A 101,898-nucleotide genomic window follows, 5' to 3' on the forward strand; every position below is an offset into this window, starting at 1 on the left:
TGAAGGGGGAAGGTATGTTTATTTTTTACTCTTTTGATTTCTCTCTAGCTATCTCTATTTAACTGTACACTTAGTTATCACAATATACAATAATAGAAGAGTCCCTAGCGAGAACTCCTATTTGTGAATTTCAAATGTATACCAAAACATATTATCAGTAATTAATTTTCATTAATTACCTGACTTCGTTTTTGTTCGTTGACGTGAGGACAATTCTGCAGTCCAGGTCACCTCGCAGTAGTCGGCTGGTATGACACACTGGGAGTATAGGGGCCCCATCTATATAGTTAACTATATTAGTGGTTCCCCTATTCACACTGAATGAAATCGGTTACCGAAATCGTTCAGTGATGTCCCAGTGACCTGCTGAACATGCGGGTCATAGGCTATATGGCCAGAGTTGACCTGGATGTTCAAGTGAAGGCGGAGGTCGTTAATGATGCGCGGGAGCGCACATCATTACTGATATTGAGTATACACACAAGAGATTTTTTTTCAAAGAAAAGAGTTTGCTGAAAAATGCTCTTCTGAGTGATATCTTTTCATTTCTCGTGTAGCGTGTATGGGGCTTTAGAAAAGTGAGAGGGAGGGATCACCCACCTCTTTGTACATGCCTCTACTTTACAAATCAATGCAGCTATGATTTGTCTATTTAATGGATCATTTAGCATCTATCTACCTATCCAATAATTGACTAACACTGGGGCAGATGTATTAAACCTTAACAAGAGATAAATGCAAGGGTGATAAAGAGAGATAAACGTCCAGCCAATCAGCTCCTTACTGACTTTTTTTCAAACACAGCCTGTAATATGGCAGTTAGCAGGTGATTGGCTGGATGTTTATCTCTTATTATCATCCTTGCATTTATCTCTTGTTAAGACTTAATACATCTGCCCCTATGTACCTATCCAACCATCTATCTATCTATCTAATGAATTATCATCTATCTACCTACACAGCTATTCATCTATATGTCTATCTAATGATATACTATCTATCGGCCTGCCCACCTGTTTATCTGTATCTCTATTTATTTAATTACAGGTATTGCACAAGAAGTGAGGGATCACCCACATATTTTTTTACATGTATTGCACTTCACCCACCTATCTATCTAATAATTTATCATTTATCTACCCTCCCACCCACTTATCTGTCTATCTAATGAGTCACTATCTATCCACCAACCCAACCAAACATCTACCCGTTAATATACCTAAACATCTATCTATCTTTCTATCTATCTACAGTTAATGCGCTCAGTGAAAAAAATATGTGGGTCCCAAAGGATAACAACTCCCTGCTGGCCAAGCTGCACTATTACACAAGGAGTGAGGGATCACCCACATATTTTTTTACAGGTATTTCACTTCACCCACCTGCCTATCTATCTAATAATTTACAATTTATCTACCCTCCCACCCACTTATCTGTCTATCTAATGAGTCACTATCTATCCACCTACCCAACCATACACCTACCCATTTATATACCTAACCATCTATCTATCTTTCTGTCTATCAACAGTTAATGCGCTCAGTGAAAAAAATATGTGGGTCCCAAAGGATAACAACTCCCTGCTGGCCAAGCTGCACTATTACACAAGGAGTGAGGGATCACCCACATATTTTTTTACAGGTATTGCGCTTCACCCCCACCCGCCTACCTATCTAATAGTTTAACATTTATCTACCCACCCACTTATTTATCTATCTAATGATTCATTATCTACCTACCCACGCACCCACCCATTTATCTACCTATCTATCAACAGTTATTGCGCTCAGTTAAAAAAAATATGTGGGTCCCAAAGGATAACAACTCCCTGCTGGCCAAGCTGCACTATTACACAAGGAGTGAGGGATCACCCAAATATTTTTTTACAGGTATTTCACTTCACCCACCTGCCGATCTATCTAATAATTTACAATTTATCTACCCTCCCACCCACTTATCTGTCTATCTAATGAGTCACTATCTATCCACCTACCCAACCACACACCTACCCATGTATATACCTAACCATCTATCTATCTACAGTTAATAAGCTCAGTGAAAAAAATATGTGGGTCCCGAAGGATAACAACTCCCTGCTGGCCAAGCTGCACTATTACACAAGGAGTGAGGGATAACCCAAATATTTTTTTACAGGTATTTCACTTCACCCACCTGCCTATCTATCTAATAATTTACAATTGATCTACCCTCCCACCTACTTATCTGTCTAACTAATGAGTCACTATCTATCCACCTACCCAACCACACACCTACCCATTTATATACCTAACCATCTATCTATCTATCTACAGTTAATGTGCTCAGTGAAAAAAATATGTGGGTCCCGAAGGATAACAACTCCCTGCTGGCCAAGCTGCACTATTACACAAGGAGTGAGGGATCACCTACATATTTTTTTTACAGGTATTGCACTTCACCCACCCACCTATCTATCTAATAATTTACCGTTTATCTACCCTCCCACCCACTTATCTGTCTATCTAATGAGTCACTATCTATCCACCTACCCAACCACACATCTACCCGTTAATATACCTAAACATCTATCTATCTTTCTTTCTGTCTATCAACAGTTAATGCGCTCAGTGAAAAAAATATGTGGGTCCCAAAGGATAACAACTCCCTGCTGGCCAAGCTGCACTATTACACAAGGAGTGAGGGATCACACACATAGTTTTTTTACAGGTATTGCACTTCACCCACCCACCTATCTATCTAATAATTTACCGTTTATCTACCCTCCCACCCACTTATCTGTCTATCTAATGATTAATTATCTATCCACCTAACCAACCACACACCTACCCATTTATATACCTAACCATCTATCTATCTTTCTGTCTATCAACAGTTAATGCGCTCAGTAAAAAAAATATGTGGTTCCCGAAGGATAACAACTCCCTGCTGGCCAAGCTGCACTATTACACAAGGAGTGAGGGATCACCCAAATATTTTTTTACAGGTATTTCACTTCACCCACCTGCCTATCTATCTAATAATTTACAGTTGATCTACCCTCCCACCTACTTATCTGTCTATATAATGAGTCACTATCTATCCACCTACCCAACAATACACCTACCCATTTATATACCTAACCATCTATCTATCTATCTACAGTTAATGTGCTCAGTGAAAAAAAATGTGGGTCCCGAAGGATAATAACTCCCTGCTGGCCAAGCTGCACTATTACACAAGGAGTGAGGGATCACCCACATATTTTTTTTACAGGTATTATGCTTCACCCCCACCCCCCTACCTATCTAATAGTTTAACATTTATCTACCCACCCACTCATTTATCTATCTAATGATTCACTATCTACCTACCCACGCACTCACCCACCCATTTATCTACCTATCTATCTACAGTTAATACACTCAGTGAAAAAAAAAATGTGGGTCCCAAAGGATAACAACTCCCTGCTGGCCAAGCTGCACTATTACACAAGGAGTGAGGGATCACCCACATATTTTTTTACATGTATTGCACTTCACCCACCTATCTATCTAATAATTTATCATTTATCTACCCTCCCACCCACTTATCTGTCTATCTAATGAGTCACTATCTATCCACCAACCCAACCAAACATCTACCCGTTAATATACCTAAACATCTATCTATCTTTCTATCTATCCACAGTTAATGCGCTCAGTGAAAAAAATATGTGGGTCCCAAAGGATAACAACTCCCTGCTGGCCAAGCTGCACTATTACACAAGGAGTGAGGGATCACCCACATATTTTTTTACAGGTATTTCACTTCACCCACCTGCCTATCTATCTAATAATTTACAATTTATCTACCCTCCCACCCACTTATCTGTCTATCTAATGAGTCACTATCTATCCACCTACCCAACCATACACCTACCCATTTATATACCTAACCATCTATCTATCTTTCTGTCTATCAACAGTTAATGCGCTCAGTGAAAAAAATATGTGGGTCCCAAAGGATAACAACTCCCTGCTGGCCAAGCTGCACTATTACACAAGGAGTGAGGGATCACCCACATATTTTTTTACAGGTATTGCGCTTCACCCCCACCCGCCTACCTATCTAATAGTTTAACATTTATCTACCCACCCACTTATTTATCTATCTAATGATTCATTATCTACCTACCCACGCACCCACCCATTTATCTACCTATCTATCAACAGTTATTGCGCTCAGTTAAAAAAAATATGTGGGTCCCAAAGGATAACAACTCCCTGCTGGCCAAGCTGCACTATTACACAAGGAGTGAGGGATCACCCAAATATTTTTTTACAGGTATTTCACTTCACCCACCTGCCGATCTATCTAATAATTTACAATTTATCTACCCTCCCACCCACTTATCTGTCTATCTAATGAGTCACTATCTATCCACCTACCCAACCACACACCTACCCATGTATATACCTAACCATCTATCTATCTACAGTTAATGCGCTCAGTGAAAAAAATATGTGGGTCCCGAAGGATAACAACTCCCTGCTGGCCAAGCTGCACTATTACACAAGGAGTGAGGGATAACCCAAATATTTTTTTACAGGTATTTCACTTCACCCACCTGCCTATCTATCTAATAATTTACAATTGATCTACCCTCCCACCTACTTATCTGTCTAACTAATGAGTCACTATCTATCCACCTACCCAACCACACACCTACCCATTTATATACCTAACCATCTATCTATCTATCTACAGTTAATGTGCTCAGTGAAAAAAATATGTGGGTCCCGAAGGATAACAACTCCCTGCTGGCCAAGCTGCACTATTACACAAGGAGTGAGGGATCACCTACATATTTTTTTTACAGGTATTGCACTTCACCCACCCACCTATCTATCTAATAATTTACCGTTTATCTACCCTCCCACCCACTTATCTGTCTATCTAATGAGTCACTATCTATCCACCTACCCAACCACACATCTACCCGTTAATATACCTAAACATCTATCTATCTTTCTTTCTGTCTATCAACAGTTAATGCGCTCAGTGAAAAAAATATGTGGGTCCCAAAGGATAACAACTCCCTGCTGGCCAAGCTGCACTATTACACAAGGAGTGAGGGATCACACACATAGTTTTTTTACAGGTATTGCACTTCACCCACCCACCTATCTATCTAATAATTTACCGTTTATCTACCCTCCCACCCACTTATCTGTCTATCTAATGATTAATTATCTATCCACCTAACCAACCACACACCTACCCATTTATATACCTAACCATCTATCTATCTTTCTGTCTATCAACAGTTAATGCGCTCAGTAAAAAAAATATGTGGTTCCCGAAGGATAACAACTCCCTGCTGGCCAAGCTGCACTATTACACAAGGAGTGAGGGATCACCCAAATATTTTTTTACAGGTATTTCACTTCACCCACCTGCCTATCTATCTAATAATTTACAGTTGATCTACCCTCCCACCTACTTATCTGTCTATATAATGAGTCACTATCTATCCACCTACCCAACAATACACCTACCCATTTATATACCTAACCATCTATCTATCTATCTACAGTTAATGTGCTCAGTGAAAAAAAATGTGGGTCCCGAAGGATAATAACTCCCTGCTGGCCAAGCTGCACTATTACACAAGGAGTGAGGGATCACCCACATATTTTTTTTACAGGTATTATGCTTCACCCCCACCCCCCTACCTATCTAATAGTTTAACATTTATCTACCCACCCACTCATTTATCTATCTAATGATTCACTATCTACCTACCCACGCACTCACCCACCCATTTATCTACCTATCTATCTACAGTTAATACACTCAGTGAAAAAAAAAATGTGGGTCCCAAAGGATAACAACTCCCTGCTGGCCAAGCTGCACTATTACACAAGGAGTGAGGGATCACCCACATATTTTTTTTACAGGTATTGCACTTCACCCACCCACCTATCTAATAATTTACCATTTATCTACCCTCCCACCCACTTATCTGTCTATATAATGAGTCACTATCTATCCACCTACCCAACCACACATCTACCCGTTAATATACCTAAACATCTATCTATCTTTCTATCTATCTACAGTTAATGCGCTCAGTGAAAAAAATATGTGGGTCCCAGAGGATAACAACTCCCTGCTGGCCAAGCTGCACTATTACACAAGGAGTGAGGGATCACCCAAATATTTTTTTACAGGTATTTCACTTCACCCACCTGCCTATCTATCTAATAATTTACAATTGATCTACCCTCCCACCTACTTATCTGTCTATCTAATGAGTCACTATCTATCCACCTACCCAACCACACACCTACCCATTTATATACCTAACCATCTATCTATCTTTCTGTCTATCAACAGTTAATGCGCTCAGTGAAAAAAATACGTGGGTCCCAAAGGATAACAACTCCCTGCTGGCCAAGCTGCACTATTACACAAGGAGTGAGGAATCACCCACATATTTTTTTTACAGGTATTGCACTTCACCCACCCACCTATCTATCTAATAATTTACCGTTTATCTACCCTCCCACCCACTTATCTTTCTATCTAATGATTAATTATCTATCCACCTAACCAACCACCCACCTACCCATTTATATACCTAACCATCTATCTAACTTTCTGTCTATCAACAGTTAATGCACTCAGTGAAAAAAATATGTGGGTCCCGAAGGATAACAACTCCCTGCTGGCCAAGCTGCACTATTACACAAGGAGTGAGGGATCACCCACATATTTTTTTACAGGTATTGCACTTCACCCACCTATCTATATAATAATGTACCATTTATCTACCCTCCCACCCACTTATCTGTCTATCTTATGATTCACTATCTATCCACCTACCCAACCACACACCTACCCATTTATATACCTAACAATCTATCTATCTTTCTATCTATCTACAGTTAATGCGCTCAGTCAAAAAAATATGTGGGTCCCAAAGGATAACAACTCCCTGCTGGCCAAGCTGCACTATTACACAAGAAGTGAGGGATCACCCACATATTTTTTTACAGGTATTGCACTTCACCCACCCACCTATCTAATAATTTATCATTTATCTACCCTCCCGCCCACTTATCTGTCTATCTTATGATTGATTCACTATCTATCCACCTACCCAACCACACACCTACCCATTTATATACCTAACAATCTATCTTTCTATCTATCTATAGTTAATGCGCTCAGTGAAAATAATATGTGGGTCCCAAAGGATAACAACTCCCTGCTGGCCAAGCTGCACTATTACACAAGGAGTGAGGGATCACCCAAATATTTTTTTTACAGGTATTGCACTTCACCCACCCACCTATCTATCTAATAATTTACCGTTTATCTACCCTCCCACCCACTTATCTTTCTATCTAATGATTAATTATCTATCCACCTAACCAACCACCCACCTACCCATTTATATACCTAACCATCTATCTAACTTTCTGTCTATCAACAGTTAATGCACTCAGTGAAAAAAATATGTGGGTCCCGAAGTATAACAACTCCCTGCTGGCCAAGCTGCACTATTACACAAGGAGTGAGGGATCACCCAAATATTTTTTTACAGGTATTTCACTTCACCCACCTGCCTATCTATCTAATAATTTACAGTTGATCTACCCTCCCACCTACTTATCTGTCTATCTAATGAGTCACTATCTATCCACCTACCCAACAATACACCTACCCATTTATATACCTAACTATCTATCTATCTACAGTTAATGCGCTCAGTGAAAAAAAATGTGGGTCCCGAAGGATAACAACTCCCTGCTGGCCAAGCTGCACTATTACACAAGGAGTGAGGGATCACCCACATATTTTTTTTTTACAGGTATTGTGCTTCACCCCCACCCCCCTACCTATCTAATAGTTTAACATTTATCTACCCACCCACTCATTTATCTATCTAATGATTCACTATCTACCTACCCACGCACTCACCCACCCATTTATCTACCTATCTATCTACAGTTAATACACTCAGTGAAAAAAAAATGTGGGTCCCAAAGGATAACAACTCCCTGCTGGCCAAGCTGCACTATTACACAAGGAGTGAGGGATCACCCACATATTTTTTTTACAGGTATTGCACTTCACCCACCCACCTATCTAATAATTTACCATTTATCTACCCTCCCACCCACTTATCTGTCTATCTAATGAGTCACTATCTATCCACCTACCCAACCACACATCTACCCGTTAATATACCTAAACATCTATCTATCTTTCTATCTATCTACAGTTAATGCGCTCAGTGAAAAAAATATGTGGGTCCCAGAGGATAACAACTCCCTGCTGGCCAAGCTGCACTATTACACAAGGAGTGAGGGATCACCCAAATATTTTTTTACAGGTATTTCACTTCACCCACCTGCCTATCTATCTAATAATTTACAATTGATCTACCCTCCCACCTACTTATCTGTCTATCTAATGAGTCACTATCTATCCACCTACCCAACCACACACCTACCCATTTATATACCTAACCATCTATCTATCTTTCTGTCTATCAACAGTTAATGCGCTCAGTGAAAAAAATACGTGGGTCCCAAAGGATAACAACTCCCTGCTGGCCAAGCTGCACTATTACACAAGGAGTGAGGGATCACCCAAATATTTTTTTACAGGTATTTCACTTCACCCACCTGCCTATCTATCTAATAATTTACAGTTGATCTACCCTCCCACCTACTTATCTGTCTATCTAATGAGTCACTATCTATCCACCTACCCAACAATACACCTACCCATTTATATACCTAACTATCTATCTATCTACAGTTAATGTGCTCAGTGAAAAAAAATGTGGGTCCCGAAGGATAACAACTCCCTGCTGGCCAAGCTGCACTATTACACAAGGAGTGAGGGATCACCCACATATTTTTTTTTTACAGGTATTGTGCTTCACCCCCACCCCCCTACCTATCTAATAGTTTAACATTTATCTACCCACCCACTCATTTATCTATCTAATGATTCACTATCTACCTACCCACGCACTCACCCACCCATTTATCTACCTATCTATCTACAGTAAATACACTCAGTGAAAAAAAAAATGTGGGTCCCAAAGGATAAAAACTCCCTGCTGGCCAAGCTGCACTATTACACAAGGAGTGAGGGATCACCCACATATTTTTTTTACAGGTATTGCACTTCACCCACCCACCTATCTAATAATTTACCATTTATCTACCCTCCCACCCACTTATCTGTCTATCTAATGAGTCACTATCTATCCACCTACCCAACCACACATCTACCCGTTAATATACCTAAACATCTATCTATCTTTCTATCTATCTACAGTTAATGCGCTCAGTGAAAAAAATATGTGGGTCCCAGAGGATAACAACTCCCTGCTGGCCAAGCTGCACTATTACACAAGGAGTGAGGGATCACCCAAATATTTTTTTACAGGTATTTCACTTCACCCACCTGCCTATCTATCTAATAATTTACAATTGATCTACCCTCCCACCTACTTATCTGTCTATCTAATGAGTCACTATCTATCCACCTACCCAACCACACACCTACCCATTTATATACCTAACCATCTATCTATCTTTCTGTCTATCAACAGTTAATGCGCTCAGTGAAAAAAATACGTGGGTCCCAAAGGATAACAACTCCCTGCTGGCCAAGCTGCACTATTACACAAGGAGTGAGGGATCACCCACATATTTTTTTTACAGGTATTGCACTTCACCCACCCACCTATCTATCTAATAATTTACCGTTTATCTACCCTCCCACCCACTTATCTTTCTATCTAATGATTAATTATCTATCCACCTAACCAACCACCCACCTACCCATTTATATACCTAACCATCTATCTAACTTTCTGTCTATCAACAGTTAATGCACTCAGTGAAAAAAATATGTGGGTCCCGAAGGATAACAACTCCCTGCTGGCCAAGCTGCACTATTACACAAGGAGTGAGGGATCACCCACATATTTTTTTACAGGTATTGCACTTCACCCACCTATCTATATAATAATGTACCATTTATCAGCCCTCCCACCCACTTATCTGTCTATCTTATGATTCACTATCTATCCACCTACCCAACCACACACCTACCCATTTATATACCTAACAATCTATCTATCTTTCTATCTATCTACAGTTAATGCGCTCAGTCAAAAAAATATGTGGGTCCCAAAGGATAACAACTCCCTGCTGGCCAAGCTGCACTATTACACAAGGAGTGAGGGATCACCCACATATTTTTTTTACAGGTATTGCACTTCACCCACCCACCTATCTATCTAATAATTTACCGTTTATCTACCCTCCCACCCACTTATCTTTCTATCTAATGATTAATTATCTATCCACCTAACCAACCACCCACCTACCCATTTATATACCTAACCATCTATCTAACTTTCTGTCTATCAACAGTTAATGCACTCAGTGAAAAAAATATGTGGGTCCCGAAGGATAACAACTCCCTGCTGGCCAAGCTGCACTATTACACAAGAAGTGAGGGATCACCCACATATTTTTTTACAGGTATTGCACTTCACCCACCTATCTAATAATTTATCATTTATCTACCCTCCCGCCCACTTATCTGTCTATCTTATGATTCACTATCTATCCACCTACCCAACCACACACCTACCCATTTATATACCTAACAATCTATCTTTCTATCTATCTATAGTTAATGCGCTCAGTGAAAATAATATGTGGGTCCCAAAGGATAACAACTCCCTGCTGGCCAAGCTGCACTATTACACAAGGAGTGAGGGATCACCCACATATTTTTTTTACAGGTATTGCACTTCACCCACCCACCTATCTATCTCATAATTTACCATTTATCTACCCTCCCTCCCACTTATCTGTCTATCTAATGATTCACTATCTATCCACATACCCAACCACACACCTACCCATTTATATACCTAACCATCTATCTATCTTTCTGTCTATCTACAGTTAATGCGCTCAGTGAAAAAAATATGTGGGTCCCGAAGGATAACAACTCCCTGCTGGCCAAGCTGCACTATTACACAAGGAGTGAGGGATCACCCACATATTTTTTTACAGGTATTGCGCTTCACCCCCACCCGCCTACCTATCTAATAGTTTAACATTTATCTACCCACCCACTTATTTATCTATCTAATGATTCACTATCTACCTACCCACGCACCCACCCATTTATCTACCTATCTATCAACAGTTATTGCGCTCAGTTAAAAAAAATATGTGGGTCCCAAAGGATTACAACTCCGTGCTGGCCAAGCTGCACTATTACACAAGGAGTGAGGGATCACCCAAATATTTTTTTTACAGGTATTTCACTTCACCCACCTGCCGATCTATCTAATAATTTACAATTTATCTACCCTCCCACCCACTTATCTGTCTATCTAATGAGTCACTATCCACCTACCCAACCACACACCTACCCATGTATATACCTAACCATCTATCTATCTATCTACAGTTAATGCGCTCAGTGAAAAAAATATGTGGGTCCCGAAGGATAACAACTCCCTGCTGGCCAAGCTGCACTATTACACAAGGAGTGAGGGATCACCCACATATTTTTTTACAGGTATTGCGCTTCACCCCCACCCGCCTACCTATCTAATAGTTTAACATTTATCTACCCACCCACTTATTTATCTATCTAATGATTCACTATCTACCTACCCACGCACCCACCCATTTATCTACCTATCTATCAACAGTTATTGCGCTCAGTTAAAAAAAATATGTGGGTCCCAAAGGATTACAACTCCCTGCTGGCCAAGCTGCACTATTACACAAGGAGTGAGGGATCACCCAAATATTCTTTTTACAGGTATTTCACTTCACCCACCTGCCGATCTATCTAATAATTTACAATTTATCTACCCTCCCACCCACTTATCTGTCTATCTAATGAGTCACTATCCACCTACCCAACCACACACCTACAAATGTATATACCTAACCATCTATCTATCTACAGTTAATGCGCTCAGTGAAAAAAATATGTGGGTCCCGAAGGATAACAACTCCCTGCTGGCCAAGCTGCACTATTACACAAGGAGTGAGGGATCACCCAAATATTTTTTTACAGGTATTTCACTTCACCCACCTGCCTATCTATCTAATAATTTACAGTTGATCTACCCTCCCACCTACTTATCTGTCTATCTAATGAGTCACTATCTATCCACCTACCCAACAATACACCTACCCATTTATATACCTAACTATCTATCTATCTACAGTTAATGTGCTCAGTGAAAAAAAATGTGGGTCCCGAAGGATAACAACTCCCTGCTGGCCAAGCTGCACTATTACACAAGGAGTGAGGGATCACCCAAATATTTTTTTACAGGTATTTCACTTCACCCACCTGCCTATCTATCTAATAATTTACAGTTGATCTACCCTCCCACCTACTTATCTGTCTATCTAATGAGTCACTATCTATCCACCTACCCAACAATACACCTACCCATTTATATACCTAACTATCTATCTATCTACAGTTAATGTGCTCAGTGAAAAAAAATGTGGGTCCCGAAGGATAACAACTCCCTGCTGGCCAAGCTGCACTATTACACAAGGAGTGAGGGATCACCCACATATTTTTTTTTTACAGGTATTGTGCTTCACCCCCACCCCCCTACCTATCTAATAGTTTAACATTTATCTACCCACCCACTCATTTATCTATCTAATGATTCACTATCTACCTACCCACGCACTCACCCACCCATTTATCTACCTATCTATCTACAGTTAATACACTCAGTGAAAAAAAAAATGTGGGTCCCAAAGGATAAAAACTCCCTGCTGGCCAAGCTGCACTATTACACAAGGAGTGAGGGATCACCCACATATTTTTTTTACAGGTATTGCACTTCACCCACCCACCTATCTAATAATTTACCATTTATCTACCCTCCCACCCACTTATCTGTCTATCTAATGAGTCACTATCTATCCACCTACCCAACCACACATCTACCCGTTAATATACCTAAACATCTATCTATCTTTCTATCTATCTACAGTTAATGCGCTCAGTGAAAAAAATATGTGGGTCCCAGAGGATAACAACTCCCTGCTGGCCAAGCTGCACTATTACACAAGGAGTGAGGGATCACCCAAATATTTTTTTACAGGTATTTCACTTCACCCACCTGCCTATCTATCTAATAATTTACAATTGATCTACCCTCCCACCTACTTATCTGTCTATCTAATGAGTCACTATCTATCCACCTACCCAACCACACACCTACCCATTTATATACCTAACCATCTATCTATCTTTCTGTCTATCAACAGTTAATGCGCTCAGTGAAAAAAATACGTGGGTCCCAAAGGATAACAACTCCCTGCTGGCCAAGCTGCACTATTACACAAGGAGTGAGGGATCACCCACATATTTTTTTTACAGGTATTGCACTTCACCCACCCACCTATCTATCTAATAATTTACCGTTTATCTACCCTCCCACCCACTTATCTTTCTATCTAATGATTAATTATCTATCCACCTAACCAACCACCCACCTACCCATTTATATACCTAACCATCTATCTAACTTTCTGTCTATCAACAGTTAATGCACTCAGTGAAAAAAATATGTGGGTCCCGAAGGATAACAACTCCCTGCTGGCCAAGCTGCACTATTACACAAGGAGTGAGGGATCACCCACATATTTTTTTACAGGTATTGCACTTCACCCACCTATCTATATAATAATGTACCATTTATCAGCCCTCCCACCCACTTATCTGTCTATCTTATGATTCACTATCTATCCACCTACCCAACCACACACCTACCCATTTATATACCTAACAATCTATCTATCTTTCTATCTATCTACAGTTAATGCGCTCAGTCAAAAAAATATGTGGGTCCCAAAGGATAACAACTCCCTGCTGGCCAAGCTGCACTATTACACAAGGAGTGAGGGATCACCCACATATTTTTTTTACAGGTATTGCACTTCACCCACCCACCTATCTATCTAATAATTTACCGTTTATCTACCCTCCCACCCACTTATCTTTCTATCTAATGATTAATTATCTATCCACCTAACCAACCACCCACCTACCCATTTATATACCTAACCATCTATCTAACTTTCTGTCTATCAACAGTTAATGCACTCAGTGAAAAAAATATGTGGGTCCCGAAGGATAACAACTCCCTGCTGGCCAAGCTGCACTATTACACAAGAAGTGAGGGATCACCCACATATTTTTTTACAGGTATTGCACTTCACCCACCCACCTATCTAATAATTTATCATTTATCTACCCTCCCGCCCACTTATCTGTCTATCTTATGATTCACTATCTATCCACCTACCCAACCACACACCTACCCATTTATATACCTAACAATCTATCTTTCTATCTATCTATAGTTAATGCGCTCAGTGAAAATAATATGTGGGTCCCAAAGGATAACAACTCCCTGCTGGCCAAGCTGCACTATTACACAAGGAGTGAGGGATCACCCACATATTTTTTTTACAGGTATTGCACTTCACCCACCCACCTATCTATCTCATAATTTACCATTTATCTACCCTCCCTCCCACTTATCTGTCTATCTAATGATTCACTATCTATCCACATACCCAACCACACACCTACCCATTTATATACCTAACCATCTATCTATCTTTCTGTCTATCTACAGTTAATGCGCTCAGTGAAAAAAATATGTGGGTCCCGAAGGATAACAACTCCCTGCTGGCCAAGCTGCACTATTACACAAGGAGTGAGGGATCACCCACATATTTTTTTACAGGTATTGCGCTTCACCCCCACCCGCCTACCTATCTAATAGTTTAACATTTATCTACCCACCCACTTATTTATCTATCTAATGATTCACTATCTACCTACCCACGCACCCACCCATTTATCTACCTATCTATCAACAGTTATTGCGCTCAGTTAAAAAAAATATGTGGGTCCCAAAGGATTACAACTCCCTGCTGGCCAAGCTGCACTATTACACAAGGAGTGAGGGATCACCCAAATATTTTTTTTACAGGTATTTCACTTCACCCACCTGCCGATCTATCTAATAATTTACAATTTATCTACCCTCCCACCCACTTATCTGTCTATCTAATGAGTCACTATCCACCTACCCAACCACACACCTACCCATGTATATACCTAACCATCTATCTATCTATCTACAGTTAATGCGCTCAGTGAAAAAAATATGTGGGTCCCGAAGGATAACAACTCCCTGCTGGCCAAGCTGCACTATTACACAAGGAGTGAGGGATCACCCACATATTTTTTTACAGGTATTGCGCTTCACCCCCACCCGCCTACCTATCTAATAGTTTAACATTTATCTACCCACCCACTTATTTATCTATCTAATGATTCACTATCTACCTACCCACGCACCCACCCATTTATCTACCTATCTATCAACAGTTATTGCGCCAAGTTAAAAAAAATATGTGGGTCCCAAAGGATTACAACTCCCTGCTGGCCAAGCTGCACTATTACACAAGGAGTGAGGGATCACCCAAATATTCTTTTTACAGGTATTTCACTTCACCCACCTGCCGATCTATCTAATAATTTACAATTTATCTACCCTCCCACCCACTTATCTGTCTATCTAATGAGTCACTATCCACCTACCCAACCACACACCTACCCATGTATATACCTAACCATCTATCTATCTACAGTTAATGCGCTCAGTGAAAAAAATATGTGGGTCCCGAAGGATAACAACTCCCTGCTGGCCAAGCTGCACTATTACACAAGGAGTGAGGGATCACCCACATATTTTTTTTACAGGTATTGCACTTCACCCACCCACCTATCTATCTAATAATTTTAAAATTATCTACCCTCCCACCCACTTATCTGTCTATCTAATGAGTCACTATCTATCCACCTACCCAACCACACATCTACCCGTTAATATACCTAAACATCTATCTATCTATCTACAGTTAATGTGCTCAGTGAAAAAAAATGTGGGTCCCGAAGGATAACAACTCCCTGCTGGCCAAGCTGCACTATTACACAAGGAGTGAGGGATCACCTACATATTTTTTTTACAGGTATTGCACTTCACCCACCCACCTATCTAATAATTTACCGTTTATCTACCCTCCCACCCACTTATCTGTCTATCTAATGATTAATTATCTATCCACCTAACCAACCACCCACCTACCCATTTATATACCTAACCATCTATCTATCTTTCTGTCTATCAACAGTTAATGCGCTTAGTGAAAAAAATATGTGGGTCCCGAAGGATAACAACTCCCTGCTGGCCAAGCTGCACTATTATACAAGAAGTGAGGGATCACCCACATATTTTTTTACAGGTATTGCACTTCACCCACCCACCTATCTAATAATTTATCATTTATCTACCCTCCCGCCCACTTATCTGTCTATCTTATGATTCACTATCTATCCACCTACCCAACCACACACCTACCCATTTATATACCTAACAATCTATCTTTCTATCTATCTATCTATAGTTAATGCGCTCAGTGAAAATAATATGTGGGTCCCAAAGGATAACAACTCCCTGCTGGCCAAGCTGCACTATTACACAAGGAGTGAGGGATCACCCACATATTTTTTTACAGGTATTGTGCTTCACCCCCACCCCCCTACCTATCTAATAGTTTAACATTTATCTACCCACCCACTCATTTATCTATCTTATGATTCACTATCTACCTACCCACGCACTCACCCACCCATTTATCTACCTATCTATCTACAGTTAATACACTCAATGAAAAAAAATGTGGGTCCCAAAGGATAACAACTCCCTGCTGGCCAAGCTGCACTATTACACAAGGAGTGAGGGATCACCCACATTTTTTTTACAGGTATTGCACTTCACCCACCCACCTATCTATCTAATAATTTACCATTTATCTACCCTCCCACCCACTTATCTGTCTATCTAATGAGTCACTATCTATCCACCTACCCAACCACACACCTACCCATTTATATACCTAACCATCTATCTATCTTTCTGTCTATCAACAGTTAATGCGCTCAGTGAAAAAAATATGTGGGTCCCAAAGGATAACAACTCCCTGCTGGCCAAGCTGCACTATTACACAAGGATTGAGGGATCACCCACATATTTTTTTTTACAGGTATTGCACTTCACCCACCCACCTATCTATCTAATAATTTACCCTCCCACCCACTTATCTGTCTATCTAATGATTAATTATCTATCCACCTAACCAACCACCCACCTACCCATTTATATACCTAACCATCTATCTATCTTTCTGTCTATCAACAGTTAATGCACTCAGTGAAAAAAATATGTGGGTCCCGAAGGATAATAACTCCCTGCTGGCCAAGCTGCACTATTACACAAGGAGTGAGGGATCACCCACATATTTTTTTAAGAGGTATTGCACTTCACCCACCTATCTATATAATAATGTACCATTTATCTACCCTCCCACCCACTTATCTGTCTATCTTATGATTCACTATCTATCCACCTACCCAACCACACACCTACCCATTTATATACCTAACAATCTATCTATCTTTCTACAGTTAATGCGCTCAGTCAAAAAAATATGTGGGTCCCAAAGGATAACAACTCCCTACTGGCCAAGCTGCACTATTACACAAGAAGTGAGGGATCACCCACATATTTTTTTACAGGTATTGCACTTCACCCACCCACCTATCTAATAATTTATCATTTATCTACCCTCCCGCCCACTTATCTGTCTATATTATGATTCACTATCTATCCACCTACCCAACCACACACCTACCCATTTATATACCTAACAATCTATCTTTCTATCTATCTATCTATAGTTAATGCGCTCAGTGAAAATAATATGTGGGTCCCAAAGGATAACAACTCCCTGCTGGCCAAGCTGCACTATTACACAAGGAGTGAGGGATCACCCACATATTTTTTTTACAGGTATTGTGCTTCACCCCCACCCCCCTACCTATCTAATAGTTTAACATTTATCTACCCACCCACTCATTTATCTATCTAATGATTCACTATCTACCTACCCACGCAATCACCCACCCATTTATCTACCTATCTATCTACAGTTAATACACTCAGTGAAAAAAAAATGTGGGTCCCAAAGGATAACAACTCCCTGCTGGCCAAGCTGCACTATTACACAAGGAGTGAGGGATCACCCACATATTTTTTTTACAGGTATTGCACTTCACCCACCCACCTATCTATCTCATAATTTACCATTTATCTACCCTCCCTCCCACTTATCTGTCTATCTAATGATTCACTATCTATCCACATACCCAACCACACACCTACCCATTTATATACCTAACCATCTATCTATCTTTCTGTCTATCTACAGTTAATGCGCTCAGTGAAAAAAAAATGTGGGTCCCAAAGGATAACAACTCCCTGCTGGCCAAGCTGCACTATTACACAAGGAGTGAGGGATCACCCACATATTTTTTTTACAGGTATTGCACTTCACCCATCCACCTATCTATCTAATAATTTACCGTTTATCTACCCTCCCACCCACTTATCTGTCTATCTAATGAGTCACTATCTATCCACCTACCCAACCACACATCTACCCGTTAATATACCTAAACATCTATCTATCTTTCTGTCTATCAACAGTTAATGCGCTCAGTGAAAAAAATATGTGGGTCCCAAAGGATAACAACTCCCTGCTGGCCAAGCTGCACTATTACACAAGGAGTGAGGGATCACCCACATATTTTTTTACAGGTATTGCGCTTCACCCCCACCCGCCTACCTATCTAATAGTTTAACATTTATCTACCCACCCACTTATTTATCTATCTAATGATTCACTATCTACCTACCCACGCACCCACCCATTTATCTACCTATCTATTAACAGTTATTGCGCTCAGTTAAAAAAATATGTGGGTCCCAAAGGATTACAACTCCCTGCTGGCCAAGCTGCACTATTACACAAGGAGTGAGGGATCACCCAAATATTTTTTTACAGGTATTTCACTTCACCCACCTGCCGATCTATCTAATAATTTACAATTTATCTACCCTCTCACCCACTTATCTGTCTATCTAATGAGTCACTATCCACCTACCCAACCACACACCTACCCATGTATATACCTAACCATCTATCTATCTATCTACAGTTAATGCGCTCAGTGAAAAAAATATGTGGGTCCTGAAGGATAACAACTCCCTGCTGGCCAAGCTGCACTATTACACAAGGAGTGAGGGATCAAACACATATTTTTTTTACAGGTATTGCACTTCACCCACCCACCTATCTATCTAATAATTTAAAAATTATCTACCCTCCCACCCACTTATCTGTCTATCTAATGAGTCACTATCTATCCACCTACCCAACCACACATCTACCCGTTAATATACCTAAACATCTATCTATCTTTCTATCTATCTACAGTTAATGCGCTCAGTGAAAAAAATATGTGAGTCCCAGAGGATAACAACTCCCTGCTGGCCAAGCTGCACTATTACACAAGGAGTGAGGGATCACACACATATTTTTTTTACAGGTATTGCACTTCACCCACCCACCTATCTATCTAATAATTTACCGTTTATCTACCCTCCCACCCACTTATCTGTCTATCTAATGATTAATTATCTATCCACCTAACCAACCACACACCTACCCATTTATATACCTAACCATCTATCTATCTTTCTGTCTATCAACAGTTAATGCGCTCAGTGAAAAAAATATGTGGTTCCCGAAGGATAACAACTCCCTGCTGGCCAAGCTGCACTATTACACAAGGAGTGAGGGATCACCCACATATTTTTTTTACAGGTATTGCACTTCACCCACCCACCTATCTAATAATTTACCATTTATCTACCCTCCCACCCACTTATCTGTCTATCTAATGAGTCACTATCTATCCACCTACCCAACCACACATCTACCCGTTAATATACCTAAACATCTATTTATCTTTCTATCTATCTACAGTTAATGCGCTCAGTGAAAAAAATATGTGGGTCCCAGAGGATAACAACTCCCTGCTGGCCAAGCTGCACTATTACACAAGGAGTGAGGGATCACCCAAATATTTTTTTACAGGTATTTCACTTCACCCACCTGCCTATCTATCTAATAATTTACAATTGATCTACCCTCCCACCTACTTATCTCTCTATCTAATGAGTCACTATCTATCCACCTACCCAACCACACACCTACCCATTTATATACCTAACCATCTATCTATCTTTCTGTCTATCAACAGTTAATGCGCTCAGTGAAAAAAATACGTGGGTCCCAAAGGATAACAACTCCCTGCTGGCCAAGCTGCACTATTACACAAGGAGTGAGGGATCACCCACATATTTTTTTTACAGGTATTGCACTTCACCCACCCACCTATCTATCTAATAATTTACCGTTTATCTACCCTCCCACCCACTTATCTTTCTATCTAATGATTAATTATCTATCCACCTAACCAACCACCCACCTACCCATTTATATACCTAACCATCTATCTAACTTTCTGTCTATCAACAGTTAATGCACTCAGTGAAAAAAATATGTGGGTCCCGAAGGATAACAACTCCCTGCTGGCCAAGCTGCACTATTACACAAGGAGTGAGGGATCACCCACATATTTTTTTACAGGTATTGCACTTCACCCACCTATCTATATAATAATGTACCATTTATCAGCCCTCCCACCCACTTATCTGTCTATCTTATGATTCACTATCTATCCACCTACCCAACCACACACCTACCCATTTATATACCTAACAATCTATCTATCTTTCTATCTATCTACAGTTAATGCGCTCAGTCAAAAAAATATGTGGGTCCCAAAGGATAACAACTCCCTGCTGGCCAAGCTGCACTATTACACAAGGAGTGAGGGATCACCCACATATTTTTTTTACAGGTATTGCACTTCACCCACCCACCTATCTATCTAATAATTTACCGTTTATCTACCCTCCCACCCACTTATCTTTCTATCTAATGATTAATTATCTATCCACCTAACCAACCACCCACCTACCCATTTATATACCTAACCATCTATCTAACTTTCTGTCTATCAACAGTTAATGCACTCAGTGAAAAAAATATGTGGGTCCCAAAGGATAACAACTCCCTGCTGGCCAAGCTGCACTATTACACAAGGAGTGAGGGATCACCCACATATTTTTTTACAGGTATTGCACTTCACCCACCCACCTATCTAATAATTTATCATTTATCTACCCTCCCGCCCACTTATCTGTCTATCTTATGATTCACTATCTATCCACCTACCCAACCACACACCTACCCATTTATATACCTAACAATCTATCTTTCTATCTATCTATAGTTAATGCGCTCAGTGAAAATAATATGTGGGTCCCAAAGGATAACAACTCCCTGCTGGCCAAGCTGCACTATTACACAAGGAGTGAGGGATCACCCACATATTTTTTTTACAGGTATTGTGCTTCACCCCCACCCCCCTACCTATCTAATAGTTTAACATTTATCTACCCACCCACTCATTTATCTATCTAATGATTCACTATCTACCTACCCACGCAATCACCCACCCATTTATCTACCTATCTATCTTTAGTTAATACACTCAGTGAAAAAAAAAAAATGTGGGTCCCAAAGGATAACAACTCCCTGCTGGCCAAGCTGCACTATTACACAAGGAGTGAGGGATCACCCACATATTTTTTTACAGGTATTGCACTTCACCCACCCACCTATCTATCTCATAATTTACCATTTATCTACCCTCCCTCCCACTTATCTGTCTATCTAATGATTCACTATCTATCCACATACCCAACCACACACCTACCCATTTATATACCTAACCATCTATCTATCTTTCTGTCTATCTACAGTTAATGCGCTCAGTGAAAAAAATATGTGGGTCCCGAAGGATAACAACTCCCTGCTGGCCAAGCTGCACTATTACACAAGGAGTGAGGGATCACCCACATATTTTTTTACAGGTATTGCGCTTCACCCCCACCCGCCTACCTATCTAATAGTTTAACATTTATCTACCCACCCACTTTTTTATCTATCTAATGATTCACTATCTACCTACCCACGCACCCACCCATTTATCTACCTATCTATCAACAGTTATTGCGCTCAGTTAAAAAAAATATGTGGGTCCCAAAGGATTACAACTCCCTGCTGGCCAAGCTGCACTATTACACAAGGAGTGAGGGATCACCCAAATATTTTTTTTACAGGTATTTCACTTCACCCACCTGCCGATCTATCTAATAATTTACAATTTATCTACCCTCCCACCCACTTATCTGTCTATCTAATGAGTCACTATCCACCTACCCAACCACACACCTACCCATGTATATACCTAACCATCTATCTATCTATCTATCTACAGTTAATGCGCTCAGTGAAAAAAATATGTGGGTCCCGAAGGATAACAACTCCCTGCTGGCCAAGCTGCACTATTACACAAGGAGTGAGGGATCACCCACATATTTTTTTACAGGTATTGCGCTTCACCCCCACCCGCCTACCTATCTAATAGTTTAACATTTATCTACCCACCCACTTATTTATCTATCTAATGATTCACTATCTACCTACCCACGCACCCACCCATTTATCTACCTATCTATCAACAGTTATTGCGCTCAGTTAAAAAAAATATGTGGGTCCCAAAGGATTACAACTCCCTGCTGGCCAAGCTGCACTATTACACAAGGAGTGAGGGATCACCCAAATATTCTTTTTACAGGTATTTCACTTCACCCACCTGCCGATCTATCTAATAATTTACAATTTATCTACCCTCCCACCCACTTATCTGTCTATCTAATGAGTCACTATCCACCTACCCAACCACACACCTACCCATGTATATACCTAACCATCTATCTATCTACAGTTAATGCGCTCAGTGAAAAAAATATGTGGGTCCCGAAGGATAACAACTCCCTGCTGGCCAAGCTGCACTATTACACAAGGAGTGAGGGATCACCCACATATTTTTTTTACAGGTATTGCACTTCACCCACCCACCTATCTATCTAATAATTTTAAAATTATCTACCCTCCCACCCACTTATCTGTCTATCTAATGAGTCACTATCTATCCACCTACCCAACCACACATCTACCCGTTAATATACCTAAACATCTATCTATCTATCTACAGTTAATGTGCTCAGTGAAAAAAAATGTGGGTCCCGAAGGATAACAACTCCCTGCTGGCCAAGCTGCACTATTACACAAGGAGTGAGGGATCACCTACATATTTTTTTTACAGGTATTGCACTTCACCCACCCACCTATCTAATAATTTACCGTTTATCTACCCTCCCACCCACTTATCTGTCTATCTAATGATTAATTATCTATCCACCTAACCAACCACCCACCTACCCATTTATATACCTAACCATCTATCTATCTTTCTGTCTATCAACAGTTAATGCGCTTAGTGAAAAAAATATGTGGGTCCCGAAGGATAACAACTCCCTGCTGGCCAAGCTGCACTATTATACAAGAAGTGAGGGATCACCCACATATTTTTTTACAGGTATTGCACTTCACCCACCCACCTATCTAATAATTTATCATTTATCTACCCTCCCGCCCACTTATCTGTCTATCTTATGATTCACTATCTATCCACCTACCCAACCACACACCTACCCATTTATATACCTAACAATCTATCTTTCTATCTATCTATCTATATATAGTTAATGCGCTCAGTGAAAATAATATGTGGGTCCCAAAGGATAACAACTCCCTGCTGGCCAAGCTGCACTATTACACAAGGAGTGAGGGATCACCCACATATTTTTTTTACAGGTATTGTGCTTCACCCCCACCCCCCTACCTATCTAATAGTTTAACATTTATCTACCCACCCACTCATTTATCTATCTTATGATTCACTATCTACCTACCCACGCACTCACCCACCCATTTATCTACCTATCTATCTACAGTTAATACACTCAGTGAAAAAAAAATGTGGGTCCCAAAGGATAACAACTCCCTGCTGGCCAAGCTGCACTATTACACAAGGAGTGAGGGATCACCCACATATTTTTTTTACAGGTATTGCACTTCACCCACCCACCTATCTATCTAATAATTTACCATTTATCTACCCTCCCACCCACTTATCTGTCTATCTAATGAGTCACTATCTATCCACCTACCCAACCACACACCTACCCATTTATATACCTAACCATCTATCTATCTTTCTGTCTATCAACAGTTAATGCGCTCAGTGAAAAAAATATGTGGGTCCCAAAGGATAACAACTCCCTGCTGGCCAAGCTGCACTATTACACAAGGAGTGAGGGATCACCCACATATTTTTTTTACAGGTATTGCACTTCACCCACCCACCTATCTATCTAATAATTTACCGTTTATCTACCCTCCCACCCACTTATCTGTCTATCTAATGATTAATTATCTATCCACCTAACCAACCACCCACCTACCCATTTATATACCTAACCATCTATCTATCTTTCTGTCTATCAACAGTTAATGCACTCAGTGAAAAAAATATGTGGGTCCCGAAGGATAATAACTCCCTGCTGGCCAAGCTGCACTATTACACAAGGAGTGAGGGATCACCCACATATTTTTTTAAGAGGTATTGCACTTCACCCACCTATCTATATAATAATGTACCATTTATCTACCCTCCCACCCACTTATCTGTCTATCTTATGATTCACTATCTATCCACCTACCCAACCACACACCTACCCATTTATATACCTAACAATCTATCTATCTTTCTACAGTTAATGCGCTCAGTCAAAAAAATATGTGGGTCCCAAAGGATAACAACTCCCTGCTGGCCAAGCTGCACTATTACACAAGAAGTGAGGGATCACCCACATATTTTTTTACAGGTATTGCACTTCACCCACCCACCTATCTAATAATTTATCATTTATCTACCCTCCCGCCCACTTATCTGTCTATATTATGATTCACTATCTATCCACCTACCCAACCACACACCTACCCATTTATATACCTAACAATCTATCTTTCTATCTATCTATCTATAGTTAATGCGCTCAGTGAAAATAATATGTGGGTCCCAAAGGATAACAACTCCCTGCTGGCCAAGCTGCACTATTACACAAGGAGTGAGGGATCACCCACATATTTTTTTTACAGGTATTGTGCTTCACCCCCACCCCCCTACCTATCTAATAGTTTAACATTTATCTACCCACCCACTCATTTATCTATCTAATGATTCACTATCTACCTACCCACGCAATCACCCACCCATTTATCTACCTATCTATCTACAGTTAATACACTCAGTGAAAAAAAAAATGTGGGTCCCAAAGGATAACAACTCCCTGCTGGCCAAGCTGCACTATTACACAAGGAGTGAGGGATCACCCACATATTTTTTTTACAGGTATTGCACTTCACCCACCCACCTATCTATCTCATAATTTACCATTTATCTACCCTCCCTCCCACTTATCTGTCTATCTAATGATTCACTATCTATCCACATACCCAACCACACACCTACCCATTTATATACCTAACCATCTATCTATCTTTCTGTCTATCTACAGTTAATGCGCTCAGTGAAAAAAAAATGTGGGTCCCAAAGGATAACAACTCCCTGCTGGCCAAGCTGCACTATTACACAAGGAGTGAGGGATCACCCACATATTTTTTTTACAGGTATTGCACTTCACCCATCCACCTATCTATCTAATAATTTACCGTTTATCTACCCTCCCACCCACTTATCTGTCTATCTAATGAGTCACTATCTATCCACCTACCCAACCACACATCTACCCGTTAATATACCTAAACATCTATCTATCTTTCTGTCTATCAACAGTTAATGCGCTCAGTGAAAAAAATATGTGGGTCCCAAAGGATAACAACTCCCTGCTGGCCAAGCTGCACTATTACACAAGGAGTGAGGGATCACCCACATATTTTTTTACAGGTATTGCGCTTCACCCCCACCAGCCTACCTATCTAATAGTTTAACATTTATCTACCCACCCACTTATTTATCTATCTAATGATTCACTATCTACCTACCCACGCACCCACCCATTTATCTACCTATCTATCAACAGTTATTGCGCTCAGTTAAAAAAATATGTGGGTCCCAAAGGATTACAACTCCCTGCTGGCCAAGCTGCACTATTACACAAGGAGTGAGGGATCACCCAAATATTTTTTTACAGGTATTTCACTTCACCCACCTGCCGATCTATCTAATAATTTACAATTTATCTACCCTCTCACCCACTTATCTGTCTATCTAATGAGTCACTATCCACCTACCCAACCACACACCTACCCATGTATATACCTAACCATCTATCTATCTATCTATCTACAGTTAATGCGCTCAGTGAAAAAAATATGTGGGTCCTGAAGGATAACAACTCCCTGCTGGCCAAGCTGCACTATTACACAAGGAGTGAGGGATCAAACACATATTTTTTTTACAGGTATTGCACTTCACCCACCCACCTATCTATCTAATAATTTAAAAATTATCTACCCTCCCACCCACTTATCTGTCTATCTAATGAGTCACTATCTATCCACCTACCCAACCACACATCTACCCGTTAATATACCTAAACATCTATCTATCTTTCTATCTATCTACAGTTAATGCGCTCAGTGAAAAAAATATGTGAGTCCCAGAGGATAACAACTCCCTGCTGGCCAAGCTGCACTATTACACAAGGAGTGAGGGATCACACACATATTTTTTTTACAGGTATTGCACTTCACCCACCTACCTATCTATCTAATAATTTACCGTTTATCTACCCTCCCACCCACTTATCTGTCTATCTAATGATTAATTATCTATCCACCTAACCAACCACACACCTACCCATTTATATACCTAACCATCTATCTATCTTTCTGTCTATCAACAGTTAATGCGCTCAGTGAAAAAAATATGTGGTTCCCGAAGGATAACAACTCCCTGCTGGCCAAGCTGCACTATTACACAAGGAGTGAGGGATCACCCAAATATTTTTTTACAGGTATTTCACTTCACCCACCTGCCTATCTATCTAATAATTTACAGTTGATCTACCCTCCCACCTACTTATCTGTCTATCTAATGAGTCACTATCTATCCACCTACCCAACAATACACAAACCCATTTATATACCTAACCATCTATCTATCTATCTACAGTTAATGTGCTCAGTGAAAAAAAATGTGGGTCCGGAAGGATAACAACTCCCTGCTGGCCAAGCTGCACTATTACACAAGGAGTGAGGGATCACCTACATATTTTTTTTACAGGTATTGCACTTCACCCACCCACCTATCTAATAATTTATCATTTATCTACCCTCCCGCCCACTTATCTGTCTATATTATGATTCACTATCTATCCACCTACCCAACCACACACCTACCCATTTATATACCTAACAATCTATCTTTCTATCTATCTATCTATAGCTAATGCGCTCAGTGAAAATAATCTGTGGGTCCCAAAGGATAACAACTCCCTGCTGGCCAAGCTGCACTATTACACAAGGAGTGAGGGATCACCCACATATTTTTTTTACAGGTATTGTGCTTCACCCCCACCCCCCTACCTATCTAATAGTTTAACATTTATCTACCCACCCACTCATTTATCTATCTAATGATTCACTATCTACCTACCCACGCAATCACCCACCCATTTATCTACCTATCTATCTACAGTTAATACACTCAGTGAAAAAAAAATGTGGGTCCCAAAGGATAACAACTCCCTGCTGGCCAAGCTGCACTATTACACAAGGAGTGAGGGATCACCCACATATTTTTTTTACAGGTATTGCACTTCACCCACCCACCTATCTATCTCATAATTTACCATTTATCTACCCTCCCTCCCTCTTATCTGTCTATCTAATGATTCACTATCTATCCACATACCCAACCACACACCTACCCATTTATATACCTAACCATCTATCTATCTTTCTGTCTATCTACAGTTAATGCGCTCAGTGAAAAAAAAATGTGGGTCCCAAAGGATAACAACTCCCTGCTGGCCAAGCTGCACTATTACACAAGGAGTGAGGGATCACCCACATATTTTTTTTACAGGTATTGCATTTCACCCACCCACCTATCTATCTCATAATTTACCATTTATCTACCCTCCCTCCCACTTATCTGTCTATCTAATGATTCACTATCTATCCACATACCCAACCACACACCTACCCATTTATATACCTAACCATCTATCTATCTTTCTGTCTATCTACAGTTAATGCGCTCAGTGAAAAAAATATGTGGGTCCCGAAGGATAACAACTCCCTGCTGGCCAAGCTGCACTATTACACAAGGAGTGAGGGATCACCCCACATATGTTTTTACAGGTATTGCACTTCACCCACCCACCTATCTATCTAATAATTTACCGTTTATCTACCCTCCCACCCACTTATCTGTCTATCTAATGAGTCACTATCTATCCAACTACCCAACCACACATCTACCCGTTAATATACCTAAACATCTATCTATCTTTCTGTCTATCAACAGTTAATGCGCTCAGTGAAAAAAATATGTGGGTCCCAAAGGATAACAACTCCCTGCTGGCCAAGCTGCACTATTACACAAGGAGTGAGGGATCACCCAAATATTTTTTTACAGGTATTGTGCTTCACCCCCACCCCCCTACCTATCTAATAGTTTAACATTTATCTACCCACCCACTCATTTATCTATCTAATGATTCACTATCTACCTACCCACGCACTCACCCACCCATTTATCTACCTATCTATCTACAGTTAATACACTCAGTGAAAAAAAAAATGTGGGTCCCAAAGGATAACAACTCCCTGCTGGCCAAGCTGCACTATTACACAAGGAGTGAGGGATCACCCACATATTTTTTTTACAGGTATTGCACTTCACCCACCCACCTATCTAATAATTTACCATTTATCTACCCTCCCACCCACTTATCTGTCTATCTAATGAGTCACTATCTATCCACCTACCCAACCACACATCTACCCGTTAATATACCTAAACATCTATCTATCTATCTTTCTATCTATCTACAGTTAATGCGCTCAGTGAAAAAAATATGTGGGTCCCAGAGGATAACAACTCCCTGCTGGCCAAGCTGCACTATTACACAAGGAGTGAGGGATCACCCAAATATTTTTTTACAGGTATTTCACTTCACCCACCTGCCTATCTATCTAATAATTTACAATTGATCTACCCTCCCACCTACTTATCTGTCTATCTAATGAGTCACTATCTATCCACCTACCCAACCACACACCTACCCATTTATATACCTAACCATCTATCTATCTTTCTGTCTATCAACAGTTAATGCGCTCAGTGAAAAAAATACGTGGGTCCCAAAGGATAACAACTCCCTGCTGGCCAAGCTGCACTATTACACAAGGAGTGAGGGATCACCCACATATTTTTTTTACAGGTATTGCACTTCACCCACCCACCTATCTATCTAATAATTTACCGTTTATCTACCCTCCCACCCACTTATCTTTCTATCTAATGATTAATTATCTATCCACCTAACCAACCACCCACCTACCCATTTATATACCTAACCATCTATCTAACTTTCTGTCTATCAACAGTTAATGCACTCAGTGAAAAAAATATGTGGGTCCCGAAGGATAACAACTCCCTGCTGGCCAAGCTGCACTATTACACAAGGAGTGAGGGATCACCCAAATATTTTTTTACAGGTATTTCACTTCACCCACCTGCCTATCTATCTAATAATTTACAGTTGATCTACCCTCCCACCTACTTATCTGTCTATCTAATGAGTCACTATCTATCCACCTACCCAACAATACACCTACCCATTTATATACCTAACCATCTATCTATCTATCTATCTACAGTTAATGTGCTCAGTGAAAAAAAATGTGGGTCCCGAAGGATAACAACTCCCTGCTGGCCAAGCTGCACTATTACACAAGGAGTGAGGGATCACCCACATATTTTTTTTTACAGGTATTGTGCTTCACCCCCACCCCCCTACCTATCTAATAGTTTAACATTTATCTACCCACCCACTCATTTATCTATCTAATGATTCACTATCTACCTACCCACGCACTCACCCACCCATTTATCTACCTATCTATCTACAGTTAATACACTCAGTGAAAAAAAAATGTGGGTCCCAAAGGATAACAACTCCCTGCTGGCCAAGCTGCACTATTACACAAGGAGTGAGGGATCACCCACATATTTTTTTTACAGGTATTGCACTTCACCCACCCACCTATCTAATAATTTACCATTTATCTACCCTCCCACCCACTTATCTGTCTATCTAATGAGTCACTATCTATCCACCTACCCAACCACACATCTACCCGTTAATATACCTAAACATCTATCTATCTTTCTATCTATCTACAGTTAATGCGCTCAGTGAAAAAAATATGTGGGTCCCAGAGGATAACAACTCCCTGCTGGCCAAGCTGCACTATTACACAAGGAGTGAGGGATCACCCAAATATTTTTTTACAGGTATTTCACTTCACCCACCTGCCTATCTATCTAATAATTTACAATTGATCTACCCTCCCACCTACTTATCTGTCTATCTAATGAGTCACTATCTATCCACCTACCCAACCACACACCTACCCATTTATATACCTAACCATCTATCTATCTTTCTGTCTATCAACAGTTAATGCGCTCAGTGAAAAAAATACGTGGGTCCCAAAGGATAACAACTCCCTGCTGGCCAAGCTGCACTATTACACAAGGAGTGAGGGATCACCCACATATTTTTTTTACAGGTATTGCACTTCACCCACCCACCTATCTATCTAATAATTTACCGTTTATCTACCCTCCCACCCACTTATCTTTCTATCTAATGATTAATTATCTATCCACCTAACCAACCACCCACCTACCCATTTATATACCTAACCATCTATCTAACTTTCTGTCTATCAACAGTTAATGCACTCAGTGAAAAAAATATGTGGGTCCCGAAGGATAACAACTCCCTGCTGGCCAAGCTGCACTATTACACAAGGAGTGAGGGATCACCCAAATATTTTTTTACAGGTATTTCACTTCACCCACCTGCCTATCTATCTAATAATTTACAGTTGATCTACCCTCCCACCTACTTATCTGTCTATCTAATGAGTCACTATCTATCCACCTACCCAACAATACACCTACCCATTTATATACCTAACCATCTATCTATCTATCTATCTATCTACAGTTAATGTGCTCAGTGAAAAAAAATGTGGGTCCCGAAGGATAACAACTCCCTGCTGGCCAAGCTGCACTATTACACAAGGAGTGAGGGATCACCCACATATTTTTTTTTTACAGGTATTGTGCTTCACCCCCACCCCCCTACCTATCTAATAGTTTAACATTTATCTACCCACCCACTCATTTATCTATCTAATGATTCACTATCTACCTACCCGCGCACTCACCCACCCATTTATCTACCTATCTATCTACAGTTAATACACTCAGTGAAAAAAAAAATGTGGGTCCCAAAGGATAACAACTCCCTGCTGGCCAAGCTGCACTATTACACAAGGAGTGAGGGATCACCCACATATTTTTTTTACAGGTATTGCACTTCACCCACCCACCTATCTAATAATTTACCATTTATCTACCCTCCCACCCACTTATCTGTCTATCTAATGAGTCACTATCTATCCACCTACCCAACCACACACCTACCCATTTATATACCTAACCATCTATCTATCTTTCTGTCTATCTACAGTTAATGCGCTCAGTGAAAAAAATATGTGGGTCCCGAAGGATAACAACTCCCTGCAGGCCAAGCTGCACTATTACACAAGGAGCGAGGGATCACCCCACATATGTTTTTACAGGTATTGCGCTTCCCCCCACCCACCTATCTAAGAGTTTAACATTTATCTACCCTCCCGCCCACTTATCTGTCTATCTTATGATTCACTATCTATCCACCTACCCAACCACACACCTACCCATTTATATACCTAACCATCTATCTATCTTTCTGTCTATCAACAGTTAATGCGCTTAGTGAAAAAAATATGTGGTTCCCGAAGGATAACAACTCCCTGCTGGCCAAGCTGCACTATTACACAAGGAGTGAGGGATCACCCAAATATTTTTTTACAGGTATTTCACTTCACCCACCTGCCTATCTATCTAATAATTTACAGTTGATCTACCCTCCCACCTACTTATCTGTCTATCTAATGAGTCACTATCTATCCACCTACCCAACAATACACCTACCCATTTATATACCTAACCATCTATCTATCTATCTACAGTTAATGTGCTCAGTGAAAAAAAATGTGGGTCCCGAAGGATAACAACTCCCTGCTGGCCAAGCTGCACTATTACACAAGGAGTGAGGGATCACCTACATATTTTTTTTACAGGTATTGCACTTCACCCACCCACCTATCTAATAATTTACCGTTTATCTACCCTCCCACCCACTTATCTGTCTATCTAATGATTAATTATCTATCCACCTAACCAACCACCCACCTACCCATTTATATACCTAACCATCTATCTATCTTTCTGTCTATCTATAGTTAATGCGCTCAGTGAAAATAATATGTGGGTCCCAAAGGATAACAACTCCCTGCTGGCCAAGCTGCACTATTACACAAGGAGTGAGGGATCACCCACATATTTTTTTTACAGGTATTGCACTTCACCCACCCACCTATCTCATAATTTACCATTTATCTACCCTCCCTCCCACTTATCTGTCTATCTAATGATTCACTATCTATCCACCTACCCAACCACACACCTACCCATGTATATACCTAACCATCTATCTATCTACAGTTAATGCGCTCAGTGAAAAAAATATGTGGGTCCCGAAGGATAACAACTCCCTGCTGGCCAAGCTGCACTATTACACAAGGAGTGAGGGATCACCCAAATATTTTTTTACAGGTATTTCACTTCACCCACCTGCCTATCTATCTAATAATTTACAATTGATCTACCCTCCCACCTACTTATCTGTCTAACTAATGAGTCACTATCTATCCACCTACCCAACCACACACCTACCCATTTATATACCTAACCATCTATCTATCTATCTACAGTTAATGTGCTCAGTGAAAACAAATGTGGGTCCCGAAGGATAACAACTCCCTGCTGGCCAAGCTGCACTATTACACAAGGAGTGAGGGATCACCTACATATTTTTTTTACAGGTATTGCACTTCACCCACCCACCTATCTATCTAATAATTTACCGTTTATCTACCCTCCCACCCACTTATCTGTCTATCTAATGATTAATTATCTATCCACCTAACCAACCACACACCTACCCATTTATATACCTAACCATCTATCTATCTTTCTGTCTATCAACAGTTAATGCGCTTAGTGAAAAAAATATGTGGTTCCCGAAGGATAACAACTCCCTGCTGGCCAAGCTGCACTATTACACAAGGAGTGAGGGATCACCCAAATATTTTTTTACAGGTATTTCACTTCACCCACCTGCCTATCTATCTAATAATTTACAGTTGATCTACCCTCCCACCTACTTATCTGTCTATCTAATGAGTCACTATCTATCCACCTACCCAACAATACACCTACCCATTTATATACCTAACCATCTATCTATCTATCTACAGTTAATGTGCTCAGTGAAAAAAAATGTGGGTCCCGAAGGATAACAACTCCCTGCTGGCCAAGCTGCACTATTACACAAGGAGTGAGGGATCACCTACATATTTTTTTTACAGGTATTGCACTTCACCCACCCACCTATCTAATAATTTACCGTTTATCTACCCTCCCACCCACTTATCTGTCTATCTAATGATTAATTATCTATCCACCTAACCAACCACCCACCTACCCATTTATATACCTAACCATCTATCTATCTTTCTGTCTATCTATAGTTAATGCGCTCAGTGAAAATAATATGTGGGTCCCAAAGGATAACAACTCCCTGCTGGCCAAGCTGCACTATTACACAAGGAGTGAGGGATCACCCACATATTTTTTTTACAGGTATTGCACTTCACCCACCCACCTATCTCATAATTTACCATTTATCTACCCTCCCTCCCACTTATCTGTCTATCTAATGATTCACTATCTATCCACATACCCAACCACACACCTACCCATTTATATACCTAACCATCTATCTATCTTTCTGTCTATCTACAGTTAATGCGCTCAGTGAAAAAAAAATGTGGGTCCCAAAGGATAACAACTCCCTGCTGGCCAAGCTGCACTATTACACAAGGAGTGAGGGATCACCCACATATTTTTTTTACAGGTATTGCACTTCACCCACCCACCTATCTATCTCATAATTTACCATTTATCTACCCTCCCTCCCACTTATCTGTCTATCTAATGATTCACTATCTATCCACATACCCAACCACACACCTACCCATTTATATACCTAACCATCTATCTATCTTTCTGTCTATCTACAGTTAATGCGCTCAGTGAAAAAAATATGTGGGTCCCGAAGGATAACAACTCCCTGCTGGCCAAGCTGCACTATTACACAAGGAGCGAGGGATCACCCCACATATGTTTTTACAGGTATTGCGCTTCCCCCCACCCACCTATCTAAGAGTTTAACATTTATCTACCCACCCATTTATCTAATGATTTACAAAATACCTACCTACCCACCTAAGGATCCCACCCTTCCTGTTGGTCAAGATGCCCTATTATACAAGGAGTGAGGGATCACCCACATATTTTTTGTGGGAGGTAGGGCACTGACTGAAATAAAAAGTGTGTTACTGAGTTCCCTTCCTTCACCTCCATGTCCGCCAAGCTGCCCTAGTGGACAGTGAAGGGGGAAGGTATGTTTATTTTTTACTCTTTTGATTTCTCTCTAGCTATCTCTATTTAACTGTACACTTAGTTATCACAATATACAATAATAGAAGAGTCCCTAGCGAGAACTCCTATTTGTGAATTTCAAATGTATACCAAAACATATTATCAGTAATTAATTTTCATTAATTACCTGACTTCGTTTTTGTTCGTTGACGTGAGGACAATTCTGCAGTCCAGGTCACCTCGCAGTAGTCGGCTGGTATGACCTCATCATCTGTTTTATGGAGAATTCTCACTTAAAAAATGAAAAGAGGCATGATAATATGTTCGCAGTATACAATGACCCTTAAGCCCTTTACACACTGGGAGTATAGGGGCCCCATCTATATAGTTAACTATATTAGTGGTTCCCCTATTCACACTGAATGAAATCGGTTACCGAAATCGTTCAGTGATGTCCCAGTGACCTGCTGAACATGCGGGTCATAGGCTATATGGCCAGAGTTGACCTGGATGTTCAAGTGAAGGCGGAGGTCGTTAATGATGCGCGGGAGCGCACATCATTACTGATATTGAGTATACACACAAGAGATTTTTTTTCAAAGAAAAGAGTTTGCTGAAAAATGCTCTTCTGAGTGATATCTTTTCATTTCTCGTGTAGCGTGTATGGGGCTTTAGAAAAGTGAGAGGGAGGGATCACCCACCTCTTTGTACATGCCTCTACTTTACAAATCAATGCAGCTATGATTTGTCTATTTAATGGATCATTTAGCATCTATCTACCTATCCAATAATTGACTAACACTGGGGCAGATGTATTAAACCTTAACAAGAGATAAATGCAAGGGTGATAAAGAGAGATAAACGTCCAGCCAATCAGCTCCTTACTGACTTTTTTTCAAACACAGCCTGTAATATGGCAGTTAGCAGGTGATTGGCTGGATGTTTATCTCTTATTATCATCCTTGCATTTATCTCTTGTTAAGACTTAATACATCTGCCCCTATGTACCTATCCAACCATCTATCTATCTATCTAATGAATTATCATCTATCTACCTACACAGCTATTCATCTATATGTCTATCTAATGATATACTATCTATCGGCCTGCCCACCTGTTTATCTGTATCTCTATTTATTTAATTACAGGTATTGCACAAGAAGTGAGGGATCACCCACATATTTTTTTACATGTATTGCACTTCACCCACCTATCTATCTAATAATTTATCATTTATCTACCCTCCCACCCACTTATCTGTCTATCTAATGAGTCACTATCTATCCACCAACCCAACCAAACATCTACCCGTTAATATACCTAAACATCTATCTATCTTTCTATCTATCTACAGTTAATGCGCTCAGTGAAAAAAATATGTGGGTCCCAAAGGATAACAACTCCCTGCTGGCCAAGCTGCACTATTACACAAGGAGTGAGGGATCACCCACATATTTTTTTACAGGTATTTCACTTCACCCACCTGCCTATCTATCTAATAATTTACAATTTATCTACCCTCCCACCCACTTATCTGTCTATCTAATGAGTCACTATCTATCCACCTACCCAACCATACACCTACCCATTTATATACCTAACCATCTATCTATCTTTCTGTCTATCAACAGTTAATGCGCTCAGTGAAAAAAATATGTGGGTCCCAAAGGATAACAACTCCCTGCTGGCCAAGCTGCACTATTACACAAGGAGTGAGGGATCACCCACATATTTTTTTACAGGTATTGCGCTTCACCCCCACCCGCCTACCTATCTAATAGTTTAACATTTATCTACCCACCCACTTATTTATCTATCTAATGATTCATTATCTACCTACCCACGCACCCACCCATTTATCTACCTATCTATCAACAGTTATTGCGCTCAGTTAAAAAAAATATGTGGGTCCCAAAGGATAACAACTCCCTGCTGGCCAAGCTGCACTATTACACAAGGAGTGAGGGATCACCCAAATATTTTTTTACAGGTATTTCACTTCACCCACCTGCCGATCTATCTAATAATTTACAATTTATCTACCCTCCCACCCACTTATCTGTCTATCTAATGAGTCACTATCTATCCACCTACCCAACCACACACCTACCCATGTATATACCTAACCATCTATCTATCTACAGTTAATGCGCTCAGTGAAAAAAATATGTGGGTCCCGAAGGATAACAACTCCCTGCTGGCCAAGCTGCACTATTACACAAGGAGTGAGGGATAACCCAAATATTTTTTTACAGGTATTTCACTTCACCCACCTGCCTATCTATCTAATAATTTACAATTGATCTACCCTCCCACCTACTTATCTGTCTAACTAATGAGTCACTATCTATCCACCTACCCAACCACACACCTACCCATTTATATACCTAACCATCTATCTATCTATCTACAGTTAATGTGCTCAGTGAAAAAAATATGTGGGTCCCGAAGGATAACAACTCCCTGCTGGCCAAGCTGCACTATTACACAAGGAGTGAGGGATCACCTACATATTTTTTTTACAGGTATTGCACTTCACCCACCCACCTATCTATCTAATAATTTACCGTTTATCTACCCTCCCACCCACTTATCTGTCTATCTAATGAGTCACTATCTATCCACCTACCCAACCACACATCTACCCGTTAATATACCTAAACATCTATCTATCTTTCTTTCTGTCTATCAACAGTTAATGCGCTCAGTGAAAAAAATATGTGGGTCCCAAAGGATAACAACTCCCTGCTGGCCAAGCTGCACTATTACACAAGGAGTGAGGGATCACACACATAGTTTTTTTACAGGTATTGCACTTCACCCACCCACCTATCTATCTAATAATTTACCGTTTATCTACCCTCCCACCCACTTATCTGTCTATCTAATGATTAATTATCTATCCACCTAACCAACCACACACCTACCCATTTATATACCTAACCATCTATCTATCTTTCTGTCTATCAACAGTTAATGCGCTCAGTAAAAAAAATATGTGGTTCCCGAAGGATAACAACTCCCTGCTGGCCAAGCTGCACTATTACACAAGGAGTGAGGGATCACCCAAATATTTTTTTACAGGTATTTCACTTCACCCACCTGCCTATCTATCTAATAATTTACAGTTGATCTACCCTCCCACCTACTTATCTGTCTATATAATGAGTCACTATCTATCCACCTACCCAACAATACACCTACCCATTTATATACCTAACCATCTATCTATCTATCTACAGTTAATGTGCTCAGTGAAAAAAAATGTGGGTCCCGAAGGATAATAACTCCCTGCTGGCCAAGCTGCACTATTACACAAGGAGTGAGGGATCACCCACATATTTTTTTTACAGGTATTATGCTTCACCCCCACCCCCCTACCTATCTAATAGTTTAACATTTATCTACCCACCCACTCATTTATCTATCTAATGATTCACTATCTACCTACCCACGCACTCACCCACCCATTTATCTACCTATCTATCTACAGTTAATACACTCAGTGAAAAAAAAAATGTGGGTCCCAAAGGATAACAACTCCCTGCTGGCCAAGCTGCACTATTACACAAGGAGTGAGGGATCACCCACATATTTTTTTACATGTATTGCACTTCACCCACCTATCTATCTAATAATTTATCATTTATCTACCCTCCCACCCACTTATCTGTCTATCTAATGAGTCACTATCTATCCACCAACCCAACCAAACATCTACCCGTTAATATACCTAAACATCTATCTATCTTTCTATCTATCCACAGTTAATGCGCTCAGTGAAAAAAATATGTGGGTCCCAAAGGATAACAACTCCCTGCTGGCCAAGCTGCACTATTACACAAGGAGTGAGGGATCACCCACATATTTTTTTACAGGTATTTCACTTCACCCACCTGCCTATCTATCTAATAATTTACAATTTATCTACCCTCCCACCCACTTATCTGTCTATCTAATGAGTCACTATCTATCCACCTACCCAACCATACACCTACCCATTTATATACCTAACCATCTATCTATCTTTCTGTCTATCAACAGTTAATGCGCTCAGTGAAAAAAATATGTGGGTCCCAAAGGATAACAACTCCCTGCTGGCCAAGCTGCACTATTACACAAGGAGTGAGGGATCACCCACATATTTTTTTACAGGTATTGCGCTTCACCCCCACCCGCCTACCTATCTAATAGTTTAACATTTATCTACCCACCCACTTATTTATCTATCTAATGATTCATTATCTACCTACCCACGCACCCACCCATTTATCTACCTATCTATCAACAGTTATTGCGCTCAGTTAAAAAAAATATGTGGGTCCCAAAGGATAACAACTCCCTGCTGGCCAAGCTGCACTATTACACAAGGAGTGAGGGATCACCCAAATATTTTTTTACAGGTATTTCACTTCACCCACCTGCCGATCTATCTAATAATTTACAATTTATCTACCCTCCCACCCACTTATCTGTCTATCTAATGAGTCACTATCTATCCACCTACCCAACCACACACCTACCCATGTATATACCTAACCATCTATCTATCTACAGTTAATGCGCTCAGTGAAAAAAATATGTGGGTCCCGAAGGATAACAACTCCCTGCTGGCCAAGCTGCACTATTACACAAGGAGTGAGGGATAACCCAAATATTTTTTTACAGGTATTTCACTTCACCCACCTGCCTATCTATCTAATATTTTACAATTGATCTACCCTCCCACCTACTTATCTGTCTAACTAATGAGTCACTATCTATCCACCTACCCAACCACACACCTACCCATTTATATACCTAACCATCTATCTATCTATCTACAGTTAATGTGCTCAGTGAAAAAAATATGTGGGTCCCGAAGGATAACAACTCCCTGCTGGCCAAGCTGCACTATTACACAAGGAGTGAGGGATCACCTACATATTTTTTTTACAGGTATTGCACTTCACCCACCCACCTATCTATCTAATAATTTACCGTTTATCTACCCTCCCACCCACTTATCTGTCTATCTAATGAGTCACTATCTATCCACCTACCCAACCACACATCTACCCGTTAATATACCTAAACATCTATCTATCTTTCTTTCTGTCTATCAACAGTTAATGCGCTCAGTGAAAAAAATATGTGGGTCCCAAAGGATAACAACTCCCTGCTGGCCAAGCTGCACTATTACACAAGGAGTGAGGGATCACACACATAGTTTTTTTACAGGTATTGCACTTCACCCACCCACCTATCTATCTAATAATTTACCGTTTATCTACCCTCCCACCCACTTATCTGTCTATCTAATGATTAATTATCTATCCACCTAACCAACCACACACCTACCCATTTATATACCTAACCATCTATCTATCTTTCTGTCTATCAACAGTTAATGCGCTCAGTAAAAAAAATATGTGGTTCCCGAAGGATAACAACTCCCTGCTGGCCAAGCTGCACTATTACACAAGGAGTGAGGGATCACCCAAATATTTTTTTACAGGTATTTCACTTCACCCACCTGCCTATCTATCTAATAATTTACAGTTGATCTACCCTCCCACCTACTTATCTGTCTATATAATGAGTCACTATCTATCCACCTACCCAACAATACACCTACCCATTTATATACCTAACCATCTATCTATCTATCTACAGTTAATGTGCTCAGTGAAAAAAAATGTGGGTCCCGAAGGATAATAACTCCCTGCTGGCCAAGCTGCACTATTACACAAGGAGTGAGGGATCACCCACATATTTTTTTTACAGGTATTATGCTTCACCCCCACCCCCCTACCTATCTAATAGTTTAACATTTATCTACCCACCCACTCATTTATCTATCTAATGATTCACTATCTACCTACCCACGCACTCACCCACCCATTTATCTACCTATCTATCTACAGTTAATACACTCAGTGAAAAAAAAAATGTGGGTCCCAAAGGATAACAACTCCCTGCTGGCCAAGCTGCACTATTACACAAGGAGTGAGGGATCACCCACATATTTTTTTTACAGGTATTGCACTTCACCCACCCACCTATCTAATAATTTACCATTTATCTACCCTCCCACCCACTTATCTGTCTATATAATGAGTCACTATCTATCCACCTACCCAACCACACATCTACCCGTTAATATACCTAAACATCTATCTATCTTTCTATCTATCTACAGTTAATGCGCTCAGTGAAAAAAATATGTGGGTCCCAGAGGATAACAACTCCCTGCTGGCCAAGCTGCACTATTACACAAGGAGTGAGGGATCACCCAAATATTTTTTTACAGGTATTTCACTTCACCCACCTGCCTATCTATCTAATAATTTACAATTGATCTACCCTCCCACCTACTTATCTGTCTATCTAATGAGTCACTATCTATCCACCTACCCAACCACACACCTACCCATTTATATACCTAACCATCTATCTATCTTTCTGTCTATCAACAGTTAATGCGCTCAGTGAAAAAAATACGTGGGTCCCAAAGGATAACAACTCCCTGCTGGCCAAGCTGCACTATTACACAAGGAGTGAGGAATCACCCACATATTTTTTTTACAGGTATTGCACTTCACCCACCCACCTATCTATCTAATAATTTACCGTTTATCTACCCTCCCACCCACTTATCTTTCTATCTAATGATTAATTATCTATCCACCTAACCAACCACCCACCTACCCATTTATATACCTAACCATCTATCTAACTTTCTGTCTATCAACAGTTAATGCACTCAGTGAAAAAAATATGTGGGTCCCGAAGGATAACAACTCCCTGCTGGCCAAGCTGCACTATTACACAAGGAGTGAGGGATCACCCACATATTTTTTTACAGGTATTGCACTTCACCCACCTATCTATATAATAATGTACCATTTATCTACCCTCCCACCCACTTATCTGTCTATCTTATGATTCACTATCTATCCACCTACCCAACCACACACCTACCCATTTATATACCTAACAATCTATCTATCTTTCTATCTATCTACAGTTAATGCGCTCAGTCAAAAAAATATGTGGGTCCCAAAGGATAACAACTCCCTGCTGGCCAAGCTGCACTATTACACAAGAAGTGAGGGATCACCCACATATTTTTTTACAGGTATTGCACTTCACCCACCCACCTATCTAATAATTTATCATTTATCTACCCTCCCGCCCACTTATCTGTCTATCTTATGATTGATTCACTATCTATCCACCTACCCAACCACACACCTACCCATTTATATACCTAACAATCTATCTTTCTATCTATCTATAGTTAATGCGCTCAGTGAAAATAATATGTGGGTCCCAAAGGATAACAACTCCCTGCTGGCCAAGCTGCACTATTACACAAGGAGTGAGGGATCACCCAAATATTTTTTTTACAGGTATTGCACTTCACCCACCCACCTATCTATCTAATAATTTACCGTTTATCTACCCTCCCACCCACTTATCTTTCTATCTAATGATTAATTATCTATCCACCTAACCAACCACCCACCTACCCATTTATATACCTAACCATCTATCTAACTTTCTGTCTATCAACAGTTAATGCACTCAGTGAAAAAAATATGTGGGTCCCGAAGTATAACAACTCCCTGCTGGCCAAGCTGCACTATTACACAAGGAGTGAGGGATCACCCAAATATTTTTTTACAGGTATTTCACTTCACCCACCTGCCTATCTATCTAATAATTTACAGTTGATCTACCCTCCCACCTACTTATCTGTCTATCTAATGAGTCACTATCTATCCACCTACCCAACAATACACCTACCCATTTATATACCTAACTATCTATCTATCTACAGTTAATGCGCTCAGTGAAAAAAAATGTGGGTCCCGAAGGATAACAACTCCCTGCTGGCCAAGCTGCACTATTACACAAGGAGTGAGGGATCACCCACATATTTTTTTTTTACAGGTATTGTGCTTCACCCCCACCCCCCTACCTATCTAATAGTTTAACATTTATCTACCCACCCACTCATTTATCTATCTAATGATTCACTATCTACCTACCCACGCACTCACCCACCCATGTATCTACCTATCTATCTACAGTTAATACACTCAGTGAAAAAAAAATGTGGGTCCCAAAGGATAACAACTCCCTGCTGGCCAAGCTGCACTATTACACAAGGAGTGAGGGATCACCCACATATTTTTTTTACAGGTATTGCACTTCACCCACCCACCTATCTAATAATTTACCATTTATCTACCCTCCCACCCACTTATCTGTCTATCTAATGAGTCACTATCTATCCACCTACCCAACCACACATCTACCCGTTAATATACCTAAACATCTATCTATCTTTCTATCTATCTACAGTTAATGCGCTCAGTGAAAAAAATATGTGGGTCCCAGAGGATAACAACTCCCTGCTGGCCAAGCTGCACTATTACACAAGGAGTGAGGGATCACCCAAATATTTTTTTACAGGTATTTCACTTCACCCACCTGCCTATCTATCTAATAATTTACAATTGATCTACCCTCCCACCTACTTATCTGTCTATCTAATGAGTCACTATCTATCCACCTACCCAACCACACACCTACCCATTTATATACCTAACCATCTATCTATCTTTCTGTCTATCAACAGTTAATGCGCTCAGTGAAAAAAATACGTGGGTCCCAAAGGATAACAACTCCCTGCTGGCCAAGCTGCACTATTACACAAGGAGTGAGGGATCACCCAAATATTTTTTTACAGGTATTTCACTTCACCCACCTGCCTATCTATCTAATAATTTACAGTTGATCTACCCTCCCACCTACTTATCTGTCTATCTAATGAGTCACTATCTATCCACCTACCCAACAATACACCTACCCATTTATATACCTAACTATCTATCTATCTACAGTTAATGTGCTCAGTGAAAAAAAATGTGGGTCCCGAAGGATAACAACTCCCTGCTGGCCAAGCTGCACTATTACACAAGGAGTGAGGGATCACCCACATATTTTTTTTTTACAGGTATTGTGCTTCACCCCCACCCCCCTACCTATCTAATAGTTTAACATTTATCTACCCACCCACTCATTTATCTATCTAATGATTCACTATCTACCTACCCACGCACTCACCCACCCATTTATCTACCTATCTATCTACAGTAAATACACTCAGTGAAAAAAAAAATGTGGGTCCCAAAGGATAAAAACTCCCTGCTGGCCAAGCTGCACTATTACACAAGGAGTGAGGGATCACCCACATATTTTTTTTACAGGTATTGCACTTCACCCACCCACCTATCTAATAATTTACCATTTATCTACCCTCCCACCCACTTATCTGTCTATCTAATGAGTCACTATCTATCCACCTACCCAACCACACATCTACCCGTTAATATACCTAAACATCTATCTATCTTTCTATCTATCTACAGTTAATGCGCTCAGTGAAAAAAATATGTGGGTCCCAGAGGATAACAACTCCCTGCTGGCCAAGCTGCACTATTACACAAGGAGTGAGGGATCACCCAAATATTTTTTTACAGGTATTTCACTTCACCCACCTGCCTATCTATCTAATAATTTACAATTGATCTACCCTCCCACCTACTTATCTGTCTATCTAATGAGTCACTATCTATCCACCTACCCAACCACACACCTACCCATTTATATACCTAACCATCTATCTATCTTTCTGTCTATCAACAGTTAATGCGCTCAGTGAAAAAAATACGTGGGTCCCAAAGGATAACAACTCCCTGCTGGCCAAGCTGCACTATTACACAAGGAGTGAGGGATCACCCACATATTTTTTTTACAGGTATTGCACTTCACCCACCCACCTATCTATCTAATAATTTACCGTTTATCTACCCTCCCACCCACTTATCTTTCTATCTAATGATTAATTATCTATCCACCTAACCAACCACCCACCTACCCATTTATATACCTAACCATCTATCTAACTTTCTGTCTATCAACAGTTAATGCACTCAGTGAAAAAAATATGTGGGTCCCGAAGGATAACAACTCCCTGCTGGCCAAGCTGCACTATTACACAAGGAGTGAGGGATCACCCACATATTTTTTTACAGGTATTGCACTTCACCCACCTATCTATATAATAATGTACCATTTATCAGCCCTCCCACCCACTTATCTGTCTATCTTATGATTCACTATCTATCCACCTACCCAACCACACACCTACCCATTTATATACCTAACAATCTATCTATCTTTCTATCTATCTACAGTTAATGCGCTCAGTCAAAAAAATATGTGGGTCCCAAAGGATAACAACTCCCTGCTGGCCAAGCTGCACTATTACACAAGGAGTGAGGGATCACCCACATATTTTTTTTACAGGTATTGCACTTCACCCACCCACCTATCTATCTAATAATTTACCGTTTATCTACCCTCCCACCCACTTATCTTTCTATCTAATGATTAATTATCTATCCACCTAACCAACCACCCACCTACCCATTTATATACCTAACCATCTATCTAACTTTCTGTCTATCAACAGTTAATGCACTCAGTGAAAAAAATATGTGGGTCCCGAAGGATAACAACTCCCTGCTGGCCAAGCTGCACTATTACACAAGAAGTGAGGGATCACCCACATATTTTTTTACAGGTATTGCACTTCACCCACCTATCTAATAATTTATCATTTATCTACCCTCCCGCCCACTTATCTGTCTATCTTATGATTCACTATCTATCCACCTACCCAACCACACACCTACCCATTTATATACCTAACAATCTATCTTTCTATCTATCTATAGTTAATGCGCTCAGTGAAAATAATATGTGGGTCCCAAAGGATAACAACTCCCTGCTGGCCAAGCTGCACTATTACACAAGGAGTGAGGGATCACCCACATATTTTTTTTACAGGTATTGCACTTCACCCACCCACCTATCTATCTCATAATTTACCATTTATCTACCCTCCCTCCCACTTATCTGTCTATCTAATGATTCACTATCTATCCACATACCCAACCACACACCTACCCATTTATATACCTAACCATCTATCTATCTTTCTGTCTATCTACAGTTAATGCGCTCAGTGAAAAAAATATGTGGGTCCCGAAGGATAACAACTCCCTGCTGGCCAAGCTGCACTATTACACAAGGAGTGAGGGATCACCCACATATTTTTTTACAGGTATTGCGCTTCACCCCCACCCGCCTACCTATCTAATAGTTTAACATTTATCTACCCACCCACTTATTTATCTATCTAATGATTCACTATCTACCTACCCACGCACCCACCCATTTATCTACCTATCTATCAACAGTTATTGCGCTCAGTTAAAAAAAATATGTGGGTCCCAAAGGATTACAACTCCGTGCTGGCCAAGCTGCACTATTACACAAGGAGTGAGGGATCACCCAAATATTTTTTTTACAGGTATTTCACTTCACCCACCTGCCGATCTATCTAATAATTTACAATTTATCTACCCTCCCACCCACTTATCTGTCTATCTAATGAGTCACTATCCACCTACCCAACCACACACCTACCCATGTATATACCTAACCATCTATCTATCTATCTACAGTTAATGCGCTCAGTGAAAAAAATATGTGGGTCCCGAAGGATAACAACTCCCTGCTGGCCAAGCTGCACTATTACACAAGGAGTGAGGGATCACCCACATATTTTTTTACAGGTATTGCGCTTCACCCCCACCCGCCTACCTATCTAATAGTTTAACATTTATCTACCCACCCACTTATTTATCTATCTAATGATTCACTATCTACCTACCCACGCACCCACCCATTTATCTACCTATCTATCAACAGTTATTGCGCTCAGTTAAAAAAAATATGTGGGTCCCAAAGGATTACAACTCCCTGCTGGCCAAGCTGCACTATTACACAAGGAGTGAGGGATCACCCAAATATTCTTTTTACAGGTATTTCACTTCACCCACCTGCCGATCTATCTAATAATTTACAATTTATCTACCCTCCCACCCACTTATCTGTCTATCTAATGAGTCACTATCCACCTACCCAACCACACACCTACAAATGTATATACCTAACCATCTATCTATCTACAGTTAATGCACTCAGTGAAAAAAATATGTGGGTCCCGAAGGATAACAACTCCCTGCTGGCCAAGCTGCACTATTACACAAGGAGTGAGGGATCACCCAAATATTTTTTTACAGGTATTTCACTTCACCCACCTGCCTATCTATCTAATAATTTACAGTTGATCTACCCTCCCACCTACTTATCTGTCTATCTAATGAGTCACTATCTATCCACCTACCCAACAATACACCTACCCATTTATATACCTAACTATCTATCTATCTACAGTTAATGTGCTCAGTGAAAAAAAATGTGGGTCCCGAAGGATAACAACTCCCTGCTGGCCAAGCTGCACTATTACACAAGGAGTGAGGGATCACCCAAATATTTTTTTACAGGTATTTCACTTCACCCACCTGCCTATCTATCTAATAATTTACAGTTGATCTACCCTCCCACCTACTTATCTGTCTATCTAATGAGTCACTATCTATCCACCTACCCAACAATACACCTACCCATTTATATACCTAACTATCTATCTATCTACAGTTAATGTGCTCAGTGAAAAAAAATGTGGGTCCCGAAGGATAACAACTCCCTGCTGGCCAAGCTGCACTATTACACAAGGAGTGAGGGATCACCCACATATTTTTTTTTTACAGGTATTGTGCTTCACCCCCACCCCCCTACCTATCTAATAGTTTAACATTTATCTACCCACCCACTCATTTATCTATCTAATGATTCACTATCTACCTACCCACGCACTCACCCACCCATTTATCTACCTATCTATCTACAGTTAATACACTCAGTGAAAAAAAAAATGTGGGTCCCAAAGGATAAAAACTCCCTGCTGGCCAAGCTGCACTATTACACAAGGAGTGAGGGATCACCCACATATTTTTTTTACAGGTATTGCACTTCACCCACCCACCTATCTAATAATTTACCATTTATCTACCCTCCCACCCACTTATCTGTCTATCTAATGAGTCACTATCTATCCACCTACCCAACCACACATCTACCCGTTAATATACCTAAACATCTATCTATCTTTCTATCTATCTACAGTTAATGCGCTCAGTGAAAAAAATATGTGGGTCCCAGAGGATAACAACTCCCTGCTGGCCAAGCTGCACTATTACACAAGGAGTGAGGGATCACCCAAATATTTTTTTACAGGTATTTCACTTCACCCACCTGCCTATCTATCTAATAATTTACAATTGATCTACCCTCCCACCTACTTATCTGTCTATCTAATGAGTCACTATCTATCCACCTACCCAACCACACACCTACCCATTTATATACCTAACCATCTATCTATCTTTCTGTCTATCAACAGTTAATGCGCTCAGTGAAAAAAATACGTGGGTCCCAAAGGATAACAACTCCCTGCTGGCCAAGCTGCACTATTACACAAGGAGTGAGGGATCACCCACATATTTTTTTTACAGGTATTGCACTTCACCCACCCACCTATCTATCTAATAATTTACCGTTTATCTACCCTCCCACCCACTTATCTTTCTATCTAATGATTAATTATCTATCCACCTAACCAACCACCCACCTACCCATTTATATACCTAACCATCTATCTAACTTTCTGTCTATCAACAGTTAATGCACTCAGTGAAAAAAATATGTGGGTCCCGAAGGATAACAACTCCCTGCTGGCCAAGCTGCACTATTACACAAGGAGTGAGGGATCACCCACATATTTTTTTACAGGTATTGCACTTCACCCACCTATCTATATAATAATGTACCATTTATCAGCCCTCCCACCCACTTATCTGTCTATCTTATGATTCACTATCTATCCACCTACCCAACCACACACCTACCCATTTATATACCTAACAATCTATCTATCTTTCTATCTATCTACAGTTAATGCGCTCAGTCAAAAAAATATGTGGGTCCCAAAGGATAACAACTCCCTGCTGGCCAAGCTGCACTATTACACAAGGAGTGAGGGATCACCCACATATTTTTTTTACAGGTATTGCACTTCACCCACCCACCTATCTATCTAATAATTTACCGTTTATCTACCCTCCCACCCACTTATCTTTCTATCTAATGATTAATTATCTATCCACCTAACCAACCACCCACCTACCCATTTATATACCTAACCATCTATCTAACTTTCTGTCTATCAACAGTTAATGCACTCAGTGAAAAAAATATGTGGGTCCCGAAGGATAACAACTCCCTGCTGGCCAAGCTGCACTATTACACAAGAAGTGAGGGATCACCCACATATTTTTTTACAGGTATTGCACTTCACCCACCCACCTATCTAATAATTTATCATTTATCTACCCTCCCGCCCACTTATCTGTCTATCTTATGATTCACTATCTATCCACCTACCCAACCACACACCTACCCATTTATATACCTAACAATCTATCTTTCTATCTATCTATAGTTAATGCGCTCAGTGAAAATAATATGTGGGTCCCAAAGGATAACAACTCCCTGCTGGCCAAGCTGCACTATTACACAAGGAGTGAGGGATCACCCACATATTTTTTTTACAGGTATTGCACTTCACCCACCCACCTATCTATCTCATAATTTACCATTTATCTACCCTCCCTCCCACTTATCTGTCTATCTAATGATTCACTATCTATCCACATACCCAACCACACACCTACCCATTTATATACCTAACCATCTATCTATCTTTCTGTCTATCTACAGTTAATGCGCTCAGTGAAAAAAATATGTGGGTCCCGAAGGATAACAACTCCCTGCTGGCCAAGCTGCACTATTACACAAGGAGTGAGGGATCACCCACATATTTTTTTACAGGTATTGCGCTTCACCCCCACCCGCCTACCTATCTAATAGTTTAACATTTATCTACCCACCCACTTATTTATCTATCTAATGATTCACTATCTACCTACCCACGCACCCACCCATTTATCTACCTATCTATCAACAGTTATTGCGCTCAGTTAAAAAAAATATGTGGGTCCCAAAGGATTACAACTCCCTGCTGGCCAAGCTGCACTATTACACAAGGAGTGAGGGATCACCCAAATATTTTTTTTACAGGTATTTCACTTCACCCACCTGCCGATCTATCTAATAATTTACAATTTATCTACCCTCCCACCCACTTATCTGTCTATCTAATGAGTCACTATCCACCTACCCAACCACACACCTACCCATGTATATACCTAACCATCTATCTATCTATCTACAGTTAATGCGCTCAGTGAAAAAAATATGTGGGTCCCGAAGGATAACAACTCCCTGCTGGCCAAGCTGCACTATTACACAAGGAGTGAGGGATCACCCACATATTTTTTTACAGGTATTGCGCTTCACCCCCACCCGCCTACCTATCTAATAGTTTAACATTTATCTACCCACCCACTTATTTATCTATCTAATGATTCACTATCTACCTACCCACGCACCCACCCATTTATCTACCTATCTATCAACAGTTATTGCGCTCAGTTAAAAAAAATATGTGGGTCCCAAAGGATTACAACTCCCTGCTGGCCAAGCTGCACTATTACACAAGGAGTGAGGGATCACCCAAATATTCTTTTTACAGGTATTTCACTTCACCCACCTGCCGATCTATCTAATAATTTACAATTTATCTACCCTCCCACCCACTTATCTGTCTATCTAATGAGTCACTATCCACCTACCCAACCACACACCTACCCATGTATATACCTAACCATCTATCTATCTACAGTTAATGCGCTCAGTGAAAAAAATATGTGGGTCCCGAAGGATAACAACTCCCTGCTGGCCAAGCTGCACTATTACACAAGGAGTGAGGGATCACCCACATATTTTTTTTACAGGTATTGCACTTCACCCACCCACCTATCTATCTAATAATTTTAAAATTATCTACCCTCCCACCCACTTATCTGTCTATCTAATGAGTCACTATCTATCCACCTACCCAACCACACATCTACCCGTTAATATACCTAAACATCTATCTATCTATCTACAGTTAATGTGCTCAGTGAAAAAAAATGTGGGTCCCGAAGGATAACAACTCCCTGCTGGCCAAGCTGCACTATTACACAAGGAGTGAGGGATCACCTACATATTTTTTTTACAGGTATTGCACTTCACCCACCCACCTATCTAATAATTTACCGTTTATCTACCCTCCCACCCACTTATCTGTCTATCTAATGATTAATTATCTATCCACCTAACCAACCACCCACCTACCCATTTATATACCTAACCATCTATCTATCTTTCTGTCTATCAACAGTTAATGCGCTTAGTGAAAAAAATATGTGGGTCCCGAAGGATAACAACTCCCTGCTGGCCAAGCTGCACTATTATACAAGAAGTGAGGGATCACCCACATATTTTTTTACAGGTATTGCACTTCACCCACCCACCTATCTAATAATTTATCATTTATCTACCCTCCCGCCCACTTATCTGTCTATCTTATGATTCACTATCTATCCACCTACCCAACCACACACCTACCCATTTATATACCTAACAATCTATCTTTCTATCTATCTATCTATAGTTAATGCGCTCAGTGAAAATAATATGTGGGTCCCAAAGGATAACAACTCCCTGCTGGCCAAGCTGCACTATTACACAAGGAGTGAGGGATCACCCACATATTTTTTTTACAGGTATTGTGCTTCACCCCCACCCCCCTACCTATCTAATAGTTTAACATTTATCTACCCACCCACTCATTTATCTATCTTATGATTCACTATCTACCTACCCACGCACTCACCCACCCATTTATCTACCTATCTATCTACAGTTAATACACTCAATGAAAAAAAATGTGGGTCCCAAAGGATAACAACTCCCTGCTGGCCAAGCTGCACTATTACACAAGGAGTGAGGGATCACCCACATATTTTTTTTACAGGTATTGCACTTCACCCACCCACCTATCTATCTAATAATTTACCATTTATCTACCCTCCCACCCACTTATCTGTCTATCTAATGAGTCACTATCTATCCACCTACCCAACCACACACCTACCCATTTATATACCTAACCATCTATCTATCTTTCTGTCTATCAACAGTTAATGCGCTCAGTGAAAAAAATATGTGGGTCCCAAAGGATAACAACTCCCTGCTGGCCAAGCTGCACTATTACACAAGGAGTGAGGGATCACCCACATATTTTTTTTTACAGGTATTGCACTTCACCCACCCACCTATCTATCTAATAATTTACCCTCCCACCCACTTATCTGTCTATCTAATGATTAATTATCTATCCACCTAACCAACCACCCACCTACCCATTTATATACCTAACCATCTATCTATCTTTCTGTCTATCAACAGTTAATGCACTCAGTGAAAAAAATATGTGGGTCCCGAAGGATAATAACTCCCTGCTGGCCAAGCTGCACTATTACACAAGGAGTGAGGGATCACCCACATATTTTTTTAAGAGGTATTGCACTTCACCCACCTATCTATATAATAATGTACCATTTATCTACCCTCCCACCCACTTATCTGTCTATCTTATGATTCACTATCTATCCACCTACCCAACCACACACCTACCCATTTATATACCTAACAATCTATCTATCTTTCTACAGTTAATGCGCTCAGTCAAAAAAATATGTGGGTCCCAAAGGATAACAACTCCCTACTGGCCAAGCTGCACTATTACACAAGAAGTGAGGGATCACCCACATATTTTTTTACAGGTATTGCACTTCACCCACCCACCTATCTAATAATTTATCATTTATCTACCCTCCCGCCCACTTATCTGTCTATATTATGATTCACTATCTATCCACCTACCCAACCACACACCTACCCATTTATATACCTAACAATCTATCTTTCTATCTATCTATCTATAGTTAATGCGCTCAGTGAAAATAATATGTGGGTCCCAAAGGATAACAACTCCCTGCTGGCCAAGCTGCACTATTACACAAGGAGTGAGGGATCACCCACATATTTTTTTTACAGGTATTGTGCTTCACCCCCACCCCCCTACCTATCTAATAGTTTAACATTTATCTACCCACCCACTCATTTATCTATCTAATGATTCACTATCTACCTACCCACGCAATCACCCACCCATTTATCTACCTATCTATCTACAGTTAATACACTCAGTGAAAAAAAAATGTGGGTCCCAAAGGATAACAACTCCCTGCTGGCCAAGCTGCACTATTACACAAGGAGTGAGGGATCACCCACATATTTTTTTTACAGGTATTGCACTTCACCCACCCACCTATCTATCTCATAATTTACCATTTATCTACCCTCCCTCCCACTTATCTGTCTATCTAATGATTCACTATCTATCCACATACCCAACCACACACCTACCCATTTATATACCTAACCATCTATCTATCTTTCTGTCTATCTACAGTTAATGCGCTCAGTGAAAAAAAAATGTGGGTCCCAAAGGATAACAACTCCCTGCTGGCCAAGCTGCACTATTACACAAGGAGTGAGGGATCACCCACATATTTTTTTTACAGGTATTGCACTTCACCCATCCACCTATCTATCTAATAATTTACCGTTTATCTACCCTCCCACCCACTTATCTGTCTATCTAATGAGTCACTATCTATCCACCTACCCAACCACACATCTACCCGTTAATATACCTAAACATCTATCTATCTTTCTGTCTATCAACAGTTAATGCGCTCAGTGAAAAAAATATGTGGGTCCCAAAGGATAACAACTCCCTGCTGGCCAAGCTGCACTATTACACAAGGAGTGAGGGATCACCCACATATTTTTTTACAGGTATTGCGCTTCACCCCCACCCGCCTACCTATCTAATAGTTTAACATTTATCTACCCACCCACTTATTTATCTATCTAATGATTCACTATCTACCTACCCACGCACCCACCCATTTATCTACCTATCTATTAACAGTTATTGCGCTCAGTTAAAAAAATATGTGGGTCCCAAAGGATTACAACTCCCTGCTGGCCAAGCTGCACTATTACACAAGGAGTGAGGGATCACCCAAATATTTTTTTACAGGTATTTCACTTCACCCACCTGCCGATCTATCTAATAATTTACAATTTATCTACCCTCTCACCCACTTATCTGTCTATCTAATGAGTCACTATCCACCTACCCAACCACACACCTACCCATGTATATACCTAACCATCTATCTATCTATCTACAGTTAATGCGCTCAGTGAAAAAAATATGTGGGTCCTGAAGGATAACAACTCCCTGCTGGCCAAGCTGCACTATTACACAAGGAGTGAGGGATCAAACACATATTTTTTTTACAGGTATTGCACTTCACCCACCCACCTATCTATCTAATAATTTAAAAATTATCTACCCTCCCACCCACTTATCTGTCTATCTAATGAGTCACTATCTATCCACCTACCCAACCACACATCTACCCGTTAATATACCTAAACATCTATCTATCTTTCTATCTATCTACAGTTAATGCGCTCAGTGAAAAAAATATGTGAGTCCCAGAGGATAACAACTCCCTGCTGGCCAAGCTGCACTATTACACAAGGAGTGAGGGATCACACACATTTTTTTTACAGGTATTGCACTTCACCCACCCACCTATCTATCTAATAATTTACCGTTTATCTACCCTCCCACCCACTTATCTGTCTATCTAATGATTAATTATCTATCCACCTAACCAACCACACACCTACCCATTTATATACCTAACCATCTATCTATCTTTCTGTCTATCAACAGTTAATGCGCTCAGTGAAAAAAATATGTGGTTCCCGAAGGATAACAACTCCCTGCTGGCCAAGCTGCACTATTACACAAGGAGTGAGGGATCACCCACATATTTTTTTTACAGGTATTGCACTTCACCCACCCACCTATCTAATAATTTACCATTTATCTACCCTCCCACCCACTTATCTGTCTATCTAATGAGTCACTATCTATCCACCTACCCAACCACACATCTACCCGTTAATATACCTAAACATCTATTTATCTTTCTATCTATCTACAGTTAATGCGCTCAGTGAAAAAAATATGTGGGTCCCAGAGGATAACAACTCCCTGCTGGCCAAGCTGCACTATTACACAAGGAGTGAGGGATCACCCAAATATTTTTTTACAGGTATTTCACTTCACCCACCTGCCTATCTATCTAATAATTTACAATTGATCTACCCTCCCACCTACTTATCTCTCTATCTAATGAGTCACTATCTATCCACCTACCCAACCACACACCTACCCATTTATATACCTAACCATCTATCTATCTTTCTGTCTATCAACAGTTAATGCGCTCAGTGAAAAAAATACGTGGGTCCCAAAGGATAACAACTCCCTGCTGGCCAAGCTGCACTATTACACAAGGAGTGAGGGATCACCCACATATTTTTTTTACAGGTATTGCACTTCACCCACCCACCTATCTATCTAATAATTTACCGTTTATCTACCCTCCCACCCACTTATCTTTCTATCTAATGATTAATTATCTATCCACCTAACCAACCACCCACCTACCCATTTATATACCTAACCATCTATCTAACTTTCTGTCTATCAACAGTTAATGCACTCAGTGAAAAAAATATGTGGGTCCCGAAGGATAACAACTCCCTGCTGGCCAAGCTGCACTATTACACAAGGAGTGAGGGATCACCCACATATTTTTTTACAGGTATTGCACTTCACCCACCTATCTATATAATAATGTACCATTTATCAGCCCTCCCACCCACTTATCTGTCTATCTTATGATTCACTATCTATCCACCTACCCAACCACACACCTACCCATTTATATACCTAACAATCTATCTATCTTTCTATCTATCTACAGTTAATGCGCTCAGTCAAAAAAATATGTGGGTCCCAAAGGATAACAACTCCCTGCTGGCCAAGCTGCACTATTACACAAGGAGTGAGGGATCACCCACATATTTTTTTACAGGTATTGCACTTCACCCACCTATCTATATAATAATGTACCATTTATCAGCCCTCCCACCCACTTATCTGTCTATCTTATGATTCACTATCTATCCACCTACCCAACCACACACCTACCCATTTATATACCTAACAATCTATCTATCTTTCTATCTATCTACAGTTAATGCGCTCAGTCAAAAAAATATGTGGGTCCCAAAGGATAACAACTCCCTGCTGGCCAAGCTGCACTATTACACAAGGAGTGAGGGATCACCCACATATTTTTTTTACAGGTATTGCACTTCACCCACCCACCTATCTATCTAATAATTTACCGTTTATCTACCCTCCCACCCACTTATCTTTCTATCTAATGATTAATTATCTATCCACCTAACCAACCACCCACCTACCCATTTATATACCTAACCATCTATCTAACTTTCTGTCTATCAACAGTTAATGCACTCAGTGAAAAAAATATGTGGGTCCCAAAGGATAACAACTCCCTGCTGGCCAAGCTGCACTATTACACAAGGAGTGAGGGATCACCCACATATTTTTTTACAGGTATTGCACTTCACCCACCCACCTATCTAATAATTTATCATTTATCTACCCTCCCGCCCACTTATCTGTCTATCTTATGATTCACTATCTATCCACCTACCCAACCACACACCTACCCATTTATATACCTAACAATCTATCTTTCTATCTATCTATAGTTAATGCGCTCAGTGAAAATAATATGTGGGTCCCAAAGGATAACAACTCCCTGCTGGCCAAGCTGCACTATTACACAAGGAGTGAGGGATCACCCACATATTTTTTTTACAGGTATTGTGCTTCACCCCCACCCCCCTACCTATCTAATAGTTTAACATTTATCTACCCACCCACTCATTTATCTATCTAATGATTCACTATCTACCTACCCACGCAATCACCCACCCATTTATCTACCTATCTATCTTTAGTTAATACACTCAGTGAAAAAAAAAAAATGTGGGTCCCAAAGGATAACAACTCCCTGCTGGCCAAGCTGCACTATTACACAAGGAGTGAGGGATCACCCACATATTTTTTTACAGGTATTGCACTTCACCCACCCACCTATCTATCTCATAATTTACCATTTATCTACCCTCCCTCCCACTTATCTGTCTATCTAATGATTCACTATCTATCCACATACCCAACCACACACCTACCCATTTATATACCTAACCATCTATCTATCTTTCTGTCTATCTACAGTTAATGCGCTCAGTGAAAAAAATATGTGGGTCCCGAAGGATAACAACTCCCTGCTGGCCAAGCTGCACTATTACACAAGGAGTGAGGGATCACCCACATATTTTTTTACAGGTATTGCGCTTCACCCCCACCCGCCTACCTATCTAATAGTTTAACATTTATCTACCCACCCACTTTTTTATCTATCTAATGATTCACTATCTACCTACCCACGCACCCACCCATTTATCTACCTATCTATCAACAGTTATTGCGCTCAGTTAAAAAAAATATGTGGGTCCCAAAGGATTACAACTCCCTGCTGGCCAAGCTGCACTATTACACAAGGAGTGAGGGATCACCCAAATATTTTTTTTACAGGTATTTCACTTCACCCACCTGCCGATCTATCTAATAATTTACAATTTATCTACCCTCCCACCCACTTATCTGTCTATCTAATGAGTCACTATCCACCTACCCAACCACACACCTACCCATGTATATACCTAACCATCTATCTATCTATCTATCTACAGTTAATGCGCTCAGTGAAAAAAATATGTGGGTCCCGAAGGATAACAACTCCCTGCTGGCCAAGCTGCACTATTACACAAGGAGTGAGGGATCACCCACATATTTTTTTACAGGTATTGCGCTTCACCCCCACCCGCCTACCTATCTAATAGTTTAACATTTATCTACCCACCCACTTATTTATCTATCTAATGATTCACTATCTACCTACCCACGCACCCACCCATTTATCTACCTATCTATCAACAGTTATTGCGCTCAGTTAAAAAAAATATGTGGGTCCCAAAGGATTACAACTCCCTGCTGGCCAAGCTGCACTATTACACAAGGAGTGAGGGATCACCCAAATATTCTTTTTACAGGTATTTCACTTCACCCACCTGCCGATCTATCTAATAATTTACAATTTATCTACCCTCCCACCCACTTATCTGTCTATCTAATGAGTCACTATCCACCTACCCAACCACACACCTACCCATGTATATACCTAACCATCTATCTATCTACAGTTAATGCGCTCAGTGAAAAAAATATGTGGGTCCCGAAGGATAACAACTCCCTGCTGGCCAAGCTGCACTATTACACAAGGAGTGAGGGATCACCCACATATTTTTTTTACAGGTATTGCACTTCACCCACCCACCTATCTATCTAATAATTTTAAAATTATCTACCCTCCCACCCACTTATCTGTCTATCTAATGAGTCACTATCTATCCACCTACCCAACCACACATCTACCCGTTAATATACCTAAACATCTATCTATCTATCTACAGTTAATGTGCTCAGTGAAAAAAAATGTGGGTCCCGAAGGATAACAACTCCCTGCTGGCCAAGCTGCACTATTACACAAGGAGTGAGGGATCACCTACATATTTTTTTTACAGGTATTGCACTTCACCCACCCACCTATCTAATAATTTACCGTTTATCTACCCTCCCACCCACTTATCTGTCTATCTAATGATTAATTATCTATCCACCTAACCAACCACCCACCTACCCATTTATATACCTAACCATCTATCTATCTTTCTGTCTATCAACAGTTAATGCGCTTAGTGAAAAAAATATGTGGGTCCCGAAGGATAACAACTCCCTGCTGGCCAAGCTGCACTATTATACAAGAAGTGAGGGATCACCCACATATTTTTTTACAGGTATTGCACTTCACCCACCCACCTATCTAATAATTTATCATTTATCTACCCTCCCGCCCACTTATCTGTCTATCTTATGATTCACTATCTATCCACCTACCCAACCACACACCTACCCATTTATATACCTAACAATCTATCTTTCTATCTATCTATCTATATATAGTTAATGCGCTCAGTGAAAATAATATGTGGGTCCCAAAGGATAACAACTCCCTGCTGGCCAAGCTGCACTATTACACAAGGAGTGAGGGATCACCCACATATTTTTTTTACAGGTATTGTGCTTCACCCCCACCCCCCTACCTATCTAATAGTTTAACATTTATCTACCCACCCACTCATTTATCTATCTTATGATTCACTATCTACCTACCCACGCACTCACCCACCCATTTATCTACCTATCTATCTACAGTTAATACACTCAGTGAAAAAAAAATGTGGGTCCCAAAGGATAACAACTCCCTGCTGGCCAAGCTGCACTATTACACAAGGAGTGAGGGATCACCCACATATTTTTTTTACAGGTATTGCACTTCACCCACCCACCTATCTATCTAATAATTTACCATTTATCTACCCTCCCACCCACTTATCTGTCTATCTAATGAGTCACTATCTATCCACCTACCCAACCACACACCTACCCATTTATATACCTAACCATCTATCTATCTTTCTGTCTATCAACAGTTAATGCGCTCAGTGAAAAAAATATGTGGGTCCCAAAGGATAACAACTCCCTGCTGGCCAAGCTGCACTATTACACAAGGAGTGAGGGATCACCCACATATTTTTTTTACAGGTATTGCACTTCACCCACCCACCTATCTATCTAATAATTTACCGTTTATCTACCCTCCCACCCACTTATCTGTCTATCTAATGATTAATTATCTATCCACCTAACCAACCACCCACCTACCCATTTATATACCTAACCATCTATCTATCTTTCTGTCTATCAACAGTTAATGCACTCAGTGAAAAAAATATGTGGGTCCCGAAGGATAATAACTCCCTGCTGGCCAAGCTGCACTATTACACAAGGAGTGAGGGATCACCCACATATTTTTTTAAGAGGTATTGCACTTCACCCACCTATCTATATAATAATGTACCATTTATCTACCCTCCCACCCACTTATCTGTCTATCTTATGATTCACTATCTATCCACCTACCCAACCACACACCTACCCATTTATATACCTAACAATCTATCTATCTTTCTACAGTTAATGCGCTCAGTCAAAAAAATATGTGGGTCCCAAAGGATAACAACTCCCTGCTGGCCAAGCTGCACTATTACACAAGAAGTGAGGGATCACCCACATATTTTTTTACAGGTATTGCACTTCACCCACCCACCTATCTAATAATTTATCATTTATCTACCCTCCCGCCCACTTATCTGTCTATATTATGATTCACTATCTATCCACCTACCCAACCACACACCTACCCATTTATATACCTAACAATCTATCTTTCTATCTATCTATCTATAGTTAATGCGCTCAGTGAAAATAATATGTGGGTCCCAAAGGATAACAACTCCCTGCTGGCCAAGCTGCACTATTACACAAGGAGTGAGGGATCACCCACATATTTTTTTTACAGGTATTGTGCTTCACCCCCACCCCCCTACCTATCTAATAGTTTAACATTTATCTACCCACCCACTCATTTATCTATCTAATGATTCACTATCTACCTACCCACGCAATCACCCACCCATTTATCTACCTATCTATCTACAGTTAATACACTCAGTGAAAAAAAAAATGTGGGTCCCAAAGGATAACAACTCCCTGCTGGCCAAGCTGCACTATTACACAAGGAGTGAGGGATCACCCACATATTTTTTTTACAGGTATTGCACTTCACCCACCCACCTATCTATCTCATAATTTACCATTTATCTACCCTCCCTCCCACTTATCTGTCTATCTAATGATTCACTATCTATCCACATACCCAACCACACACCTACCCATTTATATACCTAACCATCTATCTATCTTTCTGTCTATCTACAGTTAATGCGCTCAGTGAAAAAAAAATGTGGGTCCCAAAGGATAACAACTCCCTGCTGGCCAAGCTGCACTATTACACAAGGAGTGAGGGATCACCCACATATTTTTTTTACAGGTATTGCACTTCACCCATCCACCTATCTATCTAATAATTTACCGTTTATCTACCCTCCCACCCACTTATCTGTCTATCTAATGAGTCACTATCTATCCACCTACCCAACCACACATCTACCCGTTAATATACCTAAACATCTATCTATCTTTCTGTCTATCAACAGTTAATGCGCTCAGTGAAAAAAATATGTGGGTCCCAAAGGATAACAACTCCCTGCTGGCCAAGCTGCACTATTACACAAGGAGTGAGGGATCACCCACATATTTTTTTACAGGTATTGCGCTTCACCCCCACCAGCCTACCTATCTAATAGTTTAACATTTATCTACCCACCCACTTATTTATCTATCTAATGATTCACTATCTACCTACCCACGCACCCACCCATTTATCTACCTATCTATCAACAGTTATTGCGCTCAGTTAAAAAAATATGTGGGTCCCAAAGGATTACAACTCCCTGCTGGCCAAGCTGCACTATTACACAAGGAGTGAGGGATCACCCAAATATTTTTTTACAGGTATTTCACTTCACCCACCTGCCGATCTATCTAATAATTTACAATTTATCTACCCTCTCACCCACTTATCTGTCTATCTAATGAGTCACTATCCACCTACCCAACCACACACCTACCCATGTATATACCTAACCATCTATCTATCTATCTATCTACAGTTAATGCGCTCAGTGAAAAAAATATGTGGGTCCTGAAGGATAACAACTCCCTGCTGGCCAAGCTGCACTATTACACAAGGAGTGAGGGATCAAACACATATTTTTTTTACAGGTATTGCACTTCACCCACCCACCTATCTATCTAATAATTTAAAAATTATCTACCCTCCCACCCACTTATCTGTCTATCTAATGAGTCACTATCTATCCACCTACCCAACCACACATCTACCCGTTAATATACCTAAACATCTATCTATCTTTCTATCTATCTACAGTTAATGCGCTCAGTGAAAAAAATATGTGAGTCCCAGAGGATAACAACTCCCTGCTGGCCAAGCTGCACTATTACACAAGGAGTGAGGGATCACACACATATTTTTTTTACAGGTATTGCACTTCACCCACCTACCTATCTATCTAATAATTTACCGTTTATCTACCCTCCCACCCACTTATCTGTCTATCTAATGATTAATTATCTATCCACCTAACCAACCACACACCTACCCATTTATATACCTAACCATCTATCTATCTTTCTGTCTATCAACAGTTAATGCGCTCAGTGAAAAAAATATGTGGTTCCCGAAGGATAACAACTCCCTGCTGGCCAAGCTGCACTATTACACAAGGAGTGAGGGATCACCCAAATATTTTTTTACAGGTATTTCACTTCACCCACCTGCCTATCTATCTAATAATTTACAGTTGATCTACCCTCCCACCTACTTATCTGTCTATCTAATGAGTCACTATCTATCCACCTACCCAACAATACACAAACCCATTTATATACCTAACCATCTATCTATCTATCTACAGTTAATGTGCTCAGTGAAAAAAAATGTGGGTCCGGAAGGATAACAACTCCCTGCTGGCCAAGCTGCACTATTACACAAGGAGTGAGGGATCACCTACATATTTTTTTTACAGGTATTGCACTTCACCCACCCACCTATCTAATAATTTATCATTTATCTACCCTCCCGCCCACTTATCTGTCTATATTATGATTCACTATCTATCCACCTACCCAACCACACACCTACCCATTTATATACCTAACAATCTATCTTTCTATCTATCTATCTATAGCTAATGCGCTCAGTGAAAATAATCTGTGGGTCCCAAAGGATAACAACTCCCTGCTGGCCAAGCTGCACTATTACACAAGGAGTGAGGGATCACCCACATATTTTTTTTACAGGTATTGTGCTTCACCCCCACCCCCCTACCTATCTAATAGTTTAACATTTATCTACCCACCCACTCATTTATCTATCTAATGATTCACTATCTACCTACCCACGCAATCACCCACCCATTTATCTACCTATCTATCTACAGTTAATACACTTAGTGAAAAAAAAATGTGGGTCCCAAAGGATAACAACTCCCTGCTGGCCAAGCTGCACTATTACACAAGGAGTGAGGGATCACCCACATATTTTTTTTACAGGTATTGCACTTCACCCACCCACCTATCTATCTCATAATTTACCATTTATCTACCCTCCCTCCCTCTTATCTGTCTATCTAATGATTCACTATCTATCCACATACCCAACCACACACCTACCCATTTATATACCTAACCATCTATCTATCTTTCTGTCTATCTACAGTTAATGCGCTCAGTGAAAAAAAAATGTGGGTCCCAAAGGATAACAACTCCCTGCTGGCCAAGCTGCACTATTACACAAGGAGTGAGGGATCACCCACATATTTTTTTTACAGGTATTGCATTTCACCCACCCACCTATCTATCTCATAATTTACCATTTATCTACCCTCCCTCCCACTTATCTGTCTATCTAATGATTCACTATCTATCCACATACCCAACCACACACCTACCCATTTATATACCTAACCATCTATCTATCTTTCTGTCTATCTACAGTTAATGCGCTCAGTGAAAAAAATATGTGGGTCCCGAAGGATAACAACTCCCTGCTGGCCAAGCTGCACTATTACACAAGGAGTGAGGGATCACCCCACATATGTTTTTACAGGTATTGCACTTCACCCACCCACCTATCTATTTAATAATTTACCGTTTATCTACCCTCCCACCCACTTATCTGTCTATCTAATGAGTCACTATCTATCCAACTACCCAACCACACATCTACCCGTTAATATACCTAAACATCTATCTATCTTTCTGTCTATCAACAGTTAATGCGCTCAGTGAAAAAAATATGTGGGTCCCAAAGGATAACAACTCCCTGCTGGCCAAGCTGCACTATTACACAAGGAGTGAGGGATCACCCAAATATTTTTTTACAGGTATTGTGCTTCACCCCCACCCCCCTACCTATCTAATAGTTTAACATTTATCTACCCACCCACTCATTTATCTATCTAATGATTCACTATCTACCTACCCACGCACTCACCCACCCATTTATCTACCTATCTATCTACAGTTAATACACTCAGTGAAAAAAAAAAATGTGGGTCCCAAAGGATAACAACTCCCTGCTGGCCAAGCTGCACTATTACACAAGGAGTGAGGGATCACCCACATATTTTTTTTACAGGTATTGCACTTCACCCACCCACCTATCAATCTAATAATTTACCATTTATCTACCCTCCCACCCACTTATCTGTCTATCTAATGAGTCACTATCTATCCACCTACCCAACCACACATCTACCCGTCTAAACATCTATCTATCTTTCTATCTATCTACAGTTAATGCGCTCAGTGAAAAAAATATGTGGGTCCCAGAGGATAACAACTCCCTGCTGGCCAAGCTGCACTATTACACAAGGAGTGAGGGATCACCCAAATATTTTTTTACAGGTATTTCACTTCACCCACCTGCCTATCTATCTAATAATTTACAATTGATCTACCCTCCCACCTACTTATCTGTCTATCTAATGAGTCACTATCTATCCACCTACCCAACCACACACCTACCCATTTATATACCTAACCATCTATCTATCTTTCTGTCTATCAACAGTTAATGCGCTCAGTGAAAAAAATACGTGGGTCCCAAAGGATAACAACTCCCTGCTGGCCAAGCTGCACTATTACACAAGGAGTGAGGGATCACCCACATATTTTTTTTACAGGTATTGCACTTCACCCACCCACCTATCTATCTAATAATTTACCGTTTATCTACCCTCCCACCCACTTATCTTTCTATCTAATGATTAATTATCTATCCACCTAACCAACCACCCACCTACCCATTTATATACCTAACCATCTATCTAACTTTCTGTCTATCAACAGTTAATGCACTCAGTGAAAAAAATATGTGGGTCCCGAAGGATAACAACTCCCTGCTGGCCAAGCTGCACTATTACACAAGGAGTGAGGGATCACCCAAATATTTTTTTACAGGTATTTCACTTCACCCACCTGCCTATCTATCTAATAATTTACAGTTGATCTACCCTCCCACCTACTTATCTGTCTATCTAATGAGTCACTATCTATCCACCTACCCAACAATACACCTACCCATTTATATACCTAACCATCTATCTATCTATCTATCTACAGTTAATGTGCTCAGTGAAAAAAAATGTGGGTCCCGAAGGATAACAACTCCCTGCTGGCCAAGCTGCACTATTACACAAGGAGTGAGGGATCACCCACATATTTTTTTTTACAGGTATTGTGCTTCACCCCCACCCCCCTACCTATCTAATAGTTTAACATTTATCTACCCACCCACTCATTTATCTATCTAATGATTCACTATCTACCTACCCACGCACTCACCCACCCATTTATCTACCTATCTATCTACAGTTAATACACTCAGTGAAAAAAAAATGTGGGTCCCAAAGGATAACAACTCCCTGCTGGCCAAGCTGCACTATTACACAAGGAGTGAGGGATCACCCACATATTTTTTTTACAGGTATTGCACTTCACCCACCCACCTATCTAATAATTTACCATTTATCTACCCTCCCACCCACTTATCTGTCTATCTAATGAGTCACTATCTATCCACCTACCCAACCACACATCTACCCGTTAATATACCTAAACATCTATCTATCTTTCTATCTATCTACAGTTAATGCGCTCAGTGAAAAAAATATGTGGGTCCCAGAGGATAACAACTCCCTGCTGGCCAAGCTGCACTATTACACAAGGAGTGAGGGATCACCCAAATATTTTTTTACAGGTATTTCACTTCACCCACCTGCCTATCTATCTAATAATTTACAATTGATCTACCCTCCCACCTACTTATCTGTCTATCTAATGAGTCACTATCTATCCACCTACCCAACCACACACCTACCCATTTATATACCTAACCATCTATCTATCTATCTACAGTTAATGTGCTCAGTGAAAAAAATATGTGGGTCCCGAAGGATAACAACTCCCTGCTGGCCAAGCTGCACTATTACACAAGGAGTGAGGGATCACCTACATATTTTTTTTACAGGTATTGCACTTCACCCACCCACCTATCTATCTAATAATTTACCGTTTATCTACCCTCCCACCCACTTATCTGTCTATCTAATGAGTCACTATCTATCCACCTACCCAACCACACATCTACCCGTTAATATACCTAAACATCTATCTTTCTTTCTGTCTATCAACAGTTAATGCGCTCAGTGAAAAAAATATGTGGGTCCCAAAGGATAACAACTCCCTGCTGGCCAAGCTGCACTATTACACAAGGAGTGAGGGATCATCCACATATTTTTTTACAGGTATTGCGCTTCACCCCCACCCGCCTACCTTTCTAATAGTTTAACATTTATCTACCCACCCACTTATTTATCTATCTAATGATTCACTATCTACCTACCCACGCACCCACCAATTTATCTACCTATCTATCAACAGTTATTGCGCTCAGTTAAAAAAAATATGTGGGTCCCAAAGGATTACAACTCCCTGCTGGCCAAGCTGCACTATTACACAAGGAGTGAGGGATCACCCAAATATTTTTTTTACAGGTATTTCACTTCACCCACCTGCCGATCTATCTAATAATTTACAATTTATCTACCCTCCCACCCACTTATCTGTCTATCTAATGAGTCACTATCTATCCACCTACCCAACCACACACCTACCCATGTATATACCTAACCATCTATCTATCTACAGTTAATGCGCTCAGTGAAAAAAATGTGGGTCCCGAAGGATAACAACTCCCTGCTGGCCAAGCTGCACTATTACACAAGGAGTGAGGGATCACCCACATATTTTTTTTACAGGTATTGCACTTCACCCACCCACCTATCTATCTAATAATTTAAAAATTATCTACCCTCCCACCCACTTATCTGTCTATCTAATGAGTCACTATCTATCCACCTACCCAACCACACATCTACCCGTTAATATACCTAAACATCTATCTATCTTTCTATCTATCTACAGTTAATGCGCTCAGTGAAAAAAATATGTGGGTCCCAGAGGATAACAACTCCCTGCTGGCCAAGCTGCACTATTACACAAGGAGTGAGGGATCACACACATATTTTTTTTACAGGTATTGCACTTCACCCACCCACCTATCTATCTAATAATTTACCGTTTATCTACCCTCCCACCCACTTATCTGTCTATCTAATGATTAATTATCTATCCACCTAACCAACCACACACCTACCCATTTATATACCTAACCATCTATCTATCTTTCTGTCTATCAACAGTTAATGCGCTCAGTAAAAAAAATATGTGGTTCCCGAAGGATAACAACTCCCTGCTGGCCAAGCTGCACTATTACACAAGGAGTGAGGGATCACCCAAATATTTTTTTACAGGTATTTCACTTCACCCACCTGCCTATCTATCTAATAATTTACAGTTGATCTACCCTCCCACCTACTTATCTGTCTATATAATGAGTCACTATCTATCCACCTACCCAACAATACACCTACCCATTTATATACCTAACCATCTATCTATCTATCTACAGTTAATGTGCTCAGTGAAAAAAAATGTGGGTCCCGAAGGATAATAACTCCCTGCTGGCCAAGCTGCACTATTACACAAGGAGTGAGGGATCACCCAAATATTTTTTTTACAGGTATTGTGCTTCACCCCCACCCCCCTACCTATCTAATAGTTTAACATTTATCTACCCACCCACTCATTTATCTATCTAATGATTCACTATCTACCTACCCACGCACTCACCCACCCATTTATCTACCTATCTATCTACAGTTAATACACTCAGTGAAAAAAAAAAATGTGGGTCCCAAAGGATAACAACTCCCTGCTGGCCAAGCTGCACTATTACACAAGGAGTGAGGGATCACCCACATATTTTTTTACAGGTATTGCACTTCACCCACCCACCTATCTAATAATTTACCATTTATCTACCCTCCCACCCACTTATCTGTCTATCTAATGAGTCACTATCTATCCACCTACCCAACCACACATCTACCCGTTAATATACCTAAACATCTATCTATCTTTCTATCTATCTACAGTTAATGCGCTCAGTGAAAAAAATATGTGGGTCCCAGAGGATAACAACTCCCTGCTGGCCAAGCTGCACTATTACACAAGGAGTGAGGGATCACCCAAATATTTTTTTACAGGTATTTCACTTCACCCACCTGCCTATCTATCTAATAATTTACAATTGATCTACCCTCCCACCTACTTATCTGTCTATCTAATGAGTCACTATCTATCCACCTACCCAACCACACACCTACCCATTTATATACCTAACCATCTATCTATCTTTCTGTCTATCAACAGTTAATGCGCTCAGTGAAAAAAATACGTGGGTCCCAAAGGATAACAACTCCCTGCTGGCCAAGCTGCACTATTACACAAGGAGTGAGGAATCACCCACATATTTTTTTTTACAGGTATTGCACTTCACCCACCCACCTATCTATCTAATAATTTACCGTTTATCTACCCTCCCACCCACTTATCTTTCTATCTAATGATTAATTATCTATCCACCTAACCAACCACCCACCTACCCATTTATATACCTAACCATCTATCTAACTTTCTGTCTATCAACAGTTAATGCACTCAGTGAAAAAAATATGTGGGTCCCGAAGGATAACAACTCCCTGCTGGCCAAGCTGCACTATTACACAAGGAGTGAGGGATCACCCACATATTTTTTTACAGGTATTGCACTTCACCCACCTATCTATATAATAATGTACCATTTATCTACCCTCCCACCCACTTATCTGTCTATCTTATGATTCACTATCTATCCACCTACCCAACCACACACCTACCCATTTATATACCTAACAATCTATCTATCTTTCTATCTATCTACAGTTAATGCGCTCAGTCAAAAAAATATGTGGGTCCCAAAGGATAACAACTCCCTGCTGGCCAAGCTGCACTATTACACAAGAAGTGAGGGATCACCCACATATTTTTTTACAGGTATTGCACTTCACCCACCCACCTATCTAATAATTTATCATTTATCTACCCTCCCGCCCACTTATCTGTCTATCTTATGATTGATTCACTATCTATCCACCTACCCAACCACACACCTACCCATTTATATACCTAACAATCTATCTTTCTATCTATCTATAGTTAATGCGCTCAGTGAAAATAATATGTGGGTCCCAAAGGATAACAACTCCCTGCTGGCCAAGCTGCACTATTACACAAGGAGTGAGGGATCACCCACATATTTTTTTTACAGGTATTGTGCTTCACCCCCACCCCCCTACCTATCTAATAGTTTAACATTTATCTACCCACCCACTCATTTATCTATCTAATGATTCACTATCTACCTACCCACGCAATCACCCACCCATTTATCTACCTATCTATCTTTAGTTAATACACTCAGTGAAAAAAAAAATATGTGGGTCCCAAAGGATAACAACTCCCTGCTGGCCAAGCTGCACTATTACACAAGGAGTGAGGGATCACCCACATATTTTTTTTACAGGTATTGCACTTCACCCACCCACCTATCTATCTCATAATTTACCATTTATCTACCCTCCCTCCCACTTATCTGTCTATCTAATGAGTCACTATCTATCCACCTACCCAACCATACACCTACCCATTTATATACCTAACCATCTATCTATCTTTCTGTCTATCAACAGTTAATGCGCTCAGTGAAAAAAATATGTGGGTCCCAAAGGATAACAACTCCCTGCTGGCCAAGCTGCACTATTACACAAGGAGTGAGGGATCACCCACATATTTTTTTACAGGTATTGCGCTTCACCCCCACCCGCCTACCTATCTAATAGTTTAACATTTATCTACCCACCCACTTATTTATCTATCTAATGATTCATTATCTACCTACCCACGCACCCACCCATTTATCTACCTATCTATCAACAGTTATTGCGCTCAGTTAAAAAAAATATGTGGGTCCCAAAGGATAACAACTCCCTGCTGGCCAAGCTGCACTATTACACAAGGAGTGAGGGATCACCCAAATATTTTTTTACAGGTATTTCACTTCACCCACCTGCCGATCTATCTAATAATTTACAATTTATCTACCCTCCCACCCACTTATCTGTCTATCTAATGAGTCACTATCTATCCACCTACCCAACCACACACCTACCCATGTATATACCTAACCATCTATCTATCTACAGTTAATGCGCTCAGTGAAAAAAATATGTGGGTCCCGAAGGATAACAACTCCCTGCTGGCCAAGCTGCACTATTACACAAGGAGTGAGGGATCACCCAAATATTTTTTTACAGGTATTTCACTTCACCCACCTGCCTATCTATCTAATAATTTACAATTGATCTACCCTCCCACCTACTTATCTGTCTAACTAATGAGTCACTATCTATCCACCTACCCAACCACACACCTACCCATTTATATACCTAACCATCTATCTATCTATCTACAGTTAATGTGCTCAGTGAAAACAAATGTGGGTCCCGAAGGATAACAACTCCCTGCTGGCCAAGCTGCACTATTACACAAGGAGTGAGGGATCACCTACATATTTTTTTTACAGGTATTGCACTTCACCCACCCACCTATCTATCTAATAATTTACCGTTTATCTACCCTCCCACCCACTTATCTGTCTATCTAATGATTAATTATCTATCCACCTAACCAACCACACACCTACCCATTTATATACCTAACCATCTATCTATCTTTCTGTCTATCAACAGTTAATGCGCTCACTGAAAAAAATATGTGGTTCCCGAAGGATAACAACTCCCTGCTGGCCAAGCTGCACTATTACACAAGGAGTGAGGGATCACCCAAATATTTTTTTACAGGTATTTCACTTCACCCACCTGCCTATCTATCTAATAATTTACAGTTGATCTACCCTCCCACCTACTTATCTGTCTATCTAATGAGTCACTATCTATCCACCTACCCAACAATACACCTACCCATTTATATACCTAACCATCTATCTATCTATCTATCTACAGTTAATGTGCTCAGTGAAAAAAAATGTGGGTCCCGAAGGATAACAACTCCCTGCTGGCCAAGCTGCACTATTACACAAGGAGTGAGGGATCACCTACATATTTTTTTTACAGGTATTGCACTTCACCCACCCACCTATCTAATAATTTACCGTTTATCTACCCTCCCACCCACTTATCTGTCTATCTAATGAGTCACTATCTATCCACCTACCCAACCACACATCTACCCGTTAATATACCTAAACATCTATCTATCTTTCTATCTATCTACAGTTAATGCGCTCAGTGAAAAAAATATGTGGGTCCCAGAGGATAACAACTCCCTGCTGGCCAAGCTGCACTATTACACAAGGAGTGAGGGATCACCCAAATATTTTTTTACAGGTATTTCACTTCACCCACCTGCCTATCTATCTAATAATTTACAATTGATCTACCCTCCCACCTACTTATCTGTCTGTCTAATGAGTCACTATCTATCCACCTACCCAACCACACACCTACCCATTTATATACCTAACCATCTATCTATCTTTCTGTCTATCAACAGTTAATGCGCTCAGTGAAAAAAATATGTGGGTCCCAAAGGATAACAACTCCCTGCTGGCCAAGCTGCACTATTACACAAGGAGTGAGGGATCACCCACATATTTTTTTTACAGGTATTGCACTTCACCCACCCACCTATCTATCTAATAATTTACCGTTTATCTACCCTCCCACCCACTTATCTGTCTATCTAATGATTAATTATCTATCCACCTAACCAACCACACACCTACCCATTTATATACCTAACCATCTATCTATCTTTCTGTCTATCAACAGTTAATGCACTCAGTGAAAAAAATATGTGGGTCCCGAAGGATAATAACTCCCTGCTGGCCAAGCTGCACTATTACACAAGGAGTGAGGGATCACCCACATATTTTTTTAAGAGGTATTGCACTTCACCCACCTATCTATATAATAATGTACCATTTATCTACCCTCCCACCCACTTATCTGTCTATCTTATGATTCACTATCTATCCACCTACCCAACCACACACCTACCCATTTATATACCTAACAATCTATCTATCTTTCTATCTATCTACAGTTAATGCGCTCAGTCAAAAAAATATGTGGGTCCCAAAGGATAACAACTCCCTGCTGGCCAAGCTGCACTATTACACAAGAAGTGAGGGATCACCCACATATTTTTTTACAGGTATTGCACTTCACCCACCCACCTATCTAATAATTTATCATTTATCTACCCTCCCGCCCACTTATCTGTCTATATTATGATTCACTATCTATCCACCTACCCAACCACACACCTACCCATTTATATACCTAACAATCTATCTTTCTATCTATCTATCTATAGTTAATGCGCTCAGTGAAAATAATATGTGGGTCCCAAAGGATAACAACTCCCTGCTGGCCAAGCTGCACTATTACACAAGGAGTGAGGGATCACCCACATATTTTTTTTACAGGTATTGCACTTCACCCACCCACCTATCTCATAATTTACCATTTATCTACCCTCCCTCCCACTTATCTGTCTATCTAATGATTCACTATCTATCCACATACCCAACCACACACCTACCCATTTATATACCTAACCATCTATCTATCTTTCTGTCTATCTACAGTTAATGCGCTCAGTGAAAAAAAAATGTGGGTCCCAAAGGATAACAACTCCCTGCTGGCCAAGCTGCACTATTACACAAGGAGTGAGGGATCACCCACATATTTTTTTTACAGGTATTGCACTTCACCCACCCACCTATCTATCTCATAATTTACCATTTATCTACCCTCCCTCCCACTTATCTGTCTATCTAATGATTCACTATCTATCCACATACCCAACCACACACCTACCCATTTATATACCTAACCATCTATCTATCTTTCTGTCTATCTACAGTTAATGCGCTCAGTGAAAAAAATATGTGGGTCCCGAAGGATAACAACTCCCTGCAGGCCAAGCTGCACTATTACACAAGGAGCGAGGGATCACCCCACATATGTTTTTACAGGTATTGCGCTTCCCCCCACCCACCTATCTAAGAGTTTAACATTTATCTACCCACCCATTTATCTAATGATTTACAAAATACCTACCTACCCACCTAAGGATCCCACCCTTCCTGTTGGTCAAGATGCCCTATTATACAAGGAGTGAGGGATCACCCACATATTTTTTGTGGGAGGTAGGGCACTGACTGAAATAAAAAGTGTGTTACTGAGTTCCCTTCCTTCACCTCCATGTCCGCCAAGCTGCCCTAGTGGACAGTGAAGGGGGAAGGTATGTTTATTTTTTACTCTTTTGATTTCTCTCTAGCTATCTCTATTTAACTGTACACTTAGTTATCACAATATACAATAATAGAAGAGTCCCTAGCGAGAACTCCTATTTGTGAATTTCAAATGTATACCAAAACATATTATCAGTAATTAATTTTCATTAATTACCTGAATTCGTTTTTGTTCGTTGACGTGAGGACAATTCTGCAGTCCAGGTCACCTCGCAGTAGTCGGCTGGTATGACCTCATCATCTGTTTTATGGAGAATTCTCACTTAAAAAATGAAAAGAGGCATGATAATATGTTCGCAGTATACAATGACCCTTAAGCCCTTTACACACTGGGAGTATAGGGGCCCCATCTATATAGTTAACTATATTAGTGGTTCCCCTATTCACACTGAATGAAATCGGTTACCGAAATCGTTCAGTGATGTCCCAGTGACCTGCTGAACATGCGGGTCATAGGCTATATGGCCAGAGTTGACCTGGATGTTCAAGTGAAGGCGGAGGTCGTTAATGATGCGCGGGAGCGCACATCATTACTGATATTGAGTATACACACAAGAGATTTTTTTTCAAAGAAAAGAGTTTGCTGAAAAATGCTCTTCTGAGTGATATCTTTTCATTTCTCGTGTAGCGTGTATGGGGCTTTAGAAAAATGAGAGGGAGGGATCACCCACCTCTTTGTACATGCCTCTACTTTACAAATCAATGCAGCTATGATTTGTCTATTTAATGGATCATTTAGCATCTATCTACCTATCCAATAATTGACTAACACTGGGGCAGATGTATTAAACCTTAACAAGAGATAAATGCAAGGGTGATAAAGAGAGATAAACGTCCAGCCAATCAGCTCCTTACTGACTTTTTTTCAAACACAGCCTGTAATATGGCAGTTAGCAGGTGATTGGCTGGATGTTTATCTCTCATTATCATCCTTGCATTTATCTCTTGTTAAGACCTAATACATCTGCCCCTATGTACCTATCCAACCATCTATCTATCTATCTAATGAATTATCATCTATCTACCTACACAGCCATTCATCTATATGTCTATCTAATGATATACTATCTATCGGCCTGCCCACCTGTTTATCTGTATCTCTATTTATTTAATTACAGGTATTGCACAAGAAGTGAGGGATCACCCACATATTTTTTTACATGTATTGCACTTCACCCACCTATCTATCTAATAATTTATCATTTATCTACCCTCCCACCCACTTATCTGTCTATCTAATGAGTCACTATCTATCCACCTACCCAACCACACACCTACCCATGTATATACCTAACCATCTATCTATCTACAGTTAATGCGCTCAGTGAAAAAAATATGTGGGTCCCGAAGGATAACAACTCCCTGCTGGCCAAGCTGCACTATTACACAAGGAGTGAGGGATCACCCAAATATTTTTTTACAGGTATTTCACTTCACCCACCTGCCTATCTATCTAATAATTTACAATTGATCTACCCTCCCACCTACTTATCTGTCTAACTAATGAGTCACTATCTATCCACCTACCCAACCACACACCTACCCATTTATATACCTAACCATCTATCTATCTATCTACAGTTAATGTGCTCAGTGAAAAAAATATGTGGGTCCCGAAGGATAACAACTCCCTGCTGGCCAAGCTGCACTATTACACAAGGAGTGAGGGATCACCTACATATTTTTTTTACAGGTATTGCACTTCACCCACCCACCTATCTATCTAATAATTTACCGTTTATCTACCCTCCCACCCACTTATCTGTCTATCTAATGAGTCACTATCTATCCACCTACCCAACCACACATCTACCCGTTAATATACCTAAACATCTATCTTTCTTTCTGTCTATCAACAGTTAATGCGCTCAGTGAAAAAAATATGTGGGTCCCAAAGGATAACAACTCCCTGCTGGCCAAGCTGCACTATTACACAAGGAGTGAGGGATCATCCACATATTTTTTTACAGGTATTGCGCTTCACCCCCACCCGCCTACCTTTCTAATAGTTTAACATTTATCTACCCACCCACTTATTTATCTATCTAATGATTCACTATCTACCTACCCACGCACCCACCAATTTATCTACCTATCTATCAACAGTTATTGCGCTCAGTTAAAAAAAATATGTGGGTCCCAAAGGATTACAACTCCCTGCTGGCCAAGCTGCACTATTACACAAGGAGTGAGGGATCACCCAAATATTTTTTTTACAGGTATTTCACTTCACCCACCTGCCGATCTATCTAATAATTTACAATTTATCTACCCTCCCACCCACTTATCTGTCTATCTAATGAGTCACTATCTATCCACCTACCCAACCACACACCTACCCATGTATATACCTAACCATCTATCTATCTACAGTTAATGCGCTCAGTGAAAAAAATGTGGGTCCCGAAGGATAACAACTCCCTGCTGGCCAAGCTGCACTATTACACAAGAAGTGAGGGATCACCCACATATTTTTTTTACAGGTATTGCACTTCACCCACCCACCTATCTATCTAATAATTAAAAAATTATCTACCCTCCCACCCACTTATCTGTCTATCTAATGAGTCACTATCTATCCACCTACCCAACCACACATCTACCCGTTAATATACCTAAACATCTATCTATCTTTCTATCTATCTACAGTTAATGCGCTCAGTGAAAAAAATATGTGGGTCCCAGAGGATAACAACTCCCTGCTGGCCAAGCTGCACTATTACACAAGGAGTGAGGGATCACACACATATTTTTTTTACAGGTATTGCACTTCACCCACCCACCTATCTATCTAATAATTTACCGTTTATCTACCCTCCCACCCACTTATCTGTCTATCTAATGATTAATTATCTATCCACCTAACCAATGACACACCTACCCATTTATATACCTAACCATCTATCTATCTTTCTGTCTATCAACAGTTAATGCGCTCAGTAAAAAAAATATGTGGTTCCCGAAGGATAACAACTCCCTGCTGGCCAAGCTGCACTATTACACAAGGAGTGAGGGATCACCCAAATATTTTTTTACAGGTATTTCACTTCACCCACCTGCCTATCTATCTAATAATTTACAGTTGATCTACCCTCCCACCTACTTATCTGTCTATATAATGAGTCACTATCTATCCACCTACCCAACAATACACCTACCCATTTATATACCTAACCATCTACCTATCTATCAACAGTTATTGCGCTCAATTAAAAAAAATATGTGGGTCCCAAAGGATTACAACTCCCTGCTGGCCAAGCTGCACTATTACACAAGGAGTGAGGGATCACCCAAATATTTTTTTTACAGGTATTTCACTTCACCCACCTGCCGATCTATCTAATAATTTACAATTTATCTACCCTCCCACCCACTTATCTGTCTATCTAATGAGTCACTATCTATCCACCTACCCAACCACACACCTACCCATGTATATACCTAACCATCTATCTATCTACAGTTAATGCGCTCAGTGAAAAAAATGTGGGTCCCGAAGGATAACAACTCCCTGCTGGCCAAGCTGCACTATTACACAAGAAGTGAGGGATCACCCACATATTTTTTTTACAGGTATTGCACTTCACCCACCCACCTATCTATCTAATAATTAAAAAATTATCTACCCTCCCACCCACTTATCTGTCTATCTAATGAGTCACTATCTATCCACCTACCCAACCACACATCTACCCGTTAATATACCTAAACATCTATCTATCTTTCTATCTATCTACAGTTAATGCGCTCAGTGAAAAAAATATGTGGGTCCCAGAGGATAACAACTCCCTGCTGGCCAAGCTGCACTATTACACAAGGAGTGAGGGATCACACACATATTTTTTTTACAGGTATTGCACTTCACCCACCCACCTATCTATCTAATAATTTACCGTTTATCTACCCTCCCACCCACTTATCTGTCTATCTAATGATTAATTATCTATCCACCTAACCAACCACACACCTACCCATTTATATACCTAACCATCTATCTATCTTTCTGTCTATCAACAGTTAATGCGCTCAGTAAAAAAAATATGTGGTTCCCGAAGGATAACAACTCCCTGCTGGCCAAGCTGCACTATTACACAAGGAGTGAGGGATCACCCACATATTTTTTTACAGGTATTTCACTTCACCCACCTGCCTATCTATCTAATAATTTACAATTTATCTACCCTCCCACCTACTTATCTGTCTATATAATGAGTCACTATCTATCCACCTACCCAACAATACACCTACCCATTTATATACCTAACCATCTATCTATCTATCTACAGTTAATGTGCTCAGTGAAAAAAAATGTGGGTCCCGAAGGATAATAACTCCCTGCTGGCCAAGCTGCACTATTACACAAGGAGTGAGGGATCACCCACATATTTTTTTTACAGGTATTGTGCTTCACCCCCACCCTTCTACCTATCTAATAGTTTAACATTTATCTACCCACCCACTCATTTATCTATCTAATGATTCACTATCTACCTACCCACGCACTCACCCACCCATTTATCTACCTATCTATCTACAGTTAATACACTCAGTGAAAAAAAAAATGTGGGTCCCAAAGGATAACAACTCCCTGCTGGCCAAGCTGCACTATTACACAAGGAGTGAGGGATCACCCACATATTTTTTTTACAGGTATTGTGCTTCACCCCCACCCCCTACCTATCTAATAGTTTAACATTTATCTACCCACCCACTCATTTATCTATCTAATGATTCACTATCTACCTACCCACGCACTCACCCACCCATTTATCTACCTATCTATCTACAGTTAATACACTCAGTGAAAAAAAAAAATGTGGGTCCCAAAGGATAACAACTCCCTGCTGGCCAAGCTGCACTATTACACAAGGAGTGAGGGATCACCCACATATTTTTTTTACAGGTATTGCACTTCACCCACCCACCTATCTATCTAATAATTTACCATTTATCTACCCTCCCACCCACTTATCTGTCTATCTAATGAGTCACTATCTATCCACCTACCCAACCACACATCTACCCGTTAATATACCTAAACATCTATCTATCTTTCTATCTATCTACAGTTAATGCGCTCAGTGAAAAAAATATGTGGGTCCCAGAAGATAACAACTCCCTGCTGGCCAAGCTGCAATATTACACAAGGAGTGAGGGATCACCCAAATATTTTTTTACAGGTATTTCACTTCACCCACCTGCCTATCTATCTAATAATTTACAATTGATCTACCCTCCCACCTACTTATCTGTCTATCTAATGAGTCACTATCTATCCACCTACCCAACCACACACCTACCCATTTATATACCTAACCATCTATCTATCTTTCTGTCTATCAACAGTTAATGCGCTCAGTGAAAAAAATATGTGGGTCCCAAAGGATAACAACTCCCTGCTGGCCAAGCTGCACTATTACACAAGGAGTGAGGGATCACCCACATATTTTTTTTACAGGTATTGCACTTCACCCACCCACCTATCTATCTAATAATTTACCGTTTATCTACCCTCCCACCCACTTATCTGTCTATCTAATGATTAATTATCTATCCACCTAACCAACCACACACCTACCCATTTATATACCTAACCATCTATCTATCTTTCTGTCTATCAACAGTTAATGCACTCAGTGAAAAAAATATGTGGGTCCCGAAGGATAATAACTCCCTGCTGGCCAATCTGCACTATTACACAAGGAGTGAGGGATCACCCACATATTTTTTTAAGAGGTATTGCACTTCACCCACCTATCTATATAATAATGTACCATTTATCTACCCTCCCACCCACTTATCTGTCTATCTTATGATTCACTATCTATCCACCTACCCAACCACACACCTACCCATTTATATACCTAACAATCTATCTATCTTTCTATCTATCTACAGTTAATGCGCTCAGTCAAAAAAATATGTGGGTCCCAAAGGATAACAACTCCCTGCTGGCCAAGCTGCACTATTACACAAGAAGTGAGGGATCACCCACATATTTTTTTACAGGTATTGCACTTCACCCACCCACCTATCTAATAATTTATCATTTATCTACCCTCCCGCCCACTTATCTGTCTATATTATGATTCACTATCTATCCACCTACCCAACCACACACCTACCCATTTATATACCTAACAATCTATCTTTCTATCTATCTATAGTTAATGCGCTCAGTGAAAATAATATGTGGGTCCCAAAGGATAACAACTCCCTGCTGGCCAAGCTGCACTATTACACAAGGAGTGAGGGATCACCCACATATTTTTTTTACAGGTATTGCACTTCACCCACCCACCTATCTCATAATTTACCATTTATCTACCCTCCCTCCCACTTATCTGTCTATCTAATGATTCACTATCTATCCACATACCCAACCACACACCTACCCATTTATATACCTAACCATCTATCTATCTTTCTGTCTATCTACAGTTAATGCGCTCAGTGAAAAAAAAATGTGGGTCCCAAAGGATAACAACTCCCTGCTGGCCAAGCTGCACTATTACACAAGGAGTGAGGGATCACCCACATATTTTTTTTACAGGTATTGCACTTCACCCACCCACCTATCTATCTCATAATTTACCATTTATCTACCCTCCCTCCCACTTATCTGTCTATCTAATGATTCACTATCTATCCACATACCCAACCACACACCTACCCATTTATATACCTAACCATCTATCTATCTTTCTGTCTATCTACAGTTAATGCGCTCAGTGAAAAAAATATGTGGGTCCCGAAGGATAACAACTCCCTGCAGGCCAAGCTGCACTATTACACAAGGAGCGAGGGATCACCCCACATATGTTTTTACAGGTATTGCGCTTCCCCCCACCCACCTATCTAAGAGTTTAACATTTATCTACCCACCCATTTATCTAATGATTTACAAAATACCTACCTACCCACCTAAGGATCCCACCCTTCCTGTTGGTCAAGATGCCCTATTATACAAGGAGTGAGGGATCACCCACATATTTTTTGTGGGAGGTAGGGCACTGACTGAAATAAAAAGTGTGTTACTGAGTTCCCTTCCTTCACCTCCATGTCCGCCAAGCTGCCCTAGTGGACAGTGAAGGGGGAAGGTATGTTTATTTTTTACTCTTTTGATTTCTCTCTAGCTATCTCTATTTAACTGTACACTTAGTTATCACAATATACAATAATAGAAGAGTCCCTAGCGAGAACTCCTATTTGTGAATTTCAAATGTATACCAAAACATATTATCAGTAATTAATTTTCATTAATTACCTGAATTCGTTTTTGTTCGTTGACGTGAGGACAATTCTGCAGTCCAGGTCACCTCGCAGTAGTCGGCTGGTATGACCTTATCATCTGTTTTATGGAGAATTCTCACTTAAAAAATGAAAAGAGGCATGATAATATGTTCGCAGTATACAATGACCCTTAAGCCCTTTACACACTGGGAGTATAGGGGCCCCATCTATATAGTTAACTATATTAGTGGTTCCCCTATTCACACTGAATGAAATCGGTTACCGAAATCGTTCAGTGATGTCCCAGTGACCTGCTGAACATGCGGGTCATAGGCTATATGGCCAGAGTTGACCTGGATGTTCAAGTGAAGGCGGAGGTCGTTAATGATGCGCGGGAGCGCACATCATTACTGATATTGAGTATACACACAAGAGATTTTTTTTCAAAGAAAAGAGTTTGCTGAAAAATGCTCTTCTGAGTGATATCTTTTCATTTCTCGTGTAGCGTGTATGGGGCTTTAGAAAAATGAGAGGGAGGGATCACCCACCTCTTTGTACATGCCTCTACTTTACAAATCAATGCAGCTATGATTTGTCTATTTAATGGATCATTTAGCATCTATCTACCTATCCAATAATTGACTAACACTGGGGCAGATGTATTAAACCTTAACAAGAGATAAATGCAAGGGTGATAAAGAGAGATAAACGTCCAGCCAATCAGCTCCTTACTGACTTTTTTTCAAACACAGCCTGTAATATGGCAGTTAGCAGGTGATTGGCTGGATGTTTATCTCTCATTATCATCCTTGCATTTATCTCTTGTTAAGACCTAATACATCTGCCCCTATGTACCTATCCAACCATCTATCTATCTATCTAATGAATTATCATCTATCTACCTACACAGCCATTCATCTATATGTCTATCTAATGATATACTATCTATCGGCCTGCCCACCTGTTTATCTGTATCTCTATTTATTTAATTACAGGTATTGCACAAGAAGTGAGGGATCACCCACATATTTTTTTACATGTATTGCACTTCACCCACCTATCTATCTAATAATTTATCATTTATCTACCCTCCCACCCACTTATCTGTCTATCTAATGAGTCACTATCTATCCACCTACCCAACCAAACATCTACCCGTTAATATACCTAAACATCTATCTATCTTTCTATCTATCTACAGTTAATGCGCTCAGTGAAAAAAATATGTGGGTCCCAAAGGATAACAACTCCCTGCTGGCCAAGCTGCACTATTACACAAGGAGTGAGGGATCACCCACATATTTTTTTACAGGTATTTCACTTCACCCACCTGCCTATCTATCTAATAATTTACAATTTATCTACCCTCCCACCCACTTATCTGTCTATCTAATGAGTCACTATCTATCCACCTACCCAACCATACACCTACCCATTTATATACCTAACCATCTATCTATCTTTCTGTCTATCAACAGTTAATGCGCTCAGTGAAAAAAATATGTGGGTCCCAAAGGATAACAACTCCCTGCTGGCCAAGCTGCACTATTACACAAGGAGTGAGGGATCACCCACATATTTTTTTACAGGTATTGCGCTTCACCCCCACCCGCCTACCTAATAGTTTAACATTTATCTACCCACCCACTTATTTATCTATCTAATGATTCATTATCTACCTACCCACGCACCCACCCATTTATCTACCTATCTATCAACAGTTATTGCGCTCAGTTAAAAAAAATATGTGGGTCCCAAAGGATAACAACTCCCTGCTGGCCAAGCTGCACTATTACACAAGGAGTGAGGGATCACCCAAATATTTTTTTACAGGTATTTCACTTCACCCACCTGCCGATCTATCTAATAATTTACAATTTATCTACCCTCCCACCCACTTATCTGTCTATCTAATGAGTCACTATCTATCCACCTACCCAACCACACACCTACCCATGTATATACCTAACCATCTATCTATCTACAGTTAATGCGCTCAGTGAAAAAAATATGTGGGTCCCGAAGGATAACAACTCCCTGCTGGCCAAGCTGCACTATTACACAAGGAGTGAGGGATCACCCAAATATTTTTTTACAGGTATTTCACTTCACCCACCTGCCTATCTATCTAATAATTTACAATTGATCTACCCTCCCACCTACTTATCTGTCTAACTAATGAGTCACTATCTATCCACCTACCCAACCACACACCTACCCATTTATATACCTAACCATCTATCTATCTATCTACAGTTAATGTGCTCAGTGAAAAAAATATGTGGGTCCCGAAGGATAACAACTCCCTGCTGGCCAAGCTGCACTATTACACAAGGAGTGAGGGATCACCTACATATTTATTTTACAGGTATTGCACTTCACCCACCCACCTATCTATCTAATAATTTACCGTTTATCTACCCTCCCACCCACTTATCTGTCTATCTAATGAGTCACTATCTATCCACCTACCCAACCACACATCTACCCGTTAATATACCTAAACATCTATCTTTCTTTCTGTCTATCAACAGTTAATGCGCTCAGTGAAAAAAATATGTGGGTCCCAAAGGATAACAACTCCCTGCTGGCCAAGCTGCACTATTACACAAGGAGTGAGGGATCATCCACATATTTTTTTACAGGTATTGCGCTTCACCCCCACCCGCCTACCTTTCTAATAGTTTAACATTTATCTACCCACCCACTTATTTATCTATCTAATGATTCACTATCTACCTACCCACGCACCCACCAATTTATCTACCTATCTATCAACAGTTATTGCGCTCAGTTAAAAAAAATATGTGGGTCCCAAAGGATTACAACTCCCTGCTGGCCAAGCTGCACTATTACACAAGGAGTGAGGGATCACCCAAATATTTTTTTTACAGGTATTTCACTTCACCCACCTGCCGATCTATCTAATAATTTACAATTTATCTACCCTCCCACCCACTTATCTGTCTATCTAATGAGTCACTATCTATCCACCTACCCAACCACACACCTACCCATGTATATACCTAACCATCTATCTATCTACAGTTAATGCGCTCAGTGAAAAAAATGTGGGTCCCGAAGGATAACAACTCCCTGCTGGCCAAGCTGCACTATTACACAAGAAGTGAGGGATCACCCACATATTTTTTTTACAGGTATTGCACTTTACCCACCCACCTATCTATCTAATAATTAAAAAATTATCTACCCTCCCACCCACTTATCTGTCTATCTAATGAGTCACTATCTATCCACCTACCCAACCACACATCTACCCGTTAATATACCTAAACATCTATCTATCTTTCTATCTATCTACAGTTAATGCGCTCAGTGAAAAAAATATGTGGGTCCCAGAGGATAACAACTCCCTGCTGGCCAAGCTGCACTATTACACAAGGAGTGAGGGATCACACACATATTTTTTTTACAGGTATTGCACTTCACCCACCCACCTATCTATCTAATAATTTACCGTTTATCTACCCTCCCACCCACTTATCTGTCTATCTAATGATTAATTATCTATCCACCTAACCAACCACACACCTACCCATTTATATACCTAACCATCTATCTATCTTTCTGTCTATCAACAGTTAATGCGCTCAGTAAAAAAAATATGTGGTTCCCGAAGGATAACAACTCCCTGCTGGCCAAGCTGCACTATTACACAAGGAGTGAGGGATCACCCAAATATTTTTTTACAGGTATTTCACTTCACCCACCTGCCTATCTATCTAATAATTTACAGTTGATCTACCCTCCCACCTACTTATCTGTCTATATAATGAGTCACTATCTATCCACCTACCCAACAATACACCTACCCATTTATATACCTAACCATCTATCTATCTATCTACAGTTAATGTGCTCAGTGAAAAAAAATGTGGGTCCCGAAGGATAATAACTCCCTGCTGGCCAAGCTGCACTATTACACAAGGAGTGAGGGATCACCCACATATTTTTTTTACAGGTATTGTGCTTCACCCCCACCCCCCTACCTATCTAATAGTTTAACATTTATCTACCCACCCACTCATTTATCTATCTAATGATTCACTATCTACCTACCCACGCACTCACCCACCCATTTATCTACCTATCTATCTACAGTTAATACACTCAGTGAAAAAAAAAATGTGGGTCCCAAAGGATAACAACTCCCTGCTGGCCAAGCTGCACTATTACACAAGGAGTGAGGGATCACCCACATATTTTTTTTACAGGTATTGCACTTCACCCACCCACCTATCTAATAATTTACCATTTATCTACCCTCCCACCCACTTATCTGTCTATCTAATGATTAATTATCTATCCACCTAACCAACCACCCACCTACCCATTTATATACCTAACCATCTATCTAACTTTCTGTCTATCAACAGTTAATGCACTCAGTGAAAAAAATATGTGGGTCCCGAAGGATAACAACTCCCTGCTGGCCAAGCTGCACTATTACACAAGGAGTGAGGGATCACCCACATATTTTTTTACAGGTATTGCACTTCACCCACCTATCTATATAATAATGTACCATTTATCTACCCTCCCACCCACTTATCTGTCTATCTTATGATTCACTATCTATCCACCTACCCAACCACACACCTACCCATTTATATACCTAACAATCTATCTATCTTTCTATCTATCTACAGTTAATGCGCTCAGTCAAAAAAATATGTGGGTCCCAAAGGATAACAACTCCCTGCTGGCCAAGCTGCACTATTACACAAGAAGTGAGGGATCACCCACATATTTTTTTACAGGTATTGCACTTCACCCACCCACCTATCTAATAATTTATCATTTATCTACCCTCCCGCCCACTTATCTGTCTATCTTATGATTGATTCACTATCTATCCACCTACCCAACCACACACCTACCCATTTATATACCTAACAATCTATCTTTCTATCTATCTATAGTTAATGCGCTCAGTGAAAATAATATGTGGGTCCCAAAGGATAACAACTCCCTGCTGGCCAAGCTGCACTATTACACAAGGAGTGAGGGATCACCCACATATTTTTTTTACAGGTATTGTGCTTCACCCCCACCCCCCTACCTATCTAATAGTTTAACATTTATCTACCCACCCACTCATTTATCTATCTAATGATTCACTATCTACCTACCCACGCAATCACCCACCCATTTATCTACCTATCTATCTTTAGTTAATACACTCAGTGAAAAAAAAAAATGTGGGTCCCAAAGGATAACAACTCCCTGCTGGCCAAGCTGCACTATTACACAAGGAGTGAGGGATCACCCACATATTTTTTTTACAGGTATTGCACTTCACCCACCCACCTATCTATCTCATAATTTACCATTTATCTACCCTCCCTCCCACTTATCTGTCTATCTAATGATTCACTATCTATCCACATACCCAACCACACACCTACCCATTTATATACCTAACCATCTATCTATCTTTCTGTCTATCTACAGTTAATGCGCTCAGTGAAAAAAAAATGTGGGTCCCAAAGGATAACAACTCCCTGCTGGCCAAGCTGCACTATTACACAAGGAGTGAGGGATCACCCACATATGTTTTTACAGGTATTGCGCTTCCCCCCACCCACCTATCTAAGAGTTTAACATTTATCTACCCACCCATTTATCTAATGATTTACAAAATACCTACCTACCCACCTAAGGATCCCACCCTTCCTGTTGGTCAAGATGCCCTATTACACAAGGCATCACCCACATATTTTTTGTGGGAGGTAGGGCACTGACTGAAATAAAAAGTGTGTTACTGAGTTCCCTTCCTTCACCTCCATGTCCGCCAAGCTGCCCTAGTGGACAGTGAAGGGGGAAGGTATGTTTATTTTTTACTCTTTTGATTTCTCTCTAGCTATCTCTATTTAACTGTACACTTAGTTATCACAATATACAATAATAGAAGAGTCCCTAGCGAGAACTCCTATTTGTGAATTTCAAATGTATACCAAAACATATTATCAGTAATTAATTTTCATTAATTACCTGACTTCGTTTTTGTTCGTTGACGTGAGGACAATTCTGCAGTCCAGGTCACCACGCAGTAGTCGGCTGGTATGACCTCATCATCTGTTTTATGGAGAATTCTCACTTAAAAAATGAAAAGAGGCATGATAATATGTTCGCAGTATACAATGACCCTTAAGCCCTTTACACACTGGGAGTATAGGGGCCCCATCTATATAGTTAACTATATTAGTGGTTCCCCTATTCACACTGAATGAAATCGGTTACCGAAATCGTTCAGTGATGTCCCAGTGACCTGCTGAACATGCGGGTCATAGGCTATATGGCCAGAGTTGACCTGGATGTTCAAGTGAAGGCGGAGGTCGTTAATGATGCGCGGGAGCGCACATCATTACTGATATTGAGTATACACACAAGAGATTTTTTTTCAAAGAAAAGAGTTTCCTGAAAAATGCTCTTCTGAGTGATATCTTTTCATTTCTCGTGTAGCGTGTATGGGGCTTTAGAAAAATGAGAGGGAGGGATCACCCACCTCTTTGTACATGCCTCTACTTTACAAATCAATGCAGCTATGATTTGTCTATTTAATGGATCATTTAGCATCTATCTACCTATCCAATAATTGACTAACACTGGGGCAGATGTATTAAACCTTAACAAGAGATAAATGCAAGGGTGATAAAGAGAGATAAACGTCCAGCCAATCAGCTCCTTACTGACTTTTTTTCAAACACAGCCTGTAATATGACAGTTAGCATGTGATTGGCTGGATGTTTATCTCTCTTTATCATCCTTGCATTTATCTCTTGTTAAGACTTAATACATCTGCCCCTATGTACCTATCCAACCATCTATCTATCTATCTAATGAATTATCATCTATCTACCTACACAGCCATTCATCTATATGTCTATCTAATGATATACTATCTATCGGCCTGCCCACCTATTTATCTGTATCTCTATTTATTTAATTACAGGTATTGCACAAGAAGTGAGGGATCACCCATATATTTTTTTACATGTATTGCACTTCACCCACCTATCTATCTAATAATTTATCATTTATCTACCCTCCCACCCACTTATCTGTCTATCTAATGAGTCACTATCTATCCACCTACCCAACCAAACATCTAGCCGTTAATATACCTAAACATCTATCTATCTTTCTATCTATCTACAGTTAATGCGCTCAGTGAAAAAAATATGTGGGTCCCAAAGGATAACAACTCCCTGCTGGCCAAGCTGCACTATTACACAAGGAGTGAGGGATCACCTACATATTTTTTTTACAGGTATTGCACTTCACCCACCCACCTATCTATCTAATAATTTACCATTTATCTACCCTACCACCCACTTATCTGTCTATCTAATGAGTCACTATCTATCCACCTACCCAACCACCCACCTACCCATTTATATACCTAACCATCTATCTATCTTTCTGTCTATCAACAGGTAATGCGCTCAGTGAAAAAAATATGTGGGTCCCGAAGGATAACAACTCCCTGCTGGCCAAGCTGCACTATTACACAAGGAGTGAGGGATCACCCACATATTTTTTTACAGGTATTGCGCTTCACCCCCACCCGCCTACCTATCTAATAGTTTAACATTTATCTACCCACCCACTTATTTATCTATCTAATGATTCACTATCTACCTACCCACGCACCCACCCATTTATCTACCTATCTATCAACAGTTATTGCGCTCAGTTAAAAAAAATATGTGGGTCCCAAAGGATTACAACTCCCTGCTGGCCAAGCTGCACTATTACACAAGGAGTGAGGGATCACCCAAATATTTTTTTTACAGGTATTTCACTTCACCCACCTGCCGATCTATCTAATAATTTACAATTTATCTACCCTCCCACCCACTTATCTGTCTATCTAATAAGTCACTATCCACCTACCCAACCACACACCTACCCATGTATATACCTAACCATCTATCTATCTATCTATCTATCTACAGTTAATGCGCTCAGTGAAAAAAATATGTGGGTCCCGAAGGATAACAACTCCCTGCTGGCCAAGCTGCACTATTACACAAGGAGTGAGGGATCACCCACATATTTTTTTACAGGTATTGCGCTTCACCCCCACCCGCCTACCTATCTAATAGTTTAACATTTATCTACCCACCCACTTATTTATCTATCTAATGATTCACTATCTACCTACCCACGCACCCACCCATTTATCTACCTATCTATCAACAGTTATTGCGCTCAGTTAAAAAAAATATGTGGGTCCCAAAGGATTACAACTCCCTGCTGGCCAAGCTGCACTATTACACAAGGAGTGAGGGATCACCCAAATATTTTTTTTACAGGTATTTCACTTTACCCACCTGCCGATCTATCTAATAATTTACAATTTATCTACCCTCCCACCCACTTATCTGTCTATCTAATGAGTCACTATCCACCTACCCAACCACACACCTACCCATGTATATACCTAACCATCTATCTATCTATCTATCTATCTATCTACAGTTAATGCGCTCAGTGAAAAAAATATGTGGGTCCCGAAGGATAACAACTCCCTGCTGGCCAAGCTGCACTATTACACAAGGAGTGAGGGATCACCCACATATTTTTTTTACAGGTATTGCACTTCACCCACCCACCTATCTAATAATTTAAAAATTATCTACCCTCCCACCCACTTATCTGTCTATCTAATGAGTCACTATCTATCCACCTACCCAACCACACATCTACCCGTTAATATACCTAAACATCTATCTATCTTTCTATCTATCTACAGTTAATGCGCTCAGTGAAAAAAATATGTGAGTCCCAGAGGATAACAACTCCCTGCTGGCCAAGCTGCACTATTACACAAGGAGTGAGGGATCACACACATATTTTTTTTACAGGTATTGCACTTCACCCACCCACCTATCTATCTAATAATTTACCGTTTATCTACCCTCCCACCCACTTATCTGTCTATCTAATGATTAATTATCTATCCACCTAACCAACCACACACCTACCCATTTATATACCTAACCATCTATCTATCTTTCTGTCTATCAACAGTTAATGCGCTCAGTGAAAAAAATATGTGGTTCCCGAAGGATAACAACTCCCTGCTGGCCAAGCTGCACTATTACACAAGGAGTGAGGGATCACCCAAATATTTTTTTACAGGTATTTCACTTTACCCACCTGCCTATCTATCTAATAATTTACAGTTGATCTACCCTCCCACCCACTTATCTGTCTATCTAATGATTAATTATCTATCCACCTACCCAACAATACACCTACCCATTTATATACCTAACCATCTATCTATCTATCTATCTACAGTTAATGTGCTCAGTGAAAAAAAATGTGGGTCCCGAAGGATAACAACTCCCTGCTGGCCAAGCTGCACTATTACACAAGAAGTGAGGGATCACCCACATATTTTTTTACAAGTATTGCACTTCACCCACCCACCTATCTAATAATTTATAATTTATCTACCCTCCCGCCCACTTATCTGTCTATCTTATGATTCACTATCTATCCACCTACCCAACCACACACCTACCCATTTATATACCTAACAATCTATCTTTCTATCTATCTATCTATAGTTAATGCGCTCAGTGAAAATAATATGTGGGTCCCAAAGGATAACAACTCCCTGCTGGCCAAGCTGCACTATTACACAAGGAGTGAGGGATCACCCACATATTTTTTTTACAGGTATTGTGCTTCACCCCCACCCCCCTACCTATCTAATAGTTTAACATTTATCTACCCACCCACTCATTTATCTATCTAATGATTCACTATCTACCTACCCACGCAATCACCCACCCATTTATCTACCTATCTATCTACAGTTAATACACTCAGTGAAAAAAAAAATGTGGGTCCCAAAGGATAACAACTCCCTGCTGGCCAAGCTGCACTATTACACAAGGAGTGAGGGATCACCCACATATTTTTTTTACAGGTATTGCACTTCACCCACCCACCTATCTCATAATTTACCATTTATCTACCCTCCCTCCCACTTATCTGTCTATCTAATGATTCACTATCTATCCACATACCCAACCACACACCTACCCATTTATATACCTAACCATCTATCTATCTTTCTGTCTATCTACAGTTAATGCGCTCAGTGAAAAAAAAATGTGGGTCCCAAAGGATAACAACTCCCTGCTGGCCAAGCTGCACTATTACACAAGGAGTGAGGGATCACCCACATATTTTTTTTACAGGTATTGCACTTCACCCACCCACCTATCTATCTCATAATTTACCATTTATCTACCCTCCCTCCCACTTATCTGTCTATCTAATGATTCACTATCTATCCACATACCCAACCACACACCTACCCATTTATATACCTAACCATCTATCTATCTTTCTGTCTATCTACAGTTAATGCGCTCAGTGAAAAAAATATGTGGGTCCCGAAGGATAACAACTCCCTGCTGGCCAAGCTGCACTATTACACAAGGAGCGAGGGATCACCCCACATATGTTTTTACAGGTATTGCGCTTCCCCCCACCCACCTATCTAAGAGTTTAACATTTATCTACCCACCCATTTATCTAATGATTTACAAAATACCTACCTACCCACCTAAGGATCCCACCCTTCCTGTTGGTCAAGATGCCCTATTATACAAGGAGTGAGGGATCACCCACATATTTTTTGTGGGAGGTAGGGCACTGACTGAAATAAAAAGTGTGTTACTGAGTTCCCTTCCTTCACCTCCATGTCCGCCAAGCTGCCCTAGTGGACAGTGAAGGGGGAAGGTATGTTTATTTTTTACTCTTTTGATTTCTCTCTAGCTATCTCTATTTAACTGTACACTTAGTTATCACAATATACAATAATAGAAGAGTCCCTAGCGAGAACTCCTATTTGTGAATTTCAAATGTATACCAAAACATATTATCAGTAATTAATTTTCATTAATTACCTGACTTCGTTTTTGTTCGTTGACGTGAGGACAATTCTGCAGTCCAGGTCACCTCGCAGTAGTCGGCTGGTATGACCTCATCATCTGTTTTATGGAGAATTCTCACTTAAAAAATGAAAAGAGGCATGATAATATGTTCGCAGTATACAATGACCCTTAAGCCCTTTACACACTGGGAGTATAGGGGCCCCATCTATATAGTTAACTATATTAGTGGTTCCCCTATTCACACTGAATGAAATCGGTTACCGAAATCGTTCAGTGATGTCCCAGTGACCTGCTGAACATGCGGGTCATAGGCTATATGGCCAGAGTTGACCTGGATGTTCAAGTGAAGGCGGAGGTCGTTAATGATGCGCGGGAGCGCACATCATTACTGATATTGAGTATACACACAAGAGATTTTTTTTCAAAGAAAAGAGTTTGCTGAAAAATGCTCTTCTGAGTGATATCTTTTCATTTCTCGTGTAGCGTGTATGGGGCTTTAGAAAAGTGAGAGGGAGGGATCACCCACCTCTTTGTACATGCCTCTACTTTACAAATCAATGCAGCTATGATTTGTCTATTTAATGGATCATTTAGCATCTATCTACCTATCCAATAATTGACTAACACTGGGGCAGATGTATTAAACCTTAACAAGAGATAAATGCAAGGGTGATAAAGAGAGATAAACGTCCAGCCAATCAGCTCCTTACTGACTTTTTTTCAAACACAGCCTGTAATATGGCAGTTAGCAGGTGATTGGCTGGATGTTTATTTCTTATTATCATCCTTGCATTTATCTCTTGTTAAGACTTAATACATCTGCCCCTATGTCCCTATCCAACCATCTATCTATCTATCTAATGAATTATCATCTATCTACCTACACAGCTATTCATCTATATGTCTATCTAATGATATACTATCTATCGGCCTGCCCACCTGTTTATCTGTATCTCTATTTATTTAATTACAGGTATTGCACAAGAAGTGAGGGATCACCCACATATTTTTTTACATGTATTGCACTTCACCCACCTATCTATCTAATAATTTATCATTTATCTACCCTCCCACCCACTTATCTGTCTATCTAATGAGTCACTATCTATCCACCAACCCAACCAAACATCTACCCGTTAATATACCTAAACATCTATCTATCTTTCTATCTATCTACAGTTAATGCGCTCAGTGAAAAAAATATGTGGGTCCCAAAGGATAACAACTCCCTGCTGGCCAAGCTGCACTATTACACAAGGAGTGAGGGATCACCCACATATTTTTTTACAGGTATTTCACTTCACCCACCTGCCTATCTATCTAATAATTTACAATTTATCTACCCTCCCACCCACTTATCTGTCTATCTAATGAGTCACTATCTATCCACCTACCCAACCATACACCTACCCATTTATATACCTAACCATCTATCTATCTTTCTGTCTATCAACAGTTAATGCGCTCAGTGAAAAAAATATGTGGGTCCCAAAGGATAACAACTCCCTGCTGGCCAAGCTGCACTATTACACAAGGAGTGAAGGATCACCCACATATTTTTTTACAGGTATTGCGCTTCACCCCCACCCGCCTACCTATCTAATAGTTTAACATTTATCTACCCACCCACTTATTTATCTATCTAATGATTCATTATCTACCTACCCACGCACCCACCCATTTATCTACCTATCTATCAACAGTTATTGCGCTCAGTTAAAAAAAATATGTGGGTCCCAAAGGATAACAACTCCCTGCTGGCCAAGCTGCACTATTACACAAGGAGTGAGGGATCACCCAAATATTTTTTTACAGGTATTTCACTTCACCCACCTGCCGATCTATCTAATAATTTACAATTTATCTACCCTCCCACCCACTTATCTGTCTATCTAATGAGTCACTATCTATCCACCTACCCAACCACACACCTACCCATGTATATACCTAACCATCTATCTATCTACAGTTAATGCGCTCAGTGAAAAAAATATGTGGGTCCCGAAGGATAACAACTCCCTGCTGGCCAAGCTGCACTATTACACAAGGAGTGAGGGATAACCCAAATATTTTTTTACAGGTATTTCACTTCACCCACCTGCCTATCTATCTAATAATTTACAATTGATCTACCCTCCCACCTACATATCTGTCTAACTAATGAGTCACTATCTATCCACCTACCCAACCACACACCTACCCATTTATATACCTAACCATCTATCTATCTATCTACAGTTAATGTGCTCAGTGAAAAAAATATGTGGGTCCCGAAGGATAACAACTCCCTGCTGGCCAAGCTGCACTATTACACAAGGAGTGAGGGATCACCTACATATTTTTTTTACAGGTATTGCACTTCACCCACCCACCTATCTATCTAATAATTTACCGTTTATCTACCCTCCCACCCACTTATCTGTCTATCTAATGAGTCACTATCTATCCACCTACCCAACCACACATCTACCCGTTAATATACCTAAACATCTATCTATCTTTCTTTCTGTCTATCAACAGTTAATGCGCTCAGTGAAAAAAATATGTGGGTCCCAAAGGATAACAACTCCCTGCTGGCCAAGCTGCACTATTACACAAGGAGTGAGGGATCACACACATAGTTTTTTTACAGGTATTGCACTTCACCCACCCACCTATCTATCTAATAATTTACCGTTTATCTACCCTCCCACCCACTTATCTGTCTATCTAATGATTAATTATCTATCCACCTAACCAACCACACACCTACCCATTTATATACCTAACCATCTATCTATCTATCTACAGTTAATGTGCTCAGTGAAAAAAAATGTGGGTCCCGAAGGATAATAACTCCCTGCTGGCCAAGCTGCACTATTACACAAGGAGTGAGGGATCACCCACATATTTTTTTTACAGGTATTATGCTTCACCCCCACCCCCCTACCTATCTAATAGTTTAACATTTATCTACCCACCCACTCATTTATCTATCTAATGATTCACTATCTACCTACCCACGCACTCACCCACCCATTTATCTACCTATCTATCTACAGTTAATACACTCAGTGAAAAAAAAAATGTGGGTCCCAAAGGATAACAACTCCCTGCTGGCCAAGCTGCACTATTACACAAGGAGTGAGGGATCACCCACATATTTTTTTTACAGGTATTGCACTTCACCCACCCACCTATCTAATAATTTACCATTTATCTACCCTCCCACCCACTTATCTGTCTATCTAATGAGTCACTATCTATCCACCTACCCAACCACACATCTACCCGTTAATATACCTAAACATCTATCTATCTTTCTATCTATCTACAGTTAATGCGCTCAGTGAAAAAAATATGTGGGTCCCAGAGGATAACAACTCCCTGCTGGCCAAGCTGCACTATTACACAAGGAGTGAGGGATCACCCAAATATTTTTTTACAGGTATTTCACTTCACCCACCTGCCTATCTATCTAATAATTTACAATTGATCTACCCTCCCACCTACTTATCTGTCTATCTAATGAGTCACTATCTATCCACCTACCCAACCACACACCTACCCATTTATATACCTAACCATCTATCTATCTTTCTGTCTATCAACAGTTAATGCGCTCAGTGAAAAAAATACGTGGGTCCCAAAGGATAACAACTCCCTGCTGGCCAAGCTGCACTATTACACAAGGAGTGAGGAATCACCCACATATTTTTTTTACAGGTATTGCACTTCACCCACCCACCTATCTATCTAATAATTTACCGTTTATCTACCCTCCCACCCACTTATCTTTCTATCTAATGATTAATTATCTATCCACCTAACCAACCATACACCTACCCATTTATATACCTAACCATCTATCTAACTTTCTGTCTATCAACAGTTAATGCACTCAGTGAAAAAAATATGTGGGTCCCGAAGGATAACAACTCCCTGCTGGCCAAGCTGCACTATTACACAAGGAGTGAGGGATCACCCACATATTTTTTTACAGGTATTGCACTTCACCCACCTATCTATATAATAATGTACCATTTATCTACCCTCCCACCCACTTATCTGTCTATCTTATGATTCACTATCTATCCACCTACCCAACCACACACCTACCCATTTATATACCTAACAATCTATCTATCTTTCTATCTATCTACAGTTAATGCGCTCAGTCAAAAAAATATGTGGGTCCCAAAGGATAACAACTCCCTGCTGGCCAAGCTGCACTATTACACAAGAAGTGAGGGATCACCCACATATTTTTTTACAGGTATTGCACTTCACCCACCCACCTATCTAATAATTTATCATTTATCTACCCTCCCGCCCACTTATCTGTCTATCTTATGATTGATTCACTATCTATCCACCTACCCAACCACACACCTACCCATTTATATACCTAACAATCTATCTTTCTATCTATCTATAGTTAATGCGCTCAGTGAAAATAATATGTGGGTCCCAAAGGATAACAACTCCCTGCTGGCCAAGCTGCACTATTACACAAGGAGTGAGGGATCACCCACATATTTTTTTTACAGGTATTGTGCTTCACCCCCACCCCCCTACCTATCTAATAGTTTAACATTTATCTACCCACCCACTCATTTATCTATCTAATGATTCACTATCTACCTACCCACGCAATCACCCACCCATTTATCTACCTATCTATCTTTAGTTAATACACTCAGTGAAAAAAAAAATATGTGGGTCCCAAAGGATAACAACTCCCTGCTGGCCAAGCTGCACTATTACACAAGGAGTGAGGGATCACCCACATATTTTTTTTACAGGTATTGCACTTCACCCACCCACCTATCTATCTCATAATTTACCATTTATCTACCCTCCCTCCCACTTATCTGTCTATCTAATGAGTCACTATCTATCCACCTACCCAACCATACACCTACCCATTTATATACCTAACCATCTATCTATCTTTCTGTCTATCAACAGTTAATGCGCTCAGTGAAAAAAATATGTGGGTCCCAAAGGATAACAACTCCCTGCTGGCCAAGCTGCACTATTACACAAGGAGTGAGGGATCACCCACATATTTTTTTACAGGTATTGCGCTTCACCCCCACCCGCCTACCTATCTAATAGTTTAACATTTATCTACCCACCCACTTATTTATCTATCTAATGATTCATTATCTACCTACCCACGCACCCACCCATTTATCTACCTATCTATCAACAGTTATTGCGCTCAGTTAAAAAAAATATGTGGGTCCCAAAGGATAACAACTCCCTGCTGGCCAAGCTGCACTATTACACAAGGAGTGAGGGATCACCCAAATATTTTTTTACAGGTATTTCACTTCACCCACCTGCCGATCTATCTAATAATTTACAATTTATCTACCCTCCCACCCACTTATCTGTCTATCTAATGAGTCACTATCTATCCACCTACCCAACCACACACCTACCCATGTATATACCTAACCATCTATCTATCTACAGTTAATGCGCTCAGTGAAAAAAATATGTGGGTCCCGAAGGATAACAACTCCCTGCTGGCCAAGCTGCACTATTACACAAGGAGTGAGGGATCACCCAAATATTTTTTTACAGGTATTTCACTTCACCCACCTGCCTATCTATCTAATAATTTACAATTGATCTACCCTCCCACCTACTTATCTGTCTAACTAATGAGTCACTATCTATCCACCTACCCAACCACACACCTACCCATTTATATACCTAACCATCTATCTATCTATCTACAGTTAATGTGCTCAGTGAAAACAAATGTGGGTCCCGAAGGATAACAACTCCCTGCTGGCCAAGCTGCACTATTACACAAGGAGTGAGGGATCACCTACATATTTTTTTTACAGGTATTGCACTTCACCCACCCACCTATCTATCTAATAATTTACCGTTTATCTACCCTCCCACCCACTTATCTGTCTATCTAATGATTAATTATCTATCCACCTAACCAACCACACACCTACCCATTTATATACCTAACCATCTATCTATCTTTCTGTCTATCAACAGTTAATGCGCTTAGTGAAAAAAATATGTGGTTCCCGAAGGATAACAACTCCCTGCTGGCCAAGCTGCACTATTACACAAGGAGTGAGGGATCACCCAAATATTTTTTTACAGGTATTTCACTTCACCCACCTGCCTATCTATCTAATAATTTACAGTTGATCTACCCTCCCACCTACTTATCTGTCTATCTAATGAGTCACTATCTATCCACCTACCCAACAATACACCTACCCATTTATATACCTAACCATCTATCTATCTATCTACAGTTAATGTGCTCAGTGAAAAAAAATGTGGGTCCCGAAGGATAACAACTCCCTGCTGGCCAAGCTGCACTATTACACAAGGAGTGAGGGATCACCTACATATTTTTTTTACAGGTATTGCACTTCACCCACCCACCTATCTAATAATTTACCGTTTATCTACCCTCCCACCCACTTATCTGTCTATCTAATGATTAATTATCTATCCACCTAACCAACCACCCACCTACCCATTTATATACCTAACCATCTATCTATCTTTCTGTCTATCTATAGTTAATGCGCTCAGTGAAAATAATATGTGGGTCCCAAAGGATAACAACTCCCTGCTGGCCAAGCTGCACTATTACACAAGGAGTGAGGGATCACCCACATATTTTTTTTACAGGTATTGCACTTCACCCACCCACCTATCTCATAATTTACCATTTATCTACCCTCCCTCCCACTTATCTGTCTATCTAATGATTCACTATCTATCCACCTACCCAACCACACACCTACCCATGTATATACCTAACCATCTATCTATCTACAGTTAATGCGCTCAGTGAAAAAAATATGTGGGTCCCGAAGGATAACAACTCCCTGCTGGCCAAGCTGCACTATTACACAAGGAGTGAGGGATCACCCAAATATTTTTTTACAGGTATTTCACTTCACCCACCTGCCTATCTATCTAATAATTTACAATTGATCTACCCTCCCACCTACTTATCTGTCTAACTAATGAGTCACTATCTATCCACCTACCCAACCACACACCTACCCATTTATATACCTAACCATCTATCTATCTATCTACAGTTAATGTGCTCAGTGAAAACAAATGTGGGTCCCGAAGGATAACAACTCCCTGCTGGCCAAGCTGCACTATTACACAAGGAGTGAGGGATCACCTACATATTTTTTTTACAGGTATTGCACTTCACCCACCCACCTATCTATCTAATAATTTACCGTTTATCTACCCTCCCACCCACTTATCTGTCTATCTAATGATTAATTATCTATCCACCTAACCAACCACACACCTACCCATTTATATACCTAACCATCTATCTATCTTTCTGTCTATCAACAGTTAATGCGCTTAGTGAAAAAAATATGTGGTTCCCGAAGGATAACAACTCCCTGCTGGCCAAGCTGCACTATTACACAAGGAGTGAGGGATCACCCAAATATTTTTTTACAGGTATTTCACTTCACCCACCTGCCTATCTATCTAATAATTTACAGTTGATCTACCCTCCCACCTACTTATCTGTCTATCTAATGAGTCACTATCTATCCACCTACCCAACAATACACCTACCCATTTATATACCTAACCATCTATCTATCTATCTACAGTTAATGTGCTCAGTGAAAAAAAATGTGGGTCCCGAAGGATAACAACTCCCTGCTGGCCAAGCTGCACTATTACACAAGGAGTGAGGGATCACCTACATATTTTTTTTACAGGTATTGCACTTCACCCACCCACCTATCTAATAATTTACCGTTTATCTACCCTCCCACCCACTTATCTGTCTATCTAATGATTAATTATCTATCCACCTAACCAACCACCCACCTACCCATTTATATACCTAACCATCTATCTATCTTTCTGTCTATCTATAGTTAATGCGCTCAGTGAAAATAATATGTGGGTCCCAAAGGATAACAACTCCCTGCTGGCCAAGCTGCACTATTACACAAGGAGTGAGGGATCACCCACATATTTTTTTTACAGGTATTGCACTTCACCCACCCACCTATCTCATAATTTACCATTTATCTACCCTCCCTCCCACTTATCTGTCTATCTAATGATTCACTATCTATCCACCTACCCAACCACACACCTACCCATGTATATACCTAACCATCTATCTATCTACAGTTAATGCGCTCAGTGAAAAAAATATGTGGGTCCCGAAGGATAACAACTCCCTGCTGGCCAAGCTGCACTATTACACAAGGAGTGAGGGATCACCCAAATATTTTTTTACAGGTATTTCACTTCACCCACCTGCCTATCTATCTAATAATTTACAATTGATCTACCCTCCCACCTACTTATCTGTCTAACTAATGAGTCACTATCTATCCACCTACCCAACCACACACCTACCCATTTATATACCTAACCATCTATCTATCTATCTACAGTTAATGTGCTCAGTGAAAACAAATGTGGGTCCCGAAGGATAACAACTCCCTGCTGGCCAAGCTGCACTATTACACAAGGAGTGAGGGATCACCTACATATTTTTTTTACAGGTATTGCACTTCACCCACCCACCTATCTATCTAATAATTTACACCATCTATCTATCTTTCTGTCTATCAACAGTTAATGCGCTTAGTGAAAAAAATATGTGGTTCCCGAAGGATAACAACTCCCTGCTGGCCAAGCTGCACTATTACACAAGGAGTGAGGGATCACCCAAATATTTTTTTACAGGTATTTCACTTCACCCACCTGCCTATCTATCTAATAATTTACAGTTGATCTACCCTCCCACCTACTTATCTGTCTATCTAATGAGTCACTATCTATCCACCTACCCAACAATACACCTACCCATTTATATACCTAACCATCTATCTATCTATCTACAGTTAATGTGCTCAGTGAAAAAAAATGTGGGTCCCGAAGGATAACAACTCCCTGCTGGCCAAGCTGCACTATTACACAAGGAGTGAGGGATCACCTACATATTTTTTTTACAGGTATTGCACTTCACCCACCCACCTATCTAATAATTTACCGTTTATCTACCCTCCCACCCACTTATCTGTCTATCTAATGATTAATTATCTATCCACCTAACCAACCACCCACCTACCCATTTATATACCTAACCATCTATCTATCTTTCTGTCTATCTATAGTTAATGCGCTCAGTGAAAATAATATGTGGGTCCCAAAGGATAACAACTCCCTGCTGGCCAAGCTGCACTATTACACAAGGAGTGAGGGATCACCCACATATTTTTTTTACAGGTATTGCACTTCACCCACCCACCTATCTCATAATTTACCATTTATCTACCCTCCCTCCCACTTATCTGTCTATCTAATGATTCACTATCTATCCACATACCCAACCACACACCTACCCATTTATATACCTAACCATCTATCTATCTTTCTGTCTATCTACAGTTAATGCGCTCAGTGAAAAAAAAATGTGGGTCCCAAAGGATAACAACTCCCTGCTGGCCAAGCTGCACTATTACACAAGGAGTGAGGGATCACCCACATATTTTTTTTACAGGTATTGCACTTCACCCACCCACCTATCTATCTCATAATTTACCATTTATCTACCCTCCCTCCCACTTATCTGTCTATCTAATGATTCACTATCTATCCACATACCCAACCACACACCTACCCATTTATATACCTAACCATCTATCTATCTTTCTGTCTATCTACAGTTAATGCGCTCAGTGAAAAAAATATGTGGGTCCCGAAGGATAACAACTCCCTGCTGGCCAAGCTGCACTATTACACAAGGAGCGAGGGATCACCCCACATATGTTTTTACAGGTATTGCGCTTCCCCCCACCCACCTATCTAAGAGTTTAACATTTATCTACCCACCCATTTATCTAATGATTTACAAAATACCTACCTACCCACCTAAGGATCCCACCCTTCCTGTTGGTCAAGATGCCCTATTATACAAGGAGTGAGGGATCACCCACATATTTTTTGTGGGAGGTAGGGCACTGACTGAAATAAAAAGTGTGTTACTGAGTTCCCTTCCTTCACCTCCATGTCCGCCAAGCTGCCCTAGTGGACAGTGAAGGGGGAAGGTATGTTTATTTTTTACTCTTTTGATTTCTCTCTAGCTATCTCTATTTAACTGTACACTTAGTTATCACAATATACAATAA

General features: G+C 40.3%; 1 long non-coding RNA gene across 1 annotated transcript; it reads right to left on the reverse strand.

Moving 5' to 3' along the window:
• Positions 1 to 35,085: 35,085 nt before the first annotated feature.
• Positions 35,086 to 80,921, reverse strand: LOC146055227 (uncharacterized). Its single transcript, XR_014468535.1, has 3 exons — positions 80,815 to 80,921; positions 73,705 to 73,809; positions 35,086 to 35,254 (listed from the first exon to the last, which is right to left on the reverse strand). It is a non-coding gene; the product is annotated as an uncharacterized LOC146055227 (long non-coding RNA).
• Between the last annotated feature and the right edge of the window lie 20,977 nt (positions 80,922 to 101,898).

The sequence above is a fragment of the Crinia signifera genome, unplaced genomic scaffold (assembly GCF_055691185.1).
Source record: "Crinia signifera unplaced genomic scaffold, ASM5569118v1 HAP2_SCAFFOLD_386, whole genome shotgun sequence".
Taxonomy (NCBI): domain Eukaryota; kingdom Metazoa; phylum Chordata; class Amphibia; order Anura; family Myobatrachidae; genus Crinia; species Crinia signifera.